Source organism: Rhinolophus hipposideros, assembly GCF_964194185.1.
Source record: "Rhinolophus hipposideros genome assembly, chromosome: 17".
NCBI lineage: Eukaryota > Metazoa > Chordata > Mammalia > Chiroptera > Rhinolophidae > Rhinolophus > Rhinolophus hipposideros.
The window spans coordinates 12,751,249-12,873,144 of NC_138063.1; the positions used below are offsets into that span (position 1 = coordinate 12,751,249).

Genomic DNA, 121,896 nt, shown 5'->3' on the forward strand with positions numbered 1-121,896 from the left:
GAATCTCGAAGTTTCATTTCACCTTCCCACTCCACTGGCCGGTAGCTGAACATGACTCGTGCTAAGCTCCCAGAAGCCCTTTTAAGTGTCAATTCTAGGTTTGGCTTTTTTAACACCTTGTAGGATCCTTCTTTCCAGGGTGAGTTTTGTTGCGTTGTGTTTTGTTTTTAATCTTTACCCAGCCCAACCTCTCCTCTCCATACCAGACTCCCGGGTTCTTCCTGTCCCTCAGAGATCACAAATATTTCATACCTGAGGCTGCAAGAGTTGGCAAAGACTCTTTCAGCGACAATGAAAGCTACTCTGTTGCAACCAGGAGCTCTCGGATTCTCTGACAGAAGCGTACAGCACACAGAGGTGCTGAGGAGCTGCCAGTTGCAGCCTCACCCCTTCCCATGAATCCATCCTCATCTTCACACCCAGAATCTGCCTTTCGGCTGGCAACTGAATTAGCAAGTATCTTCCCAACACATTCTCCCCTACTCCTAAATAGATGACTAAGGAAACAAACCACACACACCACCACCACCACCACCACCCTTAAATCTTTAGGGATCCACCAGCTTCCCAGGAAACGTTGGGGTTGCTGTAGTTGGTTTTATGGGGAGGTTTCTGAGGAAACTGGACGCTTTGCATTAGCCAGAGACTGCGCTTGGGGTGGCCTAGAGCCTTGGGGTGCTGTTGGGTGAGGTGAGGCTTCGGACAGCTACGTGCTTCGCAGTTGCAGGGCCGAGAGCCAGGTGGAACGACCTTCCAAGTCTGTGCCTGGAGAGCAGGACTTGTTGGCAGAAGGAAAAGGAAAGGAGCTAGGGAAGAGGGCGAGGGCGCAGGTCTAGAGGTAGAGAAAAGCGGGGCTCAGGGGACAGAGAGCCCAGGGTCAGCGTGGAAAGCAGGTGCGATTCCCAGGACGCCAAGCCTGCTGGATGGAAAGAGGGAGGGTTGGGCAGAAGGGCAGAGGAAACACGATCGCTGCGAAGGCAGGATGAGTGAGAAAATTCAGGAGCGCCACACACGGAGGTGGGATTCGGGCATCTCGCTGGACAGATGTGAAACCCAGAGCGGGCGCGCGGGTCCCGGGTCCCCCACCTGTGGCTCTGCCCGACGCCAAGGCGCAGCCCGAGTTCGCGCGGGTCGGGATCGCGGGTGCCGGGCTGGATGGACGCGCTCGGGGACCCGGCTTCCCGCCGTTGTCCACCGAGAGAACAGCGCCGGATAAAAGGAGGGGTTGGGTAGGTGCGGAGGGAAGGTGAGCTCCTCTGCTCAGGGTTGGGTTTGGGGAAGCTGCGCGCCGGCTCGGGCACCCTGCGGAAGAGCGAAGAGGGCGGGAAAGGACCCAGGGACCGGCCCGCAGCCGCCGAGGAGCCGCCCGCTTTCCAGGACGGGGAGCGGTGGGGTCGGGTTTTGGGAGGACGGGCTCGTGCGGGTCCAAAGGTCGGAGCAGCCCCCGCCCCAGAGCCGGGCCCCCCGCCGGGCCGGTCCCCCCGAGGACCGGCGCACCGGACACTCACCCACGGCCCAGTGGTTGCCGCGCGGGTACATCTTGGCCAGCGCGATGTCTCTGGCCCCCGGCACCGGGGCGGCCGGCCCCCGAGGCGCGTGGCAGAGGAGGAGCGCCAGCAGCAGGAGCGGCAGCTCGCGGCCGCGCATGGTCCGGCAGCGAGGCCCCTGAGGCCGCGGCGAGCCCGGGAGGGGGTGCTCTCCCCCCGAGGAGCAGGGACCGCGCGACCGGGACCTCGGAGGAGCTCCGCCGCCGCCCGCGCCGCTGCTGCAGTCTCCACCGGGCCCGCATTTTATAAGAAAGCCCAGGCGGGGGGGGGGGGCGGGGGGGCGGGGGGGCTCCCCCACAGCAGACCGGAGCGCTCTGACGTTTCCCTGTAGCGAGCTGGGGCGCCGGGACAAGCGGTCCCGAAAACCATGCGTCTCCCTGCCGAGCGGTGAAAGGGCTGAGGGTACGTTGTCCCTCTGCCTTCCCCGGCCGTCCCGTCCCTCCTCCCCACATTGCATTCCTTCCTCATGTCCTCCACGCCTTCGCCCAACACACTCAGAGGACTCCCTCTCAGCCCCCCCCAGCGCCCCCCGCACTGACTGTCCTCCGACCCCGCAGGCAGGAGTAGTGACTCCGCAGCCTTGTTCTAGGGGTGGAGGGGCGCAGAAGGACTCTTTTAGGGTCCACTTTGCTGGAGGGGGTTGGAACCAAGATGGCAAGGGACTTCTGATTCTCAGAGCTTTTCTCCAGGCACCACCCCCGCCTGCCTATCCCAGCCCAGAGGCTTCCGTCTTGCAGACCCCCCCCCCACTTCTTACCATCACCATCAGTAATACCCTCACCCCAGCGAGTTTTCAGAGGCGCCCCTGCCCATGTGCATGGTGCGATGGAGGAAGGAGCAGCAGGGATGTGTTTTGTGAACAGAGCTAACAAATCATTTTACGAGACACCTGGCTCCTTTCACAAGCATATTGCTTCCATGTGAAGCTTTTACGTTCATTTCCCTAGGCTGTGTGTCTACCAGAAAGCTCAAACTGTCCCTAAACGGCCATTCACACACCTCTAGAGTTGCCCAACTTCCCTCTGCTCCTTCTGTTCTCAGATGTGAAGAACCGTCACAGACCCAACACCCTGGCTTCTCAATGTCGTGGATACGGAGGGGACTCGCACCATAGCCATGCCACAATAATAGAAGCCGGTAGGATGGTGTGGCCGGCCTTTCAGCTGCCAGAGCTGGGCTGTATTTGTGTGTTCCCTGCAGGCTTATTCCTCATCGCGTGCTGGTGCATTATCTCCCTGGTGGGTCCCTGGTATTGCATGTCAGCACTGACGTTGACACTAATGAAATTGAAATAGTCCATTTTTCTCTGTATACCTGATCTATACATCTATGCTATGATTCCATGGTCACATTGCATGACTGAGTATGCTTGGGCTTGGGAGAATATTTCCATGCATGTGTCCGGCTATAAGGTAAAAGGAAAAAAAAAAAAAGCTAATTTCAAGATCACTGTTAGTAGCCAAGGAAATACAGTAATACTATCCTGAGGGAATGATCCAAATGAAAATCAAGAGGCAAAAGTCCACAGTTGGCCCAGACTCCATCCTCCTGGGATGACAAATGAACAACTAAGCTAAGAAACACTCAGGTCCTAAATGCCTTCTACAACCCTGTGTCTTTGGAGGAGCATTCAACCGTATCTCTCCAGATTAACTTGTAGAAAAATATCCTTTCCCCTTAGTTTCATCAAGATTATGTTATAGAGTCAGTAATATGGTAATAACTATGTATAGTGCCGGATGGGTACTAGAGTAATCAGGGGGGTCACTTCATACATTATGTAAATGTCTAACCACTAAGCTGTACACCTGAAACTAATATAAAACAACACTGAATGTCAACTGTAATTGAGAAATGAATTTATTTTTAAAAGATTATTTTAGAATCTTTAAATGAAGTTTCTCTCCCATGAGACTGAGGAAAAACCACTGTACATGAAAATCACTGTACAGTTCTATGGAAAATCCAACTGTTCCATGAATTCAGGCAACCCAGTTTCTTGGGCAGGCCAGGAGGCACCTGGGTCCCTCCATTCACCTTCGCTCTTGCTCGAAACACTCCCGCCCACAGGCTCTCTTCACCCAGCCTCCCGCGTGGCCCTGTGACATGCTTGGGCACCCCACAAAGGCAGTGACTCTGCCCTCTTCCTCAGGCTTGCGTCCACAGTACCTGGCCCAGTTCTAGGCAGAGAAGGACTCGAGAGATCGGAAAGGATGCATTGTACTGCAGGCACAGGAGCTGAATCCAGTCCGCTAACCAGACAAGACAACGAATTGTTACTAGTTCGAGAAAGAAACCATTGTATGTGGGATTCAGCCAGTATTGAATGAGCCCCAAAAGATCCTGGCTGGACAGCCTCTCACATTGCTTTTACAATGTTCAGCACAGCCCCACTGTCTTAGTTAGGGGAAAGCTAAACTGCCACGAGAAAGAAATCTCACAGCACAATGCCACAGTCAAAGGAGAGGTTTGTTTCTCTTTTTTCTTATAGTCCAGGGCAAGTGTCCTAGGTGGGCAGGCAGCTCTGTTCCATTCATATGTTCAGGAACCTGGGTTCACTCCTGTTCATGCTTGTGCCTCTACTATTCCCTAGGGCGCTGCTCCTCAAAGGGCTGTTCCTTGAGGAGGCAGGGAGCTTGCACCAGTGTGTAAATCAATGCACGGCTTCCTTCATGGAGACCACCTGACCAGGGAAAAATGTGTCAGCTGAACTAAACAACGTGTTTAGTGATTTGCATTCTGGCACAAACTCTTTATTGTGTTGTGGATGATGAGTAACAAAAGAATCTTGCCAACAGGATGGTGTTTAATCACCTTTGGCATTGCCTCCCTGTGTGAGATTTCCAAGGCCACATCCTCTGTGCTCCTCTCTCCACTTCAAGGTGGCATTTTCCAGAAAATTCCAAGGCTATTTTTCCCAGTGGGCTCTTTAATCCATGTGGCATTAAATATATGTGTGTATATGTATATGTGTATATATATATATATATATGTACATATATATATTAGATTTATAAAGAATTCAGGTGTCAATCTATATCTTAATGATGTGTCTCTTCCACAGAGCATGACTCTGTCATGTGATTTTAAGGGTATTTCCCCAAAGTCTTGGAAGGTCTCGTCTAACCAGGCTCATTTGTGTGCTAGGAAGAGAGACCACATAAGCTAATTTGGGCAAAGTGGGATTTGTTGTGAAAACACAATGGGAATTTCAGGAAATTCAAAGACAGGACTGTGTGGTTCATCTGAGTCTCATAGAAGGTGGGACTGGCCCCGAGGCCCCCAGAGCCACTCCTGAGAGGTATTTCCTCCTCGGAATATCCGGTCCGTTCTTCACTGTATGGGCTGACTTCCTTGCCCACCACTGAGTTTCCACTCCCACACAACTTCGGCCATTATGTGGCTACTACACCCACCCCACCACCCTCCCTAAGGGGGCAACTTTTCACATTCCTGTCTGCTGCCTCTGCTGGAAACTGCCTCTATGTCTCAGTGTCCTAATTCCTGATTTCCAAGAGAGAAACTTGATGGACCCTGCTCATTATTGTGACCGAGTCACACAGATTGGAGGTGTCCTAACAGCTTTATAATGAGTAAGTCCAGAATGTCCCATCAACTCTTGTCAGGGGCTAGGGACACGTGGTGATGGATGTGGCATGTCCACTTCACAGGGCACTGGACAGGGCAATGTTCCCCGAAAAGGAGGAATGGGCAGGATGGGCACTCAAATGTCTCATGCACAATGGCCTTTCTCCCCAGATCCTCAGGCACACATTGTCTTGTGTCTGATATTCATTTGTGCTGTTTCTGTTTCGCTCAGTAATTCCCAGACATTTCATCACAGAGAACATTTTTTTATTTACTTTTTCCCATGGAATTCAGGTTTTAATGGGCTTTTTACTATGAAACAGGCCGTACTGTTTAGATTTCCCATTCTCATTCATCAAAGACATAAGGAGCCATCTATTGGAGTTTCTGATCAGGTTGAAATAACCGGTATTACCACAGAGAGTTCCAGCTTAAATCAATGCCAACAGTGCATCTTAGTTCATCTTTTCAGGCTTCATCAAGAGTAAATGTATGTTTGTAGAGGCTTTTTGGAATATGGAAGATAGCTCACACATATCTATCATTTCTCTAAGGGGATTTCAGGGCGGGCGTCTTTGCCTAAGGTTAAGGAGTTGTTTTTGCCGTAACGGATTTTTTATATGTTGGTACCTGTGAAGCTTTGAGGGCAGGTCTTGCTGCAGTGAGATGCCGCAGGTCCAGGCCAAAACAAAGGAAGCAGGCTGAGAAGGAAAATGGCAGGGAACCGGAAGGCAGTGGTGTCCTGCCCACCTGTGGTTCCTAATTCTGCCTCTACCACGAGGAGCTACTGTGTGACCTCAGACCAGTCACTTAGCATTTGCATCTCAGTTTCTTCATCTATAAATTGAGTTCGTAATACCTCCCTCCCTAGAGTGGTAAGAGAATTAAATGAGGTCATGTGTATCTACTGACTGGCAGCTACTTATGTATTTTAATTACTAACAATAGAGAGCTATAATTAGGGCGAGCTAACTTCTGTCTTAGATTGTGAGTTTCAAGATGGCATGATTTCCTTGTTCAGTGCCTAACCCAACGCCATGTGCTATTTAGATCCCCTGGGGGGATAATCATACAAATAATACCTGCCACTTAGCACCATCATGTACCCAGCATGGTGTGTGGTGGTACCTGCATTCACTCGTGTAATCTTCACAACTGTCCTGCGAGGATGTTATTCGTCCCATTTTATACATGAGGCTCAGAAAGGTTAGATAATTTAGCCGATGCCCAGACGGTAATAGGCAGAGGCCAGAGTTGACCTCAGATCCATTTGAATCTCAAACTCCAAGTGAGGTAAAAGGGGGGGAAATGAATTTCTTTGTAGTTCCAGGACTTTTCACGGGTTTGGTACACCACCCAGAAGGCATTAAAAAGTATATTAAAAATAAATGAAGAAGAGATATCAGGGATAATTTTAGAGGCCTTTGGGTGAAATCTCACCGTGGACCCCTCTGCTTGTTTTCAGCTCTTCTCTCCCCACTCCCACCTCACCCTATCCCACCTCTAGATGGGTGCAATCACCTTCCAACTTTTATGTGTAAGTAGGCGGAAGTGGTGGGAACATATACATTTGCTTTTTGGAGAATAACAAGCTCATAGTTTTGGCTACAGCAGGGATGGCCAGAGTCCCAAAATATAGCCCACAATGTCTGAAACTGAAAACATATTTCTGAGATCTGTGTACTGGAATATCCTACTGCATGATCCTACTTGAAATCTGGATATTCCTGGCATTTCACTGATTAACTTCCATGGTCCTCTGAATTACTGGACAGATTGGAGGGGGCGATTACCGAAGACTCCAGCCTTACAGTTTATTTTCTCCAGGGCTTCTCAACCTCAGCACGATTTATATTTTGTGCTGGATAATTCTTTGTTGTGGGGACTGTCCTGGGCATCTTAAGATGTTTAGCAGCATCTCTGACCTCTACCCACTGGATGCTAATGACACCCCTCACCCCAGTCATGACAACCCAAATGTCTGCAGACGTTGCTAATATCCCCTTGGTGGGGGGGGAATCTACCACAGTTGAAAACCAACTGCTCATCCTCCTTAATTACTTCCTTGCCTGGTGATCCTTGTGCCCACACTTGAATATCTCCAATGCTGGAGACCTCACTCATTTTCATCTTCAGAGAATACTGATATTGGAAAACTCTTCCTCATAGTGAACCTAAATGTGTCTCTTATCTTCCTCCCATCACGTGGTCCTATTCTGCCCTGCCTGGCCCTTCTGACACTCCCTCAGGTGTTTACAGACAGCATCATGCCTGCCCTGATTCTTCTCTACACCACATATTCCTGTGCGGTCAACACTTCTCAAATGCATTCTGATGGATCTGAACATCCTACAGGGTGATTACGTCCACTTTAAAGTTGAGAGAGTAAGAGACAGGGGTGCTGAGGCTAACCACAAAGGAATCACTTCCTTGGATCACTTCCAGAAGGAGCTGAGCTTTGCTCAAGGGATCTAATGAAAAAAGGGCACTATTTTCTACAACTTCCCACAGGTATATACCTATGTCACTTGGCCTCCTGGGGGAAATAAAAGCCAATGTACAAGCAGCTGCCTGCTGCAGGTCAACCTTGTCTGGGAAGCTGGGAGGCTTCAGATGTCATCCCCACCCCTCAGATAGCATACAAGTGGGCACTGAGGCAGAAAGAGGGCCAGAGCCAAGTAGGTGATGGGGCTGGCACGGTTCTGAGCCTGAGAAAGTCTAGCTCCTTCTTCTAAGGACATATCCACAGAGTCTCTGCTCTTTATCACCCCAACTCTCTTTTCTTGGGATATTTGTAAGAACAAAAAATTTAAAAGACCACGAATGTGAAACCACTGTATAGACACTATGTGAAGAGCTGACGGCACAAATGGGAAAAGCATGATCTCCAAATCATCACACACACACCACCCCCACCCGAGCAGCCAGCTGTCTTTTGCTGGCCACAGTCTCTCAACTCAAGCCAGGCAAATATGCAACCGTGTTTAGTAGTGAGTTCTTATGAAAAAATTACTCAGAAAAGTCTCTAAAATGCCATTAGTTTAATGCGGTTTGAATTATCAAATCAAAATACATCTATCCATCTTTCTTGTGCTCCTTCTTGATGGCGCCTAGCATTGTAGCACCCAGGTTTTCAGTGGGTTATATTACATTAAGGCGAAAATGAGGGTGTCTCGTGGGTCAAGTACACACACAGAGCCTCCCAGCACAGCCTCATGGGAATGTTGGCCCCTGCAAAAGGATGGCTTTCCAGAACCCATTCCTATAGATTTGTGATTTACATTCCATTAGAAACACTCTACTGAAAATGAATAATAGGAATAGGCACATCTTAGCTCCCCACTAGCTCACATGTTAGCCAGAGCATGTCTGCTGCTCCCATCAAGGCACTGCAGGAATCAGGTTGCTTGGTTGAAGGGAAGAGAGAAAGAGGCCATTTTGGATATATTTAGTTGCTTACCCAGTACCCACTTCCTCTTTCTTCCTTGCTAACTGCAGGTTCAGCCTCAGGCAATGGATCATGGCTGCTTCAACTTAATCATAACAATCCTGTTTCCTGCTTTCCTGTCTCTCTCCAAGTAGGAGTGGACACGTGACCTGTTTTGGCCAATGGAACCTAAGTGGAAGTCAGCTTGTGGTGGCGTCTGGGAATGCTTTTGTCTTCACGATAAAAGGAACAGATATGGATAGCACTGCCCTTCCACCTTCTTCCTGCCTTGAATGCAGACATTCTGCCCAGCTCTAGCAGCCATCTTGCAACCATGAAAGCTAGGCCTAGAAATACAGAGACATCAGCCCCCAACATTGCCGAAATGGCAAATTGTCACTGGTATCCATCCATCTCTGTCTTCTTGTTACATGTGACAAATAAACCCTTATTTGTTTAAGCCACTGTTAATAAGGTTTTTCTTAGAGCCACATAAATCTTCAAATAAATATAAGGAGGTTCTGAAAAAGAGGTAGGAACATATTGTAGACAAATGTCATGTTTCTTTGATGAGAGCCAACAAATAGAGTTTGCTTACAAATAGAATTCATCACTTCTCTCACATTTGCTAAGAATCTTCTAGGTTTTCTCACAAATTTCCCTATTGCAGTTTGTTCCCCAAGGAATATGGGTTGATATCCCTTTTCTGCCATTTGCTGTGTGACCTTGGGCAAAACACTTAACTTCCCTGTGCCTCGGTTTCTTCATTTGTAAAAAGTGGAAAATAATGCCTGGTTGTGAGAATTTATTTTAAATAGCTAAAAAAAAAACCACTTAAGCATTTTAAAGTGTTATTATTATTATTATTATTATTATTCTATATTATCTGGAAAAAGAAGTTTTTTCTATTACACTGATCTTTATCTTCTCTTTGTATATTCTATTATGAGAGCTCTGTTCTTCAATATACATGTTTGTGTCCGAGTAACAAATACATGTTCACCAGCCTTAACTACAGATTTTTTTAAGCTAAACAAAGTTTTTATAACAGAGTCTGGGTGACCTGTAGGAACTCAGTAAGTGATGATGATGATGATAAATGGTGATAAAATGATGGTTTGCAAAGTACTGAATCACCTTGTAGCCATACTAGGGTATTAAATATACCAGAATTCCATTTCCCTCTAGCAAAACTCTACACCCCCGACTCTGACTGGCATTGCAAGGGCACCAGGTTCTTATCTGCTACTTCCCACTTCCTTGCTGTAAAATCTCCTTAAAACACAAGATGCTAAGTTATTAAGCCAACCTTCCAAGGTGTGTTGGTTGGAAGAAAACCAAGTTTCCCTTTAGCTTATCTACAACCACCCTGACCTCCCTCAGGGTGGAAGGTTATTGGATTACTCAGACCTTCAAGTATAATCAAACCCAACCATGTATAATAGTTTCCCTTTCCTCATTAAATTCCATCTTATTTAGCTCTAAGGTTCTCAAATGTCTAGGTCCTTTGGTAATTTTAACTTTAATTTATCTTCTCTATTTGCCATTTCTCACTCATTTTGCATTTTCTGCAAATTTAATCTAAGTCAAATTTACTTTCCCCTCTGGGTTGTTAATGAGCACTGTATATTGGATGATATGGTTTCCTGTTCTGAGCCCTATGGGATCCGTCTTCATTCTTATTCACATTCAGATCTAATTTAAGATGCCACTAATTATTACTCATACGGACCATTTGTCAACAAAACCCAAAACTACGTAACTGTCAAATCTTCCAGACTCTACTTCTTTAATTGCTCTATGAATTGCTTGGGTCATAGGTTTCACATCAAATAAATGTTTAAATGATTTCCACTGAATTCCCCTGTGAGAGTTCAAGTCTGTAATTGTGTTCAAAAATGGCTGTGCCGGTATTAGGGAGAATAATTTGAGGCTTTTGAGTCTGCCTGGCTTGTTGCTCATTAGATTCTCTTTCACCATATGCGGACAGATCAATTTTCTTATTAAATTTCTTAAATTCTTACCTGGAAGGGCAGGCAGACCACAAGAACATTCATTTCCTGAGCCATCAAGTTGATGAATGTTCCTCTGCTTCTGGAGTTTGGAACCATCTCAGATCCCAAGAATTCCAGTTCTCTCCACAGTGTGTTCAAAGCCTTTCAGAACCCCCTGAAAGCCTGAAATGTCCTCCACTTCTGTTTAAGCACTGGGGTTTAATTACTTCTTAGCTAGTTAGTAGCCAGTCATTACATTATCTTCTAATCCAGTGGTTCTCAACCTTGGCCAATTTTGCCCCCACCTCCTGCCTCCCATTCCCCCACCCCCCACTCCCCACCTCCAGCCCCGGGATTTTTGGCAATGCCTAGAGACGTTCTGGTTGTCACAATTCTGAGGCAGAGACTGGGGAGATGGGCAGGGGCAGTGCTACAGGCATCCACTGGGTAGAGGCCAGGAATGTGGCTAATCATCTTATAGTACACAGGACTGTCCCCCACAGCAAAGCGTTTTATGACCCCAAATGTAAATAGGGCTGAGGTTGAGAAACCTTGTAAAATCTAAGCTACTCTCAAAGCTGCCCCCTCCTCTGCCATAACCACCACCAAAAAGGAGGCAGTGGTTAACTTTGTTGAGGAGTAAAGAGACCTGCTCCCCGTCTGACTAGTCATTTACCTCTCTGGACTGCAGTACCCTCATCATGAAGTTTGGGTGGGGGAGGAGACGGAATTAGAGACTGTATATTTCTAAACCCCATTTCAGTTTCCTCCCTTCCTGCCTTCCTCCTTTCCTCCCTTTCTCCCTTTCTCCCACCATCCTTTCCACTCTCCTTACCTCTCTTCCTTTCTTTCTTCTTCCCTAGACTCCCTCCCTACCATCTTCCTTCTTTCAACAAATATTTACTGTGTGCCAACCATCAGCCAAACACTTTCATAGATGCTGTAGATACAGACGTTAACAAAACAGTCGAAATCCCTACCTATAGGGAACTGACATTCTAGCTGGGAGTAAAACAATACTCAAAAGACACTTCAGGACAGGCCCAGTGGCTCAGGCGTTGGAGCTCCATGTTCCTAACTCCGAAGGCTGCCAGTTCAACTCCCACATGGGCCAGTGGGCTCTCAACCACAAGGTTGCCGGTCCAACTCCCACAAGGGATGGTGGGCTGTGCCCCCTGCAACTGGCAACAGCAACTGGACCTGGAGCTGAGCTGCACCCTCCACAACTAAGATTGAAAGGACAACAACTTGACTTGGAAAAAAGTCCTGGAAGTACACGCTGTTCCCCAATAAAGTCCTGTTCCCTTTCCCCAATAAAATCTTTATTAAAAAAAAAAAAAAAGAAAGACACTTCAGAGACCAGTAGACACTATGAAGAAAAGAAGGCAGACTTCTGTGATTTGAACAATAACTACCTACTTCAGGAGCCAGATGCCTAGTTTTGAAGGAATAAGGCTAAATGTTTTACCACAGTGATATACGTTGTTGTTATTGTTTTATAAGGACATTTTACATTACATGTGATAAGACATAGCTACTTTCCATGGAGAAGAAACTTTCCAGGGCAAACAATGAATTTAAGCTGTACTTCATTTGTATAGCTACCAAGGCCATACAAAACTTATGGAAATAGAAACAGGGGAATTAGACACCTGGGCTTGCTACTTATGAGCTGTGTGACTTCGAGCAAATTTCTTCACATTTCCAAGGTTTAGATTCCAAGAAAATAATGATGCCTATCTCATAAAGTTGCTGTAAGGATTTAATGAGATGCTGTTTATTTATTTTTTTATTTGAAGGAGAATACAGCTCACAGTGGCCTATGTGGGATCGAACCGGCAACCTTGGTATTATCAGCACCACGCTCTAACCAACTGAGATAACTGTCCACCCCTGAGATTCTGTTTATTGAGAGCTTAGTATGTGTCCCAGTACTTTGCAAAGCTCTCAATAAAGGACTTATTATAATGTTCACACAGATGAAAACCTCTCACACATTTCAGTTGTCTTACATGTTGGGCCACCACTACCCTCTTCTTCCTTTGGTGTTTACTGGGAAAAAGAAATGTAATAAATACCACAGAGTTAATGCCAAGGCCTCCCTCTTCTATGGTCATGGCTATCCCCTGGACCAAGTGCCCCCTCACCAGTGGTGTCAAAGAGAAACAGAGGTGGACAGCTCGTAAAAGTGGCAAGACAGATTTTATTTAGACTACTGCAGTGGGAGAGAGAGACTACAGTATAGAACTGAGCTCAACTTTACTAAAATAAAAGGCAGGAGACTTTTAAAACATTGTGTTGTGCCAAAGGAAAAATACTGAAGAACATAGCGGACACAGAGTTCACAGTGATTAGGCCATCTGTGTTTGCTAATTGACACTTATCTGGAGAAGCAAACTTCTCGTATCTGTGTGACAGGAGGTAGTCTTGCAAACTGGAGCAAGGCACCCACCAAGTTAGGCTCCTACACTCACACAAGACTGGGAGAAGTGGGAGCTATCTTCCTCGATATTTGCATTTCATAGAGCTGGTTCCCAGTTCCTTGAGGAAACATTTCTGTATGGTAGAAGATTTACACCTCAAAGGGGCAGAGAAAAGATTTACAATTGTAAGTTTTCTGAAGTAACTGCTCTCAGAAAAGGGATGTCAGGGACCTCAAGTCAGGGTTTAGCTGAAACAAACTAAATTCTTTGGACAGTGTTGAGCTTTCTTAGATGGGCATTTTAACGGGGCTGAGTTCATCTTAGGGACACGATCTTGGGCTGATAGGAACCATGCTGAAGGCGGTCAAGCCTTTTAGTGTGGGGTTGCTGGACAGAGTCATTTGTGCAAAGAATTTTGTGCTTTTCGGATAGCACGGCTTTCCTGTGGACTAAGGTATCCTCTCTGGGGAGGAGAGTCTCAGAATACCTTAGGGCCTCATTGAACTGATAAATATCTTCACTCTTCCTTAATCCTTAGTCAACTAAGGGTGTGTCAAGAGTTGTCACCTGTTAATAAATAGCTTCTAGTTCAGAGAATACAGTTTGATTTTTTTAAGTCTGTTTAAACATCCTTGCAAAAAATAAATAAATAAAATTGTCTGGAAGTGAATAGAGTAAAAATTAAAGTTCTCTTTTCCTACACATCCTGCTCCCCAGAGTTGATCATTACTAGTCGTTTGTTTGATATTTTGTCTGAAAGCCTATCATGTGTCTGTGAGGTAATTACTCTATTATTCCCGTATTACAGATGAGGAAAACAAGGCCTCCTTCAATGCCTTTTGTGACCACCTGGTAAGAAGTGGAGTGAGGATTTGAGCCCAGGGAGTCTGACTGCAGGGTGTATGCTCTTATCCACGATGGCTTGTGTCAATGCTTTCATTTTTCCCTTTTTTCTTTAGGATCACATTCTATTCTGAAGCTTGCTTTATTCACTAAGGATGTTTTCCTGGCACTACACATAAATCTACCTTCTTCTTTTGAAAGAACGTTACCCATTTGTGTGAAGCTATCATTTATTTAACCTGTTCCTAATTGGTGGTTATTTAAGAGATTACCCACTGCTTGCTATTGCAAATAACATGGTGATAAGTAACCTTGTGATCACTGGGCATGATCTTTAAACAGTTTGTGTCTCTGTATGGTATAGTTATAGTCCTAAAAATGGATTTGCTGTATCTGAACACGTACAAGTTTGAAATTTTCTGGTCATTTCCAAATTGCCCAGAGGACACCTTTTTAAAATAGTGCTGTGTCACTGGGACCGGGGGCTGCCTCAGTTGTTTCATTTTTGCCGGAAATATTTGGTCTTTCACCATGTATGGATTTCTCATGTAAAAGAGTCGGTTGTTGACTGTCAGTAAACTAGTGTGTTGGCTCCAGAGTGCTTGGGGAGGCTCTCAGGAGTGCATTTTTATATTGATTTTGAATTTAAGTTAGCTGTTAATCCTTATGAATGAAGTGGGGTTATAAACCTGGCTTCAGCGTGGCTAGAGGGGATCCCAATCACCTTCTACAATTTCTGAATACAAGCACAAATTTAATCACAATTCAAACTCTAACTCTCCCTGGGGGTTGTTTCATTCTTTTTCTGAGGCTTAAATATCCTAATAAACAAAGTTGAATTAACTATAGAGTTGGTCATGAGGAAATTCTTTCATTCAGGCCAAAAACCATGACCTTGCTGTGGCCATCCGCTGTGGCTGGGTGGCCATCAGCTGTTACCGGTCAGACATTAGCTACTAATATAACCTCCATAATGACGCTAGGGTTGGTTGGTGGGTTGGTTGGCAGGGAAGCAGATGGCAGATTGCAGATATTCCGGCTCCTGCTTCCTGTGTTTCCAACCCAGCCGCCAGTGAGAATATAGTGGTATGACGCCCCTATCTATGGCTCCGTGGGTGTTCCTTTTTGGTCTCTCCATATCCTGCGTTCTTATGTGGGGAGCGGGAGCTGAGACCCCACATGACACCCTGCATGACAAATGCCCTTTCCATTCACTCTGGTTATACAGACCCTGCTCTTCAAGGGTTTAGCCCAAGGTGCCACTTCTGCAGGGAGACTCTGGCTGTCCCAGCCCCAGGGCCCAGGCTTCCAATGCACAACTAGTGCATGGACCTTCCCAGTGTAACCTGTCCCATTATCTCACTGCTGGTACTTAATCCCCATACCCAGACAGTAGATGGCTTGAGGACAGAGACTAAATCTCAACCTGGAATATATTTAATCAGCCACTGACCTGGGAATGAGGTCCCTTTACGCAAGTCAAATATCCAAGGAAATTAACTGCGCTGCATGTCCATGCTATGCAGAGGCTCATGGAACTGGAAGTGCCTCTGGGCGGGTCGCGGACCTGGGCATCTCTTTGTCTCCTGTGGGGAGCCTTGGCTGTCTTTGCTCCTTCCCCTTCTTTTCCCATTTCTTCTTCCCCTCCCCCTTTAAGCTTCTCAGTGTCCTCTGAGTTACCTTTTCTTGTTCTCTTATATAAATAGAAATCCTCTCATGGGATGGTGAGTGAAGATTTTACACTCATTTGCATGGGTGGACTCAGAAAGGCTGCTATTTGTTGACGGTTTACAAACATAACTGCACACGCACAAAACTAACAAACAAACAAACAAAACAAAAAAAAACCCATTGGCTTCTTTAATCCCTACAAGGACCCTATAAGGAAGGTGCAAATTGTGGTCCCCAACCTACAGATGAAGAAGATGAGGCTCAGAGTGCGATGGAAATCACCTCAAAGCAAATGGTAGGGCTGGGATGGACCCCAGGACTCACCAAAATCTGGAGCCTGGACTTCTAACCTCCACCTGGGGTTGCCTCTCGGTGGGACCTGCTGAGTTTTAGGCCTTATCTCAAATTGTGGTATATAATTATTTCTCTTTGCTATGGACATTTTAGGCATTGACCAAAAGAGAAATTATATTTTTGTAGGGAAGGAGAGGGGGACACAGAGATGGCCCTGACATTATTTTTGGCTAAGGTTTAGGGGCTGCCTCAGAACGCCATATGTAACCACACCCTCTTTACAGACAGGCCCCTGACCCACTAGGAAGCCTGTCTGTAACTGACAACCTCTTATTCTGAGGTTATGGGGAAACAGGTGTCCTTTATCATAATCCCTCTCAGCACCTCGGACCCCCATGCCACCCCACACTCCCTAACCACTGCTTCACCCCTCCATTCAAACTCTCCTGGCAGCTGGTTCAAAAATCAGGCCTGTCTCTTCTATCTGCATCCAAGATCCTGGGTACCAAATGTGCACATGTACGTGTCTGTGTGTTCTTCCACATTTAGTGATTATTCCTATAGTTCCTAGTATACAAGCACAAACACACTGTCCGCCTCACAACCTCTCTCCCCCCTGTCTTATTTCTACCTTTGCCTGGATATTTATCAAAGGGCAGGCTGCCCTGGCAGCACAGTGTGCTCATCCGCTGTAGAACCGCAGCATTTCTCTGGGGTCCCCACAGCAACACGAGGAAAGGAGAGCACAGGAATCGAGTGGGAGCCAGTAAATACCGCCTAGCAGCGTGATTGACTACCAGACCCGGGAAAAGCAGGTCTCCATTTGCTCCTGGCTACCTGAACATAAAATTTTCACACAGACAGCTGTGAAGTCCACAGAGAAGCTGGAAAAAGCCAGCAAAACACATGTATTTATCCCACTTAACCCACTACAAGCATTGCAAGTTGTCATCCTGTCCCGGACACAGGCTGGCCAAGCTCGTTAGTCTCTGCTCTGTTATTTTGAAGGCTGCATCCGCGAGAGCCCTTCCTCTGGCTGGCGTCTCCAGAGGGTCGGTTTCTGGGTATTGATTACCAGCTTGGCAGCTGAATACCTTCATTTCTTTCCTGTCTATAAACACCATCTGTTTGGGGGGAAAACGGTAACAGGAAAAGGAGAGTCTGAAGCAATTAGAGAAAGGCAAACCGTGTGTGTGTGTGTGTGTGTGTGTGTGTGTGTGTGTGTGTGTGTGGTGAGTGTGTGGTGTGGTGTGAGTGTGTGTGTGTGTGTGGTATGTGTGTGTGTGTGTGTATAGGGGGATCTACTTCAGTTAAGAAAAAGCTCCAAAGGGGGCAGTTGGGATGGGGTTTTTTCGAAGCTACTTGAATTCCGCTAATGAGGCAATGGTGGGGAGAAGCAATGGCATTGAATTACCTTCAGTGTGACCTTGAGCACAGTCTGTAATCAATTAGGAGAATGATTTTATATCAGGGAGACGTGGGGGATGGTTGCATGCTAGTCTCATTCCTCCCAATCCCATCAACCCCCACCTCGCTGCATAGAGGGTACATATCTCCACTGGGGGCTGCTCTCACGCTGCTCCGCTCACACACCGTTGTCCCAGTCCTGGCACAGTGTGGCGGCGGAAAGTACATTGATTTCCCTCCTCTGCCATCATATTTCTTCAGGACACTGTGTTTGGAATGCACACCCTGGGGCTCATTCCTCAGCGTGATGCTTTCCCCAGTGTCGTCCACTCCATGAGGAGAGCAGACAGGTGCTTGTCGGTGGTGCCGGTTACCCGATTCTAATGGGAGACTCTAATGGGAGTAGCTACTACATCACATGACACAGTGATACTTCAAAACACTCTCCCAGGCTGGAGCTTGGGATGGAGTCCATCAGGACAGAGGAAAGAGGGAGTTTCGCAAGGATCGATGTAAATGCAACTGCACAAAGAGAGCCTCTGACATCACGGCAGGTTTTGTAAAACAGACAAACAGATGTGGGGGACTACTTACTAACAATCTACATACAGCTAGAGTGTCAAATGGCTGCTAAAGAAGCTAAGGCCATTTTAGGCTGTGTTATGAACGATTCTGGTACTTAAATTCCAATTAACTGGGTAGGGTGGGCGACCAGTTCTAACAGCTAATGAGAGTTTGGACCACAGTGAAAAGGCACAATGAAAAGGACTGATGTTGAATGTGAAGATACGGGTTTGCATCCCAATTCTTCTGCTTAAGGGTTGTTGATTTCTTTGGGCCATCATCTTACAGAACTTCGGTTTCCTGATCTGTAGTATGTGAGTTCTAATGCCTTTCTTGCCTACTCAAAGGGTTGGAGAGAGACTCAAACAAGCGAAAATATTACAAAGGAGGGCAACCAGATGGTTCAGTTGGTTAGAGTGCAAGCTCTTAACAACAGGGTTGCCAATTCTATTCCCACATGGGCCAGTGAGCTGCGCCCTCCACAACTGGATTGAAGACAATGAGCTGCAGCTGAGCTTCTGGTGGAACGGCGGGATGGCTCAGTTGGTTAGAGCGCGAGCTCTCAACAACAAGGTTGCCAGTTCAATTCCTGCATGGGATGGTGGGCTGCGCCCCCTGCAACTAAAATTGAAAACAGCGACTGGACTTGGAGCTGAGCTGCGCCCTCCACAACTAGATTGAAGGACAACGACTTGACTTGGAGCTGATGGATCCTGGAAAACAACAGTTCCCCAATATTCCCCAATTAAAGAAAATCAAGAAAAAGAAAATATTAGAAAGGGCTGTTAGAAGTCATGATGTCATGCCTAGTTCTCAGTAGCACATCTTAGGAGGTGCACGTTTGAGCATGTAGGGAACAGGACAAGGTGAGGCAGGCTTCAGTGTCCTGTGAGGACCACACATCTCACAAACAGCACGGAGGAGCAGAAAGACCAGGGGTTAGTCACACTTGACTAGTTTTACTGCTTTATTAACCTATAACTTCAGCGAAGTTATTTAAATTCCCTGAGTGTCAGAATCCCTGTCTGTGATGTGGATAATCACAGGGAATTTGGAGACTATGTAAAACCTTGGATATAAAGCACTTGGAGTATGTATTTAACAGGTAATCCAGAATGGCCAGATTCTCTCCATTCTGAAGGAATTCAGGCTGTGTTACCAGAAGGAGGGAAGTCTGAAGAGGCACCAGATTGTTGTTTTCAAATATTTGAAGGGTTGTCATGTGGAAATGAGTAAACTTTTTATGTGTTGCTTTGGAAGCTAAAAGCAGTGGGTGAGAGTCCCAAGGATTTCTGTTTGAGAGGATTTGAGCACTTTCCATGCTGTTCCACAGAACACCCTGCTTCACGAAGGAGTAAGCGCCTGTCACCATGAGGAATAAAAGCAAAGCCTGATTCACTACCTGTCAGAGGCGTTGTAAAAGGCCTCCCTGCCACGGGACAGAGGGTGAGCAGTCGTTCCCTTTCCACCTTAAAATCTTATGATCCATAACATTATGTTCCTTTAATTCCCTCATGTATGTTTTTACTCCTAGAGATAAAACATCTCAAAGCAATCCCTTAGAGGGTTACAAACAGCTCCTTTGCTGTCCATGTGGCTTTAGAAAATAAACTCCCTCAGCTCTTCCTACAAAAGGCTGGAGCAATTTGGGGATGTTCTTCTGCCACATTGTCTACAGTAAGGATAGCAACCTTGATGTCTCCACCGAAAAGCTAAAGCCCAGACAGGTTAAGGAAAGTGCCGACGGCCAACGTCAGACTCTGCCATTGAGAATTTGGAGTAAACTTAAACTGGTAAACTTAACATTGTGATCTGGGCAAAATTATTTTTTAGTATCCTCACCCTCAATATTTTAATTTACTTTTTTAAACATATAGAAAAATACCAAATAACATAATATGTACTTCACATATCTACCAGCCTGGTTTAACAAGTCTTAATTATATATATATATATTTTTTATGACTCAGTCTCCAAGTCACATGACGTTATTTCCATCGTAACCCATGGGCCAAGGTAGTCCCATGTCCCGTGTGAATGCTGACCAAAGGGCAGAAGGGGCTCTTAACATAGTCGGAAAGACAGAATGGCACGCTCTGAGGATAGCAGTCTCTTTTTCCGTCGCTACCCCAGTCCTTCCTCCATGGGCCATGAACAAAGTGGCTGTGGTGGTAGGTCCGGAGGCTAAGCAGAAGCTCAACGACGTGGACTCGCCCTTGCCAGAGCTGATCTGGCTAATGCTACTAGTGAGTACTTCATCTTCTCAAAGCAGAGACTGACACCGAGTCCTCAGTATGTCACTGTTGAGTACCCTGGACCTCTTCTATCATGGAGTGGGCTGGGATTGGTCTAACTCCAACAGGTAAGTCTTCCAGCTATGGATTTGCCTTCTCTGCCTGGGGTGTTTCTGTCAGCACCACCATGTGTGAACTCCCAGGATGTCTTATTCACGGTGATGGAACAGCATGGCCTCTCACCAAGGAACACAGTTCACAGCAAAGGAAATGCACCAGTGGGCTCATGCCTGTGGAACCAACCAGCCTTGCTACATAGCCTATCGCTTACAGATGGCTGGTCTGATTGAAAGCTGAGGTGTTTTATTGAAAGTTAAGTTGCAGCACCCAGTGGAACACAACACCCAGAAAGTATGGTGTTCTAGCTTACAGAATTTAGTACAGGCTTTGATTCAGAGACCAGTATATGGCTCCAGTTCTTCCACAACCTGAACATTGGGTCCATTCCAGTAATCAAAGAATGGCAGTGGGAGTGGCTTCTCTCACCTAATAACCCTTTCTCTTTTTCTATACTCTGGAAAGGTTTGTATGAAATTATGTTCCTGAACATTAGATAAAATGCACTTGCAAAACCTATCTGGGTCTTGAGGAGGAGGAAAACTTTTGTCTGGTGGTTTAATTTCTTATTTTTGGTGTGTATTTAGGTCTTTTATTTAACCTTGTCAATTTTGGTAACTTGTGTATTTCTAGGAAATTATTATTTTTCTCTACATGCTGTAGTTCACCCTTATCCTCAGGGGATACATTCCAAGACAGCCCCCCGCCCCAGTGGATGCCTGAAACTGCATATAGTACCAAACCCTATGTGTTGCCTATAGGTATATACTTATGATAAAGTGTAATTTATTGATCAGGCATAGTAAGAGATGAACAATAACTAATAATAAATTAGAACAATTGTAACAATAAACTGTGATAAAAGTCATGTGAATGTGGACTCTCTCTCTCTCAAAATACGGGATTATACAGAACTCCTCCTCCTTATTGAGATGCTGTAAGATGATAACGTGATGAGATGAAGTGAGGTGAGTGACATAGGCATCTGATGTAGTGTTACGTCACTATGGACCTCCTGATGATACTTCAGCAGGAGTGTCACCTGCTTTGCGTGATCCTGGATCTTTAGTTTCCAAATGGCGATGGTTGGATATCAGGAGCAGACGATGTTGATCGTTGGGGAAATATAATGTTTTTGACGCATGGTTGACTGTGGGTAACTGAAATTGTGGGAAACAAGACCACGGATAAGTGGGGGCTGTTATAGTAACATTTTTGGCATAAAATTATCCATGGTATTCACTGATAATTCATAAAATCTCTATTGCATCTGTTTTTTAGTCCTCATGTTGTTTAGTTTTGTTTCAATATTCTACTTTATTATTTCATTTAGTCTTGCCAGAGGTTGTTTATTTAATTTTTTTAAAAGAATTGTCTGTGATTTTGTTCACCTCTCTACTATTTCTTTGTTTTCTATTAATTTTTTCCTCTTGATTGTATTATTGAGTTTCTTCTGTTCTTTGGGTTTTCTCTGCTATCCTTTTTTTAGATTCTTAAATTTAAAAATTCATTTTTTTCATCTTTATTTTATTTTTTAAAATATATTTATTTTTTAAATTTTATTTTATTGGGGGACAGTGTGTTTCTCCAGGGCCCATCAGCTCCAAGTCAAGTAGTTGTCCTTCAATCTAGTTGTGGAGGGCGCAGCTCAGCTCCAAGTCCAGCCACCGTTTTCAATCTTTAGTTGCAGGGGGGCGCAGCCCACCATCCCATGCAGGAATTGAACTGGCAATCTTGTTATTAAGAGTTTGTGCTCTAACCAACTGAGCCATCTGCCACCCCTAAGGCAGCTCAGCGGCAGCTCGTTGTCTTCAATCTAGTTGTGGAGGGCGCAGCTCACTGGCCCATGTGGGAATAGAACTGGCAACCCTGTTGTTCAGAGCTGGCGCTCTAACCAACTGAGCCATCAGCCGCGCTTCTTTATTTTCTTAATGTGAGTATAAGGCTATAAGTTCACCTCCAAGTATCATAATGTGTAGTTCTATTATTGACATCAGTTCTAATTATCTTGTCACTTCCATCATGAAATTATCTTTAATCCTTAGGAGTGCATGCTTTAGTTTCCAAGTATGTTAAAAGTTTTAACGGACTTTTCATTTAATTGCTTTTACTAATAGAAACTTGCTTGAAAAGTACATCCTAATATGTGATCCTTTTCTTAATGTTCCATATGTTCTTTAAAGGGGGTACATGTTATCTATTTTTACTGGGTGCAGACCTCTATTTCTGTATCTATGTCAAATTTTTTATCATGTTGAACAAACATCACATAGACTGTCCAATTATTCTTTACTTAATCTAGCAGTTTCTAATAGAGGTATGTTAAAATCTTCCCCTCTAGCTGTGGTTTAGTTGATTTCTAATTCTTTTAGTTTTTCCTTTATATATTTCAGGGTTTTATGTTGAGTTCATACACGATTATGCTTATTTTAGCTTGTAGATTATTTTGTAGCATGTTTCTTTATCCTTAGTAACTCTACTTTTAAAAATTAAATTCTATTGTATCTGTCAGTAAATGGTAAAAGCTTCAGTAGGTTAATATGTACCTTCAATATCATTTCCCAAACTTTTTAACCTTTCGTTGTTCTAGAAATGTTCTGGATTTGGTTTGTTGTTCTTCATTTGTTTTCATCCAATTTGATGGTCTCTGTCCTTTAATCGATAGGTTGATTCAATTATATTTATTGTGATTACTGCTAATATGTTTGAACTTATTTCCACCATCTGGTTTCTCTCCATCAGCTTTTTACTGATATTAGGGATATTACAGAGCCAGTCACAAAACCAGGCAGCAGTTCAGCTCAAGTCCTAGTTGGAAGGATGTCTCTGCATCCCCCTAACTTCCTTCCTAGGCAAGCAGCTTTGAAAAACCAGAAACCTTGTCAACTGTTGCTACCTTTTATTTTTCACATGAGGAAGCCTCACCCCAGCTGTGCTTGTAGGCTGAGACCATGGTCCCATTTCCCTACATATAGCACTCTTAAATCCCTGTGGTCCCCTAGGAACTCTACCCCAGCCCAGCGCTGCCGACTGGTGGCCCAGAGCCCTACACGAGCCTGCTCGTGTCTGGTACAGAGGTCGTGGTAACAAGGGGCAAAGTCTTCACAGCGTGAATGATCAGTGCCACCAAAGTTCTACCATCTTCCCCCATTTTGACAGACTGTCCCCCAGACACTCAGCTGGTGTCACAACAGCTGCAAGTAGCACTTCATACCAACTCTTCCCTTTCTTCCTTCTCATGTGTCGTTCTCCTGGAACCCTGATCCTCTCTGTGCAAAAGTGAACTGGACTTCCCAAATTCTACCCACACTGCAGCTGTGAAACCTTATACTTTGGGAAGGAGCAGTCACAGTGTGACTTTATGTCTGTAGTTGGCTCTGGACTCCCCGATGGAGGGACCCAGGCTTAAGGGTCAATGAGACAATGTCAATGAGACAGAATCTCTGACGTCATCATTGTAATGCTCCACAAATGTCTGAGTTGTCATTTTACTTTATTTCCTTTACTTATTGTATTTGTGTGTTTCATGTCAGCTACTTAACTATGTCATGGTTAACAACATTTGTGTTTGTCTGAGACTGGAAAATTAAAGGATTATATTCCTTAATTAATGTCTTATTCCAGACATTTTGACCAGGATATTCATATGTCTCAAGCAAGAGGTTTGCCGTTTATAAAAGTCATTGCTGCCCCTCAGCAAGTGAAAATGTATTTAAATTCCCTCATAGAGGTTTCATTTACACATATTACAGGGACCGGGATCAGATCCTATTGAGTACTGACCTTTAATTAATTCACAAGGTCACACGAAAACCATCTAAAGGCCCTTTGCACTTGATAACAAAAATAGGACATGATGGATGGATTTATTTTTTAATGCATAATAATAATATTTATTACTGTTGTACTCATACTCGATCTTTAGCTATAATGGATTGTCATCAAGTATGTATGTCACAGATGTCATCTACTGGAGAGGGATACAGGCGAAGGTTTGCAGCCACCATGGACAGCTGGAAGCCTCAGGTTGGCAAGCGTTAGATAGTAACTTCAGTATTCTTCGCCCTCCACATTTTTTCCCCACCAGAACTTTTAATAAATAAGCACTAAATATATTGATTTGTGTTTCACCTCCCTGCACTTTTCTTCTTGTGCCTACACCAACCAGAAGCAGGCAGCAGAAAAATTCAAATGTTGGGGCCATTTACAGACTAAATGTGCTACTTATCTTTTTACAGAATGCAAAAATGGAGATGGAGCCGTGTTTCTGAAGGGCAATAATATAAGGAAATTAAAAGTTCAGGAGTCTGATCTGTTGTAGTCAAAGAATTCTGAAACAGCCAATTGAAACCTAACACGCTTTGCAAATTCCAAGGGACAAAGGCTACTGACTTTTATGCAGGCTTTAAATATGGTTTTCCAATCTACAGTTTACTACCAAGCTCTGGCCTCTAATGCTTTTTATTAGTGTTCCAGTTTTCTCCTGGTACAGTAACTCCACTTCATCATTCTTAATATTTCTGCTTTACATGGGACTGTCAGTAGTAATTTCCTTGTGGTTAGAGATGCAAATAGCCTCAGCCAAGGGTCACCAGGGCCTGCCTAATTCCTTTGCCAGGGAACAGGCTTAATGAGGAGCCGCTGGGAAGATGACAAGAGCCTGAAAACTCAGCAGCTAAGAAAGGTAGTGTTTGGGGAAGAAATGAAATCTAAGAAATCCTCCTAGTGGTAGCTATCACAGAGATGTTTGCAACATGGGGCCCTGTTTAATATTTCCTGTTAAATATCCTGTGTCCTGACGCTGGCGCTTTGGAAATACTGAGTGGAATATTCAAGCAAATTATTTTATTCACATTCATCCAACAAATGTACTCATATTTATTGAACACCCACTCTCAGCTCGAGACTCATTGCTTCCTATGATGGCTCCTGGGGCTCTAAGGAAACAGAGTAGGAACCGGCACATGGGGGAAGCACCATGGACAGCAGGTGATTCCTGTATAACCAGGTCAGCGTGAGCACAGATGGTAACCTTAAATGGCAGTCTGAAGGCTTGGAGAGCAGAGGAACTATCCTTCCCAGTTGCCTGGAGGTCGAGGTTGCTTGTCTGTGGCTAAGACTCATAGCTCTGTTACCTGGCCGGGAGAGTCACACCTTCTCACTGGGCTCTCATCTCAGTGTAATGTCCAGCCCACAGCTTTGTCTGAGCCAAATCAGTACAGCCGACACACCCCATGCCAATCAAGGCGCCCAGGTCTGCCTCATTGCTGGTTCTCTCACCTATGAAGCCACCAGATGGTCCACATTTAAGCTCCAGAAACTTCCGAGGAAGCGGTGACGAAAAATAGCCCTCTAGGGCCTTGCTATTCCAAGTGGGTCCACTGATCAGCACCACCAGGGAAGCGGTGAGAAATGCAGACACTCAGACCCCACCCCCAGCCTCCTGAGTCAGAAGCTGCGTTTTCTCAAGATGCCCAGATGAGTCCTATGCACTGACGCAGGGGCGCTTATATGAGCGGGGAGCAAACTGCCAGCCTCCCTCCCCTCCCCAACTTCGTACATCCCTCCCGCAAAGTACCCTGCTCAGACATTGCACTGCTATAGGCAGAGAAGGATTTGGTGAGATTACCCTAAGGACATGAGTGAAGAAGGAGGCCCTCAGGGAAAGGCCGGGTGGGTAGAGCAGGTTCTAGAAATTCTGGCAGCTGAGGGATGCAGGGATCTCTTGCCCTGGAAATATTCTCCGGTAGATAAAGCATAATGGACACTCTTCTCCCACGCAGGGAGGAGAAAGATGTTCTCATGTCATGAGGCGCAGGCCTGGCTGCCCATTAGAGTCACCTGGGAGCTTTACAAAAATGCCATGTCCAATCCTACCCGCAGACTCGCTTTCAATGGTGTGGGATGGAGCCCTGAAATCCTAATTATTCAAAGTGCCCCGGTGACTCTAATAGGTGGCCAGGGCTGAAAACCACTGATGATGGGGAACTTAGAAATTAAATATAGAACATTACATTACAAAACACTGGGCCGACTCTAGTTGTTTTCTTCCCATTGCTGGCCCCTGTTCTCTCCTCTCTAACATCCCCCTTGGCAAAAGCTAGAAATAGAGAGAGATGGAGGGAGGGAGAATAGTGGTTACAAAGTGAATTGGAGGGTTGAATAGTTTAGGTCCTAGCAGCAGACATCCTGTCACCTCTCCTAGGGGCTGGAGACCTGGCTGCAAGAGAGAGGCATTTCTGATGGGAAAACCCATCACAGGCCTCCGGGGACCCAGGGTGGCTCACCTACTAATGCCAGCGGGGAGTGCCAACTTAGAGCCACGAAGAAATACAGGTGCTGTAGGAGCTCCACTCTTGCACAATTTGTTATTTATCTCTTTATCTTCGGCTACTTGATTTTCAAAATTCCTCTTAAACCCCTTAATCTCCATTTTACATTTTACTTGGCAGAGTCCCCCTCTGGGATTCTCATTTGTAAGTTCCTATCTATCAGTTGCCTGCATGATACAAATCTGTTACTTCGATTTTTTGTTTTCTATTTAACCACTTTGGACTGAACATTTAAACTAGGCGATCCATCAAATACCACTTACTTACACACATGGGGGGGGGGGGTGCTGGCAGGGTGGGTGGGCAGCAGCCCTTATTTGCATAAGTCAGTTTCCAGGGGATGTAGGAGGCAGAGGTGTGGACGGGCCTGTGCTACTGGGCCAGGCTCTGCAGAAACTCAGATAACTGGACACAATCCCTGTTTAATCAAAGCAAATGTGTGATTCAATAGATTTGGGGAATTCACACTCCTCCACACCCCGGATTTTTCGACCTCAGCTATCAAGGTATCTGTAATGACCTCACCTGTATGACACTCCTGTAGATATTGAAGGCCTGGAGCTTTTTTACAAGTTCACCACTAAAATGTAAATACTCCTGAGAGGTAGAGTTAAGCCCCTACTAGTTACTACCTTTTTGCGTATTAGTTTAGGAACTGTGCCCTCAAGGCATGAGACTCAAGATAGGCAACGTGGGTCCCAAAGAACCTGAGAGGACGGAAGAGCATTGAGGAGTGGAGGGGCCCACGCATTTTGTTTTTGTTTTTGTTTAGGGATGAATCTGGATAAAACGTGAGTCTCCAGCCTGGGGAGTCCTCTGGCCAGCTGAGAGCTGTAAGGAGAAACTTTGTCTTGGGTTTCCTTCATTCCTCTACAGCCCCAGCCGAGTGCTGGGACATAGAGGACAAATAAATGAATGGTCAGGAATAAAAGGACAATGACACACTGGACAGATGCTGGACAAGACCGGTGAGAGGCACAGGCTTCAACTGACCTGGTGACCCCTACTGCTGGGTATGGGCCCCTTCTCGAGTAAGAAAACCATTGAGAGGCTCCCTGCCACTGACCACCCCCACTTTCCACTTAGCACCCAGGCTTGTTGGGGCTGGGTATTGAGACTTGAGACTTCGTGACCATACAGCTACATTATCAGGACTGAGAACTGAGGCCACCAGTTCTGAGAACATGACTATCTCCGGAAATCCTTCTGACGTCTGGGAAGAGAAGGGGCAGGGGCAGCTAGGAACCAGAGGTAGGCATCTTTCAGACCCTGCTACTTACTCAGAACTGATAGAAGGAACCAGCGTCGTTGCAAGAGGCCTCAGACCTGCTTCCTTAGGAACCAGCGTTGTTGCAAGAGGCCTCAGACCTGCCCTGGAGTAGAAGTAGCAAGAACAACAAAGCAGGTCTGACACCCAGGATGCAGGCCAAGAAGAAGCTGGATTTGGCAGACCAAACTCACAAACCCAGGACCTAGCTAGCAATCTCCAAGTTTCTATAGGAGGAATCAAACCGAACTCTGCAGTCACACAAGGCCCAGGACTTGTCTTTCTACAATAGGGTAACCACCCTTTAATCCACAGGATCCTGCAGGTGCTGTTTTCAAGGACCTGCAGATGGTTCTGAGGAAAAGCTTCGTTCACACTGATGCCACCCGCTAATAGATGGGAGACCAATAACTTAAAGCATCAACAAGATGTTTGTAAAACTGAAATCACTCTGGCATGGCAGTCAGATGAAAGCACAGTTTTCAGAGAAATGGCATCGATGAGTTTTAAGCAACGGAAATCTTTTACATTGATCAGAGGGAGGAGACGGGGGAGCCATCATTGTGAGTTTCACCTGGGCCCAGGCTGGACGGTTACGTCCCTGCTGGGGAAGAACTCTCATGCTTGTAGTGACGCTGTGAAGAGCAGGCCTGATGTGGGTGAGGCTGCTGAGAAGGAGTGAAAGGACCCGGCAGGAATCCTGAGGACGAGGCCTGAAGTCTGCTCTCGCCTCAGACCCAGAGGTCACAAGAGGTCACAAGAGGGCAGCCTGAGCTGTCCCCGAGGCTGGCAGTCAAGAGCATTTTTCTGGAGCTCCTGAACTGTGGGGGAACCTGTAAGAGAGCTGTGAGGAAGCTGACATGGCCTCTATTTCCTGGGAGCCTCTCCATGCTGCAAGGCTTGTGCCCAGGTCGCTGGACCAATGGCCAAAGGGCCTCTAGGCTCTGCTACTCTGAAGTCATTCTGAGCCCATTACTGGAGGGGGAAGGGTCCCCCAGAATGTCCAGCAAAGTGATGCCAACTTACTGAAGTCCATCTCGTCCTCAGGCCTGTCCACTCTCCATCTGAGCAAACAGGCAGATTTTGCATGGTTAGTGGGTCCCTGCATGCCTGATGTGACAACTTGGAGCCCATTGGGTAGCAACGGACCATGTCAGCAAAGCTCTGGGCTACCCTCAGGGGACACAAAAAAGACTCTGATGGGTTCTCTGTCCTTAACAGCTAATAGTTCAGCTAGAGAAAGACAGCCACTGAAAAGGAAATCAGGTACACTGCCCAGAGTTCAAAAGCCAATGAAAAGCAGTAGCTGTCTTTTGTAACTATCCTTGACTCTACAAAATGTGTTTACAAAAATCATCTCATTGTATCCCTGCACCCCTATTATGTGGAAGAACAGGGGTGTGTGTGTGTGTGTGTGTGTGTGTGTGTGTGTGAGTGTGTGTATCAGAACCTATGCCTCTATGTCTTCCTATGGCTCTCTCTAGGCTTGGTCAATCCCATGTAATGTAATCCATGTGGAATTTCTGCCTTTGGAGAAGCAGAGACAGAAGAACGTGGCCAAGTCAGACACATCTAGCGTCCAGAGAGGCTAAGGCTGCCATGCCTCTGGCAGTATCTATCGTCCAGGGTCACGGTTAGTGATGAGGGCACCAGCGTCCTATCAGCCAAGGAGGAGGGCCCTGTATACTCACAGGTCTCTTCTGTAGCAGGACTTTTATTCTGAGGTTCTGGAAATGTAACCTCCCTTTGTTCCTCTACTTTCTGAGCCTGGGTCTCCAGCTTCCCTGGTAATTTTATGAGCTACCGAACAATCTTCTAGAGATTTGTTTTTCTGGTAGAATGAGAATCAGTTGCTCTTATTTGCAGCTGAGACTGGACATATACGAAGTTCAGACCAATTAAGTTCACGAACTTTCCACCTTCGTATATTGTATAACATTTGATAAGCTAAAAAAAAATATAGGTGGCAATAAAACTAGGATTTAAAAAATAATAATATCTCCTTCTGGCCAAAATAGGACAAGATTTATCCTCCCACTTTAAGCAACTGGGAAACTGGACAAAACAGAGGGAACAATGGTGTGTCATCCACACACTGGATGACAGGGAATGTAAGCCCGTGGTCCCAGAGAGAAGGGGGACAAAGTGAGCCCTCACGTTGCCAGCATATTGACTGCACACCGTTTCCAGGCTACGGAGAACATTTTTCCGTGAGAACCAAATTATTCCACTTAGTTTCTTAATAGCCAAGATGACTCATGATGACTTCTAAAGCAGCAGCTCCCTCACTCCTGGCCAGAGGACACGTAACAAGCAAGTACTTTGAACACTGGAACTTTCTATGTACATGTAAGGAAGCTGTTTTACGGGTTTTTGCTCAGTTTTTAAATGTTTCACAGTGTTTATTCACTTAGCCATTAAAAATCAGAAAGCATAAAACACTTCAAGTATAAAAATATGAAAAATGATCTTTCAATGCTGTTTTCCACTTTTGTGTCCCATGTCGAGCTGAAAAGGCATCTGGCCCATGTACAAGGCATGAAGTGGGACCATGAGGCACAGCTTTGCAGGCTCAGGGGTCAACATATCTCCTCCTAAGGATGATTTGTTAAACCTGAGAGTAAATCAGTAGGCTTCTTGTGGTTCTTTAATCGACTAACAAGATCCAATCGACTGATCCCAGGGCTACCAGGTAGGAGCTCTAAACGGCAGCCTGATTCTTTTATGAGCTGTTTTTTCCTTTGTGAGAAGTCAAAGTCAATCTCTCTGCCTTTAAATCCACTGATCTCATCAAGAGCTCTTGAAACTGATACCCAGGAGGGAGGGGGAATGTATACTGAGGCACAACAGATAAACCAGATGCTGTGGAGGCCATCAAGGGGGTCCGCGCAAAATAGAAAAATAACACAGGAGGCGCCCAGTGACTCTCGGGGGAGGAGCAGGCTCAGCTGTTTCTATACCAACACACCAGCCAAGGAAGGTAGACAAAAATCAATCTGAGGTTTTAAAGAAGGCAGGAATTCTCCCTCAGAGATGGGCTTGAGGAATAAAACTTCCAAAGGAATCCAGCAGTGGAGGGTTGGGTTTTTTCCCAAACCCAAATACCTAGTGAAATTCCTGCAGTATGGATATTGACAAACTGATTCTGAACTTTACATGGAGAGGCAACAAAAGACCCAGAATAGCCAACTCGATACTGAAGGAGAACACAGTTGGAGGATTGACCTCGAGACTTACTATAAAGCTACAGTAATCAAGACATGTGGTGTTGGTGAACGAATAGACAAATGGATCCATGAAACAGAATAGAGAGCCCGGAAATAGACCCCCAGACATATAACCAACAGCCATTGACAAAGGGGCAAAGGCAACATAATGGAGCTGGAACAACTGGACATCCACATGCAAGAAAAGGAATCTAGACACAGACCTTACACCCTCTATAAAAATTAACTCAAAATGGATCATAGATGCAAATGTAAATCGCAACACTATAAAAGTCCTAGAAGATGCCATAGGAGGAAAATCTAGATGACCTTGAGTACGACAATGTCTTTGTAGCTACAACAACAAAGGCACAATCCATGAAAGAAATAATTGATAAGCTGGACTCCATTAAAATCAAAAACTTCTGCTCACTGAAAGACAATGTCAAGAGAATTGAATAAGCCACAGACTGGAAGAAAATATTTACAAAGAATACATCTGAGGGGCTGGCCTGGTGGCTCAGGCAGTTAGAGCTCCATGCTCCTAACTCCGAAGGCTGCTGGTTTGATTCCCACATGGGCCAGTGGGCTCTCAAAAAAAAAAAAAAATACATCTGATAAAGAACTGTTACTCAGAATACACACACACACACACAAAGAAAAAAAATACCTCTTAAAACCCAGTAAAAAAAAACATAACCCGATTTAAAAATGGGCCAAAGACCTTAACAGACCCCTCACCAGAGAAGATATACAGATGGCAAATAAGGATATGAAGAAGTGTTCCATATCCTGTCATCAGGGAAACGCAAATTAAAATAACAATGAGACACCACTACGCACCTATCAGGATGGCCAAAACCTGGAACACTGACAACACCAAATGCTGACAAAGGTGTGGAGCAATAGGAGCTCCCATTCATTGTGGGTGGGGTCGCAAAATGGTGCGGCCACTCTGGAGGACAGTTTGGCAGTTGCTTACAAAGCTAACGCTACTGTTACCATGTGATCCTTAGTATTTACCCAAATGAATTGAAAACATGTCCACACAAAACCCTGTATAGGGATGTTTACAGCAGCTTTATTCATTACCAAAACTTGGAAGCAACCAAGATATTCTTCAGTGGTTCAATGGTTAAATAAACCTATTTATTAATAACATGGCATATTATCTGGTGCTCACAAGAAATGAGCTATCGAGAGAAAATATATGGAGGGAACCTTCGAGGCGTATTACTAAGTGAAAGAAGCCAGTCTGAAAAGCCTACATACTGTGTGATTCCCACTATATGACATCCTGGAAAAGGCAAAACAGTATAGATAGTGGAAAACATCAGCAGTTGCCAGGTGCGGGGTGGGAGGGATGAGCAGGCAGAGCAGGATTTTTCGGGCAGTGAAACTCTGTGGGATATCCCGGTGTGAATACCTGTCATTACTCATGTGTCGAAACTCATCGCATGTGCCATACCAAGAATGAACCGTGATGTAAACCGTGAACTTGAGTGATAATGAGGTGTTGATGGAGGTTTATAAGGTGTAACAAATGTATTGCTGAGCTGTGGGATGTGGCCAGTGGGGGAGGTGGTGCATTTGTGGGGACAGAGCCTGTGGGGGAACTTCTGGTCCTTTACACTCAATTTTGCTGTGAACCTAAAAACTAAAGTCTATTAAAAAAAACACAATTCCTGCCATGTGGCAAAAGCTAACCGCGTGTGGGGAAACCACTCACCTGACAAGCGGCATGGGGTGGACAGTATTGGAGCGCTGAGTGAAAGGGAGAGGAGCCCGGAGAAAACCTTCCAACAAGAGGCTTCACCACAGACAGCATGTGGAGGATGCTTCCCAGGCCCATCCTGGCACAGGACTGGTGCAGAGGCAAGGTCACGTGGAAAGGGGGCTTCCCACGTCATCCCACAGCTTCATGTGGCGAAAAGCACAGGCTCCAGGGGAGCGATGCCTGTCGCAGACATGCCTGCAACAATGTAGGGAAGCAGACCTTAAAATTCAGAGAAAATAGAGGTATAATTTCATGGCCAAAGAGTATAGGGAAGAATGGCCAAGAGGCTTGTGAGACTTGGAGAATATTAACAAATATATTCTAAATGTTCAAACTCAAGTGAACTTGAGGAAGAAAGGGGTAAAGCTCTATTTGATTAAAACCAAGCATCCGATAAATTCTTGACCTGCCTTGACACTAATTCTGGAGATAAGGAAACTGAGTCTGAGTTCGTTACAGACTACACATCTGGTAGGTAAAGGCAGGGCCCTTCCAAGATCCTCTTTCCACTGCACGTCACGCCACCCCAGGCCTCTCACTGGAAACCAAGGGAAACTGCTGAACCCAAAGAATGAGGATGGATGGATCTCTGCCTGGAGTTTCAGGAGGAGACAAAACTGAGTGCCCAGGGCGCTGGACCACAGGCGACCACTGATAAGAGATGTTCGCATCAGTTGGGTGTGGGAAGTGGTGGCGACGGGGTGGCAACCAGATACGGTGTGTTTCTGGTTTTCTCCTGTCATACAATCTGAACATGATTTCATGAGAATGAGAAGGAAGATGGGAACAATCAAGCATCCTAATCACATTTACTCAACTAATTGGTAGAGATGTTTCTCAGGATTCTCAACCCCGGCTACATGTGAGTCACCCAGGGCGTTTTTTGGAAGTGCAGCTGCCCAGGCTTGCTGCTCCCAATTTAAAGGTTCTCAGACCTTTTGCTGCCTCGAAACAGGCAGACTTCCTTCACTTCACAATAATGCTTCATCTGCCCAGCCTTGCTGGGGACAGTGGCAAGCCCAAAGTGTTTGCAGAGGAGTCGTTTGGATGCCACAGTCTGGCCGGGGTTATGTGTGCCCACGCGCGCCCTCACACACATACTCCAAGCTGTGTTTGTCTAGTGTTGGCATAAGAATGACATGTTCCTTGCCAAACGGAAAGGACCTAAGGCTTGTGGGTTGGGAAATAGAGGTTCTACCACTAACCTCTTTTAAAAAACTGAAGCTTAGCCCCATAGTACAAACTCCCTCGTTTTTGATGGAAAACAAAATCAATCTCAAACACAGTACAACAAACACCATTTGACTTCTTTGTAAGTGTCCTCTCAATACCGCAAGGCCTTTGGCAGCTAAAACGTGGGCTGCCCCGACACCAGGTGGCTTCTTGAAACCCTTGCACTGTTCTTACACTTTGTCTTTCCCTTCTCAGTGCGTGTTACTTGTTTGGCCAGTGTCCACCAAACACCTTCCACTTTGATGCCTCTAAGCTCTTGTGAAGTGGAAAAGCAGCTGCCCAACCCTGTGAGAAATGAGTGTCACAGCAGCATGTGAAAGCTCCCAGCAAGAGGTTCTACCTGATGAATCAACTACAGGTGACATGGGCGCTTGCAGGGTTCATTTTGTCTGCTCCAATGCAGGCCTAATTCTTGTTGGTATGTTCCAGAAATTGAGGCTGCAACGGAGACCCCCGGATGAAAGAACTTCCAGCCAGCATTAACTCCCATCACTTCTATTTTATAAGGACCCATAGCATCGAAGAGGCCAAATGAGGTCGTGCTTTCTAACTAGCCACAGTTGAATGGCTCTGGCTAGCATTCTTAGGTGTCTTTGCAAAGTTTATTTCAGAATGTTGGGCATGTCCAAAAAATTACCGGAAAGCTTAGCCACATTAAGAGCTTCTTAGAAGCTTATATTAACCAACTACAGAACCCCAGGAAGATGATAAAATAATCAAGTTTTGGCCCAACATTTTTAAATTCCATTTTTAGTTAAGGGAAGGAAAATCTATTTTTCTTAAGAAAAGAGTTTATTAAAGGGCACAAGAGAATAATGTTTTTAGAAAGCATGCTATACATTTTTTTCTTTTCACTTTGCTGATTTCAACAGGACGAGGGCCATTATTGTTGCAATAGCCTATTTCAGTAGAGATAAAGGATTACAGGGCAAGCTGCCCCCCGCAGATCGCTCCTGCTGGTCCCCTAGCAAGTCAGGAGCTCATTCAGACAGTAACTGCACAGGTGTAAGGAGGCACAGGTTTCCACTGAAAAGGAGAACACGCAACAATGGGTAACGCTTATGGCGTGTGTACTGCGTCCATGCCCAAGAGCATTCAACGAATTATTTACTTATTACTCAGGACAACCAGGGAGGTAGATGCTGTTCTTATCCTCCATTTGAGGCCAAGGGAAGTTAAGTAACATGCTAGAGGCCCATAGGTGGTTAAGTGACTTTTAGGGATTCTAAACCCTGAGATCAGAATTGGACAGACCTAAAAGCATGAGGTAGATTTCAAAGCTCTGACTGAAAGGGTGTCACCATCACATGGTTCAGTGAAAAGAGGACATTTCTGTAAAACTGTATGTGGGGACAGAGCCAGGAGTGCAGTTTCCAGGCTCTCGGCCTCACGTGGAAAGGGGCTGGCTCAGGTAGTAAATGGCCATCAACTGTGATTGGATGGCCATCAGCTGTGGCTGGTTGGCCGTCAGCTGTAACCAGTGAGCCATTGGCCACTAATACAACTGTTGTGGCTACGCTAGCAGAAAATGGGGGCTAGCAAGAAGATGGTGGCTGAGGTAGCAAACATGGATTGCAGTTAGCACGGCGGAGTGTGGGTTGTGGATTGCAGAGAAGTAGAGGGCAGGTTGCGGTTAGTGTTGATCCTGCTTCCTGTGTCTCCAACCCTACGACCAAGTGAGAATATAGTGATATGACTCCCCTATCTATGGCTCTGTGGGTGTTGCTTTTTGGCCTCACCATGTCCTACATCCTGTGTGAGGAGCAGGACCAGAGACCCAGCATGACACCCTGCATGACACTGTATATTTGAAATCACTGGCCTCCTGTCTATCCCATTATCGCTTTGCTACTTACAGTGTGGTCCAGGCACCAGCAGAACAGGCAGCTCCGGCATTCCCTGGGCGAGCTAGGAATGCAGAATCTCAGGCCCCAGCCCGGACATCCGAGTCAGACACTCCCCCCCTCCCCCGTTAACAATAGCCAGGTGCTCTGCACGCTCATGAACGCTGGAGAACAACATTCCCTTGGACGGGGCCTCGCATTTGCTGGACCACTCTCCCCAAGATTTACATGCCTCCTTCCCTCTTTCTCTTAACTCTCCTTAATGTCACCCCCCCACCCAGGTCTTCCCTGACGTCCCCATGAAAAGCGGTATCCTCTTGCGCCCTCTCTCACCCTGTTTTATCTTTCCTCAGAGCGACTGTCACTCCTGGAACATGTCTGTTCCTCCCACTGGGCTGCAGATTCCATCCAGGGTGGGACTCTGTATCCCCAGCACCTAAGACAGTGGCTGGGACATCAGTGCCTGATAAATATTTAAACCGGGGCAGATGGGTGGCTCAGTTTAGTGCGAGCTCTGAACAACGGGCCAGCGAGCTGCACCCTCCACAACTAGAATGAAGTGAATGAGCTGCCGCTGAGCTCCCGATGGCTCACTCAGTTGGTTGGAGCTCCGGCTCTCAACCACAAGGTTGCAGGTTCAACTCCTGCAAGGGATGGTGGGCTGCGCCTCCTGCAACTAACAACGGCAACTGGACCTGGAGCTGAGCTGCGCCCTCCACAACTAAGACTGAAAGGACAACTTGACTTGGATGGAGCTGATGAGTCCCGGAAAAAACATACTGTTCCCCAACAAAAAACGTCCTGGAAATACACACCGTTCCCCAATAAAGTCCTGTTCCCCTTCCCCAATAACATCTTAAATATATATATATTTGAATGAAGAACTATATATGCAGGACTACATGTGATGCAAATATCTAACACCTACACTAAACTAAAATGTGGAGATCCCTGGAAAACTGAGGAAAGGGACATGCCCCCTTTACCCATCTGAACTTTTTGCAATTTTTCAAAGGAGTGTGCAGTTTTTATACCTTATTAATCATTCTTCAAATAATTTATCCAACCATCTCAAGATATATCAAACCACAGAAACAAAGTGGATTACACCTTTCCTTCTAAAAAGTTTTAGGCTTTATTAATTATCAGTTACTTTAATAAATAACAAACCATCTCCTTTCAGGGGTCTGTTTGTTTCCCCCAGAAATGCTACTACTATGCAAAGAATTCTGTTTTTGAAACTCAAGACATTACAAGTATAGCACGTGGACAATACGTTCTCCCCCACAAATGGCCTGATTCTTGAAGTGATGCAGACCCTCGTCCTCGGTTTAGAATGACCACCATGAGTGGCAGACAGATGGAGCAGATTCAAATCAGAGACCACAAAAGAAAATAATCTTTACTGATGAATCATTTATTTGGACAAGACACAAACATCTCCGCATTGTTTCCCTTTATACAGAAAGTGGAACATTTCAAATATATTAGTTTTTCTCTTTTTCAATAGAATTCATTTCAATCTGGTCCCAGGAACTGCTTCTCATTTTAGGATTCACGTTTTAGTAACACATATGCACCCATTACAGCTAAAAGAGCATACTGTAAAGAAAACACAATGGAAAATTACTGTGAGGTCTACGAATAAATTTGGTTTGTAAATGTGTTCAGATAAGTCTGTTCAATACTAGACTGAGGACAGAATCAAAAACTGACATCTTCCCATGCCTTGTTCTCCAAATTAGCTGTTCAATGCCACATTGTGGTTAAAAACCCAAAAACATATCGATGGACTAAAGATCAAAACCCAATAAACACAGCTAGCGCATTGCTCATTCCTGCGCAAGTTTCCTATTGTTTCTCAGGGGTTTTTAAAAAATAGATACCGTTTTTATTCAAGTTGAGAGAGTACTAAGTTTATTGTACTACTTTTTTTGTATGTTTACAGATTTCTAGAATAAGAAACAAATGTATAGGTGCCATTTGAGAACACGCTATGAACATAAAAGACAAAAGTAGCTATTTCAAATAATTTCTCTGACAATAATTAAAACAATTATGTTAATTTGCATAGTTAACTACAAATAGTCTGCAGAAAAAAGAACTAGCAAAACATTTCGAACAAACTTATCTTTATAGGTATACATGTAAAAGCTCCAATATGTTTTCAAAAATACAGACACACACACAAATTCCTACCTTGAATTTGGGATAGTCATTCATTATTATGGTCACCATACCAACATATGGTAAAAACCTAAATTGTGGGATAAAAAGCCAGGTATATAAAAATTGTTTGTAATATAACAACTTTTGAAAACACTACAAATCAGCTTTAGGAAGCAAATCTGCCTTGAGACTACCACTGATTGGGACTTTGAAAGAAATATTCACTCCTCTCTCAAAAGGCTTCCTTAGTGAAAAGCATCAGCGCTAACAGCCAAGACAATTTTTTAAGCAGACACACGACTTCCTAGAGATGCTACTTGTCTTCACTTGCTGCATTACCCATAACAGAATTAAAGTAAGTAACTGAGCCACTTGTACAAATGGAATGGGCAGCTTTTATCAACCTAAGTTCTTCATTTTTTAGTAGAGAAGTAAGATGCAGATAGCTTCTCTAAAGACTGCTGTTAGAGAAAGCATTTAAAGCACACGGATAATCAGTGTGTAACGGACAGAATCATCATTTTCATTCCACTGGGCTTCTCAGATGTAACAGACAAGTAAGTGTACTGGGCAGTGAATACAAATGTGAAATCCATAACTCACACCCATATGATTACAATCCCAGAGAGAGAACGTTTAGAGCAGTCTAGCTGACAATTACACTGGCAAAATTAATGTCAATTTGTAATCAGCTTGACCCAGTCTCAATCATCTCACCTTTAGTCTCCTCCAGTCTTATTTAAAATCAGTAGCTTCACCCTCCCGCTTATACAAAGCCTATCACCAGAGTGTCTAAAAATACAGGACGGACCAGCTGAAGTCTCTCTCATCTCCCCGTAGATAATCAAGTGAAAATACAAGAGAGTAGAAACTGTTAAAAGGTGAGCAGAGGGAGAAAAGGGGTAGAAAAAGGCTTTAAACCACAATCCGAATAAAGCTGAATCTTAGCAAATGGTAACCAGTATTCTCCAGCCTTACACAGCTGGTGGGATTTACATAAGATAAAAAAGACATTTCTTACAAGGGTTAAACATAAAAAGAGTCACCAAAAGAGGGGAAGAATCACTTTTTTTGGTTTTCTAAGTAGAGGATACTCTCTGCTTTATCAATCAGAAACAGAACTCACTGCTGGAACAATTATGCAAAGGCAAATATTAAAAGATTTATCAGAGGACTGTTTTTAATAGTGAAAAACAGGAAATCATTTAAATATCCACCAAAAGAGGATTAGTTAAATAAGCCATGATTCTCAGTGGCACAGCATGTAGCCATTTAAAAAGAGTTAGAGATAGATTTGACACAGAAAGCTATTTCCAACTTCCTGTTGGGTAAAACTAAATTAAATTCTATGTAAAATCATATATTATATATACACACATACATCTGTACAGGTACAGGGAATGTCTGGAATATTTACCAAAGTCTTAACAGTGGGTTAGCTCTGAGAGAATTTCTTGTAATTGTTATTTAAAATCCACAAATAACTAATCTCTAGATGAGGATTTATTTCAAAAATGGAATTAAGCTGATGATATAGATAATATACTTACACTCAGTTTTGGATGTTAGATCCTTAGTTAATTCTAAGTTTTGTTCAGTCATCACAGTATAAACTAAAAGTAGTTATAACTCACCTGACACATAATACAGAGGGTGCCAGAAAAAAATGAAATGTATACCATGTTAAGAAAGGAAAAAACTGTATTAAAATTATAATAACCAATATATACTGATAACAAAAGATGAATACAAGTCATGTATATACATTTTTTTGGCAGCCACGGGATTTGTAATGAATGATTCTATTATCCTATACATTTAGTTTCTTTGTTTCTAAATTTTTTTCTACGTTCTGAGTCTTCTATATGGCTTAAAACTTAATCCTTACCCTCTGGCTCTCCCCACCACGTCCTTCTTTTCGAGCCAGTTCTGGCCTTCTTTGTACAAACCTCTGTCATCAACTTCATTATTATCTCCTTTAGTCAGAAATTTGATGTCTCCATTATCTCTGGAAAAGCAAAATAATGTCCTTTCAAAAATTATTTTCAGCACAGCTTCATTAGAAAAATATTAGTTTACCCAAGCAACATCTTTACAGCCAGATACGGGCATCTAGAAAAGCAGTCAAAGAGAACCTGACCTCTCTTGGTCTAGGAGGACTGCTTACAAAAGCACAAAATCTAATCACAATTTTATCGACTTAAATTCTAAAACACTCAAGTTACCCTGACAACCAAAAAACAGAGCAAAGCACAAGGGCACCAGTGAAGCAATGATTAGCTTCCAGCAACTGTTTTCACTCTTTCTTCGCCCTCACGGACCAACTTGTTAACATGGGTTATTTTCCTCTTCACTCTAGACATGAGCGTGGTCCCAGGTCACACAGACTTGAGCACAAAGTAAGTCAAATGTATGTGTGCCCTTACGTCTCTTCAAACGCACTTTTCCTTGCTAATTACAGAATGTGTTAATGCATTATTTCCTTCACCACTGAACCAAGTGGTGTAAAATCTGGTTTCAAAGAAACGGGAATCACAAATGGCATAAAACCAGTATGTTCAAGAGACACGCAGGATTCATTTTAAACATTCTGAACTGGTATTTACATAGTCGACACTAGAGATACAGTATTACAGCATCATAAAGCTGTAAAGAGGGTCTTCTCTCAATAAGACAAATGAAAACATGCACCATTATAATCTGGTAAAAGCTTAAAAGTCCACAAAGAATTGAAACTACGCCAAAAGGAGCAAGCTGATTTGCAGCGATCGTTATGAGGGAAATCAAGAGATAAAAATTCGGGCAGTCTCTCACAATTCATGCAAATCACAGCAAGTCACCATTATTTCCTCAGTTTTGAACAATTTCTCATCTTTAGAAATTATTTTTAAGCCAGGTGAGAGGACTGTCACATTATGACGGAGCGTACGTCTTCATCAGTAAGTTAACAAGTAGATGTCGAGTAACAACAGTGCAGTACCGTGTATTAACACAAACTGAAACTGGGTCAATTCGAATGCTTGGAGTAAAATGAGTATTTTAAGTATCAACATCTTTGGGGAGCACTGGAAGCAGTGAATGGAATGGGAATCTAAATACCGAAATGTACAAAATAGTTACCACACACACACAGGATGAGAAATGCTCCATTAAAAACACAAATACACAAGGGAATCAAATCTATGGTGATGGAAGGAGAACTGACTCTGGGTGGTGAACACACAATGCGATATAGAGATGATGCATTACAGAATTGTACACCGGAAATCTCTGTAACTTTCTAACAACTGTCACCCCGATAAACTTTAATTAATTCAATAAATAAATAATACAAACACACATACCTAAATTGAATGCCATAACTCATGCAGACGAAAATGCTACACTACGCTGCATAAAGGTAAATGAATAACCGAGTATATAAAATATAACATTTTCACTAATTATGTGACTGTATTCTCTCAGGGGAACTCAATCTATTTGAGCTATAAGTAATTGTTTCTGGTTCTCAAAAGATGTCATAGTAAGTCATCACTGGCATTTAAAGGAAAGGAAAGGCCATTCGTGGGGGGGGGGGGGCGGGGAATTAATGCCGGATACGCAATGACTGATTCATGGGCTGAGGTAGGGAAAGGAATTTTTATTCATCCAGGGCTAATATTACAGTTGAGAGTGCCATTTGGCCCAAAGTGACATAAAGAAACAGGTAGCTTTCTACATTTCAGAAAATAATTCTCAGTATCAAAATAATTCTCAATTACAATGGGATTTTATTTCCTTTGGGACTCCTTCAAATAACTAATATGCTATGATGCATTCCACCTTATACTGGGCATCAATTTAAAATTTGCACGGTCTTTAATGAAAGTCAGTTCTTTCAATTCTCATAATCACCCTGTGAGTTATTACGGGTAACGCATGATCATTCCCCGCTTACAGGCTGAGTTAAGTAGCAGGTTCCAAGTCATCCAACTAGTCAATAGCAGAACCAGGAACATGATCAGTACTTTTTCCACTTTCTACTCAACCATTAAAACAGTCTATCAAAAATTTACAAGATACCACCAGAAAGAAGGAGAGCCTCTTTACTTTTCATGAACTTTGATGACTCTGTGAACTATCGGAATGTCTCGTCCTTCCACCTTAAACACGACGATTTCACCCGCCCTAATGGGGTCGTTCCGGAAATTCGTTAGGAACAGAAGGTCGCCCCTGTGAAAGGCCGGCTCCATGCTGCCGCTGGAAAGACACACAACATCACATCCAGTTACTCTCAGGTCACAAGGGGAACATTTCAATTCATAACGTATGTAATAACAGACATCTGAGTTAAGAGTCCAACCTTCACCAACGGTCCAGGAGATCTATGAGCTATAAAGCAAGCCAGTGTTTCCATCTGACCGTGCAAGGTGATAACAAGTGAGAAAGGAGACGGTTTCTTAGATTTACGTCTGAGGACGGCACTGGGAGGCCTGTCTGCAGTTTGCAGAAAAAGAACCAAGGATACTGTGACGTAAAAGCGGCCGACGTCTAGCCTTAAACAAGTCCTACCTCTGCCAACACACTACTGTTTTCATTCAGACTCTGCCAGCTGGTTATTACTCGAGGGGAAGTCTTCCGTTTTACGGTGTATCCCCAGCACCTAGGACACGGACGTCCTGGCTCAAGGAATGAGCAACAAACAAATGAGCACGCGAGGCGCGGGTGAGCTATCCGACGGCCAGGCCGCGGTGCGGGACAACATTCCAAACCAAGGCTTCTGACTCCTGCCGCAGCAGCCTTTCAACCATACTCCACAGAATGCCCGATTCTAACCAGTGGTGACCGTTTTCCATGTGGAGGTGAGTGAATGATCCCTCATGACAGCAGGTGAAGCCCAAGCCAAAAACCTTGTCATCTAGTGGAAGCTGAAATGATCAAAACAGAATCTGTTTTGCATATACGCATGCTTTGTTTTAATGCATGAGAAAATAAATAAGTCGTAGAAATAGGGTGCTATAGGGGCCATGCAGCCAAAGAGCGAGCCTGTGGAGAGCAACAGAGGAGAACGAGCCAGATGAGTGAAGAAATGGGGAGCCGTAGAGGAAAACGTGGGTTCGCCGTGGAAGCAGCTCAGTACCTCGGCCGCCACCCCGCCCTCCCAGCCCTGGCGCACCTTAAACCTGTCAGCACCCTTGGAATGCAGCAAGGAAAATGCAGCGCAGGGTGGCCTGTCACTAAGTCCCCGCTGATGTGTTTATTTTTAAGTGAAACCAGTGGCACTGAGGATGGTAATAGATCTAGCATTCAGAAAAGGTGGAAAGGGCTAGAAATATAAAAGACTAAGAGGGTAAGAAAGAGAAAACATCTGAGTGAAACTATGTTTGGGGTTTTCTGACCCCCAACATGGAAGTTTATTTTATCTTCTTCTGAAAATAAAACATAACTGCTTCAGGATTTTGTTTTCTTTTAAAGAATAATAGCTAAAATGCTGAAGATAATATCTTCATGTATTGCTTCATCTTTACTCTTTCAACAAAATTCCTGAAGACACACAATGGGAAGATGTTTCTAGAAAGCCATCTCAATCTGCGATAACAAGCCTTGCAGCTAGAAAACCCTCCTGGCCGAGTAGAGGCAGGAAGAATACACTGCGATCCGGCATCAGTGTCCCAGCAGTTCCTTGAAATGTCTCACCGATATCAACTTACACTTGTTTTCCTCATGGGCCAGAGATTCCCCCAAGGTCAGTGTTCTCCAAAGTCACACATTTCTCGTGATGTCACCTCTTTATATTTATAAAGCAAATTGCTTTAGAATTGTAAAGGATGCTTTTAAAAAGTCCCTACATACTGTACTTTCCCAATAATTCCGCGTAAGTGTGTCTGCATCATTTAAGGAGAGCCAGAACACCTCAAATCTAGTCTTGGCGCTGCCAAAAGTGGTCGTGACATCCAGGAGACGTGGCCTCTCTGGGCCTTGGGTTCCCTATCTGTTACATGAGAGGGCCATTGAAATTTGAGGTTTTTAAAATTCTTATAATATTTTTTAAAAGCCTTAAAATGCATCCTTCCAATGAAATCCTACCAGGAAGGATGCCATATGCTACCTAAAAGTGGAGCTGTCATAACTGAAGCAAGGCTAAGGTGTCTGGAATCCACGTCTCGGTCTCCTTCTGCCTCCCAACCTCCCCCCCCGGCCCCCAGGCCGGGCACGCCTGGAGCACTGTGTGAACCCCAGTGGATCAGGCGCCCCAGGCTCTCCTCAAGCTCCTAAACTGATGAAAGAGCTGCCTCTCTAGATGTGGTCCCTGGCCAGCCACACAAGGGCGGCCTGGTGAGGCAGGGCCATGGCTGACGCCCATGACCGGGCAGCGGGGCCCAGGGCAGGGAAGGGCACTGACCCTGCCCAAATCTATAGCCCACTGTGACACCTGTAAAACAGAGGGCTCCGTCCCCAACCCACAGTAAGAATCAGTCAGCTAAGACACAGGGGCAGTTCCCTTTGGATGACTTTATGGCTACTTGAAGTTAACTAAAGTATTAACCTTTCTAGAAGAAACAGTCTGTACTGTATATAAGAGTGACCGTCTGGAAGAGGAAACAGCCACCTACAAAAGCAGAAGTCGATGGAAAAAGTACCAGACACTCTGCTAACCAGTGGGGAAAACCAAGTCAGTTTCAAATTACCTCTGTTTAAAACTCCATTTGTACACAAAGAATGTATTAATACCCTATTATTAAACTGTCATTTTACGAGGATTCAAACGTGAAAATACAAAAGCAAATATATTACCCTGCAGCATCAGCATCAACATGATAAAAGCTCTAACATGTCTGTTAGAAAAGACGATTTTTCAACAAAAGCCAGAAGAAGTAAAATAGTCTCAAAACACCTATCAATAAAGTCTTCTTTGTGAGTTGATCCAATGAAAACACCGAGTCTTGGCTGTCACGCAGGCTTTCACCCAAGGCGCCACTGCTCCTGGGTCCCGGCAGCAGTGTGACAGCCTGAGGGACTCACCTCAGCACCACCACGATGGGGCTCTCGCTGCCAGTGAGGACGATCAAGCCTTTCCAGATCATGAGCGCAGAAGACACGATCATGGCAAAGTTTAAAACCTGGTAATAGAGCTGCAACGAAAAAGGCCAAACCAAAGATGAAACCCAGTGGCACAATATGAACGAGGCCTAAGCAGGTGTGCTTGTTTAAAAAAAAAAAAAGCTGTGATGACATGAAACTATTTCACACACTACAAAATTAGGGAGTATTTCAACTTTCGTCCATGGACTGAGCCTTCCCGATACATCTCTACATCTCTTCTTCAATGGGAGAAAAGGGAGAAAACCCCCAGCCTTTAGTGGGATCTGCTTTGTCAAAGGCTTGTGGAGACTCGGCTTTCCTCCCGGGATTTCAGCACCTTCTGCCCTGAAGGTCCCGCCGCTCAAGTCCGACCGCTAGGGCCTCAGCTCTCGTGAGGGTTAGGATGGAAGGCCACACCAGTCAGTCTCTAATGCTAAGCTGACCGTGGCGCACCTTAGACCACTGAGTTAAGACCCACAGGATCTGTCTTCGACCCTCCCTGTATCACGTGCTGCCTGCCACACCTGCCAACCCCGAGGACTCAGGGCGAAAGCACCACCAGCCCACGTTACAACACCCCGTCCAGCTGTGCTGAACTGTTGGCTCAGGTGTCTCCCGACCTCCGAGAGGCCACAGGGATACCAGCCCCTGCGACTCAACTCGTACTGCTCCAGTGCGAGCCCCTCAGGGCACCTGCCCTTACAGTCCGCAGGCGGCTCCTTACCCTGGGACCTGCCTCAACCTTCCTCCTCAGCGCCCCTCCCCCACTGGCCTGGGATCTGAAGAGCCCCGTGGGTGGCCCACCAGCACTCGGGCGGCTCAACTCCTGGACCTCCTCGTCTCCAACGACTTCTCCCTCCACCTGAACCGTCTCTCAGCACCAGACCTGGAACTGAAATCGCTTGATCCCCAGGTGCCTCATCCAATTATCGCCCTTTACCTGACCAGGTACGCCGCTCCTCTGGCCTATGCGCCCACCTACAAGGCAGGACTCTGTTCTTTCCAGAACTCCACCTTCACTTGGCCTCTGCATCCTCAGCACACCGTCTCCCCAAGCACAGTGCCCACCTCCTGCACTAGGCCTGGCAGCCCTTCCTCCCGGACCTTCCAGGAATATAACCTCACCCCTGTAGGGAATCAAGTTCCAGACCCCACCTGGGAGAGGGAGACCGTTGAGGGGTGGGGAGGACAGCGAGAGGTCTGTTTCTCAGCTTCTGTACCCCGTCGAATTTATTTTAGCCCCACCTCCCCTTCACCCCCAGTTCCAGAGAGAAGGGTTCTTTCTGCCAATACTTGGGTCTTTGAGGATTCTGCAGCATAAATAGGGAAGAGTTATTCCTCAGTTTCCTACACTGCTGCTTTAGGATTTCAGCTTTTTCTGGCTGTCCGTTACCATTCTTTCATCTGTTTTCTAGCTTCTACTTTCTTATTCATCTTATTTCCTTACCTAGTTTCCTACCTTGGAGCAAAACAGAGGCAAAAGCTTAAAACTATTACTTTTCTAGAGAAGAAATACAAGTAGTGAATAAATATTGAACGTATTCAAACCAAATCCTGCTCCACCCTCCTGGCCCCACTTCTTTTGCCTGGCGAATGTAAAGGGTTCTTTTGTTTGTTTTAATGCTAATAGGCAGTGCTTGGCAAGGGGGCACTGTTGTGGGAATGTAAGTCAACATAATCATTCCGATAGCAATTTAGTATCCAGAGGTTCCTGTGGGCCCAGTAATCCTAGGAATTCAGTCTAAAAGAAAGGCAGAGAGGGAATTATGGCCCAAAGATATTTATCACAGTCTTATTTCTAATAACAGGGTAAAGGAAATAAATGAGCAACAATGGAGAAATGATTCAGTAAATAGTGGCAAATTTCTGTACTATTTAAAACAATGTTTAAAGACTTTTAATGACATGACAATTTGACAGGATATAAGGCCGTTAAAATAACCATTTTGAAATGTGACACAACATGAAAACATATTCCGTTATGATTCTAGGGCAGTAAAAGCAGAGCTCAAAACTGTCTCTAGCTAATATTGTATCTATGTGAAATTATGTAATTTGAGGTAATTAGGAAGGATATGACTGAAAGTGGGGACATAAAAAGGCAATTACAATAACTGAAGATATTTTGACATAATGAATGACGAGAGGTAAATAAATGTGATTCAAAGTTAAAGTTATACACCATTTTTCAAAAACTCTGGCTAGTATGAATTTCATAACAGCAAATTATGAAACTATCCTTACATTCCCAAGAGAGCAAAAAAGGAAACTGGAAGGCCAGGCAGATATAAATTGTTGGGCTAGAATACGTTACACTGTTGCTTCTAAAATAAGTCACATCAGTCTAAAGCAAAAGCTGTTCTCTAGGGTTCACTCAAAAACTTCTCCACCTGTTCTGCCTGACTTAAAGATTTGATAAACAAGTCGTTTCATTATGAATTACAGATCTGATTAGGAAAGCCCCAAGCCACGGTTTTAAACAGATTTTCATGTTTAGAGAAGTTTTCAAACCAGCAGGCTACACCCTGATTAAGGAACATTATAAAATCTTGACATTTACCCAATAATGACTGAGTACTAAGAATATATTTTCCAGTATGATTTTCTATGCTTGAAAAACTCATTGAGAGGAAGTAAAATCAATTCATCAGAAAAACTTCCTTTGAGCAAGACATCTATTTGCTAAAGAAATGGCCATTTAAACAAAACCCCAATAATCAAGTGAACTGCAAAACCAAAAATCACACTTCCAACACCCTACCGTTAAGGAACCTACTAATCTGAGTCCAGGATTAAAATCCTGGAATCTAGACACATAATTTTGATTAACTACTGACAAGCTGACTGGGATCTGAGAAACAGACCATTATGTTTTAGTGGTGCTTTTGTTGTTGTTCATCTTTGTCCATCAACTTTGTATGCTTGGCCCTTAATAGCCCCGCAGAGTTTAGAAGAAGGCCCACACTTGGCCTGTGTCAACCAAAGATGAAATAGCCAATGTCTGAGGGTTTTAAACAAACATTTGAGACCAGATCATTCTGGCTGACAGCATGTCAGCAGAAATGCCAGTAGCTGTATCTTTCTCTCTTCCTCACTGCAGAAACAAAGAGCCCTTGTGTTTGCATGTGGCTTTTGCCTTAATTAATAGCAAGCGGGGGAAGCAGAGAAAGGAGGTCCCACTTCCAGGATTGGTGGAGCGTGTATGCCTGACAAGGTGTCCCAGGATGCTATTTTGGAGGAAAAAAGAAAAAGAAACAAATAAAAGGACAAAGCTTTAAAAACAAATAAACAAACAAACAAACATACCAGGAGGCAGCAGATTTGAGATTCTGAATTTTAATTAGAAGACCAGCAAAACACAGGCAAAGCAATAGCTACTGACAGGCCTTATCACTGAGAGTGGGAATGAACAGCTCTTTCAAAAGGCAAAGGGGTTTGGACATTGGTAATTCATCAGGAGGCCTTCCTGATAGTCTGCAGTTTTAACCATCCGTAAACCAGTACCCTAAGTCTGGGTGTTTAAATAAAGCTCGCTTTCCTGGATGATCTTGGGCACAGTTTCAATGCTCAGGGCATTTGCTGTTGGTTTTCCAAGTGTGATGATCACTGCCACAACTCAGTCACAGACATTTCCAGGAGCTCATCAGCTATGCAAACCTAGAAAGGACCAGATCCTACACACAGTTCATGAAATGCACGTCTCCAACCTCTCCCATATTACTGCACTAGTCTGAAATTCTACTTGGAACACACACACACACACACACCCCAAACCATACGCCCAAAGGAATACGCTGTGCCCTGCCAAGGGCGTCACCCACTCCTCCATATAAGTGGGATAAATAAAATAGGATGTCATCAAAGTAGTGAGCGTTAAGACCATTTCAAAGACAATCAAAACCTCCCACTAGGAAGGCTGCACTTTCCTTGTCATACTTGGTTATCAGTATCCATAGAAGTGTTCGGGTCCGTTCGCACTCTCTGTCTAGAAGCTTAAGCGATCCCATTTTTCCGGGAGGAGGCGGCGTCCTTTCCAGCCCCCCCTCACTCTCGCCTTATATCGGAGAGAAAACACGCGGAGCCAGTGGTGCGAGCCAACTGCTGGCTAAGGAGAGAGCAGGGAGGAAGTCCTCCGGGCTCCCGGGGAGACTCAACCCCAGCTGCCCGCCGACCCCTCCCGCTGCCCCCCACCGTCAGGGCGCAGCAGACGGCGGCATCTGGGAAAGAAGCCATTCCTGAAACTAACGCGACGCTGCACGTCAGTGACAGTCCCATAGAAGGCAGACAAACAAAAAGTTAGACAGGACTTCTGCAAGTCCCTGCTGGGACACCGCCTCCGTGCAGAGCGCTGAGCCCGGGGCCCGCGGGGTCGCCCTGGTCCCGGCGCGGGGCGGGGGGGGGGGGGGGGCGGGGCGGGGGACACGCTGCCCGCGGGGCGGGGGACACGCTTCCCGCGGGGCGGGGGACACGCTGCCCGCGGGGCGGGGCGGGGCGGGGTCGCCCTGGTCCCGGCGCGGGGCGGGGGGGGGGGGGGGGGCGGGGCGGGGGACACGCTGCCCGCGGGGCGGGGGACACGCTTCCCGCGCGGCCGCACAGCCCCGCGCTCGGGGCTCTTCCCGCGCCGCCGTCCGCCCCTCGCGTGGGCAGGCGGCCTTCCTCGGGCGTCTGCCCCCTCTCCCACCCCGCGGCCCTCCGGCTGCGTGCACACAGCTGTCACGCGCGGCCGCGTCACCGCCCCTCGCCTTCCCACCGTCGGACGCCCAGACGACTACATTTCTATTTTCTTCCCCTTCCCAGCCACCTTCCCCGAGCGGGGCTCCTGTCCGTGCAAGTGGACGCCCACGCGCGCGCACACGTGGGTCTGCGCGGATCTGAACCCCGGGCCTAGAAGAGCCCCGCGCGAGTGTCGCCGTCCTCGCCGGAGCCCCACCTGGGATGCCCAACCCCGGGCGCGCCCCCCACGCGGCCCTCCGTTACCTGGCGCTTGTTCATCTTCCTCAGGTCCCCGAAGATGTCCAAGCCCGACGCGGGGAGATGCGTCCCCACGGCGCCCGCGCGCACCATAATGGGGTCTTGGGACCAAGGGGGCCCGCGGGCTCGGGTGTGACGGACAGATGCGGAGCACCCGCCGGGCCCCCGCCCACCAGCCCCGCGTCCTCGCGGGCCACGTGACCGGGGACTCGCTCGGGCGTCTGGGAATGGTAGTCCCACGAGTCTCGGCCAGCCGTGTACCTGAAAGGAACCGAGAGGAAGAAGACTACCACTCCCAGGATGCCGCGGGGCGACAGCCTCGTCCAGTGAAGACCCGGGGCTCCTAAGGATTGCAGCGACGAGGCTCGGGAGCCTTGTCCGACCTTTAAGAGGGAACCTGGGGGAGCGCGTGGTCCTGCACATCGCAGGGGTAACTCGGGATAGTGACTGCTCAAGAGGAACGGAATTCCCCATGACTCTGGTCAGGCGCCAAGAGGACACCTAAAAGCTCCCTCGCATTCACCTAGCCGTGTATCTCGGCCATTGGATGACAGCACCAGGGAGGCTGGGCTTCCACCCAGCGGCGGGTTGTGTCGAATTGGGAAGGAGCCTAACGGCGGGCGTGGCAGGTCGGCGGGGCTTGGCAAAGGCGGGACTTTCGAGCTGCGGGGTTGCAGCTCTGCAAGAGTAGTAGGATTTGAATGTAAGGGAGCAAGACGACACAACGATGTATCCTCTTGATCATAATTGTGTCACAACAGATATTAAGTGAATGAATAAATACACAATTTAATGCACGAGGAAAACAGAGGCCCAGAAATATTAAATTACATGGTCAAGGTGAACGGGCACAGCCTGGCACAGAACTGAAATTTTAAAATTTATAATTCTGTATTACTACAGTCCTGATCCTAGATTACCTTTAGTTAATTCCCTCACTCATTTATGTATTATTTATTTCAGTCATGTATTCACAAATCTTTTTGGAGCACCTACAATGCACCTGGCCCTGTTCTAGGCACTTGAGAAACATCAGTGAACAAAAAAAGCAAAGATCATTTCCCTCATAAAGCTTACATTCTAGCAGAGGGAGACATAATAAGTAAATCATACAATTCCTAGAGGGGGTGGTGCTTTGGAAATAAGAAAAGGCAGATAAGATGGATAAGGAGCTCTGGGGGAAGGGAGCAGGTTGCAATTTTAAATATCCCAGAAGCTGACTTACCAGGAAGCTAATGAAAGATAAGCTTTGAGATACTTCACTTGCAAAGGCTCCCTCCAAAGCCTTGAAGAAAAATGGTCACATGGTTTTCTAAATTATTCAAAAGCAAGATATTTGAGTTATCAGTCCAGTCCTGTTTTTTTGCATTCCAACGTCTCCTCCATTGTACTTCCGCTCATGTTGGAGAGACAAGGAGCATTTTGAGGATACAGCTAAGGAGAATTTGAGTTGGGGATACATTTAGTTTGGGATTAGTGGCTATACTTATGTGGTTCATGGTCATTTCTTGCCATCTGGTGGAGGGATGGCTTCTAGGAATACTGCCACCACCTGTGCCAACTGCCCTGACATCACTACAGGAGGCTGCACTAGAGGTGGTATCCTGATAGGAGGGTGTCCTACAGCACACGGCCTTGGAAGTATGGGGGTAATAAAGGAGAAACGATGTTTTAAATGTATAGAGCCAGAAGCTAGTCTGTAACATTCTTCCAAACAGCAGATGTGTAAAATCATAAGTGGAAGATTCAGTTCTCATCAGTCCATCAGAAACATACAGTGATAGTTAAAATTAGGTGTGCTCAGATTGTGGACATATTGTAAAAGTAGAGTCCTCGGGATTTTTTGAAAGATGGATATAGAGTGTGAGAGAAGAGGAGAGGCTGACTCCAGGGTTTTTAGCCTGAGGAACCGGAAGGACAGAGTTGCCTTCAGCTGAGACCAGGAAAGCTATGGGTGGAGCAGGTTTGTGGAAGAAGAATTCACATCGCTGTGACCAACAAACCTGGGACCCAGGTTTTACCAGCCCAGTATCCACATCATTGGGACTTGGCCTCCAAGCTCCTGCTTACGTTGAGTACTGTGTAAGGAACAAGGCAGAAAGACACTGGGTGGAAATCTCTGCATACTGTCCAATCCGGGACAAGTTGATTAACTGCCAGGAACCCTTTTCCTCATCTGTAAACTAAAAACTACATTGGTTACAGCCAGTGTGGAAGATCCTTTGGCAGTTTCTTACAAAACGAAGTACACTCTTACATACAGTCCAATAATCATGCTCCTTGGTATTTACCCAGGGGTGTTCAAAACTTATGTCCACACAAAGCCTGCACACAGATGTTTATAACATGTTTTTTCATAATTGCCAAAATTTGGAAGCAACCAAGATATCCTTCAGTAGGAGAATGGATACACAAACTATGGTACCACCAGACAATGGGATATTATTCAGTGTTAGAAAGAAATGAGCTATCAAGACATGAAAAATATGAAGGAACCTTAAATGTATATTACTAAGTAAAAGAAGCCAATTTGAAAGGCAATACTGTATGATTCCAACTGTATGACAGTCTGGGAAAGACAAAACTATAGAGACTGTAAAAAGGTCAGTAGTTGCCAGGGGTTAGGAGAGAAGAATGTATAGGTGGGGCACAGAGGATTTTTAGGCCAATTAAACTACTCTGTGTGATGCTATCATTGTGGATACATGTCATTATATATTTTTCAAAACCTATGCAATCTACAATACCAAGAGTGAACCCTAATGTAAATTATGAGTGACAATAATGTGTCAATATAGGTTCATCAGTTGTAACAAATATACCATTCTGGTGGGGGATATTGATAATAAGAAGGCTGTGCCTTGGGGGCAGAGGATATAGGGGAAATCTTTACTGTCCACTCAATTTTGCTGTGAACCTAAAACTGCTCTAAAAAATTAAAGATGATTTTAAATTAAGAACAACGATATTCGTAGTATCTGACCTATTTGTTAGAACAATCACATATAGACTGTGCCCACAAGTCAAAGTAGGGGCTACTTAAAATGGTCAGGGAGTAGATGAAGTCTTAGCCCAAGTCTGACCCACAGGGGACCAGTTGGTGTACAGACCTACCTGTGCTCATTTCCTCAGTTCTTGGACATATAATTAGAATAGAGATACTTGTCACTCTCAGAACCCCCACATTCTCTCTCTCATCCATAAGTAGGGGCCATTATGGTGGGAAGAGCTAAGTAGAAGCCCATATAATGCCCCCTCCCTACCAAGATGATGAACCAGATGCAATAATGCATTCCTGAGGGAATGACAGGGAAATAACCTTTCAGTATCAGTTAGCTAAACCTGCAGCTGTCAAAAACCTTAAATTATTGGACTAGGGCTTAAGGAATAAATTTTAAATAATGGTCAGATATATAAATCTTGTCCACCCAAAGTGAAGAATTTAGGCAACTCTAGATGTAACATTGTTGCAAGAATCCCACATTTCACACAAAATCATCTGTGTGTTTTAGTTGTGGGTGGTTTTGGAGCGTGAATCGTCCATCTATTGGACATTGGGTAGCCCTAGCAAAAATGGAGCAGAGGACCACCACTTATGAAAAAGTAGGCTCAACACTGTTTAAATTGTGCTTCCTTATTACCAGTCCCTCAAAAACAGGAAAAGAGGCTCATTTGATGAAGGAGAAAAAGCAGAAGCCATGACACCCAACCTGCCATCCCCCAACCTCACACCTCTGGCCACAGGGCAGGGTCCACACTCAGCATCCACAATTCCCTCACATGACAGCTGTGATCTTGGAGATCCCTCGTGGACCAGTTCCTGATGCTGCTGGGCCCCGTTTCGTCTGTTTGACTTGTTCTTACAAAAAAAGTCATTAAAGTCAAATGAAGTCTTAAAGGCCGACCAAGCGCCCCAAGGGTCTCCAGGCTGACCCTTGACAGGGACTTAGCCTCTCTCTGTCTCTGGTCTCATTTCCTCGTTTCTCCATCTCCAGCAATGCTGTGAGGGCAAATACAGGCTTAGCTCCTATTGGCCTGTCTCCTCCAAAGTCCTAGGAAAAGGAGCAGGGTTCAGTCCTATTGGCTCTATTGCCAATATCTGGGGAGAAGCAGTTTAGCAAGTATCAGAAATCAAGCATTCCTCTGCCCAGTTCTTGATCATTATACAGTTGTTTTGATTTATTGTGTATCTTAAATCAAAACACAGTGTTGCTTTATTTCTCCATTTTCCATGGAGAAATGAGCATTTTAATTTTCCATATGAAATCCCCTAAACATACACCCTCTCTTTATAATTCCCAGACACCATCACTCCCCTCTCGAAATCAGAAGTAGAACTTGAAGAAATCTCCCCAAGGACAATTGACTCTCTTGTTTATTGATTTATTTGCTTCCTTGAGCACTAGGAATCCAGAGGTGCATAAGACACAGTTCTTAGGTCCAGTTGAAGCTATAAATGTGCCGACATGATGACCAGACAGCATAGCGGATGAACTAGGGAGGCCACAGGGAAAGGAACGCATGCTGGTTTAGAAACCCCTCAGCACATTGGGTAGCCCTGATGGGTGGGGTGAGGAACGGCTACAGAAGCACTACCAGCCAACATTGTTTGCATGTTTAGTTTGTATCCATTAAGTGTGTCTTTATTTTATTATCAATTTCATTCTTACGAAAATCTGTTTTTTGGAAGAATGGAAAACAAGTCTAAGAGATCCTGAGTAACTTGCCCAACGTCACAGAGCTAAGCGATGACAGAGTCACAACTTGAACCCAGCTCTGCCAAATCCAAACTCACACTCCCATTCATTCTCTGTACCGCACAGTCTCTCCTCAGTTCTTTCCTGCCCTTGGAAGCCCCTGGGTCTGCGTGAGCAGACACAGTCCCAGGTAGGAGTTTCAAATTTTGGTTTCCAAGTTCAAGTTACTGTCTCCAGATGGCTGGCGTTGGAAGCCAACATCAGCCCAAGTCACGAGCGCTGCAGAGACTCGGGGAGCCTGGTCTACTTGTGCTTGATGGAGAGAGGCAGGACTCATCATCCAGCGGAGCACAAACAGCAAGGCATCTGATGGACTTGGAATTTGGTCGTGGTGAGAACACTGGAGCTTGGCTGGCTGGTAGGAATGCATTGTGTCATCTCAGGTCTGAGTCAGCGGCACCTGGTTAATGGTGCCAAACACCAGCTTTCTGAGTCATTCTCTGCCTGCTCTGTCTTTGCGTCTGTGGAAGGATCTGCCTCAGAACTGCACTCTTACCCGGGGTGTCATTATCAGAGGGTGGAAATTTGGGCTGCCTCTCCCTCCTCCTCAATTTGTCTCCCACTCTTCTGCCTAAGTGCTCATGTCAAAATAAGCCATTTCTCCAACTACCACCCTCTTCTATCTTGGCTGACTCTTCAGAGTACCTCCCTTTGCCTTACCATTGTTACAACCAGCCTTGAGGACTTTTATGCTAAGTATCGGGAATAGTAAGAAAGGCGGGGAGGAAGAGAAGGAGAGGGAGGCAGGCAGGAGGACTTGGGAAGAGCCAGGAGCAGGTTGGCTCACCACGTGCAGGAGCAGCCCCTGTGTTCCCACAGGGTCCCGATGGCAGCCACAGGTCCTGGCGGGGACGCCAACCACACCGGGTGGAGCACAGTGCCATCCCCATGGCATACCGGTCCAGTCCAGGGGTGGGCACCTGACGCAGCTTGCACAGTGAGTCTTTCCCCAACATTTTTGGATTTGGGAGTCTTTCCCTCAGTGCCTGCAGCTACCTGCAGTCACATGTCCTCCGTGAACCAGAGAAAAAGAGACAACGTGTTTGTAGAAAGAGGGTGGAACAGAGATGAGAGACGGAGACTGAGCCCTGACCACGTTTGAGGTCATGTTCCAGAGGTTCCAAGCATGACCTTATTCCTGTCCTGGGTTCCATGAAACCCCTGGTATCTTTATAATAAAGTCCCCTTTTGGTGTAAGCCAAATAAAACTAGGTTTCTGTCACTGGCTCCCAACCAAGTCTTAAGCAGCACAGAACATTTTTACAGTTGTATAGGTAGGCTCGGATGGAAACGGTGGGAATGGAAAGAAGGTGGTGGTTTCAGTAACAAGGAAACGAGGGGCTGTAAGTATTCTTCTGTCCGTACATCCCGGCCCCTTCTCCGCACAGAGGTTCTCTGCAGCCCGTGGTAAGAAGCACCGCAGGCTGCTGCCTGAGGACACGCTCAAGTGCCAATTTACTCAGAGGCTGGTAAATTGGTCACAGAACAGATGCTGTGTGGAATGTAACCTAACTTCATTAGCAATTTTGTGTTTGCAAAAATATGTCTTTGCCAGAAGTGCCAGCACATCAGGGTTCTGTGTTTGTTCAAATTGAACAAGATCCCAGGGAGCCCTGGAGAAGTTCACAGACCACCTGGCAGACTGTCCGCCCAATTCCCCACAGTAGGGAGGGAACACAGTGAGCCCCACAAAGCTGAGGCTCCCTGGGAGCCCCCAAGTCACTCCCCGTCCACACTGAGCTGCCCATGGCTCTGCTCCAGCAATGGCTTTTCACTGATGAGTGACAGCCCAGGGTGCTCAGTAAGCCTCCCTACCATCCATGCCTTCTGGGACCTCGCACTGCTCATTCCCCAACCCTCCCCGGAACCCACACTTCTCCTTCTTCCCCCAGCCTTCCTCCCACTCTCAGAGCCTTGAGATAAACTGGAAATGCAAATGATCGGAAAGCAAAGGAGCATTTGCTTTGCAAGGCCCTAGTTAGCAAAATATAGTGAGCATGTAGATGCTTACAAAGTCAACTGGAAGGACTTCCATTTTGATCACTAGGGCAGACTAGGTATTCAGAAAGATCTCTTTCAATACAGTATACTGTGGTGTGTTTTTCTTTTATTTAAAGCACAGTTGAACTGTCAGGAAAGTAAAGGAATTCCTCAGAGAGCAAAAATGACAATACAGTTTGAACTCAGAGGGCAAGCAATACTATTGCTGGTAATTTTTGATCCCTGGTAGTCGAGAGCCTGAGTTTTAATGAGCCACATACACAGGGGATAGGAATGCCCAAATATACTTTCCCAGATGTTTCAAAAACACAATCTCATTCAAATACATAGTGAGCACATGTCAACGTTTTATGTAACTCATGAATGAGAAAACCAGCAGCAGAATGACAAAGCCAGTTTAAGGGAAGATACAAGAAATTCAGATAGATAGATAGATAGATAGATAGATAGATAGATAATTAGAATGTTGGCTTATGGTCTCTGAATAATATTTTTTAAATGGCTTAATATCCTACAGGGCAAAAAGAAAATCATAACTCTTGGAAATATCTCCTTTACTAACAAAAATCATTGGCATCTCATCAGCAATTATTTTTTACAACCTATCATCTAACTTTCTAGATTGTGAGGTTTCTGGGCCCTAATCAATAGAAAATAGTAAAAAGAACAGACGCCCTATCTAGAGCGTCACGTGACCTTTGAGAAGAAGCTTGTTAGAGAGTCCCCTAAAACGACAATGAAGATAGGCCCTGGTGGGTTTCTCATACCAGACAAAATGTCATGGATTCTCAAATACATCTTAAGTTGTGTGTCCTGCCATTGACAAAGAATGAGGTAGAAGTCATCAGAAAATCCTCTCCTATTCTAACATAGTAACCTCGCCCATAGACTCTGCCCTGCGTCTATTGACTGTCCTGGGGCAGCTCTCACAGTCTCCCAGTATTTGAGGAGCATGTCTTCCTTGATGTTGCTCATCAGCTGAACTTTATTTTAATTTGCAAAATAATGTATTTCCCATCACTTTATTTATCTTGATGGCTGGAAGTCTTCGTACTAGTACAGCCTTCGGGCTATTTGTCTGACAAATAAAGCAAATAAAGCAACGCAGGCTAGGTCTGTTTGTCTCCAAGAAGCCTGCTGAAGTGCTGTTAGCAGAAGTGTGTGCCTGAATCAGAGGACAGGGGTTCATCGGGGCCAACCCTTGCAAACAGCAAAGTCCAGCTGGTGCAAAGCAGGGATGGAATCGTGTTTGCAGTTACCCGTTTGTCCAGAAATTCTGTGGATGTGTCTGGGGGCTTCATTAAGAAGACACACCCCCATGCCTGCTGCACTTCTTGGCATCTGTCATCAACCTTGGCAGCCACTGTTTATCTTTTCCCTGCCTCTTCTCATGGTCTGTGCCAGGAAAACAGAAGGTACAGAAAGCAAAGCCTTGAGGGTCAATTAATCCAGCACGGCCTCTCCTCATTCCCAGGGGTTCCCCTGAAACACCCAGAAATATGTTCCTAAATGTGTTGTTGAGGCCTCTGCCCCTCCTGCCTGACAGCAGGCTGGTGGCACGCCTTGGCCTTGCAGCCTGACGCAGGGACAGTGGAGCAGGCCTGAATTTGCTGCCTGGCTCCAACCCATGGCCAGTGTATGTCTGCAAGGGCGACCCTACCCGAGTACCACCAACAGGAGGCTGACCCAGCAGACACATATTGTCTCACGGTGCTGGAGGCTGGAAACCTGAGATCAAAGCGTGGAAGGGCTGGCTCCTTCTGAGGCCCGAGAGGGAGAATGTTCCGTGCCTCTCCCCGAGCTCCTGGAACTCTTTGGTGTTGTGGGGCTTCTGCTGCATAACCCTCACCTCTGCCTCCATCTTCACACGGCATTGTCCCAACGTGTGTCCAAATGTCCCCTTTTGTATAAGGACACCAGTCCTATTGGATTAGGGGCCCACCCTACTCTAATATGTCATCATCTTAACTAATTACATCTTCAAAGACCCTATGTGCAAATAAAGTGACATTCTGAGGTTCTGGGGTTAGGACCCCAACATTTGAATTTGGGTGAGGGGGATACAATTCATCCCATAACATCAAGTGAGTAACCTGGACAAGTCTTTCAACCTCCTAGGTCCTCAGCTTCTTATCTCTAAACTTAGAATATGCTCACCTCATGGGGACCTACGAGGAGTGAGTCTAATACAATTCCTGGTACACAAAAGACATTTGAGATTTCTGCAAATAATCTCAGGACTCCAAGCGTCTTACCCTATTGCAACTAGATCAATTGGCCTTTAGTGGTTTTGTTTACAGGCTTCCACTTCTGTTTAGAGAAAAAGTTCTGCTTTAAAAAACAAAAACACACTGATGTTAAGAAATGCAGCACATAATACTGCAAAGTGTCCTACACTAAGATAAAGAGAACAGGGCCCAATCTCAACCTGGTCAGGTACTAACGAGCAGAGAGTCCGGAATTTCTGCGTGCTCAGATGAGACGCTGGATACCAGTCAGCCATAGATAACTTACGGACAAGCCCTCTGTGAAACGTATACTGTGAGAAAGAATGTAATGTGCCACACTCTGCGATCAGAAATATGAGAGGGATTCATTCCCTGTTCCCACAGTTCTGTCCTATTTGTCAACTCCCTGTTTTATTGATCCCAACAGTCGTCGCCTCCATGGTTTTACGCTGATTTACAGGAGAGGAGTAGACCTAAGATGGCTGTCTCACTCATTATACCTCGCACTACCAAGAAATCGATATCAGTGTTTCAGGAACGATCGCAAGTCCTCAGAGTCTGCCCCATTCCCATAAACTAAGCCAAGTTCTGGGGCTGCTGTTTAATTCAGTCTTAAGTATCAGGAAGCATGAGAACAGAAGACTAAGAGAAAGAGAGGGAACAATGTCAAGTGAACTCAGGATTCTCAAACCCAAGGCTTTGGGACTTGTTGCTCAGAAGTGGGTTGTGGGGCTTGATGGGCTATTAGATTCGTGGCCCCCAATGATTCAAGATTTTCCCACCCAAAGCATCCATGTAACTCCAAAGAACCTCCAGGGAGAAGAATCCCAGTGCTAACACTATTTCACTAAATTATTTTGCTTGGACAAGGCCAACTCAGTCATATAAATCAGATACCTTTCTCCTTGGTGTCCAATGTGAGGCACAATACACAAGGGAAGAGGGAGCCAAGGCAGAGCCCGTCTTCAGGAGCCCAGTGAAGTCAGGAATCAGAGGCACACGCTCGTACAGGAGATCAGCCAGGCAGATCAGAAGCCAAGCTTCCAATACCACCTTCAGATTCTACCAGATTTCAGCAGATGTCTCTCTACCCATCTGATCCAAATTCACCACATCTTGTTTCCTACTTACATCCACTCCAGCCTCAGCTGCCTCTTGCCTTGGGTTTTTCTCAGACTTGGGATTCTGCCATTTCTTTGGCTCAAATTTCACCAGTGATTGTTGACATTTCGTTCCTGACTGAGGCCCGTCCCCATCTGGTTTACGCTCCTTCACTCGGTTGACCATGTTTGACCGTAGCACTGGTGCTTGTCTCTAGCTTCAATATTCCTGGTCAGTATACAGATTCTAGAAAGACCCTTTCCTGAGTAACAGAAGTAAAGCAGCTTAACAACCAGGCCTCCATGGGAATGAGAGATCCAATTGGTGTTCCTGAATCCTGAATTCATAGGCAGCCAGCACACCTCCGCCCCCATGGCCAGACTCCGCCCGGATTATATGGAGCAAACATGTCTGCCTCTCATTGTTGAGTCAGGAAATGGTAAGGACTTACATTAGCATATGTATTAAAGAAATGACATGGGGCTCTTGTAAACTCTATTAAAAGATTTTTTTAAGATATCGACTTTCTTTGTCTGATATGCATGCCATTATTGAAGTTTTCTTTGTTTTTAACATGAAGTCATGAGCATCTTTTTTCAAATACCGAAGAGAAAACAGTTTTTGTCATCTTTTTCCCCCTTTGGGTAGTAGAAATGTGAGACGTGTTCTTTTTCTTTGGTTCATCTCTTTTCTTTTAGCTTCCATTAGTCTCTCCAAGTTTTCTGAATTGAAAATGTGTGTTGCTTCTTTTAAAGGACTTTTGGACAGCAGTTTTAGATTCGCAGCAATATTGAGCAAAGCTACAGAGATTTCCTGCCATACATGTGCCCTGCCTCCATGCGTGTATAGTCTCCCCATCATCAACATCCTGCACCAGAGTGGTATGTATGTTACTTGATAAACCTCCATCTACATACCATTATCACTGAAAGTCCATAGTTCACGTTACAGTTAACTCGTGGTGTTGTGCGTTCTATAGGTGTGGACAAAAGTATAATGACATGTAGCCACCATTACAGTGTCACATGGAGTAGTTTTACTGATCAAAACCATTCTGTGTATTGGTATTGTGTTTTTAATGTCAAATTCTACTTGTTCATTGCTGCTATATTGGAAAACTATTGTTGTATATTAACCTTGTATCCTGCAACCCTGCTACTACCACTGATTAGTTCCAGTGTTTCTTTTATAATTAGAAAAATATCCTTTTTTAACAGTTGCTTGAGATTGGTCTCTTGAGATGGAGACAATTAGGTCCACATTCTCCTACCTTTCTGATAATTAAGGGAAAGAGAGCCCCAGCGTTAATGTGATTGCTAGGAAGTCCCAAGAAGAGCTGGATCTAGAACCTCGCAGGTGATTGGGAGGTGAAGATAGAAAGGAAAGAAGAGTGTGAAGTGGTGGAGGGAAGACAGGAGAGGGGGAAAGCTGTATTCATCAGGACGACACAAGGTTGCTCTGGCAAAGAGACTCAACAGTAGACTGTTTTAAGGAACAAAGAAGTTTCTGTCACTCACATGTGACTGGTTGCAGCCTTCTGAATCTCTTACAGCATTGTCAAGGATGGGTCCCTGCCATGGCAGTTCCAGGCTGCAGGAAGAAGGAAGAGCGTCCCAGGTGGTGGCACTTCTGCCCATCTTCTATGGGTGGGAGTTTGGTCACATACCTGCAAGCGAGGCTTGGAAATGGCATCAGGCTGGGCAAACGTGTGCCTAGCTACTCAGTGTCTGCTGTTATGAACAAAAGAGGAAATGGTTGTTGGTGGACAAATAGCAGTCTGTCTTACAAAAAGGGAAAAGGTGACAGGATGGGGGCAGGGGCAGTGGTTAGAGAGCAAGACAGAAATGAGAATGGAGACGAAGAGAGAATTATAAGTGGAAGAAAAATCTCTATTAGTCAAGCGAAAGCCCTGGGGTTAGATTCTGAGCAGTCCCTGCAGCATTGCAGCACCGCACTGGTTGTTATTTTGGGGTTCGGGGCGGGGGTGTCTGTGGCCTCAGTGGGAGAGGAGGCCCTATTTTATTGAACCAGCCATGCCAGTCTGCACTTCAGGTCCATTGTGTGGCTTTTGCTTGCGAATTTCTGTTTCAGACTTTTAAAACTGTTTTTCTTTTGCTCCCTCTGATTTGACCACATTGGTTAAATCATTCGGCCAGACATTTTGGACAGAAACAGTAACTCGACAGGAAGGAGGGCAAGGGTGTCCCATACTGACCTGAAAAACACAGCACATATCCTTCCCTGTATATGGTAGTTTAACTTTTTCAAAAGGTTCTTACAGATGTCTCATTTCCTTCTTATGACAAAACTGCAAGGCAGGAAGAGCCACTGTTAATACTCAGTAGTGGTGAGGGCACAGCTGCTGGGGTCTCATGCCTGATTGGAATCCCAGCTCTGCCACTGATGAGCTGTGTGACCTTGAAGAACTCACTCAACTCTGAGCCTCTGTCGTGCAGGGTGGCCTGCGGGGTCTCTTCTCCCGCTCCCCACATAAGAACACAGGACATGGTGAGGCCAAAAAGGAACACCCACGGAGCCATAGGTAGGGGAGTCATACCACTATGGTCTCACTGGAGGCTGGGTTCACACGACGTGCGACCTGCTGTCCGCTTTGCTGCCAACTGACCGACTCTCCTCGACTCGACTCCCCAGCGCAGCCATGGCAGTTATGTTAGTGGCAAATGGCTCAATGGTTACAGCTGACGGCCAACTAGCCACAGCTGATGGCCATTTACTACCCGAGCCAGCACCTTCCCACGTGAGGCCAAGAGCCTGGAAACTGCTCTCTGGGGCTCTGTCCCCACAGCCTCATTTCTGAGCTCAACTACGAAACAAGGATATTGATTGTATTGACTTCAAAAAGTTGTTTAGTACCTATCTCAAAGGGTTGCTGTAAGGATTAAATGAGATAATTCTGTCTGCTCATGGTAAGCACATTACAGATGGGGAAACTGAGGCTCAAGTCTAGTGGCTTGTTGAACGATTCAAAAACTGGGTCTTCTAACTTCCCATTGTGGGCTCAAACAAGACAGGTGAGTGGCTTGCTGGATGATATGAAAGTTAATTTAAGATTATGAAACAGCACAAACGATGTAGATTAGAGAAGGAAATTCAACGAGTGCTGATGGCTGTAACACAGAAAAGAGCCCAGAGGGGAATAAGAGAAAAGGAATAGAGATGGACAGAAGGGCTGTCAGCAGTACGAAGGCCCTGAACTTCTCATTTTCCAGAAAAGGAAACTGAGGCATGAGAAAATCACATGCAACTCCAGCAGCTGGAGCAGCAGAAATCTGGAAGAACTCACTTTATGTTGGAGAACGTTCTCATTCTTGGGAGACCTGCCGATGAGCCGTCTGCATTTGCTGCAGCCTCCCGGGCTCACCGTGATCTGTTCAGGAAGAATTCCAGAATCTTGCCACTGGCTGCACACAGCTGCGATTGGACGATCGGACGGGCACGGCCAGCTGCGGGAGGAAAGCACACATCACAATCTGTTCTCCTCTCTTTTGTTTTACTTTAATCCCTCTAGGAACGGGAGACAGATGACCTTTCAATAATCTGAAATCCCAATAAGAAGAACCTGTCTCTGAAAAGTACACAGTGTTTGGGAAGGCTTTAATATGCAGTAGACTTGAAAGATTTTCATCAGCCTTCTAGTGTCTCAGTGTGCTTTGGAGACAGTGATGGGAGTCAGATTAGCTGAATAAAAGGTCACTACTACAAGAGTTGTTTTTAGCTAAATAAATTTGACAGAGCAGGGTGGAAAGCTCTAGATAGATAACAGGTTGCTGCTAGTACCTTGGAGCAGGTGCAACTAGGGTTTTCTTAACACACACAGCAGGGGAGGAGATGCTCTTGCACTGTACGCTTGCTTGAATATTTTTTTTCTCAGTTTTCACTCTTTTTTTCTATATTCTTGCTCTCCTGTCCTCTGTAATTTGCTGCGAGTTCCACCTGGCTTTGCATCCATGAACATTTCCAGTTACATACTGCGTTGGTGCTTCTCAAACTTGAGCCCGCATCCGAATTACCTGCAGAGCCTGTTGAAACATTGTCGGGCCCCGCCCTCAGAGTTTCTGATGCAGGAGGGTCTGGATTGGAAACTGAGAATTTGCATTTCTAACCAGTTCCCTGGTGCTACTGTTGCTGCTGGTGGTGGTCTCAGGACCACATTAGGGAGAAGGACTTGCTTAGAGAAACCTCCCTGTGCTCTGCCTTGGCCCGTGCCACCAAACCACCCACTCTGCAGTTCTGTCTCACTGTAGTTCGAGGGAGAGCTTATCATCAGTGTTGTAACACTCTATTCAATAACCACAGGGAAACCCATGAAGTTTCCAGGACAGACTGTGGAAGTCAGTCTGAGAGCCCAGCAATGCCAGAGGGCATCACGTCCTGAGCATCTCCTCCCGAAGTGGTCCCACGGGGCACTTGGACCTTTCCTCACCCCCAGAGGGGATGCGGATTCCATGTTTGTGCTTAGGTATGCGGTACCTCTGGGCCAGCCCCACAGTCAGTCTTGCTCAGAAGTCCTGCAATCCCCACAGCAGCCTGGAGCTGAGCAGCTCTCCAAGCTGTCCTCTGACGCAGGAATCCAAAGAGATTTCTGTCACCCAGGATGGAGGTCGAGCATTGTCCCTTAGCTTAGGGTGGGGGTCAGGGTGGGGAGGGAAGGGCATATCTGGGCATTTGCCTGCTGCATTGGGTGTTCAGATCCAAGAACTATGAACTCATGTCTGACAAGCAGTCCTCATCTTAACAATTGAAAAATAAATGAAGCAATTTTCATTTGAAGTTCCTCAGAAAGAAGGCAGTGGAAATCACTGCAAAGACATGAAGCTGTTTTCAGTTGGAAATAACAAATAGGTTAGAAATGTATTTTCAAAAGGATTAAGTGGAAACTTATTCTGGTTCTCAGGACATTATAAATTCCTTAGGAGGCTGGCCATTTAAGAGGAAACCATGAGATGGGGCGCGGGGGCTTATCACAGTGTGAGGGATATAAATGATAGATGTCTAACTATTACATTGTTTTGTACACCTGAAACTAATTTTTTTTTTTTTGAAAAAAGGAGGAAACCATGAATACACCTTGACTCTTCTAACCACAGTTCAACAAATCTGTTTCTCCTAGGAATAGGAGCATTTCCACACGGCAAGTGGGGCCCTGCACGGGTGTCTGAGGTGCTGCCCTCTTGTGGTCGCCTGAACACATGCGACTAAAGCTTTCTAGATCTGCACATCAAGGGGAGCAGAGCCTAGGAACTGATTTCTGTCACTAATGGGGGAAAGATGATGGACGTTTGCCACAACACAGACATTTCCACAGGTCTGAAACCACTGCTATGGCTGTTGCTTCATCAACGTTCTGTGCACAGAGGAGGTAAGAGAAATCAAGGCAGGTAATACTGATTTTTCTAAATTTCGTTAAGAGGAAATTTGGAAAGAAAAGGAACAGGTTTGCGAATATGAATCTGTATATATGCATATATGTATACATGCATACATATGCCTATATACCTTCTATGTGTATAAGAACGTGTATGCAGATGGAGAGAAAAAAGGTGTTTCTTTTGCTCCTCTGTCCCGCAGGTATAGACGAGTGGATGAACGGGTTCTGGTGCTGGCTCCATGATGACTGGTGTGTGAATCTGGATAGGTCACAGCCTTTCAGGGCCTCAGCTGCATCCCTGTAAAAGGATGTCACTGAACAGATAATCTCTAAAGCCCCTGCCTGTTCCAAATTCTGACTCTACTTAAAACAAAGCAACATAGAAGAGAAGCCCCCGCTCTTGCTCATTTCGCATGTCTGAGCTGACAAACCTTTCCACACCATTTTGCTTTTCTTCCTTCTTGCTTCTGTTTGCATATTTTCTAACACAGAACTTCTATGCTGTCATTTTGGCTTATTTACATGCTACCCTCTTTGTGCGCCCATTGGGATTTTCAATATTATATAGTGAAAGTTTCATCTTTCCTTGTGAATCTCAGTCATGGGTCCCGCTCCATACCAGCGCCCACAGACTCCTAGTGCATCCAAGGGAGACGGACCTTAGAGCGAGGAAACCCTGCAGGAGCAGTTTCTATAAAAACATGCTGCACTGCGTCGAAGCCTGAATGAGAAAGCACAGATGGCACAAATGGGGACAGAGGGGACTTCTCTGCTTGTGGCATCTGTGGAGACTGTTTCTGCTCTGAATGGACAGGGTGGCCTGGACGCTGGGCCAGCCCAGCCCACATTCTGCCCAGAGAAGCCACGGGAGAAGGCGGCGCACTTGGGAGGGCAGAGTGGGGACGTTGGCATGTATAGGAGACGCTGGTCCCTGCCAGAAGCCCTGGTGGCAGGGCAGGCTGGGGCTGAGGACAGCCAGCTCCGGAGAAATGGAACTAGCGGAGTCCAGGTGTTCACAAGACAAGTGAGATATCTCTGGACTCTCCCAAAACCAGTCAGGAAGAATTTAAGGAGGGGTGGCATTCCTTTAGAGCTGCTGGGGTGGTTCTCTACTGTTGATGGGAAATGTTTTTATCCACAGGTTGGTATGTGAAAATGGAACATGGATTTCAGAATGAAGGAAGACTCAGAGGCGGCACCCATCCACTGATGCTTACTCTACTCTGACCCTTCGGCCTCTAGAAATTTGTTTGACTTCATTATTATATAAATTTCAAAATTACACAAAAATAGAGAGAATAGTAAAATGAGGTTCCGTGTACTTGAAAAAATCATTATTACATGGCCAATCTTGTTTCGTCTATCCCACATCCTCCCAATATCATTTTGAGGTAGATGTCAGATTTTACATCATTTTGTCCATAAATATTTCAGTATGCATCTAACAGATAAGGACTCTTAAAAAAAAACAAACAACCACAATACCATTACACATTTAAAAAAAAAATCAATAAGTCCTTAATATCATCTAATACCCTGGCAGTGGTTAAATTTCCAATTGTGTCTCATAAATGTTACATGCTATTTGGCAGTTTGTTTCAGGATCCAAATAAGGTCCACACAGTCTATAAATCTTCAACTTCTAGGGAATTTTGGACTGAAACAAAAGCCAGAACAAATTGGACTTCCGTATCCCCACTTTTTGTTTTATGAAATTGCAATAGTAAAGAGGGTATTTTTTTCCTTATAAAAAATTTTCAAAGGTTATGTTAGTAATTGGGAAGCTATTTCCAAGGCCCTGGGTTTCTAGCCTCATAACTAGAAGCACTTGGCAATTTGAGCTCTCAGCGATGTTGGCAGGCGAGTCAGTTCCCGCTGGGGTCCAGCCGGATTGCAAAGTTCCTCCCGTAAATACCAGTAACCCTGAAGATCTCCTGTGAGGCCTAATTAAGTCAGAGGGGTCAGGTGCCGAACCAGCCACCAGGGGGCTCTCGAGGAACTCGAGAACTTCGGAGTTACCCCCCCCAAAAAAACGCCAACTTGGTGCGTTTTTATTACAAACTGAACAGGCCAGGGTGAGACGTGTCTCCTCACTCAGCTTAGATTCTGCCAACAGGAGAGACATCAGGGAGATGTAGCCTGTTCCTGAAGCTGGAAAAGGATATTAGCTGTCAATTGCCGGTCAAAGGAACTGAGGTTTGCAGCCCTCCCCACCCTTAAGTGGTCTTCCTCACAGATCCACTGGAGGGCAAAGAGAGCACACACAGATGGGGACACTCCTTGTAGCCCCACGATTGTGAGGAAATCCTTCCATCAGTAAGTACACAGAGCACGCTGTTATAAGCAATATTAAATACATTAGGGATGTAGGGATGGTTAACACACTAAAGCAGGAACCTAGACCTCCAGATTCTCCATCTGCCCTTATGGCTCTCTTTGGGTCTCATTGCTGGAAACTGAGGTGGTCAAGATAGAAACCACTTGCTAAGGTCTCTTCTTTCTTCAATGGGACTTTTTGTTGAGGGACTATATTCCTTTGCTAGAGCTGCACTAACAAAGAAAGAACCACAAACTGCTGGTTTCAGACAACAGAAATGTATCACCTCACTATTCCAAGGGCCAGAAGTTCTAGACCAAGGTGTCAGCAGGGCTGTGCTCTCGTGAGGGCTCCAGGGGACAATCCTTCCTGGCTTCTTCTGGCTTCCGGGGTTTGCCCGCCATCCTGGGTGGTCCTTGGCTTGAAGATGGCTGTCTTCTCTCTGTGTGTTTTCACATGTTCTTCCTTCTGTGCATATCTGTCACGGTGTCCAGATTTCCACTTTTTATAAGGACACGAGTCGTATTGGATTAGGGCCACACACACACCCCATGGCCTCGTTTTAATTTGATCACCTCTGTAAAGACCCTATCTCCAAATAAGGACACATCCTAAAGTACTAGGAGGATTAGGATTTCATGTCTTTTGGGGGAGATACAACATAACCCATAACAGGGACCACGTTGTAGGAAAGATAATGTTTAGAAGGTTTGTAACAACAAAGCCATAATTGCACACACTAGTGAGTTATACCACCCTGAGGGTTCAAGACACAGTTACAAGTCTACAAAGGTATTATAATAACATAAATACAATCACGGTGAGGAAAACTACATACTATAATTTTAATAAGGAAAGTCAGCATCTTAACCCAAATTACATTAAATTTACTACATTTGATGTTTTCCTGTGATCATTGATATAGAAAATAAATACAGAAGCAGATCAAAAATATCCATAATTTTTTTTTGCTAAAAAGTACATCAGAGGGTGATTATTATGATACTAAAACAATTATCCTAGAACTCTTTTATATATTATAACTCTTTTATATATAAACCAGGAAACTTACATAGTGTAAACATTCACAGAATCAGATTCACACCCCTTTTCAGGAACACAAGCATTCATTACATAAATGAGGCCACCCCTACGTCTGTCCATCACCACCAATAAAGGGCCATCCATTCTTTCGGGTTTTACTAGAATGTTCCTGGCCCTGCAGGCATTGATCCCAGAAGGCACCGCTTCAGTTCCTGACATGGTTTCTCAATGAAGAGTGTGAGGCCCAGCCCAGCGATGAAGGTCAGCAAACAGTGTCCGGAGAAGAGATAGAACTGGAGAGAAAGAGGGGTACAGTAGACACAATCTTACTACAAGAGTCCTATTGTGTTTGGATATTAAATTGTATCATCCTGCACGAGTGGAGCTGTAGACAAACAGTCCTAACACATTACAGATACAACAGAGATGTAATCCTGTGCTGAAGTAAAAACAAAGAACAATAGGCCCCCAAGAACCACAACAACAGAACCAGGCCTCTCACCAAGCCAATAGGGAGCTTTGTGGCTGCAGAAGAGAACTGAGCAGGCTGCTACACAGAGCTGAGAGCTGGGGCTGGCTCACCATGTTGGTGTCAGTGTAGTGAATAAGCGTTTCCTGAAGTCCATTGTAGAGGATGATGAGGGTAGGATGAACCAAGTAGCAAGCATAACTGATGCCGGCCAGGAAAGTCCACATACCGCAAGAAAGCAGCCGGTGTACCAAACCTGGAGGGAACGGGACCCATTCACGGAGGCACAAGTTCCCCTCTCTGGGCCTGTGAAGATACCCTGTCACCACCGCTCCCCTCTGGGTTCTGCACCTAAGTCTGTGAACTTCTTGCAAGAAGACCTTTATTCATTATAATTATTAAGAGAATATACCAAAAAAACAAAATTAAAGCCAACTTCCCATTGCAGGAATAAGAAAAAATGAGATGCTAATATTGAGTTTACCGTCAGTTACTTCCTTAATGTGGTTTTAACCCCTGAGCACCAAACAGTGCCAAGTCCTTTCACTCCCCCAGGTTCTGATTCAAGGCGCACCCTCGTGAGCTGCTGGGCCTTGGGCCGAGGCAGTTACCATCGCCAAAGTTACCATCTTCATCGGTTATTCAGCGGCTTGCATTTGATCAACTTCTAGGCCTCTTTCAGGGCAAATATTCCATAACTTGACATAGTTCTAGAAATGTGCTATCCCATATAATAGCCACTAGCTTGTGGCCATTTCCTTTAAATTAATTATAATTAAATGCAGTCAGAAGTCCCTCTCTGCATAGGACTTACTGCTATCCGTAGTGGGTTGAGCAGTGGTCTCCCAAAACATATGTCCGCCTGGAGCTTCCGAATGTGGCCTCATTTGGAATAAGGGTTTTTGCAGATGTAATTAAAATGAGATCATTTTGGATTAGGGTGAGCCCTAAATCCAAAGACGGGCATCCTGATAAGTGACACAAAAGGAGACACAGACGCAGAGGAGAGACGAGGAAGGAGGCCACGTGAAGATGGAGGCAGAGACTGGAGTGACACACCTACGTATGCGCCAAGGAGCGCCAGGGGGTGCCGACAACCATCGGGAGCTAGGAGACAATGGCACAGATTTCCCCAGAGCGTCCAGAAGGACCTTGTCAACACCTGAATTTTGGATTTTGGATTTCTAGCCTCCAGAACGGTGAGCAAATCAATTGCTGTTGTTTTAAGCCACAAAAGAAAAGGAAACTTCTCCATCTCTTTTGCACCAGCCTCGTCTCACGCACCCGGTGGTGTAGCACTGTTGGCTCAGTGGCTCAGGACAGAAGTTTTGCCACCACCCCAGACTCCTTTCTTTGTCTCGAACCCCACGAGGTGCTGTCTTAGAAACATATCTTGAAGCTGACCACTTCTCAACCCCTCTCTGTTAACATCCTCAATGAATCCTACATGTTCTCCTCCACAGACAGTTACAGTAGCTTCGTACTGGATCTGTTGGTCTCTCTGCTCTCATTCGTGCAACATCCAGATTAATCTTTTAAAATCACAAATCAGATTATGTCACATGGTGTTTAGAATAAAATCCAGATTCTTCCCCACGGCCTCTGAGGTCCTGCAGGACCTGTCTGCTACCGTCCTCTCTGTCCTCCTTCCCATCTCTCTGTCCCCTTGACCTTTGAGCCCTGTCTCACTGGTCTTCTCGTTATTTCTCCCACTTGCTTCGCTCTTTCCAGTCTGCAAACCTCTGCCTTAGCCTCTCCCTCGGCCTGGAATGCTTTTGTACCACAGATTTGCAAATGCACCCCTATTCCAGTTACCCTCCAATTCCTGCTTTAGTTTTAACACTGTGTTTATCTGCATCTGAAATTATAATATAAGTGTATTTACTTTATATGGCTCTGGATTCATTTCCTATGGCTGCTCTAATAAATTGCATAAGCACGGTGGCTTAAAACAACAGAAATTCATTCTCTCATCAATCTGGGAAGCAGAAGTCCCAAATCAGTGTCCTGGCCAAAATCAAGGTATTGCCAGAGTTATATTCCCTCTGCAGGCTTCAGGGGAGAATCTATTCCTTATTTCTTCCAGCTTCTGGTAATTTCCAGCATTCCTTGGTTTGCAGCCATGTCACTCCAACCAATGCCAGCATTTTCAAATCTCTCTGTTCCTTCTTCATATCCTGTCTCCGGTGTGTGTGGTCAAACCTCCTTCTGCCCCTCTTATAAGGATACATGACATTGCATTTAAGGTCCACTCGAATAATCCAAGATAATCTCTCCATCTCAAGATTCATGACTTAATCACATCTAGGTTCCAGCTATTCGGACCTTATATCTTTGGGGACCATTATTCAGCCTAGTGGAGTCTCCCGGTCTCTCCGCTTTCCCAACCCCACTGACTAATCAAATATCTGAGATGGCAACTGTCTCACAGAAATGCAGAACATGGGCTTTGGGCTTTGTGCTCGGTCTGTAGGACAAATTGATGTTTTTGAATCACTCGTCAACAAGTCAAAGCCCTCTGTGTACATTGTTTCCACATGAATTACCTTTAAAAGGACAGTGTGAGCCACACGGCATCATACCTCCATAGCCTTCCTGACATGCAAACACGACCCAGCCAACCGCCGCTGCCCACAGGGTCCGGTGGAGGGCCTGGTAGAGAGCAGCGGCAGCTGAGGGGGTGACAGAGGTGTCATCCACTGTGTAAGCCAGAGCCACCACTGCAAACATGATTGACAGGGAGCAAATCCACCCCAGCAGAGCCTGTGCCTACGGGGAAAGGAAAGATGCCATTCATAGCGCGTTTGGACCATTGTGTATTTACTCCCTGTTACACCAACTTCCTTTTTGTATGTTATCACTATCACTTTAGGTGTCTATTTGTAAACCTCAATCAGTGCCCAAATTTGACTAAAATGGAAGATTCAGATTAGTGGTTACAAATGGGTTGGGGCAGTGTAGGGGAGGGCAGGCTGTGTGATTATAAAGGGGTAGAATCAGGGAAATCTTGTGGTGACAGAGAAGCCTCAACTGTGGTGGTCATTACACAAATGTACATATGTGACAAAATTTCACAAAACTATACACACACATAAATGAGTGCACATAAAACCGGTGGGTCTATGTCAATGTCAATTTCTTGGTTGTCAAGGGTGATGAGACTTCCTGGGCTATTTTTGCTACTTGCCTGTGAAATCTTGAATCATTATTCAATGAAAGTGAAAAGAAAAAAGATAATGTGCTAACCCACTCCCACCACTACTAATCTCTCATTCTGGCCTTAAGCCAAAGGTTTCTTGATTGGTTCTGCTCCCACCACGAACGTGAGGGCTGTAAGCACACAGCCCCTACCCTAATCACTGGGGACATAAAATAGCAGAAGGAGATGGAGAGGCTTTCAGCTCAAAGAATAGCCTCATGAGTTAAATTCTATTCCTGGGCTCAGTTCCATACCTTAGATCTTACTTCACCTTATCTGACCTTTTCAGACCCAGCTCTATCTTCTAAGGAACTTCTCTGCTCCTCTATTCCAGTTCTCCAGCTGCTATGACAACATCTACATTGAATTGAACTAGCATCTTATTCATCCACAATCTTGTCGCTAAGAGAAACTCTCCCTTCCTTGGGTCTCAGGTTCCTGTCCTGAGTTCTGGCTACAGAAGAGGAAAGGTTTGTCCTCAGGGGCTCTCCACAAGTCCCCTGTTTTAGCTGGGAATCCCCTTCCATCCATTACTTAGAATGCGCACTGTATTACCTCATTCCTAGCCCACGGCATATGCCCCAGCTGCCTCCAGCTTGGCCTCTGTGCCCTTCTTTTCTGGCTTCTAAAGGTTTTGACCCATCCTTCTCCATTGTTTCTCCAGCTCAGCTTGACTGTGGTCTAACTCCATGCTCTCTGGTCCTAACCTGGTCCTCAAAGTGGTTCCCGAATGCTCCGTCTCCATTTTAGGTTTTTCCCTTTGCTAGCACCCGTTTTGTCCCTGGGCACCCGTGTACCCTGGGGTACCCTGAAGCACCTCTTTAATGGCACTCCACTTAATTTACAACTGAATTGTGCATTTCAGGGTAATATCATAACTCTGACCTATTGGGGAAGTCACGTAGCCCCTGTATAGCCGTACCTTCAATTAAGCCCTATCTCCTGTTCCTGCCATGAGTACAAGATTTTCCAAGGACCACAGCCTTCGCTGAAATGTCTAGGTGAGGTACCCACAAGACCCAGGCAAACAAAGGTGGGGCCCAGCACAGGGAATTTGGGGCCGGCATTGTACCCTAATCGTGCAAGGGAATTCCTGGTCCTTCTTCCACTGAGAAGCAAATTATCATTGTTTCATTCATTTATTGAATGCCTGCAGAGAATCAGGATTTCAGAACCAAGTGCTGGGGAATCAGAGGTGGGTAACACATGTCCCGCCCACAGGTCTTGTGGATGGATGAGTGGACACCACTAAAAAGGTTTTGCACAGCTCAAGACCAAGGCCAAGGTCGTATTTAAAATAGCTTGCCCAAGGATGGATTTGAGATCAACAGGCTGGAGGCAAGAAAAGTAATGAAGAAGTCCAGACAAGAAATGAGAAGAGCTTCAACAAGGTCAGTTAGAAAGGCTAAGAGAAGATGGCAGGAGAAGCGCTCAGCAGGGCTGGTGGCTGGTTGGATGGGTCGGAGTGGGCAATCAAAAGGAGGTATCCAAGATGAACGCAGGTTTCCAGCTTGAGTGACAGTAATGTGGTTGACTGGTGGACCAGAATGACTACTCACAATGGAGTCAGGGAAGGAGCTGTGTGCTGAAGGCCCACCCCAGAAGGCACAGTAATAACTGCTCTCCCTATAGACACCTTACATCCTGATTCTCAGATGGAACCATTAAATCTGACCAAGAATCCTGGCCATCGAAACCAAAGAGCATGTGCTATGAAAAGTAATCTCATTGCCACTGTAGTCTCACTGAGTGTGTTTCCCCATATCGGTGGTTTCCCTGGATCTGTACCAAGGCGCTGATGGATGGGACCCCAGTGGGTTCCAGGTCTGGAGCTTTCTGAGGGAACTCAGTGAGGGAAGGAGAATCAGGCTCTGGCAAGGAGATAAGGTCCCTCGTATTCTCTAGCATGAAGCCATTGCTAGCACACCACAACACAATAAAGTGCTCCTCCTGTGGCTTTGTAAGAGCCTGGCCAGATGGCTCACCCCCCTCACAAACAGACTTGGCCCTTCCAGTGAGGCAGGGGGAAACCTTACCTTGGTTTTGAGAATGTTTGCCTGGTGGTTTTGGTGCATGAAAATGCTCAGAAAGAGGCCCACGAGGAATGGCCCGAATCGGCAGTAGGGCTTAGTGTAGTACTCCAAGAAATACAATGCAGTCGCAATCTCACTAAAAACACAGGAAATAAGACAAAAGGTTATGTTTGGTCTGGACATGGAAAAGGGTGTCTCTCAGATGCCCATTGAGGCAATCAGAAAATCCAAAGGAAATTGAGGGTACATTTGTTCATTTCCTCAGTAACGATCCACAAACAGTGACCTCATGATCCTGCTGTAGGCTAAAATTTGGAATTTCAGCCCCTCCACCCTAGATCCCAAGGAAATAGGATGGCTGTGTTCATTGTCAACAGTTGTTTCTGGTGGCTGGTATGTCAGTCTGACTCTAAAAATATGGTTCTTAGAAGTGAACCTCTTCTGAAAGAAGTGAATCTCTTCCTGGAAGCTCGTACAAAATTCAGTTGCCTGAACCACAGCCCTGGAGAGTATGGTTCTTTTGGGCTGAGATGGTGCTTTCTGGGAGAATCAGTGGGATTTAAAAGACCCCGAAGTGGACTCTCATGTGCATCTAGAGTTGAGAACCCCTGGGCGAGACAGAAGTGAGCCTCCCCTCGGTCATTTGGCCATGCCCACAGAGGCCAATAACATGATGGAAGGGCCAGGAACACGATGCCCCCCAGGTCAGAAGGCCTAGGGTGCATGCATGCATTCATTCATTCATTCATTCCACTCACAAATACATGCTGAGCACTTATGGACCATGGTTCTGGGCTGTTTTTCATTGGGAGGTGAGCGAAGGCTGCTCTGAGGTGCTGTTTGCACAGTCACCTGTAGGAAGTGAAGGAGCAAGCCCTGCCCACATCTGGATTTGAGGGGAAAAGCATTCTCGTGTGAGGGAGCAGCAAAGGCAAAGGCTCCGAGGAGGGAGCAACCTTGGCGTGTGGAAGTGAGGAAGCCAAGATGGCTGGTATGGAGTCGGCAACTAGGAGAGAGATGGATGCGGCCACACAGGGAACAATGGATCGCCATTGGAGGAATTTGAGCAGATGACTGACAAGGTCTAATTTTTCATTTGCATCACTCTGAATGCTGCATTGAGAATAGATTAACAGGTAATGTGGAAGTTTTTCCTGTATAATTATACTCAACGTGTTTTAAAGGAAGAATTGTTATACATACCTCTTTGGGGAGGCAAAATAGCCCAGTGGGTAAGATCCTAGGTTCAACTGACACCTTTTCCACTCACTAGCCTTGTGACCTTAAAGGAGTAACCCCAACTTCCTCAAGTTTCAAATCTCTCCATCCAACAACAGAGCCTCCCAGTAGCAGTTTGCCACTGGAAGAGAAACACAATACAGCCACGAGGGGGAGCTCCTTTCCTCCGAGAAGCATTTCAGTGGCGAGAAGACCCCTCTCGTACAACTTGGAAGGTTCAGAAGTTTCGAAACAAAAGTGCAATCAACTTTCCCATCCAGGCCAAACATTTCCCTCCCAGTTTTTCCACAAGCCTATGAGCCCAGTGCAAACCGCCGGGCATTCCTGCAGCAGCCCTCCCTGGGAGGTCCTGGCCATTCTAAGGGCAGGTGAGGGGCAGAGCCCGGCAGCCTGGGAACCGCAGTTACCTTGCTTCTGACGGATCTGGCACCGGAAGGTCATGAGCCACTGTGAGCAGAGCAGTGGTAGTGAACGATGCCAAGAACAGCACAGCCCCGAGGAGGACAAGGACATGTTTACTTCTGCAAAGAAGAGAGGACATTGACAGGAGTGCCCTTCAGGTTCCTTCACTGCAAAATTTGTGGACGGGAAAGACTTGAAACCTTGGCAATCAGAGGTGCACCCTGCTAGGCTTGCCTTTGAGAGAGGCTGATATGGGGGCAGCTGTGGCTGAGTGGAGTGAGAGCTGGGCTGGAACTGGAGAACCTGAGTTAGTCGTTAGACTTGACCTTGGGCAGGACCTTGAACTTGAGTTTCCTGTCTAGAAAGGAATAGTAAAGGCATCCTTACCTTCCTCCCCCCGAGGTTCTCTGTGGCTCAAAATGAGACCATGCTTGGGAATGTCTCTTGTCACCTATGAAGCATCATACGGACATAGGGACATAGTGGTGGTTGATTTAGGAAAGAAATGAACTATGAGAGGCAGGATGGGACACTGGGTGCACAGATACCCATTCCAGGCACAAAGGCAGGGGATCTGGGAATTTCCGCCACCCCCCCACCGGGATGCAGGGTCTGAGACAAATACCTGGGTGCAAGTAGTTTGTGTGAGGGTGGAAATGAGGGATGGGGTAGTGAAACAGGGAAGTAGGGAAAGTCAATGCAAGGATGAGTTATCCAAGTGGCTAATGCTCAATTCTTCCAGAATGTTCTGCAGAGTCCTATGAAATGCACCTGAAAACTGCCCTGGGGGATGAAAGAAGGAAGCATTTTCCTACTGTCTTCTATCCTCCGTGGGTCAAGGGTGACCCCACACAAATTAATTCCTCCATACTTTGGGATTGTGCATGTGTAAGTTCCTGAAGGAGTCCCAGCTATAGTATGTAGGAGGTTCTGGGGCAGGAAATGAGATTTAGGGACACAGGCTCAGAGTAAAGCACTGTCTGGTTGTACCTATTCAGAATTGTGGGGCTTGGGACCAAGAGGATCTGCAGTAGTATAGGAGAAATGTCAATGGTATAGGAGAAATGTCAAACACACGTGCAAGACCTTCCAGGCACAACTCTGCCTGGATGATGCTTTTGCTAATCCTATTCCACTTGAAGTTGCCAAGGTTCTTCATTAAGAAGGGATGAGATACCATTCAGTTATCACCATAGTGATACAGGGAGCAAATGATTTTCATCCAGAGTGCCAATTCTAGGTTAGTGTTAATGTGTGGAACGAAGGAGTCTTAGCTCAATAGTGCTGTGATTGATTAGTAATGTCTGCCGTGAGTATGGGCAGGGTTGGTATGGTCACAATGCTGGCTATTTACTGTGACTTTTGCCAGACCCTCTGGCTCTGTCCTTGAATTACTGACATTTTGTGATTGTGTCCTCTGAAGGAAACAAGTCTACCTTTTATCCTTCCCTCCATGTAAAAGCTAAATGTAGTTTCAGAGTCACAAGTCTGGATAGTACTGGCTTTTAGCTGAAGGATTGAAATCTGCCTTCTATGACAGCCTCTGGGAAAGATGCTGACATTGGAGTCAGGTCTTCTCAGTCACAAGGACATTCAAGTAGGTTCCTGCCAGGTGTCAACTAGGGAGGTACTAAGAACTGATTGTCCTAGGTTAGTGGTAAACCATCCAGTCAAGCCGTCTAAGAAAAACTCACATTCACCCAAATAAATATTTGTTTAACTCCCTGGGGAACTTGAGCCCAATGCAGGGCACCTGTCTTAGAAGTCAGACAAGTCTCCCCTAGCTAACTCAACTAATAAAGCTGCCTGACAGAGACTGTTATGGGCTGCACTGTGCCTCCCCAAATTCTAGCCTCTAGCACCTCAGAATATGACTTTGTTTGGAGGTAGGTTCTTTAAAGAGCTAAGCAAGGTGAAATGAGGTCATACGGATGGGCCCTAATCCAATGTGACCAGTGCCCTTCCAAGAGGTGGACATTAGGACACAGCCGCGTACAGAGGGCAGACCACGTGAAGACACAAGGAGAAGACGGCCACCTATAAGCCAAGGAGAAAAGCCTCAGAAGAAACCAACCCTGCTGACACCTTGATCATTCACTTGTAACTTCCAGAACTGTGAGAAAATAAACTCCTATTGTTTCAGATATCCAATCTGTGGTACTTTGTCATGGCAGCTGAGCAAACTGATACACAGAGGTACCAAAACAACCAGACAGGCAGATAGCAACACATGCCCCACCTTCCCTCCTGTTAGTCCTTTGTCCTCCTGAGCCCGAGTCGCTGGGCAGGACCTTTGGCCACAGCACTCAAGGCCTGGTGCTAATTCAGAGTAGTGGTTGTATCTTCTGGCTCTTGGAGGAAACTGCCCCCAGTAAAATGAGGTTGAGAAAGGCCCAGAACTTCAAGCACTGATCACCAACCCCATTCTCTCAATAGCGTTGGTCCCTCAGAAAGGCCCATTTGGGGGCCACCATCCGAGAGGAGGAAGGAAGAGCAGAGTGTCTCCCTCTGGTCTGAGAAGATTCTGGGCTGCCTCGAAGGCCTTTGTCTGCCCCCAGCATCCTTGCCAGGATTTCTCTTGCTTTGCCTTCACTAACTACTCGGACCAGCGGTCAGAGCATCCTACTGCAAATGCCACTTCTGAGGAAGCGTGCAGAGCCTTGCCCTTTCTCCTCTTTGCACGGCTGCCGAGCCTGCTCATGTTCTGCGCCTACCCCAGCAGGCACTTGCAGCAGTCCCCAGAGCCCTCCGAGGGGCTGTAGCCCATGACAGACTGTGACAGCCCCAGAGAACTGGCCAGCCCTGGCTCTGCTGGGCCCAGCTGCTCCCCCTCCCCTGAGGGCGCTCTTAGGGTTTGACTTTCTTGCTAGAGGGAGAGTCCACTCAAGTAGAGAGCCCTGGTGGGCCTGAGCGTGTCTCAGCTCCAGCTCAGGGAGCTCCTCCCCTGGCAGCAGGGGACCCAGTGACCTAGGAACGCTCCAGGAGATCAGTCGACCCCTCTTGGGGGCCTGGGTGGGGACCGTGTTCACCATCCCTCCCACAGGCACCTTATGTACTCCTGGCCTTCCTGGCCTGATTCCATGTTGGGGTGAAGGGAGGAGATCGCACTCATTTCTGATTGCCTCCACTCTCAGTGGCTTCATCCTGGGGAGATGAGGGTATAAATAAAGTAGACATGGAGTGGTGGGTCTTTCTAGAAAAGGATGTTCAGAGCTTTTTTTTGTTTGTTTTACCTTTATTCCCTTAATAAATAGCAATGTGATCATCAGATCTTATTTTCATAGTGGATCTCATATGCTTCTATCAGTTCTATTATGCTATCAAAAATTGCCTCCCTCTGCACCCCTAGAAAACAAGACAGGAGATTAGGATGCTTTGGCTGGGGGAATGGGTAGTGGAGACCCTGGGCCTCACCCCTCCCTCCCTCTGTAATGTGCATATAGGGACAGACACCCAACCCTCCGGGGACGGGGTACTTGTTCATGGTCTCCTTGTCTCCCCACCCCCTTCAGAAGAGAAGGGACTGAGAAGTGGTGAAGCCGGAAATGTGTGAGAAGGGGTCAGGCTGAGCCAAAGAAGAATGTGAAACCTCCTATCCAGGAAGCCTTCATTAAAGTCTGTCCCACACCAACATCTACCACAAAGGGTGGTGAGAGAGGAAATCAAGGAAATCAAGGCTGTACAGATGAAGGAACCCTCTGTGGAATAGGGATGGTACAGAGAAGACACTGAGATGGCCAAAGCTGAACAGGTCCAACTGAGCAGACACTCAGCAGGTTTGCCAGCCAACCTCCTCCCAGTACCTGCAGAGCCTGGGAAAGGCGAGGGATGGCGACTGCTTAGGGATGGTAGCTGCAGACAATGGCTGTGGGGACAGAGCCAGGAGTACAGTTTCCAGGCTCTCGGCCTCATGTGGAAAGGTGTTGGCTCGGGTAGTAAATGGCCATCAACTGCGATTGGATGGCCATCAGCTGTGGCTAGTTGAAATTTCTAATTGAAATGTAAAATGTAAAATGTGTTTAAAATATGGATATAAAGAAGCAGATTTGCCTTTTTAAGTGTTCAATTCTTAAATTAAATTAAAATGAGGATGTATTTTCCTTGCCCAGGAGCTTGAATGTTTTGCATGTGGCCTGAATGGGCGCCATCACAGGACAGCCTGAGATTTAAACGTGTGCCTTATACAGGGCATAAAATGTAACGATGAAACAGAGCTGGTCAACACATATTTGTAACACAGTTCTGCCCACTAATAATTAAACACAAGCTGGATGTGAAACATGAGTGTTTCTTTTTATGTATCAAAATAACAAAGTTTACATTTTGTTTTGTTTTACTATTAATATTCCATATTGGCAATGGTGTAATTAGATGGCCATAGAACTGAGTATTGATAGATACAACATTTAAGGGAAGTAATTTGTTATAATGCTTCAAGATCCCAAAAGACATTTATGCCCTTTGACCCAGTGGTTCTTCTTAAGGGTATTTCTAAAGAACAATTGGGGTTGGAGACACATGGTTACCATGAAAATGTTTATCAGACTATTATTTATAAAGGCACAAAATTGGAAATAATCCAAGTATTTAACACAGGGGAAAGTGTAAGTAAACTACAGTTCATTCATGGAATGGAATGTTATGCAGATATTAAAACTGTTTACTTTAAAAATAAAGTAATATAGGGAAATACTTATTCTATAAAACTATTAAAAGAAAGATACTAAGTGTATTTTGCAGAATCCTTTCACATATAAAAAACTATGCAGAAAAAAGATCAGAAGTATACACACCAAAATATCGACAAGAAATTCGCCTCTCCTTGAGGGAGGAAATGGGTCTAGGCTGACCGTGTTCCCCTCTGTTCATCCCAATGTCTTTTTAATGTTTTTTTCCAGTGTTCTTAAATTGAACACATATGTTAATAAATGAGAAGAATAAATCTTTTAAAATATGGCATGGATAATCCACAAACTATAAGTCTCTCCATGAATTATTGAGGCCTTTGAGCTTCTCTAAAACTAACAAAAATTCAGGTGATAAATGTCCAATGGGGAACAGCAGGTACGCTGATGTATGACTTGGGACACTGTAAATTACTTCACTGTTCCCAAAGAGCAATCTCACAATATGTATGTAACAAGCACCACAAAATTGTTCCTGCCCTTTGACCTAGTAACTCCACTCGCGTGTGGGTCCCCAAGGAAATAACTAAGAGAAAAAGTAGTGTGTTCAAAGACATTCACCGTAGGGCCATTTATAATCTTGAAAAATTGGAAACCATCTAGATGCCCAACCGTAAAAATAGTATATAAATCGTATACCTGGCAAGTGTGCTGGTCCCGTCAATATGTGGAAATGTTTCTGAGAAGTTAAACGGGAGAAGCTGAGCACGAGATGTTACATGCGCACTGATTACAACTCTATAAAAACAATGACGGATGTGTGTGGCACAAAGATTAGAGGAGAACGTGGCAGAAGGTAAACAGTAGAGGAGTCCACGTTCCATACTCTTCTGAAAACTTCATATCTTAAAATTTAAGAGCTGCTCTGCCCGGAACTGGAACACTCTTTCCCGTCCAGGTACTATCCAGTCCCAACCCTGCTTAGCTTCTGAGATCTGGCATGTTTCGGGTTGGACAGCCACACACAGGAGCACCCTCTAAAGAGGTTGAGAGACAGGCCACGTGGGGAGAAAACTTGCCCTATGAGACTCACTTTCCATGGACCCAGATGATCGCTGGTGTTGTGAGATGGAACTGAAAGTCATTAGCAAGGTACCACGTCCAGCCGTTGCACTGAAAAGAGAGGAAAAGTTACTTCTCTCCATCGTGGACCAGCTCTGCCTCACACTGTCCTCCCTTCCTGGACCAGAGAAGGAACTCAGGAGGTGGGGGGAGGGGGAGGTAATTTCCATGGGAAGGGAAAGGAATTTTGAGTTACCGCTGTTTCATAGCCCTCATTTCATCTATTATATTCTTAAAATCCTTTAACAACCCTGGATGGTAGGTTCCATTTTACAAAATGGAAATTCAGACAAGTTTTTTCTCTTGTTTTAAAAAATAATAAGAATAATAGCTAATCTCCTAGGACAGTTGTGGGAGCTAAACTATCTTGTTGCGCGAATGTAAGGAACAATTGTCATTATGGTGTGGCTGGGGTCAGAAGGGTCACTGCTCTCTCTTCCTTACCTTGCCCGTGCTCCCCACCCCGACTCTTGGTGAAGAGAGGGTTTCCATTTAGAACAGAGGCCTGGCTCCAGACAAGTTATGTGGGAAATCCAGAGTTCCCACGCATGATTGACATGAGATCGTCTGGTCAAAGCCATATCATTGTTTACCAGGTTGTCCACGTTTGTGTGAAATGAGGCAGTTCCCTGTATTTCCTCTTCAATGTGAGGAAATTCCTGGGGGCAATTCTTTTTTTTTTTTAATTAAGGTTGATTGGGGTGACAACTGTTAGTAAAGTTACATAGGTTTCAGGTATACAATTCTGTAATTCATCATCTCTATATCACATTGTGTGCTCACCACCCAGAGTCAGTTCTCTTTCCATCACCATATAGTTGATCTCCTGGGGGCAATTTTGACCAGTGCTTAAGTGATAAAAGGCACCTTGGTCTCCCCTCCCTCCCCTTCCATCCAAGTGAGACCAGATTTATCCAACAGAAGTGACAGCTTTTCTTGTCCCAGTTAGAGACAACTTCCATTGTGGGGAAATTGGTGAGTGCCCATGGCTTGACGGCCTTCACACCTCTGCTTCCGAGGATTTTAGGTGGGGCTTTACTTCAGAGAGGCGACTGGATCATGTCCTTACCACTGGTTCCCACACAGGGTCCAAGCCCGTACATCTGGGCCAACAGCCCAGATTATCCCCCGTGGGCCCTGGCACAGACGTGGGCCCACCTGGAGGCAGTTATACGGTGACATATGCCCTGTCGAAGCTGCTGGCACTTGGGAAGAAGGTAAGGCAGCCTTCTAGTTAGTAAGTGGTTATGCGTGGCAATTAGCCACACTTTAGCGATTCTCTTTTCAGCTGAACTTCAAAGCATATGCAAAATCAGTGACGTGATTTAATTACAGCTATTTCACTTTCATTTGCTTTGCTCCAAGTTCAAATTGGGGCTTTAGGGAGGCCACGACCAATATATACAGATGTGTCGCTCTGTCAGATCTGGCTCGCAATTGAAACAGAATTCATTACGGTAAGCGTGTGGTGCAATGTTCCACATCCCATTACGGGCTCTCTGTGCGGAGGTGAAGAAGTGTCTCTTCCCTGGGGGGTTGACATGGACTGGGGCGGGAACCGTGATGGAGCAGGTCAGCTGCCTCCAGGACACTCACATAGGTGGTTGGCCCCTCCATGCCCACTACCTGCTTCCTCCCTCTGCTTTTCACAGTTACTGCCTCTGCCAAGACTGGTGCAGTATCCGCTGCCCCGCACAGGAGGCTAGTCTCCCTGCCCACAGCCCACCTTCCTGCAGCAGCACCGTCACTCCAGAGCAAATGCCAGAAGAAAGGGCACCAGACTTGGATTTGCCCTTGAAAAGTTCACCGAACTGTGTGAAGTGAGATACCACCTTCGGGTGACTCACCTTTCACAGCCAACAACTTGGGACTCACCGAATTCCGGACCGACAGGAAGTTATTGAGCAGCAGCAAATTCGTCCACCACGCTTGCCGGCAGTTGTCCAGGTGGAACTTGGGCACTTCCCAGACGGGTCCCCAGGGAGCAAGGGAGAACAATGCAACCAACAAGCACACAGAATACATGTGAAGAGGCTGCAACCTGGCAGGAAAGAGCCAGGTGGAGGAAGGTGACTCCACAGGGGTTCCATTCAGTCCCGCAGGTGGCCACATAGAGACGGGGTAAAATGCTCCACGACAGATGGGGTTGACGATTACCTCCCACCCACACCTCAAACATTCATGGGTCAAAATCTTTCCTCAAGCACCTCTCATGTGCTGGCTCAGGTGCTGCAGATGGAAAAATACTGTACTCGCCTGAGCAAGTCATACAGGTTGGTCACTGTGCTGGGCGATTTGGGGGTTATTTCTAAACCTCAAAATACTCCTGTTCAGGCAACTATTACCTCTGTTTTACTGATGAGGAAATTCTAGCTCACAGAATTTTGGCTGAATTTTGCCCAAGGTGGCCCAACCATCCAGCAGTACTGAGACCTGACTTCAGGTCACCTCCCTGGATGGAAACATCTTTCTCCCTCCACCTATTTCTCTCTCCCTTTCTTGCTTTATTCTTTCCTTCCTTCCCTCACACCCGACCTCCTTCCATGCAGGATTGGAAGCAGCCACAAAGACGATGGGTAAGGCACAAGATATCTAGGCCAGCGCTATTCAGTAGAAATATAATTCGAGCCACATCTGCCACCTAGTTTTCTAGTCGCCACATTTTTAAAAGTCAAAAGAAACAGATATCATTCATTTTAATATACTTCAGCCCAATAAATCCATAATGTGATCACTTTAACAGGAAACCAACATAAAAAATTATTGAGCTACTTTACCTACCTTTTTCTCTTACTAAGTCTTTAAGAACCCGGTGTATGTATTATACTTGCAGCACATCTAATGGGCCACATGTCTGGTGGCTACCTACTGGACAGCCGGGTCTAGAGTTTTAAAGTGACGTTATGGCAGGGAGGTGCCTGGATCGGGGTGGGCTGCATTTCAAAATTCAGGGTAGTGCCACTTGGGCAGAGCACGTGGCCCAGCAGCACCCCCATCATCTTTGTGGGAGTCAGGGCCTGGGGTGAGGTGTGACAGATGGGAAGAGAGGGACCACTGGAGCCCCTCCCCCCAGCAAGTTATGGGTCTGCACTCAGCTCGCAGACCTGCTGGCTTCCTGTCCTTCCCACAATGATAACATCCTTCAAATGGAGAGTCCGGCGGCGGGCAGGAGGGAGGTAGGCATTTAGGGCTGAGGGCTGGATTTGCCGATCACAGTCAGAGCAAAAGGGTACCACACTGGGCCAGGTGTAACATCCCAGATCAGTTCAGGCAATTCCACGGAGCCCTCCCTGGGTGCCGGGTCCTGTCCGATTAGCCATCTGACCACAGTGCCCTGCAGCTGCTCACACAGGACCCCCCTTCCCACCATCTGTCTCTTCCCCCTCCCTGGGGAGAGTAAGTCAGCCCCCTGCTCCCCTCAGAAGCACAGCTCAAGTCAGATGTCCTCAGGAGGGGGCATGCTATACCCACACCCCTCCCCAGGGTGCTGGTTAAATGCAGCTGTGGGGGTGGGGCAGAGGTTTCTGGGTGGACCACGCCTCCAGGGGTGAGGCTGTGGGGGAAAAACTAGAACCGTGAGTTCTGGTTTTGTCCAAATTTTTTACACTGAGAAAATCATACCTCTTCTCTCTTTCCTCTTCTATGAAAAGAGGAGATGATGACTTCTTAGATTCTTTTAAGGAGGAGGAGGCCTTTCTGCCTCCTAAGATTTTTTGGAGAATTAAATGGGATCAATATGAAAACAGTTTGAAACATGGAAAGCATCGTATAAATGTACACATGCTTCATTTTTGTCCGAGCTCCCAGAAGATTTAAAGTCAAAGTGGGTTTTCAAAGAGTAAAATGTACAATACCAGCCATTGTTGTAGAGGTTTGAAAAGCAGGCGTTCTCATACCTGGTGGATGGGAAGTAAATCCGAAAATGTCCATCAAATTGTTAGATGCACCAACCATCAATTGCACTCGTAGGAATTTATCCTGCAAGCATGCTCATACATGTGCACAAATATATATATATACATAGTATCATTGTTGAAAATAGCAAAAAAAAAAAAAAAAAACATGGAAATTACCTCCATGCCCATTAATGGGACAGGTTCTGAACTAATGTCACCACCCCTGACTACCGTTCCAGAAGAAGACCCCGTCTTGCTTCCTTCTCCAAATTCTCACTTTGTGGCACTGATCGTCACTGACCTGTTATAAATGTATGTGCATATTGCAACTGAATGGTGCACATTTGTTTGTTTATTGTCTACCTCTCTTCACTAGAACGTAATCCCCATGCCAGAAGGCGCTTGCATGGTTTATTAACTGCTGAGTCCTCAGGGCTTAGCGCAGTGCCTGGCACATAGTGGGCCTTCGATAAAAACAGAAAGAGGGTGTGAACAAATGATTTTACTTTCACTCCTCTTGGAGGCAAGTAGCCAAGTAATAAATCACAACTGAGTAATAACTGAGTTTTGCCAGCATGGATGAGAAGGATTAAATGGCCAAGAGCATGGCTGCTTTTTCACTGGGTTCACCTTAAAGGGAGGGAGTTCATACTGTGGGTTGGTGACATTTCCCTCCATTTTTCAACAGTTTTGTCCCAGGTTGGACTCATTCTCTTCCTGGTCCCATCTGGCACTCTTCCAGAGCTCCCTATCTCAAGAACGCCACCTCCATCTGCCATGTTGCTTGGGCCAGAAAATTCAAGTGTCCTTGACTTGCCCTCTTTCCATTCCCACTGCCAATCACCTGCCTGAATCCTGCGCTCCTGCCCAGACATGGCAGGAATGTACGCCCTGGAGTCCTTGCCTCCATCTTCGCCATAAGTCCTCACCACCCCCTTGCCCCCTGTGCTCTCTCGGCCCCACCACGGCTTTATCTGCCTGGTGAAACACTTCTTGTACCTCAGTCCCCAGCTCCAGGACTTTTCCTCTGAAGCAAATATCCCAGAAAGAATCCACCATGTCATCCCACCCCCCCAACCCCTAACTAACCCATCTTAGCCTTTATCACTATGAACCCTTGGCCTGAATGCCAGTTCCTCTCCTCTAGAACAACCCAGGGCACCACAGGCTACTTCACCCAGTGCCACGTACCAAAATATATGGACAGAAGAAGCATTCTGTCCTTCCCAGAACCAGGGCTAGATGTAACAGAGCTTGGAAGAAACCACATGGCCCTGGTGAAAATACATCAGTAAAGGTCTATTCCTTAGCTTGTACTCATTCTTAACCTATTTACAGGAAAATTGTAAAAAGATGTAAACAACAATTGTAATAACGATAGCTTACACTTATGGAAGGCTTATTATGTTCATGCGCTTTTCTAAGTTCTTCACACACATTATCTCATTTAATCCCCATGAGTTTAATTAAGTGATACCATGGTTATCCCCCATATTTGAGAGGAGAAAAGTCAGGCACAGAAAGGCTGAGGCACTTGCTCAAAGTCACATAGCTGGTAAGTGATTGAGCCAGAAAGCAAGTCGAGCAGACAAACTAGAGCCAGATCATACCCACTCCATTTTATTAGCCCCAAAGACTGTCCCAACACTCCGCTTCCTGTTTTATAACAATATAGTGTAACAAGAGGGGCATAGACCATGAGTTATGAGAGATGGGCTCGAGTTTGGCAACGAAACGGGATTTAGAAATATATAAGGGGAGGGATTGGGTCACATGAATTGAAGGTCTTTTTCTTCCTAAACAACAATGGTCTTATTATATGCCTGCCCGTCTGCTCTCCCACTGATTCCACATTCTGGCCCAATATTGTCATCCTTCTGCTCCAACTACCGACACATTTGTAGAGATCATCATCCTGCCTCCCTCTCAGCAGAACGACCACTGTGCCAAGCGTCCACCAGCCCCTCTTCTGGTTGTATCTTATTTTATTTTTATTATTACCATTTGTACTCTTAGGTACAGGCTCCCATTATTAACAATTTACAGGAGCCATACCAATTCTCCTGTGGAATATATTCCATGAAAATTGACCGTGTTTATTGAAATCTGCTGCCCATCAGCCTAGGAATAAGGATGTTTTTGCTGGTTTAATATCATTCAAATTCTATTAGGACAAATACCATGAAAAGGGGTATCTTCCACTGGCCAAAGCCATTAAACCAGTAAAAACCAACTGTGTTTAAGAAAGAAAACGATCCCTCTCAGCTTATGTTTCTTTGAAAATTCTGCCAAAAGAGGGTTAGAAACTAAAAAATAATAAATTGTTACACTGCAATCATGAATTGAGAAATTATACACAAAAGCCTACCTTATAAGGCGACTGAAGTAGTATCTGAGGATGACCTTAGCAGTTAATCCTTTTTCTGAAGTCTGACGCATCTTTAACAATGACCTTGCACTTAACCAGCCACTGAAAGAGAGAATAGTCACAGGAATTACTTATCAGTGACACAGTTCATTGGTTCATTAATTTTGCTGTCTTTATCAAAATAGAATAAGTTATGCTGCAGTAACAAAACACCTCCAAGTCTTAAAACCACCACCATTTTCTTCTTGCTCATGCTACATGCCCATGGCCATTTGCTTTGGGGTCAGCAACTTTCTCCCTATGGACCCAGGCCGATGGAGCAGCCATTATGTCAAAGTGCACCAGTGATCGTGGCAGAGAACAAGATTGTCCTGGAGGGCCTCAAACCAGCAATGACATGTCCTAGTTCAGAAGAGACATGTTCAAAGCTCTCAGCTTGATGATAATACCAGGTATCACTCTTTGGTCTGACCTAGTGATGAGTGATGAGACCTACCACCCACAGTAGGTGCAGGAAGTACAATGTTACCAACCACCTGGAGGGAGGAGAGCAAGAAAAATTTGGTGAACACTAACGCCTGCACCTTGGTCTGTGGCAATAACAACGTCGAGACCTTTCATTTCTGCAGCACCAAGTCATGTTCAGTACTACCACTAATGGGGGTTGTTTCTGCTTCTCGAGCCACACCAAACTACGTTGCAATAAATGTTTGTGGAGTGACTAATCGAATAGATGAATAAACAGCCGATTAGGTGAAAGGGATAATAGTACCAATCCTGCGACTCAAAGACTGTTGACATGGGTTACCCAAGAGCCCAGTTAGAATTGTTAACCAACATATCCTGATGACAAATTCATTACTCAGAATGTTCAGCTAAAGAAATTGAGGCTATGCCTTTGAGTTATAACTTGATGGTAAGCAACTTTGTGAGTTTCCCAACCTTTTGATGTTTATACCAAGGACCCTTGTGGGTATTTCCCTAAGGAAGAAATGTATTTCCTGTTGCAAAAGGCCGTGAGAATTGGGCAGGAGTTGGAAGGGATCAGGGAAGATTGGAGAATGCCTTTATGCTCTGCCAGCTAGATGTCCCTTTGAAATGAAGCAAATCGGAGTCACTATAACAGAAAAAAAATGTACAGAGTCTTCTAAGAAACAACACTGAGATGAGGGAGTAGGACAGCCAATTCGGGTTTGGGAAAGAATATATCAGGGGCCTGAGGAAGCCTTTCTTTTCAATGTGACTGGCTCGCCCCCTTGCCCTCTCCCGGCCAGCCTATTGCTAAGCAAGGCCTGGGTCTCGCTCTGTGTGCAGGCATGCACCGTCCCAGCCTTTACGCTCATGAAAGCTGGACAAAGGGAAAGGCTGGCAGGGAAACAAGATCTGAGCAAGAGAAGCCATTCTAGGAGGCTAAGGAGAGCCAGAGCCCTAAACAGACAGGGAAAGAATAACATCCTGCAGTAGAAACGTAGGAGGTCACCCTGACAGGTAGACAAGAACGCCAACCCATCACTCGCTAGCTATTCTTAGCAAGAATCCGAAAGCTTTGGTTTTCTTATGTAAACCCATCAGTGGCGCAGTGGTGAAGATATGGTTTCAGAATGAGGCAAACGTTCTTTTTCACTTGTGATGCTAACTTTCCTAGTTGGGGGGGACTGGGGTAAGTTATTTCATCTCCAAACATCAACTTCCTCTTTGGTAAAAATGGACATGATACTGCTTCCGGCTTTATAGGTTCATTGTGAAAACTGTATGGGATACAAGATTTTAAGCTCTTAACGTAATGACAATACTAGGTATCACTACTGGGAACGTTTCCATCATTCAAACCAAAAGTTTATTTTAAAGACTATATAACCTTTCTAAAGTAATACAATGAAAATTGGATGAAGGGGGAAAAATAGTTATCGAGACTGCCAATGAAAAATAAAGGCAAGTAGGGACTAAGGAAAACAAGGCTAATTCAGGGGGTTTGGGGTGGGGCCTGAGAATCTGCATTTCTAACAGTCTTCCAGAGAATGCTGGTGTCAGGGAGCCAGGACCAGACTCTCACAAGCACTGGCAAAGGCACGGCCCTCTCCAGGCCCCAGGCCAAGCGGGCGGGAGGTATTTACAATAAAGAGGGCATACATTTGTAGTTTTTGCAGACATTTGGAATTTCAGTAGCCTGGGTCTGTGTCTGGCTATCTCGGGACCGACCCAATGACTTCTCATGTTCCCACTGATGGCCCAGGATGAGCAGTGGCCCCTCGTGCCCTGCATTTTTCCCTCCTGGGTGTAATTCCCCAGACTGAGTTTTGGCTTTGCTTCCAGCCATCCTGACCTGTCCTTGCCAGCCTCCCTCCCACGGCTTGGAGCTCAGCCAAGCAGTGCAGCGAGCATATGCTGTATTTTTTGCCTTATACTTACTAGTCCCCTTTGCAGGGAACAGAGGTCTGGTGTTTGCTGGGCTGTGGCCAGACCTCCTAACCCTCCAGGGCTCCCCCGGTCTCCTGCAGTTGGGCTTCACCTGCCTGGCCAGACCCTGCTACGCCCTCTTGGAAAGTCAGGTGCCCAGTGGTTCCATATCTCTGCTGGGTTTGCTGCCGATGGTGGACTCTGATCCTTGCCTGTCTGAGCTACTCTCCATAGTCACCTTGGCCACCTCCTAGCATGAGCTGTTGCCTTAGTGGACAGGCCTCAGCTCATTCTGTACCCTACTTTTTCTCTATTAACCCCAAGAAACGATCATACTACACTCTTAAGATAAAACAATTAATAAACTATTTCAACAACTATTTATTGAGCAGTATGTATGCCTAACACCACTTTTGGCTGTGGTGACAGCAATACACAAAACAGAAAAGGTCCTGCCTTATATTCTGTGGGGGCAGAGTGGGGGGGAGAGAGAAGGAGGAGAAGGAGGAGGGAAAGGAGAGAAGGAAAGAAGGAAGGAAGGAAGAAAGAAGGGGGGAAGGGGCAGCTATAATACATAAAGAGAAAACACCAATCAGGAAAAATGCAGGAGAGTGCTGGGTGGGTCCGTTTTAAATAGGGGGACAAGAACAGCCATGCCGTGAAGGTCTTCTCACTTTTTCCCTCCATTTCAGCCACCTCCACCTAATCCAAGCCTTATCATTTCTCACCTGAAATACAACAAATGTCCCCTGATTGATCTCCCTGGTTCCAGCTCTGCCCTTCTTAAATCTATTATTAACACAGGAGCCAGAGCGATCGTTTTAAAATGTTGGATCACATCACTTTCCAAATGAAAGCAATCTAGTGACTTCCCATAGCTCTGCTGCATGACTGACCCCCACGACCCCCCCCTGCCTTCATCTCCCCACCCCTCTCTCCCCCACCTGCACTAGGCTGCAGCCTCTTTCTGCTCTCTTGCCTTAACCCTTTTGTACCAGTTGCTACCTCTGCCGGAAAGTGTCTTGTCTGGGATTTTCCCGTGTCCGACTGGCTTCTTCTTGCCATCATTCAGTTCTCACATCTAATAGCCACACATCAAACAAGCCTTCTCCAACCTAGTCGAAACAGGTATATGTTCTCTCTCCTCCTTCTATTTCTTTCTTGATACTTATTACTATCAGATTGTTTCTTGTTTACTTATCTGTTTATTGCCGGTTTCGCATGCATGGGTGCACACATGTACACACACACACAGACACACATGGAAGCACCATGAGATCCTTATTTGTTTTATCCTCTGCTGTATCCTCAAGGCCTAGAATAACGCCTGGCAAACAGACAATGAGTCGTGGTTGGATGGATGAATGCTTCGCATCTGATGAAAGAAGCCGCCATCTACTATCACGACCTCCCTGTGAGGGAAGGGGTATTTAACACAGAAGAGGGGAAGGCAGGTCCACCCAGTGGCTAAGACATGGACTCCGGCGTCAGACCGCCAGGGTTTGCATCACAGGTTCACCAGGCTCAATCTCAGTTTCAAAATGGAGGTTTTATGGTCTATCCCAACCTCCCTCTTCAAAATGGAGGTTTTATGGTCTAGCCCCACAATGGAATATTACTCAGCCATAAAAAGGAACGAAGCACTGAGCCATGCTACAACATAGATGGACCTCAAAACCATCATGCTAAATGAACAAAGCCGGGCACAAAAGGCCACCTATTATATAATCTTTTCATATTAAATATCCAGAACAGGTAAATCCATAGATACTGTAAATCCACAGATTTTCAGGAACTGGGTGGAGGAGGGGCGGGGGAATAACTTCTTAACGGGTATGAGGTTTCCTTTGGAGGGGATGAAAATGTTTTGAAACTAGATAGAAATGGTGGTTGCACAACACGGTGAATGTACTAAATGCCACGGAACTATTCACTTTAAGTGCTAATTTTATATTATGTGAATTTCATCCCAACGAAAACAATGGGGATTTTGACAACAGTCCCTATTGAATTGGGACATCATGAGGGTGAAATGGGGTGATGGTGCAAAGTATTTAACACAGTGCCTGATGTTTACCAAACAACTCAGACATGTTACCTCGGAGTAGTTAATTTAAATACATATAGTTTTATGAAACATCACACCATTTTCTTTTCTTTTCTTTTTTTCACATTTCACTGTAACGAGAACTGGAAATTTTATCATGGATTCACATCAGTACATAGACCAGAATTTAAGAATCACTGGCATAAACAATTTTGAGAAATAAACTCACTTTTTATGAAAGGCCCATTTTAGAGAGCCATCCTAACTCATTTAACAAACTGAAAATGCCAAGGAGAGGGAGCTGTGATAACAGCTGACCAGAGATGGACAGGAGCCAACGCCAGGTGCAAAACGGGGCGCCATTCAGTTTTTCTCACTGAAGTGAGAACGGCAACACATAACATACACACATCCCCAAACAAACAGCAATAAGCACAACAGCAGAAACAAACACCATAGTACCTGATCAGGAAAAATGTGTCAACCCCGAGATAGAATGGGCCGCTCCGAGAATAAAGGTACAGTGGGTTTTTCAGCACTCTGGTTTTCCATTCAAGCACATTATCTGTAACCAACATAAAAAGCAGTGTCCATGGGTATAACAGAAGAAAATCGTGTGATCTCTCTTTTCAGAATAAGCCACTGGGAGAAGGTTAAGAAACATTGATTGAATACTAGTGCACAATATTTATGTCTGCTTGCCTGGTTTTGCAGCTAAAAAAATAATGTTAGTTTCTGGCTGCATGAATCCCCATGAGAGGAACCCAGCTCTTCGGACTATGAAAATACAACACTCAGGCATCACTATCCACCTGGTAACCAGGTACCTGATTTATACCTCAGAAGAGGTAAAGCAGCCACTGAACACCGGCCTGGGAAACTCACTGATGGGAGGTCACGGCTATGTCTCTAAAACAGAAGGAAGGCTGCTCATGAGGAACGCTGCAGCCTCCCATCCTATGGCCCAAATGACCCCCTCTTCCTTGACTGCTCACAAAGGCTCATCAATTCTCGGTACCCAAAGACAGCCATGCAGTCATCTGGCTGGTGTGCCCAGACATGATCCAGAGGAGACTCAGGACTCGGACGCCATTCAGTGCGGAGCACGAGCTTCCTGGCATCTTGGTAGTCCAGATGGCCGGCACATTCTTCTGCCAAGAAAAGCATTTCAGGGCACGGTCCGCGGCTGCAAGAAATCCTGGGCGAGAGCAAATGTGTTGGTGCCCACCGTAAAAGCCAGACCAGCCCCACGCTGCCCCACAAACAAGAGCCAGGACACACTAGAGATCTTAGCTGTCACCGGACACTCCCTCGCTGTGACCCTGGACTGCTCGACTCAGTTTCCCATCATCCCCTCTTGCCCTAGATGTGGACCTTTGGACTTGGTCTCCCTGCCCGTGAAACTTGACTTTCCCTAACAGACTCGACTTGAGGTTGGTGCCCACACTGCCGCCTACAGAATACACTGCCTCACTCAGGTGCCCACATGCCAATGCTTGACCACAGTCCCATGTTACAGAGGGTGGAGGGGAAGAGAGCTCACCCAGCGTTAGGAAGCCACAGGAAGCCAGCATTTCACTTGAAATGGCATCCTAGTCCTCTCCCAAGAATGGACCCCTCGCAAATAACATCCCTACCTTTCAGGGTACCAGTATGAGAACAGAAGTTCAGGTGGCCCAGTGGCTAATGATGTGACTTATAGTTAGATACTCCCGCCTCTGAGTCTGGCTGCCCCTTATGAGCTCTGTGACTTCTGGCAAGTGAATTAACTTCTCTGTGCCTAAGTTTCCACACCTGCAAAATGGGAATCAAAGTAGACCTTACACGCACAGGATTATCACGAAGAACAAATGAGATAATGTCACAGCTATTATGCTCACTATTTGAAGCCCTATTGCTTTAAGAATGGTTAATCCTTTATACTTAATTTATTCCCTTTTTTAAAAAATTTAATTTAACTCATTCCAAGAGCCAACCGAGGGGATGGAATTGTAAAATGGGAGCCTCCAAATTCAAGAGACTGCTTTTAAGACACTCATATTTTCTCTTGGACATAGCTCTGGGCCTTAAACAGTGGGCACCAGAAGTCCTTGCAGAATTAAAACTCATTCACAAGCAAGAGCTGGCTTATAACCAAGCCCTGGAAATCTAAATCAATTTCTTAAATGGAAGACTGTAATTACCTAATATTTTGAGGTTTCAGTTGTAACGATTTTTCCGCTGGAGTCTCTCTCAGTGTGTCTGCCTGGAGGCACGCAGCTCAGCCTCTCATGTAGAGGCATTTCCACTCACCAGGAATTGGCAGGGCCACAGCACAACCAGCAGTCCCCCACCTCGTGTCACCTGGCCCCCCACAGCCCCCTGAGGAGCCACAGGCTGCAATGGAGAGACACTGGACCTGGGCCCCGCTGAGTTGCACTAAGTTTCTTCACCTCCCTGAGCCTGTTGTCTCACTTTCAAATTAAGCACACTTTTTTGTCAGGGTTCTTCGGAGGATTCGAGAACGTTTGTCAAACCTCTAGCCCAATGCAAATTGGCAAGTACATCCTGAATATATTTTGCTATTGTTATTTATTTTTCCTGTCTAAATTCCACTTGTGAGGCAACTTAACTAGCAGCAGCTTATAAAATCTTCTGAAAAGAACTGGTGTATAGGGAAGGCAGCCTCTCTGAGCACCATTTCACCATCTCACTCATTTGTAAATGGAAAGTATTATAAAGCACAAGAACACGGGGAGGAATGGATGAAACAATGCACGGGGTCAGTGGTTGTTAAAGTGGGGGTCCCTGGACCAGCAGCTTCAGCAGCTCCTGGGACCTTGTTAGAAACGCACAGTCCCAGGCCCTACCCCAGACTTACTCAGTCAGAACCTTTGGGGGTGACAAACCCTCCAGGAGATGCTGGTGCTCACCAGAGTTTGAGACCCGCTGGCCGTGACAGGACTGTAAACACCTTTGCGGTGCCTTTGGAGTCTCTGCATTATTATCACGTAAGCAATGGACCCCAGAGCAAGAGCCCTGACCTCCAGGGGCTGAAATCCATAGCTATTTACTTCACAGCAACGTCCTCAAACATTCGCTCACATTTTTCTCATCTAAATAGTCAAGGACAGGCTCCTGTTACAGGAAACCACTCTCAGCAAATGCAGTGATTATTTGGAAGATAAAGAACCAGGACTCCAGAATACCCAACCTGGCTCTAAACCGCTAGTAGACTCCGTGGTCTTAGGTTGACTTGACTTGCTGGTGAGTGTAAAAGTGAAGAGAAGAAAACGCTGAACAGAGGGGGTCTCTCCATCTCGATTTTTATTTCTAGACATTCAGAAATGTGGTATTTTACTCTGGTGGTATACAAAAAAAATTGCTACAGCTACAGAACAAGGAAACCCCCCATTTTGAGGCCATGGTTAAATGTAAGTTGCTGAAAAAGCTAACATAACCTTAGATCATAGAGCATTTCATTTTGGGTAAAGAACCTAAAGGTTCAGGGGCCGAGTCTTCACACCATACCAGGTGTGTCTGCCCTACATATTGTGGTTTGGCCTTAAAATGCAGGGCTCTATGGGTCAGCCGCCTACTGGTGATCAACAATGGTGGATTTTGTTAACTGTAGGCTCACCCTCCACTTGACAATTAGAAGCAGCCCCCTGGAACCCAGTTGACCTCAGTGTGGTCAGTGTAGCAAGAGGTCATGGCCCCTACTCTTCCCCCATCTCCTGGCTTAACTGAAGAGAATGAGGAAAAGAACAACAAAGTAAGAGGAGGTAAGTATATTATCTCATTTAATTCCTTCCACAAAACCCAGTATATGCCCCCATTTTACACATGTGGAAACTGAGGTACCTAAAGGTCAAAACCTGATGAAGAGCAGAGTTAGAAACCAAGGCAAGTGTGATTGGGGATTGCTAAGCTTGTGTTCTTTCTGCCTCGCCCACCACAGAACTTTCTATAGGGCAGCCAGGGAGCAGAGAGGGAGAATTCTTGAACCTCATCATGTGAGAAACAATTGAGGAGTTCTGAGACTTGGGGGAGTCCATCATAATTGTCCTCAAAATCTGATGGGGCTATAATAGAAACAAGAGAGCACGTAGATTTATTTTCTGAGGCCCCAGAGGGTGAAACCAGGGCCCATGGGTAGAAATTACAGGGTAGCAGAGACTGGCCATGGAAGCCTGACCACGAACCCCTCCCATCGTGATGGGTGAAATGGAACCACTGGGCTAGTAACCAGCTTCTAATCCGGGAAGGAGGCTGCATGGGACCTCTAAGCCTTCTCAGCTCTTCTGTTATATCATCTTGATACATGCGTATTTTTTGTTATTTGGGGTTTCTCTTGGTATTGCTGCTGTTATTGTTTTTGCCCGAAGATACAAACAGAATCTGATAAAAGTGTTACTATGCCTTCCACACTGGATGGATTCCCCAAAGCCACTTTGTCACATACTCATACTCTTCTTTCGGTGAAATTTTGTCTTATTTTTATCCCCCTAGTTGGAGTAAAGGAAGGACCTAAAGGGACTCCGCCAAAAATTCTTTCTTATGTTCTAAAGATATTTGCATGACAAGGCTATTCTTGTGTTAGGGAGTGAGTGTGTGTATGTGTGTGTGTGTGTGTGTGTGTGTGTGCGCGCACATTCTCTTTGCCTTGCCATATGAGTAAGTGGAAATGAAGGTAATACTGTTGATTTTTAACGAAAGCATAACGCAGTGTGACTCACTGCCACCCAGCCTCTCACTGCACTCTGCCAGGTAATCTTTTTCTGGCTCAGATACATGCTGCCACGTTCTCATCAGCTACGTTGCATATTCATGGCCCTGCTTTGGTTTCTACAAATCATCTACCTTAGTGATGCCAGGAAGTTTCTATGAGGCATCTGTGTAGCTGAGACACTGAAAATAGACATTGTGATGGAATGGTTCTTTAGAGGGTTCCTATAGTAAAACCCAAGCTCTGCTGCGACCTCGTCTTTGAGTAGCACAAAAACACACTGGATAATTGTACCCAAGAAACACAGCAGCATTTTTAGTGACCTTGCTTTAACACACTGATGGTAAACAAAGACTAAATTGTGAAGAGCAGAGACCCAGCCTCCACGCTGGCATTTCGAAGCCGTTGGGCATTCACTATACTCCAGCATGGAAGGAATTATTTTCCAATGTCATATTCATCAAAATCACCTCTCACTAGTGTCTTAGTTAATTAAAGTGCCTACTTTTTCCTCTGCCCGGGGTTCCTGAGAGTGAGAGATGGGCCAGGCGACGCGTCCATCGGATTCTGTGGCTTTGTTCACTCCTCTCCAGCTCTCTCAAAGGCAGACTCCCGTAAATAGCCGAAGGTGTCCCGTGTGCAGGGGATGCCCTGTGGTCCGACCTCCACCCCCTGGCCGCCACGTACAGAGTTCCAGCCAGAGGAAGGACGAGGCCGAGGAGGGTGAGGGAGCTGCAGGGAGAAGACACACATGTGTAGCCACGGCTTCCTGCACACCAACCCCTCAGCCAGACATAGAGGTCACAGTCCCACAGAAACAAAACCACTGAACTCCTCCTAGAATATAGGTAAGTCGTTAACACTTTTAAAGGTTGGAAGTAGCTTTCTGAGAATACACAAATACAAAGTAAAAGATTCACGGTTTTCACTGAACTCATTATAATTATAAAACAGTAATCATAAAGAAAGAAACAAAAAAGCAAGCCAAACACTGAGGAAGATCCTTGCAGCTGATATGGCTAAGAATTCACGTCCTTTTTCTATATAATGAACTTTAAAAATCCTTAAGAACCCGACAAATACACACATGGAAAGGGGAGTGAAGAGTATACATAGAAGATAAATGAACAGGAAAAAAAAACCTGCATTACCAACTTTTAAAAATGTAAATTAAACCAATTTATATGTCTATCAAATTGGTACTGGTTTTTATAAAGGTGGCTTTGGATGTTGGTAATAGGGTGATGAAACAGATATGGACATCTCCTACTGGGGCAGTTTACATGAGGTTTTTCAGGAAAGCACTTTATCAAATGATTTGCACTCAGGACCAGCAATTCTATTAGTTATTCCTGAGGAACAATGCACGATGCAAATAAGAAGTACCAGGCAAGTCTGTTGAGGTGTTTGTGGGAGAAGCAACGCCTCGAATAAGGGATATTAATCTTCAGTGGGCACATGACAGGAAGAGGAATATTTTGGGACAGGATGCATCTCTCAGTGACCCTGAAACCCAGTTATATCTGGGTGTGGCCAGCCTCCCCCTTGAACACTTGCAAATTTTCTTATTTAAGGGCAGTGGTGATCTCTCTGCACACAGGCAGCACTGGCCAGACATCATTCACTGACTGAAATGGCTAAGTGTCGTTGGTGAGTGGAAGTTGATAAAACAGCCTTGACGTATATGCCCACCCCTACTCAGACGCCAGTACTCACAGACACACGGCAACAAACGTGTCGAGGCGGAACATTCCAGTAGCACATGTGGCCACACTCCCACCAGACGAGGAAGAATTCATTGGAAAGAGAGAGAGAGGAGGAGCCAAAAATGAAGCATCTCTGAATCTTAAAATATCTACCAAGAAACAAACAAAAAAAGGATTGTATTAATAATACTTTACTTGGCAATAAATACTTTATACTTTTCCAAGAGCTTTCATATCTGTTATTTCAAAACAAAACTTTGACATCAAAAAGGGCAGCTGGGTTTTAATGTATCTGATTTTATGGGGAAAATAGGGCACGAAGATGCTGAAACTCACGGAACTAGAAACTTTTAGCACAGCTGGAGGTGGACCATGGGTCTCCTGAATTCTCACCCTTCCCAGACTCTCACTTCCTTTCCCAACACACAGCACTGGGAATGACAGTCCTAAAAAGGCAACATTGCCAGCTCAGATCTATTTTGCGAACAGGTCCCCACAGAGAGACAAATGAAACATGAGCTGGAACAATATGATGAAAGCCCACGAGCTAGGGAAAGGTGCCGTCTGAAATTGAAGCTAAGAAGCCCAACATAAGACACAGCTAATCAGCCACCGCCAGAAAGTTTTAAGGATATTAGTGGTAAGACGAGGGTGGTGGTCTCAGATTATAACCCATCTCAGAATTACCTGGAGGGCCTGGTGAATGGATTCTTCCTGCCTCTCCTCCCTGCAAGCTTCTGATCCAGTAGGTCCAGGATGGGACGGACCTAAGAACCTGCCTTTCTAACAAGTTCCCAGGTGCTTGTGCTGCTAAGCAGAGTGCATACTTTGAGAACCACAGGACCAAGGGACTTCCAAATCCTCTGCAAAAGTAGGGGGCCACCGCATGGTTTAACAAAATAGCAATGCCAATTATAAGTAACAAAATACACTGCTGTTTATTAAGTGCCCACTAGATATGAAACACATTTTGGTCCTTATTTCTAATCCATCAACAACTCTACGAGTAGCTATTAGTCACCTTATTTTACAGACAAGAAAAATTCTCCTTGGATTAGATCATGAACTTAAGCATAGCAGTTAAGAATACAGATTCTGCAGTTTGGGACCCTGCGTCCACCCCTTACTATATGACCATGGGCAAGTTACTGCATCACTCCGTGCCTCAGTTTCCCCCTTGGTAAATGGAGAGAATAGTACCTACCTCCTAGGGTTGTTGTGAGAACTAAATGAAGCAATGAGTATAACACATTTAGAAAGTGCTTGGCATGTAGTAAGAGCTCAATAAATGTTGGTTATCTTTTGTCTTTATTATTATTGCTGCTAAGTGGAAGGGCCAGAACTCAGACTAGGGGTGCGGGTGAAGGGTATGAACTGGAAGGATATGGTCTTCTTATTTCCTCATGCTACCTCATCTCACCACACTACATTGCCTAGACTTATATTCAGGAGGCTTGGGCTTGAGCCAGCTTGCTGTGTGACCCTGGGCAAGTCACTTCACCTCGCTGGGTCTCATTTCCTCATCTGCGTACTAAGAAAGGGTGGTCTGGACACATTGTATTCTAATGTCCCTTCTACCTCCAACACCCACTGCTCCCACGAGTGTGACCAAAGGGTTTCTGAAATGTCCAAAAAGGCCACTAGAAGATCAACAAGACGTGATTAGCGGTGATTCGTAACTGTAACCTGTTAAGGATAAGGACAAGGAGTTGTCCGTGTGTCCTCAGCACTGGCTGGGAGAGTGAGGGTGCTCCATCCAAGGGGTCCCCACAGGGCACAGAGCAGCAGAATTCCTCATTATCCAGTTCCACTTGCTCTGAACTGACGCTCCCCAAGTTACTTCCTGGTAGTGTCTGAATTTCCCAAATAAACTCTTCCACTGAAAAAGAAGTGTACTGACCAGCCGACACATCTGTTCCCCTTGGAAGTTCTATTTCTAACTTTTAAGGAATCAGCTGGCATTTTGTCTTCTTAATCAGTCATCTAGAGTGTCTGGGCATGTGAATCAGCCCTGGGGAGGTACGAGAAAGGGTTAACTTGGTTACACTGAAGGCATCAGCAGCCTTGGCCTTCAGACACTCAGGCCCATTCCTTACAATTCCCCCTGGGGCAGGAATACATGGCTCCTCCACAGAATCTCACCCCCAACACCCCAGCTCCTGGCCCACCTCTCCTCTCTTCCCACGCTCTGTTCTTACACCACCAAGCCCTTACGCGCAGGAATGTGGACAACCTATGCTCCACTCCTTAACCCCACCCCCACTGCAGTCACTCCCTAGAGGGGGCTGGGAGCCAGCTGGGCAGGGAAGTCTGGGGTCCTAGACACTCAGAATGTGAACAGGAAGGGAAGGGGCAGGCTCCAGGTGGGCATGTCCTCTTGGCCCTACAGGTATCCCACCTGATGGGGAGCACACCCAGAGGAAAGCCAGGGGCGGGGTCTCTAATGTTGGGCGCCCAGGACAGGACCCGTTGGGCGCCCAGGACAGGACCCAGGTGTAGACACCTCTTCCCTTTCCTCCAAAGCACCCACCCTTCTCTCATGTGGATCACAAGTCTCTGGAGAGCCTCAGGGTAAGGTCAGGAGGAGAAGAAAATGAGTAGAAGAGAATTGAGCCCTCCAGGTCCCAAAATCAAATTCAAAGGGACTTTGAAAAGAGACTGTTATAGATGGAATTTGGTCCCCGCAAAATTCATCTGTTAAGGCCCTAAGCCCCCCACCAGTACTTCAGAATGTGGCTGTATGTAGAGGTAGAGCCTTGAGACCAGTGGTTAAGTTAAAATGAGGCCCCTGAAGTGTTCCCTAATCCAAGCCAACTGTCATCCTTCTACGAAGAGGAAATTTGGACGCAGACATGTGAGCACAGAGAAGAAGGACCATGTAAAGACAGTAAGAAGGCGCCATCTGTAAGCCCAGGGCAGAGGCCTCAGGACAGACCAACCCTGTCAACACCTTCATCTTGGATCTCCAAAGATGTGAGAAATACGTTTCTTTTGTTTGAGCTCTGCAGGCTCTGCAGGCTGTGGGATTTCGTTAACGCCTGGAAAACAAACATGGGGCTCACCAAATCTCTATGCTCAGTGGGGCAGCTCTTGGACCGGGAACCAGGCCAAGACTCTTAGGGATGACGCTCCCCATGGAAGGTTGGGTTTGCTGGACTTGTCCAACCACACTTGCTGACCCAGGTCAATGTGCTCAGGTCCCAGCGGCACCGAGGAAAAGCACTCAGGCCTGGCTCTGAATCCTGCCATGGGAAATAAAACCAACAGGCAGCCCACGCGCATTCAATCACCCTTAAGTGTCTACACTTCCCAGGTGTACTTATATTTCCGGGTGCCAGATTCCGGGTCTACACAGGAAAGGATGAAACTTTTATTTGAAGCTTTTATTTGGTCTTTTTCCCACCAATATTCATCATGTCCCTCCCACCTCTTCACTCACACAGGCCAACTCAAGTTCTCGTTACAAACTCCCCCTTTCAACCTCCCCAGTGTGTTTCTCTTTCTCCTGCACCCCAAAGCTCTTCTCCGTGTCTGCCCGCCCCTAGCACTCAGTGTGAGACTGAGCATTTATTTCCTGAGGGTTTCCTAACAGCTTCGGGCACACACACTTTTCTTACTCTCTAAATTCTGGGTTTCCCAAAATGAGGAACTCCCAACTGTGTTGACGGTCCCCCCCCTGCACACATGACGTCTCACACAAGGGCTAGATATAAAAATATTTTCTGAATTAAACGGAGAACAGAAAATGGTATTCTGTGAAGTGTTTTGGATTCCTGTTGTGTCCTTAATGGAAAGGCACTTCCATTAAGTGGGTGGTTCAAGGAGTTATTATTAGAATAGCTCCACTTTCTCAATCAGCACACAGGGAAGCCTCGTGGGGAAAGAAGTCATCCAGTGAAGTTCTAACACCATTGTTCTACAATGGGGACCTCATCATTCTAATTCTAATCCACAAAGCAAGATGAAATTAGCCTAATAGAGAGAGCATAGGAAAGAGGGCAGCATATTGTAAGGGACTGTTAAACATTGTAAGCAGATCAGTACCCAGTGCTTTGGGCCACTGCAAATGGAGCCACTGTAATCACTTTGTGATGTTCTAAAATTTCCATCAGGACAGGAGACAGACTGAGAGGGTCCCTAAGAATGGAAATATGCAGCCCTTCAAAGTTGAGTCTAGATAAAGTTTGCTAACTCGGTGTTAATAGACCCTTAAACCAAGCCCCTTCTTTTTCAGATCTGGCTGTCCCGGTGACCAGAAAAGGTCCTTTGCCTCACGATTCAACTTCAGTCAGATTTGTCTAATGTTTTTCAAGCATGTTCTAAGTCCAGAACCTTGGACTAAGTCACTACCCTTTCACCTTCCTTCCTGTTGTGTTTAAGGGACCTCAGATAATCTAGCCAAACTAGGAAACTAGGTATTAGGTAGTTTTCCGTGTTGAACTGTGTCCCCTCCAAAAGGATCAAGCCCTAACCCCCAAGTTCTTATTTGGTTGAATGCGACCTTATTTGGTTGGAAACAGGGTCTTTGCAGATATAATCAACATAAGAGGTCATACTAGGTTAGAGTGGACCCTAATCCAGTATGATTTTTGTCCTTATGCAAAGTGGGAAGTTTGGATACAGAGAGACACACAGAGCAGAACACCACATAACGACAGAGGTAGAGCGATTAGAGTGATGCATCTTTAACCATCCAGGTTATCGTACTTTGTTACAGGATCCTGAAGGGGAGGAGAACATGTCACCCCAAACTGCCCAAAGAAATGAGATGGGAGCCTTGCTCAGAAAAAGAGCTATTACCAGAGATAACTTTTATCTGAATGACCTATCTGTATGACAAGGCAAACATCGAAGTGCCAATACCTGCTCTTCTTACTGTCTTCTGAATTCTTCTCCTCTCCTTTGAAGCCAGAGGCCCCTATCGCATTCTTTACTTCAGGTTGCCATATAAACCTCAACTGCCTGACTTGCCCTTGAGTTTCATATTTTTATGGGGCAAGGATATGTACAAAATTAAAAATTTGCTTTTTCTCCTGTTAATCTGTCTTAGGTCAATTTAATTATTCGATCAGCCAAAGAACCTAGAAGGGTAAAAGGAAAAATTTTCCTCTCCGACAATCATTAGGAAATGGAACACAGTAAGTGACACTGGAATATGCAGATATGAATTGTTCAGGCCTACAACTGGGTTTGTAAACATCACACCCAAATTTTATCTAGAATCGCAACACTCTGGTGCTAATGTATTTTCATTCTCAAGCCTGTTGGTTGACATTTTTATAATACCCTATGGCAACTACACCGTGCTGCTTTTTGCAATATGTTCTGCCCGCCCAGAATCTTTTCCTCTCTCTCTCTGCAACCCTGGGCTCATTTCTTCTTGGTTTAGCTGCTGCAGTGTCCGTGTGCTGACTCCCTGCCCTCCTGCTCTAGATGAGTCATCTTCCTCCTGTGATTGCGGAGCTAGTTGCCCCCATATCTGTAGAGGAAACATTGACAACTCCATCAAAAAGCTTTAAGGAATAGTTGACAAATCCTTTCCAAATGGGGACCTTTTTTTACCTCTGGGCAAAGACGGTCCCATTTCTATCTGCTGCGTCTGTGCAGATGCTAGAGAAATGCCTCGGCAGTAATGACTAAATTCCACAAATATATCTACCAAGTCAGCTCTGCTTACCCTAACCAGGGCCCTTCCTTTTTCCAGTTCCTCAGAGAATCATCAACATGTCTTTGCAAAAGAGAACAAATTGGTAGTTGCCCTATGGGAGGGGAGTTGGGGGGATATGTGGTGAAAAAGGGAAAGGGATTAAGAAGTACAAATTTCCAGTTATTAAAATAGTACTGAAGATGTAAAGTATAGCATAGTGGACCATAGTCAATAATATTGTAATAACAATGTATGGCGTCAAATGGGTACTAACTAGGCTTATGGAGTGATCGCAATTACTTTTGCATCAACCTAATATATAAAGGTCTAAATCACTATGTTATACACCTGAAAGTAATATAATATTATATGTCAGCTGTAATTGAAAATAAATAAAAAATATATCTTTGTATTGATAATAGTTTCTGACCTTCCATTTTATTCTAATGTCAACTCTGAATAACAAGCTTAGCCTTAAGTAAAACTAGGCTAAACTGAGAACTCTCTTAAATAATAATGAGCATTAACTCAGACTTAGGGAGTCGTTTATTCCCTTGAAATGCTAATTTAATAAGAACTCTGCAAATTTATTTTTGTTGCTAGGATAATTGTGACTTACCCAACAAGAATTGAAATTGGAATTTGATTTATAACAATCAGTTTTCCTTTTAACAGCACATAATATATGTGGCTAGATAAATAGATAGCGTATGGGAAGCTGTAGGGATAATCACAAATTCGGAGGACAACTTGAGGTTATTGAAAACTAATTGCAATATCAATATTTAAAAGAGGATGTTTCATAATGTGTGTGATAGTGTGATATGATAAGAAATATATATATTTGGTCTTCATCCCCAGTTCCTGCTTACAGAGGTCCTAAAATCCTTGGAATTTTCTGAGCGCTAGTGGTGAGAACAGCATCTGTTGTTGTGCATAATGAGCCCCTTTCAACCATACTTGACGTTATGCTAATAAGGTCACTCTAGGAGGATGGGGGCTGGTTGCCAGAAGAACCAGCCATGCGATTGGAGGGTTGGAACTTTCAGCCCCATCCCTGACCTGTGGGGAGAGAAGCCGGTTGCGGATTGAATGATCACCAATTGCCAGTGATTTAATCAACTATGCCTACATAATGGAAATTCCATAAAAACCCTACATGAAGGGATTCAGAGAGCTTCTGGGTTGGTGAACACACTGCAGTGCTGAGAGTTGGACACCTTAAGAAGGCATGAATGCTCTGTGTCCCTTTCCACACACTTTGCTCTTCCATTTGGTTATTACTGAGTTTTGTCCTTTATAATGAGCCATTAATAGTGAGTAAAGTGTTTCCCTGAGTTCTGTCCTGTTATAGCAAATTATCGAACCTGAGAAGGGTGCCATGGGAACGAACCCGATTTGTAACCAAATCAGACAGAAGTGTGGGTAACCTTGGGACCCACTATTTCTGACTGGCATCTGAAGTAGGGGACAGTCTTGTGGGACTGAGTCCTTCATCTATGAGGTCAACACAATCTCCAGGTAGTTAGTGTTAGAACTGCATAAACTATAAGGAAAACCCAAACTGCCACATCCCCCCAAACTCCATTAGTTTCCCCCTACTCCATCAGCCTCAATTATTGGTTTTATCAGGATTTACCAATCCTGAAAGAATGGCCTTTCTTGGCTCCAGGGAAGTGGGATTTTTCAAATTTTATGCCAAGACGATCCAATATATGGTGATGGAAAGAGAACTGACTCTGGGTGGTGAGCACATAATATGATATACAGATGATGCATTACAGAATTGTACACCTGAAATCTATGTAACTTTACTAACCATTGTCACCCCAATAAACTTTAATTAAAAAAAAAAATTATGCCGAGACAACAGTTCCCTGGGTTTTGTTTTGGACTTACCCAGCTGAGACATGACAGTTACATCCTCTTCGGCACAAGAACTGGGGACACACACGCCCACACTGTAGTCAGCGCCATCCTGGGAAACAATGCGACAACATTCCAGATATCAGTGTTCATGGAATATGTGCCTGGTCGTTTCTAAGTAAGCCTGCTGCTGCCCGTGAAGTAAGGGCATCGGAAAGGGAAGAGAAAGGTATTAAAAAAAGAAAAGTTGGCTGAATTCTTTGGAGATGGCTTTTCCATAACAGAGTAGTTCAAGTGAATTCACAGAGTGTCAGACGCACCCAGATTTAAATAAAAATATGTTCCAAGGCTTAATGTAGCTGATTATTTAAAAAGCAGCCACCCACACTGATTATTTTTACATAATCAGCTACATAGTCTGCCCAAGTGCCTTTCTCTCCAGTAGTAAGACTTAACGCTGCTACAATTTTCAACAAAATTGCCTTGTCATTTCTTCATAGCAGGACACAAGGTATCAAGTAAAGATTTTATTAATAAATCCGCCAATAACAACAATGCCTGTCCCAATAAAGCCAAGATCAAATTATAAATAAAAATTCCTGGGATGTTTCTAAACATACAACTTCCTTGACTGTGTAGGCCTGAACTTTTGCTCTGATATCAAAACCACTAATCTGCTTTGAAAACAGGATATGACTTTTGTACACCCTGAATCAACCCTCAAGCCATCATCATCATAACTCTCAGCTGGACAAAAGGAGCTGGGTGATAATCTTCCTATCTCCAGTGGTGAACCATTAGAAGACCGGTTTATGGCATTACTATCAGAGAGCTTGGATTTCTTATTGTTATTTTATGCTATTGTTATTACCCAACCAGTGATGTGTTTTCTTTTAGTGTTGTGTGACATGCATAAAGTCTTATCTTTATATTTAATGGCAGGCTGTGCTGTTCCTAGCTCACCACCCCTACCCCCCGCCCCCAGCCACCCTGGCAGTAAAAGAATTAACATGCTTTGAAGATCCTGAGCCCTGGGACCTCAGTCAACTGATTCTGTGATGTATTCATAAAAGTCCCAGCCTATCTGCTAAGATAACCTCAACTTCATGTTTTGGAGCTCTCTTTCTGGAAAAGGATGATAGGTAATGGGAAGTCTACCTTCCCTTTGGTTGGTATTCCAGAAATTGATAGTGAGTCAGGAGTTAATGCCCAGGAACACTGACTGGGACTTGACCTTGAATTCCCCACTAAGGTCGCACAGCAGTCTTTCCCCATACAACACGGTAGGAGGAACCTCGGAAGGCCTGTGTGTTTGGTGGACAACTGTCTCCGGTAACATCCCAGCCTCAGAACATGCAAGCAACTTTCTGCCACTTGTTTAAAATTTAGTTTGAACTCTTTGCAAAACCTCATAAGTTTTCTTTTTTAAATGAAGAAAAGGAATTTGTGGAGTTGCAATGGGTTCCACATCAGGACGTCCATTGTCCTTATAGAGCGTGTGCGCAGACCCTGCACTCACCTGCAGGATATGAAGCTTGCAGTACTGCCCTTGGAAGTTCCCCGAGGGAATGTGGGTGGAGAGGCACTCACTGTAAGATCCCAGCCTGTCCACGTTTCCTTGGAGAATATTGCTCCCAAGTTTCCCAACAGAGTCGTACACTGAATGTCAAAGCAAAAGAAGTGGGCAAAGTTAGCTTACGTGTGTCACTTTCCAATGAATTTATAGGCACTTATTTCCATCACTTAAACCTATCAGACTTAAATGACTGGAAAAAAAAAGAGAGACAGATATATTCAGATGCCACCATGAGCCTACATTTTGCATCTGCAATCCCTCTCATCATTGAGGTAGGATAATGGTGTATGTACATTGTGTTGTACTACATGTGTTGTACTACTTGTGTTGGCTACATGGTCTGTTCCTGAAAAAGATGAACTGTTTGAATTCTTTGAAAAAATAAATGCTTCTAGGGAGTTAACACTTGGTAGTTTTTCTCCAATCCTCCACCCCCTTCTACAGCCAGGAGAAAACACTTGTGTCTTTAAAATTCTCCAACCTTGTGGAATCCAACCTTGTGGAATCTCATTTTGGAGAGAGCTAATTTTTGTTTTTTTTTTTTTAAATCTTAGGAGGAGAAGGGCGCGGTAATCAAGTTGCAGTTAATGGCATTCTTAGCACTTGGTCCTGCAAAGCTTTTGGTTGGTTTGTGTTTGTGTATGTCCTTCTTTCCTTCATTTCAAATAATTCATTTTCTTTCCTCTTGCTCCGTCTCTCCCTCGCTCTTTGCCTCCCGCAAAGGCCCTCCTCCCCTACATGTTTGATGTGTATCCTCTCATTTGTCAGTATTCTTGTGTTGTGTGACTGTATTTTTAACTTATAGAAATGACTTTGTGCCTCTGATCTCCTGCTTCTACATATGTCCCTCATTGCTACCTTCGTACTGTTTCTGGTGTTATGGTGCTTTTCTAGTCAGAGCTTCAGACTGCGGTATAATCATTCATCACCATCTTAGATGTAGCCACTCCCAGGTGATAACACATACATGGCCTCCAACCCAGAGAAACTCACGGAGACAACTCCTCAAACGTGTCCCCGTATAGACCTACATGAAGATTTAACTACGCATATAATCCTGTGAGTGGGACTGCGGGATCATAAGGTACAAAATACCATGTAAATCCCACCAGATTGCATTCCAGAGGGACTGCCCCCACCTGTGCTCCCCAGGGATGCCGCTTCCTATCTCTTCTTTGCATTGTCAACCTATCTCATGTTTGGTAGTTAATAGACATAAAACGTACCCAATTGTTGTTTTAATGTTTGTTTCGCTAATTACCAGTATTACCATATAAACCAGTATATTTTTTTCAGTCAGCCATTTAAAGTTTTCTGTAAAGTACCTGTTTGTATCTTTTGCCCATTTTTTAATGGATTTTCTTTTTCTGATTTGCAAGAGCTCCTTATTCTACTGTATATTGAGTTATTGAAATATTTACCCTTTGTTATCTATCAGTTCTTTAACAAGGGTGTCCTCCACTGGACAGAAATCCATTCTTCTGAGCCAACGATTTTTGATCTGGTCTTTGAACAATCTTTGTTCTAGTCAAGACTGGCTACATAATTTGCAGGGCTCATGCAAAATGAAAATACAGGCTCTCTTATTTAAAAATTATTAATAATTTCAAGATGGTGACAGCAAATCACACTTAAAGCAAGCCTGGGGCTCTTTCAAGTGTGGGCCCCTATCTGACTACAAAGGTCACAAGCCCATGAAGTCAGTCCTGGCTCTAAAACCAGAACCATATGGTTTTCATTATTATGGATGTATAGTATATTGAGTATTGTGCCTTTAGCCCTTTTTTTCTTCTTCAAAGTTGAGCTAGTTAGTTGTGGACCATTAATCATTCATGCACATTTCAGAAAATTTGCAGAAATTTCAGAACATTTTGGAAAAAGTTTATTGAGCTCCTCAAAACATCGGACTAGAATACTGATAGATATTGCTTCAAATTTATAAATTATATGATGGGACATTGACATAATTTTTGTATTAAGCCATCATTGGCTATCACACAAGTTAAAGCTTCTTTGGTGTCCTTACTTACAATTTTATATTTTTCCTTAGTACTCTTAAAACACATTACATAGACAATTTCTAGATAGTTTCCTTGGTGTTTTATTTTTAATTATATTTTCCAATTGATGGCTGCTGGTGTGGAAAAATGTCGTTGATTTTGGTACTTTGCTCTGGTACCTGGCGAATTTACTCAACTTTCTTAGGAGTTCTGCACTCTTATTCTTCCTCTCTGATATTTATACTATGTTTTTTTCCCTTTTTTGTCCTCTCTTTACAGAAGCTGACAGGGTCGCTGGAGACTGCTCCCGCTCTACCCTCTCCCTTCACTGTGACATGATGTCACCCCTCTCCCAGGACTAGTGTGGAGTAAGTCAAAGCCCAAAGCAAAGCTCAGCTTTTATTCGTCAGACGGTGGTCCCCTGAGAGGCTGTTGAATGGACACTGTCTGGGCCTGACTGGTTCAGAGCCTCGCACATCTCTGACGTCCTCTCTGACCTGTGAGCTGCCCCATAGCCCACTGACAAACTCTGCTTCTTGCTGACACTTGCCAGAATTCGTGTCTGTGGTTTAACCAAAGACTCCTACCAAACAAACAGCCTCAGGGTCCCAACCATTCCACATCCCAGAATCCGACCCGGGGAAACAGGATCTCCCACTGCTAGGTGCTGTGGCCATCATGCTTGGAAAGGCAAAAAATTGGACACAAATGATTACGTTGAACCACTTGAAAATTCCATTTTATGGGACAGAGATAGTTTAACGTCGGTGATTTCAAACAGGTCAACCTCTATCAGGAAAAGGTTCAATGCCCTATGGTACTTTCATATTTTATAATGCTAGGCAACAACTAAAATGAGCTAGAACTGTATTTGCTGCTGAGGGAAATATCCCAAGACATATTATTACGTGGTGGGGGGGGGAGAAGCAAGTTTAAGAACAATAATTTTTCAATGTTATAAAACAATCTCTTTCTAGTAGATAGAGATGCACAAAAAATGCAAGGAGAAAGTTCTGGAAAGTTCTAGGAGACACATCCATTGATAACAGCCGTTATCCAGGAAGGGGACTGAGAAATGAATGAGGGAAACAAAAAAGACGAGCTTTGTAATGTTTCAATCCCTTTACAGTGAGAATAGATTCATATATTATTTAGTAAATATAATACAGTAGTCCCCCTTTATCCATGAGGTTTGTGTTACAAGAGCCCCCCTAGGGGATGTCTGAACCCATGAATAGTACCAAATCCTACATATACTCTGTTCTTTCCTTTACATGCATATCAATTGTGGGGACAGAGCCCCAGAGAGCAGTTTCCAGGCTCTCGGCCTCACGTGGAAAGGTGTTGGCTCAGGTAGTAAATGGCCATCAACTGTGATTGGATGGCCATCAGCTCTGGCAGTTGCTGTCAGCTGTAACCAGTGAGCCATTGGCCACTAATATAACTGCTGTGGCTACGCTAGCAGGAAAATGGGGGCTAGCAAGAAGATGGTGGCTGAGCCAGCAAGCGCGGATTGCAGAGAGGTGGATGCCGCCTGCGAGAATTTAGTAGTATGACTCCCCTACCTATGGCTCCGTGGGTGTTCCTTTTTGGCCTCACCATGTCCTGCGTTCTTATGTGGGGAGCGGGAGCTGAGACCCCGCAGGCTGCCCTGCATGACACCAATGATAAAGTTTAATTCATAAATTAGGTGCAGCAAGAGATTAACAATAATAATAGTAATAATAATAAAATAGAACAATTATAACACTATACTGTAATAAAAGTTATGTGAATGTGGTCTCTCTCTCAAAATACCCTATTATGCTGTACTCACCTTTTCACTTACAGGAAGCAATTCACAGCCTTTCTGTGGCATCACTGCTCCTGAGCTTTGGGGCCATTATTCAGTAACATGAGGGTGACATGTGCACAAGCACTGAGATCCTGCGAGAGTAGATATGGTAACCCAGATGGCTACTAAGTGACTACCAAGTGGGTAGGGTCCACAGCATGGAGACACCGAGCAAAGGGATGATTCACATCCTGGGCCCCCGCAAGATTTCATCACACTACACAGAATGGCCCGAAATTGAAAACTTATGAGTTGTTTATTTCTGGAGTTTGCCATTTACTATTTTTGAATCGAGGTTGGCCACAGGTAACTAAAACCACAGAAAGCGAGGCTGAGGTTAAGGAAGAACTACTGTATATCAACAACAAGACATATAAACAACTGGACTACAGCCATCTCACTCATTTACACATTGTCCACGCTGCTTTCCCAGTACAGGCACACCTCAGAGTTGCCGCAGGTTGGTTCCAGACCATCGCAGTGAAGCGAGTAGCACAATAAAGAGAGTCAATTTTCTCGCTGGTGGAAGGCCTTGCCTGCAATTTGTAAAAACGCAGCATCTGGGAAGTGCGCTAAAACGAAGCACAAGAAAATGAGGTGTGCCTGTACGGGATTGAGTAGTTTCCCCAGAGTCTGTCCGGCACACAATCTGGTCCTTTAGAGGAAAAGTTTGCAGACCTCTTATCTAGAGCTGTGATTCGAAACCCTGGGCAGACATTAGCATCACCTAGGGCATTTAAAAAAAATTCTAATACCCAGGTTCCACCCTCACAAAAGGTGGCTTCATTGATCAGGGGTGGGGCTTGGGCATTAATTGTTTTTCAAAAGTTCCCAGGTGATCCCACGTGCAGCCAAGATTGAGTGCTCTGATCTTTAGAATTAATTCCAGACTCCTGAGCATGGTTTCAAAGGCCCTTCGTGACCTGACTTGCCTCTCCAGTCTTACCCTCCCAGGCCCACACCCATTTCCTCTGCTCCATTATACCAGGCCTGCACTTGTCTGTCTTTCTGCCTGGAATGTTCCTCCTTCCCATCTGCCTGGCAAATGCTGAATCATCCTTTGATTCTTGTCTGAAGGATAGTCTCCCCCAGGAAACACTGCAAACTCTTGCTTCAATGTATCACATCAAAAGGCACAAATCTTCACCTGTCTGTCTCCCAGGTGAGGGAGGAGGGGCTGTGTCTTCATTAATGGATATCTCAGAGGAGGAGCTCAATAAACATTTGCTGAATTGAAATAAACTTTTAAAAAGTTATGTTCACATGCCCCAAATCCAGCTCCACAAATATATTTAGAGGTCCTCTCTGTGTCGAGAGAAACGACACGACGACTTTAAAAACTGATGTGTTTATTAGAAATAGACTCAGTGATGTCCAAATTCCCTTCTCCATCACTACTTGACTATCCCAGCTTCTGTAGCCTGAAGTTTAAGGACCTGGAACTATAAGAGCTGAAGGAGATAGAAACAAGAGAGGTGTCGATACTGAACATATCTTCACCCGTAGGTAAAACCCTGAAGAATGAATGCAGGGGGATACCCAATTCTTCACTAGAGAGATTAAATTCTAATTTCTAATTGGCATTTTGGTTTGTAAACTGGTTTTCTTGGATTAGATTTATGGGCTTCTCGCTGAGGTTATTTTGTGTGCTATGCAAAGTTTCTATTGCATTTGCTTCCTTTCTGATTATGATCTGAAATGGACAAGTGCCCTTTTCCTGCTTTGCCCTTAATTGGTTTCTGTCAAGAACCTGAGATGCCTGGCCATGGGCACCATCCAAATCAAGATCTATTGTGACCGTCATGGGAGGGAGGGAGAGAAAACACTAATGATTAATCCCACCTGCTACTTCACATCATATGGCAGTTGTTCCAAGTTTTCATCACCAAAAGATTAAAAACAACTCGTTTCAATTCTGCTGTGCTAATTGGCAGACAAATTTTCTTTCTCACATGGTGGCAATGATATATGGACAGTAAAATGCAGTGTTCATTAATATTTGGGTTTGACTGGAGGAAAGCAAAACCTTGATGAATGGCCTTAAATTTTAAAATATGGATACATATATACCATGAAGTTGAAGGCAGCGGAGCTTCTAGAATGCTAAGCTATAAACAAATCCTAAAAGTAATGACCATCTTCAGCATTAACAGCAAATATGTGTTAAGCACCTACCAGATCACTGTGTTATACTGGAGATTTTTAAAAATTAGAATTGAATAGTCCTTTCCCTGTAAGGAATGATACAGGACATACATGTAAAGTGTTAACCCTCTGTTGCCGGAGACCCCCTTGTTGGCAAGACAGCCGTAGGAATGTGCTATCAATTTGCTATCAAAGTTCCTGAAGCACACGCTTTGCAAACACCTCCTGGAAGTCCCCCTTATGTTTGGTCAATTATTAATCTTGAATTTGGAGAATAAGAATAGCATGTGTATTAATTTCCTGTGACTGCTATAACAAATTTCCACAAACCTGGTGGCTTAACACCACAGAAATTTATTTTCTCTCAGTTCTGGAGGACAGAAGTCCAAAATCTGTTAGCACTGGGTTAAAATCAAAGTGTCAGCAGGGCTGGACTCCTTCTAGAGACTCCAGGGGAGAATCCATTCTTTGCCTAGCTGTTCGCGTGCCTTGGATTGTAGCCACGTCACTCCAATCTCTGCTTCTGTTGTCACGTCACCTTTTCTGTGTGTCTGTGTCAAATCTCCGTCTGTCTCGCTTTCCTAAGAGTCATGTGATTGCATTTAGGGCTCACCTGGATAATCCAAGCTACTCCGCCCATCTCAAAACCTTTAACTTAATTACATCTACAAAGATCTTGTTTCCATATAAGGTAACCACACTCACAGGTCCCAGGAATTAGAATGTGGATATGTTTTGGGGGGCCATGGTTCAGCCTACCTCAGCATGGATATCAGAAATCCAGTTAGCCCAGAAATTTCAGTGGAGTGCATTGTCACCCTTTCTCTAGAATGAGATTTTCTTCGTTTTAGCATCTTTTCTGTCCTGAGCTCCAGCACCACGGGAGGGGCTGGCCATGAGTAAAATGTCCTGCAGACTGACAGGTGGATGGGAAAAGAGGCAATGTTCTGAGAAGTCACATCAAGTAGATAGTCCTCCACTGATGAGCAGAGAACAAAGTCTGGGCCGGGACCAGTGACTGGCTAGCCCAGTGAGTGTCTACCTATGCACTGCTTCCTATATAACACGGGTATAAATCACGGGCCTCCGCTACCAGGAGAGAAGCTGCAACTCACAGACAGGAGACATGAAATCATCATTCCAGAGGATAAACAATGAAGCTCAGGGGAGTCAGTCATCAGAGTGGGAAGTTCAGCAGCCTGGCCACCAGGATAGGCTGAGAGGCTTGGCGTGGGGGCTAGGAATCCGTGCCTGAAGGGTTAAGAAAGTTTTATAGCAAAAGTAGTGCTTGGGGAGGATATCAAGGATGTTATGAGCGTCCAGGAAATAGGAAATGAAAAGCCCTGCAGGCTGCTTGGGAACCAAGGGCCTCCACCCCCTCATTCTGTCCCTGAGGAATAAAGTGCAAAAAAAATAAAATAAAATGCAGAAATCATGTGAAACCATGGGGGCCTCAATATGGTGAGCACGGTTTTAATTCCAGATAAATAGCCTCCCCCGCAAGGCCTCTGCTGCAGACATTATTACAAATGGGTCTGGCTGGACTTTAAGAAATGGCCATGGGTGGGTCTGGTACATCTCAGGAAAAATGAGTTCCACGGGCTGAGACTGATTGTTTTGTTTTTTTGTTTTCATCTCAGAAAATAAATGCATGCTGCTTTATTCTAGAGGGTGTGTTTGAGAGGCCATAGCTCTCTCTCTTTGTTTCCTGGGGCTGTGTTAACATATTTCCACAAAGTGGGTGGCTTAAAACAACAGAAATGTATTGACCCACAGTTCTGGAGACCAAAAGTCTGGAGACCAAAGTCAAGAAGTCGACAGGATTGGTTCCTCCTGGAAGCTCTTGAGGGAGAATCTGGTCCATGCTTCTTTCCTAACTTCTGCTGGTAGCTGACAATCCTGGCTTTCCTTGACTGAAAGGTGCATCATTCCAATCTGTGTCTGTCATTATATGGCATTCTTGCGTGTCTCTATTTCCCTTTTACAAGGACACCACTCGGTTGGATTGGGGCACTCCTTAATCCATCATGACCTCATCTTAATTTGACATGTCTACAAAGACCTTATTTCCAAAAAAGGTCACACCCATGGGTACCAGGGGTTAAGGATTCAATGTATCTGTTTGGAAGACACAGTTCAACGCACAACACTCCCCTAGTGGGTATTCTAGGATGCTACTATTAATAATTAGCTTGTGAAGCATGGTTGCAGAAGCTCTGGGCCTGGAGAGAAGCAGCAGCTGTGGGCTCAGGGAAGGTACGACAAGTTTATGGAGAGATCCCTAAATGGTCAGAGAATGCAGTGGGTCACGGCCAAAGACCTGTGGAAATAAAGACCAACTGGATGCCTCATAGAACCAAAGAAATGCCATGTGGCTTCAGTATCTTCTTTCAACAGAATTTCTATTTTATGTTCTGCTCATCCACTCTTTAAATTATATACATATATAACAAGTGCCTACATGAAAGGGCATAAACCACAAGTCTTAGCTTGTAGGAGCCCTTCTCGAGGGAAAAGATGGGATAAGACAAGATATTCAGAAAAAGAGACAAGGAATCATTTTTCCAGAACATACATGATAAGGCTAAAAGGAGTACGCATGGGAATTTTTTTAAAAACTGCTGCAGGTTTTCAGTTTGAGAAACACGGTCTCCCCATTTTACAGCCAAGGAAACTTGATTCACAAAGTGAACATGGTTGGGGTGAGACCAACCATACAGCTGGTTACTGGCCTCACCAGGATGAGAGCACACGCAGGTCAGGACTGCCAGCCTAGCACCAGCTCTATGGCTCAGCAGCACCAAGGCTCTAAAATGTGATTGGTTTATAAGAAAAGTAGGATGAGGAAAGGAACAAAATGCCTGGGGGCAGGTGGAGGGCAGAGGGAGAAAGGGGAGGAAAGCCAAGACTGATTCTCATTGAGGAGAGACTTCCTGGACAGGGAACTGTCTCAGAATTAGAAACAGTTGAATTTTAAAGAGGAGGGAAGACCATAGTGGTCAAGGAGAAAGGAAATTGAGAAAAAATGATTCATCGGGAGGGAATATGCCAGAAATCTTTTACAGTGCCCTTTTCATCTGTTGTAAGAGATTGAATGTAGATTTCTGTGGATTATGGAGTTTCCAAACAAAACTGGAAGCAGTGGGGCCAGACTCCTGGCCTGAGGACTTCAGCAGTGAGAAGGGGGTCAAAAACCAGACAATGACCCAAGAGGACGGCAAAATCAAAGCACGCAAAAATGATGGATATTGTTCCCTTTAAGATGTTGCGTATGTGTCTGTTAGAAAGCAAATGGAGAAGGATGGTGGAAAGGGAGAAATGGAACCTCATTCTGGAGTTATATTACTATCCTCTTCTTTCCTATAACATCTACAATCTTCAGTCCATCCTTCCCACGGCCAGATTGAGACTCTGTATCAGGCTCCGGAAGAGTCTCTCTCCTGTTCCAGAACAGCAATGACTCCTGTTTCTTTCTGCAAGACCACACATCTCTGCCTGAATTTCAAGGACCCTCTCTCTCTACCTTATTCCTTAGACACCCCCGAACTCCCCCCCCCCGCCATTATCAGAGATCCTGCTTATTATTATCTCTGTGCTTTGGATGGGGGATGCGATTTTACAACATTATTATGAACATTTAATATATTAAAAGGGCATAAAGAAGAAAATATAAAAATACCTATGTTCCCATTGCCCAGCTTAAAAAATAAAACTTGACCCATCGTTTGAAACCTGATGTGTCCTGAGCTACATCTCCACCCTAACCAGCCCCACTCCAAGGCAACTTCTAACTGAATTTGGAGATTACCACTCTCATGCATCCCTTCTATTCCTTGGAAGGCAAACGTGGCTCCCTAAGCAATAAAGCATCTTAATTTGCATTTTGAAACAACTTTATATACTGTATATGTAATCCTACAACTTTTTTGATGTATTTCTGAGCAGTCCCTCCATATTAATACATGTAATTATGCTTCACTCCTTTTTGCTGGTGCTTTTTTCCCCCCACTTGTTTCGCTCATGGCTTATTTTAGGCAATGATTGAAAGTACAGGCTTGGGGATCAGATGGCCTGGGCTCAAATCCTATCTCTGCCACTTATTGCAGGCAAAATACTTTACATCTCTGTGGCTCCATTTTCTCATTTATTAAATGGGGATGACAAAAACACCCTCCCCACAGGCAGCGCAATGAGACAACTCCCAAACAGGGCTGGGAAATGGTGCCTGCCATGAGAAAGTCCTCTCTAAATATTGACTCTTATTATTTTTCCACCCACATGACTGTCAGGAAAACCATTCTGAGAATGAAGGTCAGAAACATGCACTGAGCTCAGAAATCTCAGGCAAAATGTCAAAGCCAGAATGCACGCCCAGTGTTTTCTGGTGCATCAGAATGAAAATCAGTTAAAACGACAAGAGACAGTAGCAGCCATCTATTAAATGAAGCAATTGTCATCTATCCGATTTACGTAAATCACTCAATTCTTTCTGGGACCATTCATCTTGGGGAAATTTTTTTAAATAAAAAAATAAAATATTAACAGTTTTAAAATAAATAAATAAATAAAAATTAATTTTTAAAAAGATTTTTCAATTTTCAGGCATAACTAGAGGAAGTTTTAAGGCAAATGACGTGTTAAAAGGCTGTAACTAATGATGATAATATGTGCCACCACCTCATCATCAAGAATCTGAGCCAGACATTGTACCTTCTGGGTTTTCTTGGCTGGCTTATTTGGCCTGAGGTTGTCAGAATGCTTCCTGTCAATATCATCAAGTGTTGCAGCAAAACAAAGTCTAATCCAACGTGGCACCTGAAAATGGCTACTGAATGAGTCATGTTTATCTTTCCCACCATATCGTTAAATATCAAGACATCTAATCCAGTGCAGAATGGCAACTGCTTCAAACCATGTGCTATTTTGAATTACTCAATATGAGACCAAAACTTTCGTTTATCTTTACGATGTATATTATGCTCCTGAATGAACACAAAATAAATGTGTTCAAAATGGAAAAGGAGATCGCTATGATAGTTTTTCTGGCTTTGGAAAAAGTGAGTTTTTGCATATTTCCTTGTTAGTGGTTTCTTTCCATCAGTATCAACAAGGAATCATTCACCCAGAGAAGTTACCCCACTGAAAATGAATCTGGTTTCCTGACCCTTTCTAGCAGGACGGCATGTGTCCCGTTAGTTGTGAGAATAATGTTGGGAAACGAATGAAAAATAAGTACAGTGATCTGACATCCATCTATCTCACATGCTAGGAGGTATGGTGACTTCTTCCAGCCTGAACCAGTCCACTCACCAACATGCCTCTGAATTTACTAGCAAACACATAATAGGCACAATTCATTCCCTGAATAATGAAGCAATTTATTCTGAAAAGCAGACTAAATGTCTAGAAAAAGCAATAACGTAAGCTATGTCATACGAAGTGAAATGTTAGCAACAGCATACTACAAGAATCAGCAGCCTCATACAATTTATAAATCATTCTCATCTTATTAAGAGGTTGGTCCTCATGCGATTCCTTCTGGCTAGAATTGATATCACTTCCTCTCCTGCCTTCCCCAAGAAAAATTCCTCCTCCCTTATTGATTCCTGGAGCAATTTGTAAATTGAGGCTCATCTTGTCCTCTCTAATTAGTTCTGTGTTTTCAGTTCTCCAGATTTTTTTCTAGAATGCTCCAGGACGAACCTCAGACTGCCCTGTATTCACCTACCCAACAGGCCAGGGGAACCAACTTACTTCTTAGAGCGTATTCTTTGGGCTCCACTGAATTCAGATCAGAAAGGAATTCATCAGTGTCTTGCATGCACTTGAGAGAAATGTTTCTTGCAGGAAAAACAAAACGTAATTGAAACTGAAAAGAAAGCAGACAAAATAGTACAGTGAGAACCATCATTGTCGCTTAACTTGTCAGGAAAAAACTCCCTTCTTAGACAAAGAGGCTTATATTTATGAAACACTAGTCTATAACATGTTGGGGGGAAATGTGACATTGCTTGCTCCTTAATATGCAGAGACAAGCTGTGTTTCCTCAGCCACCTGCAAAGCGGCCGAGATAAACAAACCATGGAAACCGATTTACACACAACTTGTTATTGTGGAGTAAAATCTTGCTGTGGATGTGGGGGCCGCTGACCACCTGGCTTCCTTTAGTTATGCAGATTAACATGGATAACGCTAGATTCTCTCAAGATAGCCGGTCTTGCGTACATCTCAGGGTTTCAAAAATATACCGTGGATGATAAGTGGCAATGTTGGGTTTTTCCCCAGAATGATTATGAATCCCACCTATAAAGCATTGGGATAAGTGATAAGTAAAGAAGGGCTTCTCCGTGATCATCTGGATATTTCATACATCTGTCCATGTTTGCCGGACTTGAGAGCGACATAGGCGTGGGAGTGATGAACTCCCCCACGGAAGGAACCATGTTGCAATGGGACAAATAAGGACACTCGTCATCTCGTGGGGCTTAGAACACACATCCCAGGAAGGAAATGATGCTGACAGAAGACCACGGGCACTGTGTTCATCTACTCTAAGAAAACATAAAATGTGTGGGTCTGGATTTCTCAGCGTATAAATATTTTCTTTCCAGAAAGGCTTTCTTTAAATAGCAACCTCCCTGACTACATTTAAAATGAGATGCAAACCTTGTTCAAACTGGGAACAAGTCCGCTCTTGTGGGTGACTGGGACTCAGTTGGCCTTCCTGTGTCGTCCTGGCTGTACGGTGGCCTCTAGCACTTTTGTCTGCGTCTGTGGGGGCTGCTGTAACAAAATACCACAGCCCGGGTGGCTTAGAAACAAAAGAAATTTATGTCTCACACTTCCGGAAGCTGCAAGTCTAACATCAAAGCTCCAGCATGGCTCTGGTGCGGGCCCTCTTCTGGGTGATTAAACAAAAAAATCTCTAAAACCTCGATGTATTTCCAAGTCAGTTGTGAACATAGTGTCGTCATTGAAAATATGAAAATATTTTTAGAATTCAGTGTTAAATACTCCATCTTTTGTCAACTGGAAGAAAAAAAAAATATCATGAGCAGAACACACCCCCACATTTCAATAGCTAGGAATCAAAACCACTCAGATGCTTTTTAAATAACACCTAAACAAAAAGGAGAAAAGATCATCTTACTTTTGGGAAGCTAATAATAGCTCAAGACCCTTCTAATGTTTGTCCCCAGTCCTAAGAAACAAAATTATGACTACTCAAGTTCAAGGAGACTCAGTTGTTTTACAAAGACATTTGAAGTACCTGTTTTATGCAAGGCAAGGTGCGAGGCGTAAAAATAGAACATGAAAATAAATAAGGCCTACCTTTCCTGAAAGCAGGCCTTTATCATTTCCCGAGGCAGCAGCCATCAGCTTGCTGATGCTATTATCAACGCCACAGTTATTTTAGTCAAGTAACTCGCTCTATGGGAAAGGAAAGCGCATGAGGCCGCTCATTGTTCGGCAATGAATTTGAGAAAACAAGGATTTGTCTTTGCTGACAAGAAAAAGGGTCAACCTGACAGGAAAATTGTAACTAATAGCTGCTCCTCTCAGGCTGCAGGATGAATAACGCCCCATGCAGCGAGAGGAAATGGCGACCGCCGATTAGAAAGCAGGCTGAGTTCATGGAACGGCTCAGGACATTGATCCAGAGGATGGCAGACCATTAGCAAATAACCATAAAATGTCAGGAGTGATAAGTGCCGGGAAGAAACATCATGCGGGGTGAAGAAATGGAGAGTGACGGAGTGGGTGTGTGCTGTTGGTGGGAACAGACACATTTCAGCAAGGTCATCCAGAA

The 121,896-nt window shown here is 45.1% G+C and overlaps 3 protein-coding genes across 4 annotated transcripts in view; all 3 read right to left on the minus strand.

Annotated features, from left to right (window-relative positions):
• The window catches only part of GRP (gastrin releasing peptide), a 10,227-nt gene extending 8,455 nt beyond the window's left edge, over positions 1–1,772 (minus strand). Inside the window, exon 1 of the mRNA XM_081078418.1 lies at positions 1,509–1,772. Within this exon, the coding sequence (XP_080934544.1) occupies positions 1,509–1,647 (139 nt within the window). The 5' untranslated portion in view covers positions 1,648–1,772. The remainder of the gene's footprint in view (positions 1–1,508) is intronic.
• A 35,392-nt stretch (positions 1,773–37,164) lies between these two features.
• SEC11C (SEC11 homolog C, signal peptidase complex subunit) lies at positions 37,165–50,167 on the minus strand. The gene is made up of 6 exons (XM_081079079.1): positions 49,977–50,167; positions 44,940–45,049; positions 42,027–42,176; positions 39,826–39,945; positions 37,968–38,025; positions 37,165–37,370 (listed from the first exon to the last, which is right to left on the minus strand). Exons 1-6 carry the CDS (start codon positions 50,061–50,063, stop codon positions 37,317–37,319), a joined length of 579 nt encoding a protein of 192 aa, XP_080935205.1. The 5' UTR covers positions 50,064–50,167; the 3' UTR covers positions 37,165–37,316.
• Positions 50,168–66,737: 16,570 nt separating this feature from the next.
• Positions 66,738–119,994, minus strand: LOC308509960 (O-acyltransferase like protein-like; the record flags this gene model as incomplete). Of its 2 annotated transcripts, XM_081078663.1 has the most annotated exons (15): positions 66,738–69,100; positions 69,390–69,532; positions 71,859–72,045; positions 74,512–74,644; positions 76,155–76,268; positions 81,868–81,947; positions 83,772–83,937; positions 88,161–88,262; positions 93,067–93,169; positions 93,623–93,802; positions 97,818–98,044; positions 99,029–99,167; positions 106,565–106,643; positions 108,051–108,190; positions 119,841–119,994. In XM_081078663.1, 15 exons carry the CDS (start codon positions 119,992–119,994, stop codon positions 68,966–68,968), a joined length of 2,082 nt encoding a protein of 693 aa, XP_080934789.1. In that variant the 3' UTR covers positions 66,738–68,965. The 2 variants fall into 2 exon arrangements, with proteins under 2 accessions (XP_080934789.1, XP_080934788.1); XM_081078662.1 differs by lacking the exons at positions 108,051–108,190; positions 119,841–119,994 and having other exon boundaries at positions 68,586–69,100; positions 71,823–72,045; positions 106,565–107,164.
• Between the last annotated feature and the right edge of the window lie 1,902 nt (positions 119,995–121,896).

Bases quoted from the DNA above. Each gene is read 5' to 3' on its own strand.
- SEC11C (XM_081079079.1), bottom strand. From the start codon at position 50,063: ATGGTGCGCGCGGGCGCCGTGGGGACGCATCTCCCCGCGTCGGGCTTG. The intron at 45,050-49,976 runs GTAACGGAGGGC...TTTTCGTTGCAG, and splicing joins GGAAGATGAACAAGCGCCAG to CTCTATTACCAGGTTTTAAA. The intron at 42,177-44,939 runs GTGAGTCCCTCA...GTGTCTTTCCAG, and splicing joins CCCATCGTGGTGGTGCTGAG to CGGCAGCATGGAGCCGGCCT.